We start from the raw sequence: 144179 nt of genomic DNA, 5'->3' as shown, positions 1-144179 counted from the left end.
TGGCTATTGATTTTTGAGTGTTAATTATATATCCTGCTACTATACCAAAAGTATTTATCAGGTGTAAGACTTTTCTATTGGTAATTTTTTTGGACTTTTATGGAATTGATTGTGTCCTCTAATTAGGAATAATGTAACCCCTTGCTTTCCTGTTTGGATCTTTTACTTCTTAATTTCAGCATGTGTTTCAAGGTTATTAAACCATATCAGAAGTAAAAGAAAAAGTGTTCATTAAAACAGAAATGAGGAATTATATAAAAATGAAAATTATTATGTAATAGCTGTATGATTATAGGAAAATTTTGTAACTATAAGAAAAAAAAGGACTTGTGTTTAACTCTCCATATTGCACTCAAGGAATGAAATCACATTTTGTCCTTATTCCTAAGAGAACTTGATTCTTAAGAGTCTGACAGTGCATTTGCATTCTCCTTTTTACTGATCTTTTAGGGTTTTTTTTAATTTGTTTGCTTGTTTTGCTTTTTTTTTTAAATAAAGCATCAAGAATTCAAAAAGATCTGAAATTTTTAGTGTGTGTTATGCTAACCTTTGACCATTGGTTTTAAGTAGCATATAAAAGAGCCAACCAAAAATTCATTGGGCTTCTAATTAATTTAAATGTTTTTTGATGCTGCCTTTCCTAATTCTAGTCCCAGATTCATTGAAACAAAACTATCCTTTAAATGTCAACCATGACTGGTGTTTCTCTGAAGGCTTCTGGATAATTATAAAATCAGTTCATTTGAGGATTAGAAATGGGTGTTTTAATTTCATATTTTATTTAATACAAGATAATTTGAAACTCTTCTGTGAAAAATACATAATTTTTCCTTGTTCTTTTTTTAAACTAAATATTTTATTTATTAACATTCCAAATGTTTCTTCTGCTCCCAGTCACCTGGAAGCTCCCAGAAACTAAACCACCAACCAAAAAAATAAGCAACTTTGAAAACCATATTACTAACCAGCATAGCTGAGCCTTTTAGAATAATTACATGGAATTAGCTCACATGTGCATGTTTGGTGACTCCGTTATTTCCAGATTGATATAGGTTTCTTCATACTCGCACATGAAGACTGATTCTGTATACAAAATTAGATTGTATGTAGTAAAAAAAAAAAAAAAAAAAAAAAAAACCATTTTTTTTTTCTTTAACTTATGCGTGTAGGAATCTTACCACTTCTGAGAGGCAAGGAATGACATGAAATAAGGGATTCCTGCTGGTAGCTTTTGGGAGTTTCTCTTGTTTTTCTTTACTAACTCAATTTTCCCCAGTTTCTCACATTTCTGTAATAACAATTTATGTTGTCGTTGTTGATAATGAAAAGAAGAAAAGGGCTATTTATTCAATGTGGTCATATTTTGAGGAAGAGAGAAAGAAATTCAATGACAGTTTAAGACCATCTTTTGGGGTGTTAGCGTGAAATGCTGAGGTCAGGAGTAATTAATATCAAACCAGTCCTCGCCAGCACCCTGTGCTGCACATCCATGCAAGCTTCATCATTGTCTCTCCAGCAGGTGATCTAACAGGTTGTAAATCTCTTTACTAGAGAAACCCCGCCCCCTCTGGCTGGTCCAGACTTTAGACTTTCTCTTCTCCCCTCATGATATCCTTAAGAGGATTCTGATTAATTGGCATCCATTGTTTCAGGAGTCTCATAGACAAAAACGCAAGGCATAGTGTTTCCTCAAAATAGTCACATCCATTTCTAAAAAGGATCCATTTCCCTGTTTTCTGTTTCAGTCCCTCAGGCTTGAGTTGGAAATACTGAAAGAAATATTGTTAGAAAGAAACCATCTAGAGACTGCCATATCCAGGGATCCACCTCATAATCAGCTTCCAAACGCTGACACCATTGCATACACTAGCAAGATTTTGCTGAAAGGACCCGGATATAGCTGTCTATTGTGAGACTATGCCAGGGCCTAGCAAACACAGAAGTGGATGTTCACAGTCAGCTATTGGATGGATCACAGGGCCCCCAATGGAGGAGCTAGAGAAAGTACCCAAGGAGCTAAAGAGATCTGCAACCCTGTAGGTGCAACAACATTATGAACTAACCAGTACCCCAGAGCTCTTGACTCCAGCTGCATATGTATCAAAAGATGGCTTAGTCGGCCATCACTGGAAAGAGAGGCCCATTGGACACACAAACTTTATATGCCCCAGTACAGGGGAACGCCAGGGCCAAAAAAATGGGAATGGGTGGATAGGGAAGTGGGGGGGAGGGTATGCGGGACTTTTGGGATAGCATTAGAAATGTAATTGAGGAAAATACATAATAAAAAAAAGAAAAAGAAAGAAACCAAGGTTAGAACATGTCCTGTCAGATATCAATGTTATAGAACCATTTTTTTTTTTTGGATTTTCTTTAATGACTTTTGAAAAGGCTGGCACAAACAATTCCATCTTGGTTTGAGATAAGCTAGTATCAGCTGTAAGATCCTCTTGCTTCAACATACCAAGTGAATTCTAGGAATACACGCAAGTATGATTCTGCATGATTTCAACACACTTCTGGCAACTTTAAACTTGTTTATGAATAACACTGATTATCCAGTTGTCAGTTTTTTTTTAATTTTCCCTAATTATAAGGATAAAATTTATTATTTTGTTGCAATTTTAATCTATATTTGTGTATGGGTGACAAGTATCAAGGATATGTTTCAATAAACCCTTTATGGACAATCTAAGCAGCTAAGAAGTATAGAAGGAATAGAATGAATGGCTCCTAGGTAAGGCATACATGGGGTCCATTTTTTTTGTCCTCTAATGTTCTTTGAAAAATGTTGTTCTGGTTCATTTGCAAAGATCTGTATCTGTGCAGAATATTAATGATTAATGGATACTTTGCAAAGACATAAAAAGTAAGAAAATCTGAGGAGTTTGAAAAATGTTCTTCCCCTTCCTTCCTTCCTTCCTTCCTTCCTTCCTTCCTTCCTTCCTTCCTTCCTTCTCTCTCTCTCTCTCTCTCTCTCTCTCTCTCTCTCTCTCTCTCTCTCTCTCTCTCTCTCTCTTTCTTTTTATTTTTCTTTCTTTCTTCTTTCTTCCTTAATGATTTAAGATTAGTTGTAGGTCTTATGTGAAAGTCTGGGAGACTTGTGCTATTAATAGATATGGGCCTGTTCTGTTTTCTGTTAGAAGACTTTTTTCACTTAAAACTCATTTAACAATTAAGTATTGCTTTCAGAGATACCAAAGTTCAATACCATTTAATTATCACGAGGTCGTGCTTAAGGTCCCTGTTGTTAGAGAATGACTAGGTCCCATCTAGTGGTAAGAACAACCACAAGTCCATTAGGAATATAAAAACATAATAGCTGGAGAAGGTTAGCAACACAAATACTTGTAAGTTAGAAGATGCAGTGTCTGTACAGTGTCTTATAAGCTTTATGTAATACAAAGATCATATAATACATATCACAAGAGAGCCAGCAATAATTAACCTCAGTGTATAGGTGAATTATGCAAATTTGCATGAGCTTAATAAGCTTCAATTACTAAAGAAACCTTTAGAATCTTTTTAAGATTTTAAAATATTTCAAAACATTTTAAAAGTTGTTGGGGAACTTCATTTATGAGTACCATAGTTATATCATTTTTATGTCACATGCTTTCCTCCTATCCCCTTGTACCCACCTGTGCTCCTTCACAAATGCATAACATATACCTGTGTGTGTGTGTGTGTGTGTGTCTTTCTGTACATAAATAAAATCTATTGAGCCCATTTCTTATTATTTGCATGTTACTTCTTTTAGTGCTGGCTACTTGGTATTGGATAAGCAATTAGAGGGCCCATCCCTGGGGCAGACTGATTCTCTGTCAGAAGAATCTTTAATAGGACTATAGCATTCGCAAAACTCAAAAGTTTTAGCATCTATTTCATATTGATGCAACATTGTTAGATATCACAAACAAGTTACACACACACACACATATCAAGACTTCAAATAGCAAATTTTTCTAAATGTCAGACTCTTTTCTCAGGTACTGTATTGCTGGAAGATACTAAGAGTTCAGCATTTTATCACACATATAATAAACCTTCCTAAATAGGGTTAGTAGCATCTCTGAAGTCCCATGGGTTCAAGAGTCAATAGCTAAGGAAACTACAGAAGAATGTTTGCAAGGTTGAATATAACATGGACAGATTTCATCACTTGTCTCAATTATACCTTTAAAAACCAAAGTCAGGTCTCATTCTCAAGACACCACTCTGTGAGTGTGAAGTGTCCCCTGTTAGTCCCTAATAACTTCCCAAGAGTCCTCTCTCCTTATCAATGGTGCTGCCACTGGGCTGCTTTACACTTCTCTACTCTTAGTAGGGGTTAGTTCAAGATAGACATTGAACTAAGAGTAATTAGGATTGCACTGTGGTCTGATGTACCAATCAAACAGGCTCTGGCTATAGCCACCATTATTGATACTTCCTTAGTCAGGATGGTGTTCAGAAGGACTTGAGATAAATAGCAGCAGCTACCAGGGATTTTCCAGGTATTAACCTTATATGCCTCTAAATTAATAAATACTTTTATGATATCTAAAGTTTAGAAACAAAGATATATTCATTGGTATATATGGTATGACTTTAAAATAGTTTCTAAAAGTATTTTTAACTATATTTAAAAGATATTAACACAAACAGATACATAAAGAAACATGGACTATGTTAAGGTAATTTTTTTCTAGCCCAATTTTGAATTTAAACAGCAGAAAGTATCAAACATTTTCTCATAACAAAGCATAAAATCTCATCTTAGTTATAAAATATTATGAAGAGAATAATAATGTACTTCCTCGAGTTTCAAATGTCAAAAGACGGGGTTCAGTTATTTATAAAAACAGACAGTCTTACATCTCCCAGTTGCCAACAGGCAATACTGTACAAAGTGTAGAAATAACCATCCACTTCTAACCACTTTATGTTTCAAGAGTCAAGAAATGAACAATCAACTCTTAGCATCCTTTTGCTTCTGAACTTCTGATGAACTTAACAGATGACCAGGGTGAGATTGTATCAGGAGTGAAAATGAAAACTCAATGTTCATTTTTCTGCTAAATAGAGATAACAGGCAATTGATGCTGGAGGAAGTTGGAAGATAGGAAAATGCACATGGACAGAAATGACTCCGGAAGCTACTGAGACCTTCCAGTCTTTCTTCTTTTTCTGGCGTCACATTCCTGCAGGTGACACATCCTACAAAATGTGATCTTTAGTCCTGTTCTGGTCATCATGATTGTTTCAGGACTAGAATGATAAACTACATCTCTATAAGCCAGGTCCATGCACGCATCATTTGTAAGACAATCAAAACAAGTAAGTTAATAGTGAAAGCAGAAAGGGGAAATTTACTCATTATGGGGGCACTGGGGAGAAAGTCATGATCCCCTAATCCCATCATCCTCTATAAAACTTTTCAGTAAAGTCTTCTCTCACTTTATATATTCCCAACACAATCCTCATGTTGATTTTTATTTGCACACTACAATGAACCTAAAAACACTGTCCCAAGTTGATCTTTGATTAGTGTGAGTATCTGGTATCTTATGTCCTTCTGTAGTATGAATGGTTCTGTTATTCTTAGAGGTAGAAGCAGGAAACACTGTGTACAATATATTTCAAAGAATTGGTTTATGTCACCATCAGGGTCAAATAAGCAGGATTAAATTTTGTTGGCCAGGTTACTCGAAGGGGCAGCCATTGGCTCATGCCTAAATTACTGTCTACTGCTATGTCTTCTTTATCCTGTTTTCTAATGCCTCTCAGCAGATTGAATTGGGCCTGCTCACATCATCGAAACTATCTAGATTACATGAATTCAATTAATTATGACAGCAATGGCATCTGCAAAGTATCTGTAAAGCAGCATCTACATTTATATTTCTAACGTAGTCAAGCTCAGATATCAGTAGACTAGCCCATGAAAAGCTTTAAAGTTTGAGCAGACACCATGCTTATAATTGAAATAAACAGAGTAGATACAGTATGCAATGCTATGGTACATTTTTCTAGACTATAATCTGATCTATTTCCCTTCCCTAATAGCCTTCATTCACATTTGGTTCATTCACTACATGCTTAAACTTTTAAAGTCTATTTTTATTTTCTTTGCAGAGTGGTCTTTATTTGCAACTGAGTCTTCCAACTTTTTTATTAGATGTTTTCTTTGTTTACATTTCAAATATTATCCCTTTTCCCTCATTTCCCCTCGGAACCCCCCCATCCAATACCCCTCCCCCTACTCACTAACCCACCCACTCCTGCTTCCCTGTCCTGATATTTAGCCTAGGGCATTGAGCCTTCACAAGACCAAGGGCCTCTCCTCTCATCGATGTCCCACAAGGCCATCCTCTGCTACATATCCATGGCTGGAGACATGGATCTCTCCATGTGTACCTTTTGGTTGGTGGTTTAGTCCCTGGGAGCTCTGAGGGTACTGGTTGGATCATATTGTTGTTTCTCCTGTGGGGCTGCAAACCCTTTCAGCTCCTTGAGTCCTTTCTCTAGCTCCTCCATTGGGGACCCTGTGCTCAGTCCAATGGATGACTGTGAACATCCATTTCTATATTTGTCAATAGTGTCTGGGTTTGGTAACTGTATATGGGATGGATCCCGAGGAGGGACAGTCACTGGATGGCCTTTCCTTCAGTTTCTGCCCCAAACTTTGCCTCTGTATTTCCTCTCATGGGTATTTTGATCACCCTTTTAAGAAAGACTGAAGTGGACCAAAGAAGGACACTGTGGTCTTCCTTCTTCTTGAGCTTTATGTAGTCTGTGAATTGTATCTTGGGTATTCTGAACTTTTGGGCTAATATCCACTTATCAGTAAGTGTATACCATGTGTGGAACTGATATATATTTCAAATATTGTCTTTTTCTAAAATGATAGGTTGCACTTTCAGAATATTTCCATTGAAGTCTCAGGAGTTTTATCTTCTTTTATAAATCAAAGTAATCAGCCTGAATTCTAATATTTGGGTGAATAGAAAGTGTGTCCTGACTGATCAATAATATAAAAACACATTTAAAATAATTAAAGGGATGTTCTCTCTACCTTCATGCCCAGAACAGTATAGGGATAGCCCAGTTCTACACAGCATGATAGTACAAGTCTTTTGGCTAGAAGAGACTATTTCCACAGTAGATCAATTGTGTTAAAGGCAAAAAGTTCCTTTAACGTATTTTATATCAATTCATTTTGCTTTATAATCTTGTCTGGTCTCTGTCATGTTCCAAATAGTTCAACAGAAAGATTTTAAACCACTTTCCCTATTCACAGTGATTCATTTTTCCAGGAAATCTCTGTTCTGTCTCTTTTCATTATAAAAGAAATGACTACCTATTCAACAAGCAATTTTCAGTGTCCCTGGAAACAAACTAGGGTGACTTCTTTTCAATAAAGAACCAAAGAAAGTCACATGTGCTCTGAAAACCAATTTATCTAAATTATTTTTTAAAAGGAAAATATGCCAGTCTCCTAGTTTAATCATCCTGTATAGAAAGCTGTCAAAATATAATAGAAACAAACCATATTTAAATGAATAAATAATTTAAAATCAGGGGGGGAAATCCTACATAGCAAGTAAGATAAAGGACACACTTCTTTTTATTCAGTAATTATTAAACAGGAAACACTTCCTTCTACTCTCAACATTTCAGGCTTTTCCTGTATTATAGTTTTCTTAATCATCATTGACAAAAATTGAATGGAAAATTTTCACTGTGTAAAATTGCTTCCTGAGAATGACTGGTTTAAATGGACATTCATATACTTGACCTCAGAGTAGCTGTGGGAGGACACTGTGTGTACTCAATTGGATGTTTGTCTTCTGTGTTTGAAAGCAGTGGGAGGAATTTCCTGTCTCTGAAAGAGAGTGATGATATGCTTGCTAGAGTCACCAAGGGGTCACTATATTTTTCTTTGTCTCTAAACTGACAATTCTCAGGATGGGTGAGGTTAACCAAGATGTTTATGCAACTTCTTACAGTCTACAAATCTTCCCCTTACTTCATTTTACCACTTAAATGCTTAGTCATGATTATTTTGGTACTTTGATTGCTCATGATTTTATAGTGACTGAAGATTTTAAAATTTGACTCCAATGCCCTAGAGCATTTAGCTACATTTCTGACTTTGAATATTATACATCTTTATATGGATGAAATTGTATCTCAAATTATACGTCACAATGCTTCATTTCAGAAAGATAATAATGTACATATTTAAGGCAAATGGCTTGGGATTAGAAGCTGAAAGAGAAAGGAATTAGCAACAGCCAAACACATTCTTTAAGGCCATGCTGTTGGAATTGGTTTTTCTCCACCAAGGCCCGTCCTTTGCCTGCTCAACAACATAAGAACTCTTCAGTGGATCATGCATTGTTAAAATCATAAATTTTATGTTTCAGTGACCTCTCAGTGGTCTCTTCCCTCTGTATACTGCTGCTGTTATGGGAACCAAGCATTCAGCGCATCAGCATCTTGTGTGATTCAAACCATAACATGTCTTCAGACATTAATCCAAATGCCTTGGTCTTCTATAGTCCCAACCCTAGATTATGAGATGTATTTTATTATTTATAATACAGTCACTTTAATATACTTATTCTTTATTTAATAGTACCCAAAGCAGATTAAGGCATGAATAAAATGGCTTTTTATTTATTTTCTTTTTATTTTATTTCTCATTTTCTTCTCCTAGTAGGTCCAGAGGTTTACAAATGGTACACTGCCATTTGCTATCCAGTGCTTAAATTAAGAAAACACAAGTAGCTATAGTACTTTCAAAGAAAAGAATAGTAAAATAAACATTAAGATTTAAACGTTAATGGAGAACAAATAATCATGTTCCTTTGGTGATAATATGGTAGAATACAGGACTCAAAGCAGCATCAATAAATATTATAGGATTGAAGGAGAATGGAGATGCCTCCAGCCAGAGCTCAGGACTGTCCTATTATACCTGTAGGATACCAGGCCAAGCCTATTTCAGTGGTTCTCACAATGATGGAATAAATAATAACGTCAGGTACTTTCTCACAATGTTTGGAATTTGAATAATACCCCCAAAAGAGAAGACAACACATCTTTGCAAGCCATATATCACATGGTAATTTCTTATATTAGCTCTAGATAACTAATACATTCCCTTTCAAAATTCAAAATTTCCAGTAAGAATACGCACACGCACACACACACACACACACACAAAGTGGAGAAACCTGGTGTCATGGCTTGAATAAGAATTGTCCCTCTAGGGTCACATATTTGAATAAATGGTCTCCAGGGAGTGTCACTGTTTGAAAGGATTCAGAGATGTGACCTTGTTAGAGAAAGAATGTCACTGAAGTCCACTTTGACAATTCTAAAGCCTGCCCAGTGTCACTCTCTCTTCCTGCTACCTACAGATACTGATGGAGAACTCTCAGTTATCTCTCCAACATCATTCTGACTGCATGTTACCATGCTTCCAGTCATAAATCCAATGGGCTAAACCTCTGAAACTACAAATGAGCCACAATTAAATGCTTTAATTTGTAGTAATTGCTATGGTCATGGTGGCTCTTTGTAGCAATAGAATATTTCCTAAGACACCTGGCAAACACTTCTCAGCCAGGCTATCAGGGTAATTGCAATAGGGATGTGGCTAGCATAAAGCATGTGCTCTTCATACAATGTGGTGACAGAGGAGTTCAGCTGCAGTCTTCTACAGATGTTTCCAACTCAAGGTAGGTAAGAGGTTTATAAAATTTCTAAAGCTAATGAAATTTACAGACTAGGGAAGCTTTTGAGATCACAAGATTCATAAGCCCTTTCCCAAAATATCTGTAAATATTAATCATTGCTGAAAAGAGGAGAAACCCCCAGTAAGCTGAGTTGAAGTTCCACGGAGAGCTCCAGGTTTACTACTTTTGAGGGACCTCTTCACGAGGAGGTAGGCCTGTCAGTGATATAGCTTTCTTTAATTCAGTCATGTTCTTATTAGTGCTCCCTCACACATAGTCCTGTATCTCCTCCCTCATATTCATGTAAATAATGTCTTATGCATCCTACCCTGTGGTCCTGTAAGTAACCCCAACAGACCCACTAGATAACCAGAGATTGAAGGAATTGTTTCTTTGGTCTGTTGTCAATGTTTTATCTGGGATGATTAGACATTTGTCTTAAAAAAAAAAACAAAAAAACAAACAAACAAAAAAAAAAACAGTCATGCAACAGGTTGACCTCACAAATGCCACTATACAAGATTTGTTAGGAGAAAAGTACCAGACAAATCACAGTTGAAGAACATTTTACAAAACGCAGTATTTCCCTTAACTGTCAAGTCATGAAAATGAAGAGAAGTCCGGGGAACTAGTGGAGCCCTAAGGAGATGTGGTCATAGAAAATATAAAACAATATTTTGTTCTAACTAGAATTTAAGAATAAAATAAGTTAGGTTAAATGTAGTTAAATCTCAGTAAAGTAGAAGATACAGCTAATAATATGTCAATATTGATTAATGTGTCATGCTAATACATGGAATACATGGAAAGTCTCTGTTTTATCTTATCAACTTTTATGCAAATATAAATCTAGTTTATAATAATGAGTTTACTTTAACACATTTTAAAATATGTGAGCTGCACATGAATCATATATTTAAAATGCTTAAGACAGACCATTTCAAATTTAAGTATATTTTATGTGAAATACACTTTGTTAAAATCCCTACATGCTCATAAAAGTTAATGTGTTCATTAAATAAAAATAATATGATTATAAATAACTTATTTAAATCTTGGTGTTTGGTGAAGCTGAATGTATATTTTTATCTTTTGAAACCACAATGAGGACATTTTCTAAAAACCTATCTTTGACATATTATCCTACACAACTAAGTAAACAACTTGTGCTTCATTAATTTTAATTGAGCAATATTTTATGTTCTATAGTAATGACTGAAAATGTAATGCATCAAAATTTTATCACTAGATTTTATTTTCTGTGTTAAATGCAAAATAAAAGTTACCTGAGGGTCTGACACTGAGTTACTCTGTCATACCTCCATTTGGACATGTCAGACTACCATATCTTAAATTAACTGAAGCCAATGTAGATGGCCTGCAGAAACATTTGAGAAATGAATTTTCCAAGTCTTGTCTGGCATATATCAGTAGGTGTGATTGTCAACCTTGGTTGTCAACCTGGCTTCATCTAGAATTATCTAAAACTCGAAAATTGAGATCTAACCTGTGAGGAATTTTTGCTTCATTTTGAGTAGGAAGATCCACTTTTAATCTATATGTCAGAGATAGGAAGACTTGTCTTTACTCCTGATCATTTGAGCTGGAAAATCCCACCTCTAATTTGGGCTACACCTTCTGTTCAAAGTCTATATTAAGAACATCGAAGAAGGAAGCTTTTGGTGTTTGCCAGGTTGCTCTTAACTCATTAGCATGTCAATTTCTTCACTAACATTATAGTCTATTTATTTGAGATTTCAGCATGTACTGTAGACTAGCTAAGAAACTCAACCTCATGGATAGAGCAACTACTAGATGATTGGACTTTTCATCATAGTGGACAGTTGTTGGCCTAGCTGGACCACAGCCTGTAAGTCATTATCAGCTGCTGGATGAAGCCCCTCGGGAGACAGTTTTGCTAAGTTCCTGTTTGCAAGGATACCAGAGAATCATTAATAGTGTCAGAGATGTCTCTGCCCCATGGGATGGATCTCAAGTTGGACAAGTCATTAGTTGGCCATTCCCTCAATCTCTCCTCCATCTTTATCTTAGCACATCTTGCAGCAGGTCAAATTTGGGGTCAAAGATTTTTTTTTCTGGTGGGTTGGTCTCTTCTCCCTACACTGGAAGTCCTGCCTGGCAACAGAAGGTGAGCATTTCAGTCTTCACAGCTGCTGGGAGTCTCAGCTAGGGCTACCCCCAAGACTTCCAGAAGCTTCCCAGATTCCAGTTTTCTGGTTTGTTCCACAGATTGCCACCTCCCCACCATGAATTTCTATTTGTTCTCCAGCCCCCTTCTGCCTCCCTTAACCCCAATCTCCCCAAACATGATCCACCCCCCTCCTTCCTCCATCTACCTACCTCTGATATCTATTTTATGTCCCCTTATGAGTGAGATTCAAGCACACTCCCTTGGGCCCACACTGTTACTTTCCTTGGGTCTATGGACTGTAGCATGGTTATCCTGTACTTTCTGGCTAATATCCACTTATAAGCAAGTATACATCACATATGTCTAGGTTACCTCCCCTACAGAGCCCCCAATAAAATGTTTTGGGGGTGCATGTCTTCCCTGTCCCAAGTTTCTGGCTTGTCCCTGAGATGCACCCCCAAAACATTTTATTTCCATTCTCTCTGCCAGTTGTCTTCTGCTCCCCAGCTCTCCACACACCTCATTCTCAACCCACTTTCGCTCCAAACCCCATCTGCACTGAGTTCCCCCCTCCCTTTGTTCACCTCTGATGTTGTCTCCTGTGCCAACTTGTTCAAGGGAGTTCTCTCACTCTCTCTTCTATTATATTTAGTGTATTCTGATTAATGTTGACGTTTGTGATCCACTTGGCCTTGAGTTTTGTACAGGCTGATAAAAATGTATCTATTCACATTCTTCTAATGCAGACATACAGATAGACCAGTAGCATTTGTTGGAAAGAGTCTTTCTTTTTTCCATTGTATAGTTTTGATTTCTTAATAAAAATCAAAGGTCCATAGGTATGTGAGTTTATTTCTGGGTCTTCAGTTCTGTTTCACTGATCAACCTGTTTGTTGCTATACCAATACCATGGAGTTTTTATTACTATTGCTCTGTAGAATAGTGTGAAATTAGAGATGGTGATACCTTCAGAACTTCTTTTTTTAAATTTTTTATTAGATAGTTTCTTTATTAACATTTCAAATGCTACCCCAAAAGTCCCCTATACTCCCCCGGCCTACTCCCCTACCCACTCACTCCCACTTCTTGGCCCTGGTTTTCCCCTGTACTGGGGCATATAAAGTTTGCTAGACCAAGGGGCCCCTCTTCCCAATGATGGCCAACTAGGCCATCTTCTGCTACATATGCAACTAGAGACATGAGTTCTTGGGGTACTGATTAGTTCATATTGTTTTTCCACCTATTGGGTTGTAGACCCCTTCAGCTCTTGGGTACTTTCTCTAGCTCCTATACTGGGGGCCCTGTGTTCCATCCTATAGATGAGTGTGATCATCCTCTTCTGTATTTGCCAGGCACTGGCAAAGCTTCACAGGAGACAGCTATATCAAGGTCCTTTCAGTAAAATCTTGCTGGCGTATGCACTAGTGTCTGCTTTTGGTGGCTGATTATGGGATGAACCCCCAGGTGGGGCAGTCTCTGGATGGTGCATCCTTTAATCTTAGCTCCAAACTTTGTCTCTGCAACTCCTTCCATGGATAATTTATTCCCTATTATAGGGAGGAATGTAGTATCCATGAGTTGGTCTTTTTTTTTTCTTGATTTTTTGTGTTTTGGAAGTTGTATCTTGGGTATTCTAGGTTTCTGAGCTAACATCCGATTATCAGAGAGTGCATATCACGTGACTTCTTTTGTGATTTGGTTACCTCGCTGAGGATGATATCCTCAAGATACATCCATTTGCCCAAGAATTTCATAAATTCATAGTTTTTAATAGCTGAGTAGTACTCCATTGTGTAAATATACCACATTTTCTGTACCCATCCTCTGTTGAGGAACATTTGGGTTCTTTCCAGCTTCTGGTTATTATAAATAGGGCTGCTATGAACATAGTGGAGCATGTGTCCTCATTACCAGTTGGAACATCTTCTGGATATATGCCCAGGAGAGGTATTGCTGGATCAACCAGTAGTACTATGTCCAGTTTTCTGAGGAACCCCCAGACTGATGTCCAGAGTGGTTGTAGAAGCTTGCAATCCAACCAGCAATGGAGGAGTGTTGCTCTTTCTCCACATCCTCACCAGCATCTGCTGTCACCTGAATTTTTAATCCTAGCCATTCTGACTGGTGTGAGGTGGAATCTCAGGGTTTTGACTTGCATTTCCCTGATGAATAAGAATGTTGAACATTTTTTTCAAGTTCTTCTCAGCCATTCAGCATTCCTCGGGTGAGAATTCTTTGTTTAGCTCTGTTCTCCATTTTTAATGGGGTTATTGGAATTTCTGGAGTTCAGCTTCTTGAGCCCTTTGTATATATTGGATATTAGTACCCTATCAGATTTAGGATTGGTAAAAACTCTTTCCCAATCAGTTGGTGTCCTCTTTGTCTTATTGACAGTATCTTTTGCCCAACAAAAGCTTTGCAGTTTTATGAGGTCCCATTTGTCAATTCTTGATCTTACAGCACGGGCCATTGTTGTTCTGTTTAGGAATTTTTTTCTCTGTGCCCATATCTTAGAGGGTTTTCCCCACTTTACCCTCTATAAATTTTAGTGTCTCTGGTTGTATGTGGTGTTCTTTGATCCACTTAGACTTGAGCTTTGTACAAGGACATAAGAATGGATCAATTCGCATTCCTCTACATGATAACTGTCACGTGTGCCAGCACCATTTGTTGAAAATGCTATCTTTTTTTCCACTGGATGGTTTTAGCTCCCTTGTCAAAGATCAGATGACCATAGGTGTGTGGGTTCATTTATGGGTCTTCAATTCTATTCCATTGATCTAGCTGTCTGTCGCTATACCAGTACCATGAAGTTTTTATCACAATTGTTCTGTAGTACAGCTTGAGGTCAGGCATGGTGATTCTCCTAGAGGTTCTTTTATTGTTGAGAATAGGTTTTTTGAGAAAATCAACAAGATAGATAAACCCTTAACAAGACTAACTAGAGGGTACAGGGACATAATCAACAGATCCTGAGATAATCCAAAACACCATCAGATCCTACTACAAAAGGCTATACTCAACAAAACTGGAAAACCTGGGTGAAACGGACAACTTCCTAGACAGATACCAGGAACCAAAGCTAAATCAGGATCAGATTAACGATCTAAACAGTCCCATTTCTCCTAAAGACATAGAAGCAGTCATTCATAGTCTCCCAACCAAAAAAAGCCCAGGACTAGATGGGTTTAGTGCAGAGTTCTATCACACCTTCAAAGAAGATCTAATTCCAACTCTCCTCAAACTATTCCACAAAATAGAAACAGAAGGTACTACCCAATTCATTCTATGAAGCCACAATTACTCTGATACCTAAACCACAGAAAGAACCAACAAAGATAGAGAACTTCATACCAATTTCCCTTGTGAATATCGATGCAAAAATACTCAATAAAATTCTCGCTAACAGAATCCAAGAACACATCAAAACGATCATCCATCATGACCAAATAGGCTTCATCCCAGGGATGCAGGGATGGTTTAATCCATCAATGTAATCCACTATATAAACAATCTCAAAGAGAAAAATCACATGATCATCTTGTTAGATGCTGAGAACGCATTTGACAAAATCCAACACCGCTTAATGATAAGTCTTGGAAAGATCAGGAATTCAAGGCCCATATGTAAACATAATAAAAGCAATATACAGCAAACCAGTAGCCAACATCTAAGTAAATGGAGAGAAGCTGGAAGCAATCCCACTAAAATCCTACTTGAAGTCCTAGGCAGAGAAATTAGACAACAAAAGGAGATCAAGGGGATACAAATTGGAAGGGAAGAAGTAAAATATATCACTATTTGCAGATGATATGATAGTATATATAAGTGACCCTAAAAATTCCACCAGAGAACTCCTAAACCTGATAAACAGCTTCAGTGCAAGTAGCTGGATATAAAATTAACTCAAACAAATCAGTGGCCTTTCTCTACACAAAAGATAAACAGGCTGAGAAAGAAAGTAGGGAAACAACACCCTTCACAATAGTCACAAATAATATAAAATGCCTTGGTGTGACTCTAACTAAGGAAGTGAAAGATCTGTATGACAAGAACTTCATGTCTCTGAAGAAAGAAATTGAAGAAGATCTCAGAAGATGGAAAGATCTCCATACTCATGGATTGGCAGGATTAATATACTAAAAATGGCTATCTTGCCAAAAGCAATCTACAGATTCAATACAATCTCCATCAAAATTCCAACTCAATTCTTCACTAAGCTAGAAAGGGCAATTTTCAGATTCATCTGGAATAACAAAAACCCTAGGAGGGCATCTCTTTCTTTAGGTATGGGAAGTTTTCTTCTATAATCTTGTTGAAGATATTTGCTGGCCCTTTAAGTTGAAAATCTTCATTCTCATCTACTCCTATTATCCGTAGGTTTGGTCTTCTCATTGTGTCCTGGATGTTTTGAGTTAGGATCTTTTTGCATTTTGCATTTTCTTTGATTGTTGTGTCCATGTTCCCTATGGAATCTTCTGCACCTGAGATTCTCCCTTCCATCTCTTGTATTCTGTTTCTGATGCTCACATCTATGGTTTCTGATTTCTTTCCTAGGGTTTCTATCTCCAGAGTTGTCTCCCTTTGGGTTTTCTTCATTGTCTCTACTTCCACTTTTAGATCTTGGATGGTTTTGTTCAATTCCATCCCCTGTTTGGTTGTGTTTTCCTGTAATTCTTTTAGGGGATTTTGTGTTTCTTCTTTAAGGACTTATACCTGTTTAGCAGTGTTCTCCTGTAATTCCTTGAGGGATTTTTGTGTTTCCTCTTTAAGGGCTTCTACCCTGTTTACCAGTGTTCTCCTGTATTTCTTTAAGTGAGTTATTAATTCCCATCTTAAAATCTTCTACCACCATCGTGAGGTGTGATTTTAAATCTGCGTCTTGCTTTTAGGGTGTGTTGAGATATCCCGGACTCGCTGTGGTGGGTGTACTGGGTTTTGATGATGCCCAGTGGTCTTGGTTTCTGTTAGTAAGATTCTTACATTTGCCTTTCGCCATGTGGTAATCTCTGGTGTTAATGCTCAAGCTATCTCTGGCTGGAGCTTGATCCTCCTGTGCTTCTGTTAGCCTCTGTCATCACTCCTGGGAGTCCAACTCTCACCTGAGTTCCAGTGGTCAGAGCACTCTCTGCAGGCAAGCTCTCCTCTTACAGGGCAGGTGTCCAAAAGTCTGGAGCTCTGATCCACCTCCTGAGTCCTGGGGTCAGAGCCCTCCCTGTAGGCTGACTCTCTTCTAGCAAGGAAGGGTCTGGGTCTCCTGGTTGAGGATGAAGGCCCGATGGGACCCTGTCCAAGAAGCTCTGTTTCTTCTGTCGCCCGTGTGCTCTCAGGTGATCAAGAGATCCTGGGTGTGCTGGGGTCCTGCAGAGTGAAGAGTCCTCTGGGGCCCTAGATGCCATCAGCCAGGTTCATGCAGAAGAAGGCGGGGCTGGCCCCGACCTGAATAGATCCCAGCCTCTGATCAGGCGGGGTTCTTTTGTCCCTGTTCCAGCTTGCACAAGACTTCTTTTAACTTAAGGTATTGTTTTAACTATTCTGGGTTTTTTCCATATGAAGGTGAGGATTCCTTTTTCAAAGTCTGTAAAGAATAGAGTAGAAATTTGGAGGGGATTGCATTGATTTCTTTTGATAACAAGGGCATATTTACTATGTTAATCTTATTGACCCATGAGCTTGGCAAATCTTTCTATCTTCTGATATCTTCCTTATTTTCTGTTTCTTTTGGTTAGGAAATTTTTCTTCTATGCTATTGTTAAAGATATTTTCTGGGACTTTGCATTGAGACTATTCTCCACCTATTCCAATGATTCCTAGGCTTGGTCTTTTCATACTGCCCGAGATTTCCTGGATGTTTTGTATCAAAAAAAAATTGTTTTTGTTTGTTTTGTTTTGTTTTGTTTTGTTTTGTTTTGTTTCAAGACAGGGTTTCTCTGTATAGACCCGGCTGGCCTCAAACTCAGAAATCTGCCTGCCTCTGCCTCCCAAGTGCTGGGATTAAAGGCTTGTACCACCATGCCAGGCTCAAAAATGTTTCAGATTTAGCATTTTAACGTATATATCAATTTCTTTTATTGTATCTCATATGCCTGAGTTTATCTCTTTCATCTCTTGTATTCTGTTGGTGATGTTCTTTTCTATAGCTCCTATTCCCTTTCATAGGTTTTCCATCTCCAAGACTGCCTTTGTTTCTTTTCATTATGCTTCTATTTCCCTTTTCAGATCTTGAACAGTTTTACTCATTCCTTTCACCTTTTTTAACTGTATTTTCCAATTTATCTTTATATTTATTTGTTTTTTCTTTAAAGACTTCTGCTAGTTTGATTCTATTTTCCTGCATTTCTTTAAGAGATTTAATTGTTTCCTCTTTAAGGGCTGCTATCATCTTCCTAAGATTAGGCTTATGGTCATTTTCTTGTGCTTCAAGTATGTTAGGATAGCCTGGGCTTTCTGTAGTAGGAAAGCTGAGTTCTTGTTGTCCACTATTGCCATGGCTTTACTGATCATGTTCTTAAATTGGGTTTTAGCCATCTGGTTGTCCCTTGTGTTGGCAGGCCTGGTAATCCCTCGTGGCAGCAGGCATCTGGGATTGCAAGTACAGCTGGAAATCCAGAGTGGCAGCAGGCCTCTAGGGATGTGGCCTGTGGAATGGAGTGCAAAGAGAACAGGGTAGCTGCTGGGTTTGCCAGCAGGAGCTTCAGACAGGCAGGAAGTTGGGGTAGGTGTCTTACCTGTGTGCTGATTGCAATGTGTAAGATCTCCACACACCCCCCCAGTCCCAGACCACAGCCTGCAGCTTAAAATACTTTTTTTTCAATAAAGAAAGCTAATGAGAAAAATTAATGAAGTGTGATATGCTCTGAAATCAGAAAAGGTTACATAAAATAATCATTATTAGTACAATAAATGTTTACAAAGAACCCATTTAAGAGAAGATGTGAAGATAAATATTTTATTTTGTAATAATAGTGACTACAAAGAAATAATGAGAGTATAGCAAAATGAGACATGATTTTCAATTAATAGTTAAAGTACATAATTTAGCAGTAATTACTTGATGTAAGTGTTTAAAACAATAAAGCATTTGGTTCTTACATGAAGCACATGTAAAATTCACTAGGACAAGTAATTGGACATATACACAACCAGTATTCATGCTTAGACTTTGACAACTGAATGTTGATATGGGCCCTGGACTTAGAATTTTTTGAAAACTTCAGGACAATAGGTTTTTTTTCACCTATATGTCAATATTTATTTGTACTTTTCTGCACCTGCTAATGGTTCTTGGAGACAGCCAATTAAATATCTACATAGTCTGAAAATTCTTCTTCTACTGTTAAATTTTTCCATACCTTTTCTTCACACAACAGTAAGGACACAAGAAAAGAAAGCTTGATTGTTATCTACTATACTTAACCTAATCTTTCAAACAAATTAAATGATTGATTAATGTACTGAAAGGTAACTGATTGGGTGATATATATATATATATATATATATATATATATATATATATATATATTTGATAAATATATATTAGAATTAAATTGTGCCCTGTATGATACTCATAACAGATACTATTACATTCAGTTATTTGTCAGTTCTATCGATTACCCCAATATACCCTACCATTAAAATATTTTAGGAAGGTAAATTTGATGTTGACTTTCCAATACTCTAGAGTTCTCAACAGCTTGAGGAGAGCCTTGGGAACCAGTTGTCTCTAAGATGCTCTTTTCTCAACAGCACTTTTTGCCGAATTCTTCCCAGTGAATGTCTACTTAAAGGTTTTTAGTGATTTCTTTTGGCTTTTATTTCTGGCCTTGGGCACTGTACCATAACTACGCATAACAAAATGCTGTAATTTTCCAGAATTACTTTGAAACACTAAAAGTCATATGTCATTTGTGTCTTATTTTTTTCTTTTAGCTTCTAGAAGTAGCAAATGCCACTGTTGTTTCATGCAACTTTTCTAGTATCTTGCTATCAAGTGGGGATGTAAAATGTGTTCTGTTAAAAGCTAAGTCATCTCTAAATTCTAGGGTGAATGTCCACACCTCTCCTCATTTCTCATTTGTGGTGACTCTGTTTGCCATATTGACATAATAAATTGAACAAATGAAAATGCACAAACCTCAGACCAAGCTGTTGAGAATTTTATTTTATTATTTAATCAAATAAGAGGATCTATTGAGTGAGATGAGTTTGTCTTTGCAAAGATTGGATTGTTAAATATATTAATTTCTGTAGCTAAGAGCATTTGATGAGAGTAAAGAATAAGAAAAAAATGACTTCACATCAAATATAGAATCAAGTCCTTAAAATAAGATAAAAGGTCAGAAACTGTAAAAGATATGTTCTCTAGTCAGAGAACTCAAATTAAAGATGAGTATGTCCAACATGTGAGAGATAGAAATTTTATCATTCACTTTTCCTTTTCTGTATTATAATTCTCTTTCTTTTCAGGAAATATAACCTAGAACTCAATGATTAGGATATATATATATATAAATCTTGGATAATTATTATTAGTTGCATAGCATTGGGGAATTAATGGCATCTTGTTGTTGTTGTTGTTGTTGTTCTTCTTCTTCTTCTTCTTCTTCTCCTACTTCTTCTTCACTGATACATCTATAATGGCAAAAGCCATTTCAGAAAAGACATTTTTGACAAAGCAATTAGAACAAATGTTTAAATAAGAGAATAAAGAAGATAGAAAGAAAAGAAATCAATAGAATAACATGCTAGTTAAAGGTCAACGTTCAAATGTTTTAAATGAAACAAAACCAAAGAAAACACAAATACCCACAAATGTTGGCTATATTCAAACCTCACAGTGCTGCAGTTAATACCATAGGAAGAGCCCTAGGTAAAAGTAGGCCAAAGGGCAAGGTGAAGTGCACTCTGTCTCCTCCTTGAAGACAGGAAATATAAAAACTGTGCATGTTTCACCTTTGTTTTGTTTTGTAAATGAATGAGGAAATTCCACAAGTTTCCATCAAGGACTAAATTGTATGTTTGCTAACTAAAAAAAAACTCAAAGCATTCTCTGACTATTAGTGAAGGTGGTAAGTCAGTCAGTCATTCATCTGTGCTATTAGTGAAGGGGATAGGTCAGTCATTTCATCTGTCCTACCCAAGGCTTTCACTTTTACTGCTTCCCTTTGATTTCTAAACCATCACTGTTGCAGGATGTTTGATCACACTGAGAGCACTGATATTGTGTTGTTTACTGGGGGGGGGAGTATGTTTCTAGTTGTGTTGTGGCTCAGCCTTAGCACACACCTTTAATCCCTCTAGTAGAAATACAGACAAGTCTTTAGTACACACCTCTAATCCCAAACAATGAAGGTAAAGTTAGTTTGTAGAAAAAAGCACCCATGTTTGAAAGTGATGTCTAATTGAGGGTAGACAAAGAGACAAATCAGAGAAAGATTTGACAGAATAGGATATGTCCAAGTCTCAGAAGAAAAGAGAAGCCACCTAAGATATAGCAGCCCTGAGAGAAAAGAGGAGAGAGGGCACTTTTACCAGGAGAGTTTTACAGAGACAGATTGAAGAGAGAACAAACTAGACACAGGTGAAGACATAAGAAGCCAGAGTTAGTTTGAGGTCAAGCAAAGCAATTCAGTCAGAGGCTGAGAGAGAAGCCAGATTTAATCGGTCAAGTTGGAGAGGAATTTGAACCAGAATAGCTGAATCGAACCAGCCAGCCAGAGTTCAGAAAGAATAAAAAAGGGTAATCTTATTCAGTAATAAGACTCAGAGGTTGAAAACATTCTAGACCTAGATAAGATTGTAGGGAAGCTAGAAGTTTCCAGGACTAGGTTAGTAGACTGAGGCAGTAAGCCTCAAAAATGACAATTACATCAAATAAATAAAAATTACTTTAACTCATCACAGTTTTCTTAGCCCCCCCCCAATAACATACAAATATTGTTGTAAAACCCCCCGAATTACTAATACTACTTCAGTGTTGGGTACAGTTTGCCTCTGCTTCCCCCACCACCACCAGAGGCTCCCATCCTCCCTTCCCAGCAGCAAGCATGATAGGCAGACTGCTAGTTTCTGTGCCCAGTCCTCCTGCAGCAGCCCCTCTCCCTCCCCTAGCATTAGAATACCACCACCTCTGTGTCTCCAAAAACCAATACTCCTCCTGATAATTCTCCAGGTGCCTGTCTTTGAGACCTTAGAGAAATAACAAGCTCAAGGGAGACCATGGAAAAAGAAAAAGGTCAGAGGTCAGGTCACAGACTGTTACAATTGGCCATAAAATTAGCCCTTGAACAGGCACCCATTAACCCCTCTTCCTGCTTCAGTACTATTCCACTGTCTACTCCTCTTTTCTGTAAATATTCACACTCTTCCTATACTGTATAGAAACGCAATGTTTTCTGGACTCAGAGCCACTTGCCAGCATTCAAGAGTGGTAGGTGGGCTAACAGGGTTCGAACTTGAAACAATAAAAGACTCTTTTGCAAGTTTCAGTGGACTTTTCAATTCTTGGCCTTGTCTGGGTTTCCAGTGAACTCAGGGCACAATAATATGATGCTGCTTTTCTATTATATTTAGAGATTTTTTTTCATACTACTTGTGATGGTTTATCTTATATTTCAACTTTACGTGATCTAAAATCAACTGTAAGTCTTGGAACTGCTAAAAGAGGTTTTTTTGTTTTGTTTTGTTTTGTTTTGTTTGTTTTGTTTTGTTTGTTTGTTTTTCCTGATCTGACTAGTTGATGTGAGAAAGCCCACCCATAAATGTGGGTAAAACCTTCCAGTGGCTCCTCCTGCAAAATCCTGTTTCTACCACTGTTCCATTCCTTCACAGATATTTACTATCTTCTTTGGGCTTCCATCAGAGACTGAAAACCAACAACTCTCCACTCTCCCCTTCTCCTCCCCTTAGGCTTTCAGTACCAGTTCCAAACTGCTGTGACATCCAAACTCGTGGACTGAGCAACTACATAAGAAGAAAAGGGAGGGAGAGGAAAAGAGAGGAGGGAGGGGGAGGTAGGAGAGGAGATTTTAGTACTCCAAAGCCCATGGTTATCATAAACAATCAAAAAGAAAATTATCGTCCTACATCTCCAATTTCTCATTAGTTTTCCTTTGAAGTTGAAATATAGGCAAAGATATATTTTCTATATTTCCTGGTTCTTTCACCATTTCCATATCATCTCCAAATATGTGTTTCTTCTCCAACTTTGCACCACACATGGTGGACACATTGTTCCATCATTCTGCCCTCCTGCTACCTAGACGACCCTATATCTAGACTTATAAGGCTAGTTCACAGATTTCCTACGGGCTGTCAACAGTCTGAAAATAGAAACCACATTAGCCATTTCACAGAACAAGATTCGATGTGAAACTGGCTGTTGAAGGATGTTGACAGGAGGTGTTGAAAGATGGTTACAGTTCTAGGAAGCATAAAGATGAACATGAAATAATAAATGTGAAAAGCAGCTACCATCTTTCGAACGGGCAGAAAAAAAAACAGAAAAAACTGTAACTCAGACATCTCAGCCTGAGCCCTGCCCACCTGACAGTAGAATTTGGAGAACTGAGAAATAAATGCACCACAAGATTTGTTGTCACGCCCAGTAGAAGTCTATGTTATGAAACCATTTTCTCTCAAAATTCACACATCAGAACTCCTAATGCGACCCTATTTCAAGATGGGAGAACTGAAAAGGCAACTAGGAATAAATTAAATAAACCATATGGGTGGGTCTCTCATGCAAGATGACTGATAGGTAGCAGAGCAACAGCTCTGAAGTAGCAATGGTAAGACGATGGCTATTGCAAGCTGCCACAGAGATGGTCCTTCAAATATTCCTTGGTTTTGAGCTTCTAGCTTCCACAATTATTGCAAGTCACCTAACCTGTTGTGTTCTATTAGGTCATCCAGAGCTATTTAGTAATTTCCCTACCCATCAGTACCCTGAGAAATCAAGTGAGGAGTTTGTAGGCATAAAATTCAGAGGGGGAACACCATTAAATCAGAACTACTAACAAAAGCTGAAAGCTAACATCATGTCTTCCAGAGTGAAAGGATCATCTATGAAGTGATGCCAACAGAAAGGAAAAGTAGAATGGGGAAGGGCCTTTTTTACTCCATCTATTTTCTGTCTCCATCTGGTGCGTTCTCCTCAAAGCAATTCAACAAAGCAAGAGGACAACAAAAAAACATAAATACGAAAATCTCAGTAATTAATAGGCAAAATACTGCATTAGAATCTCTTGATTCATGGGCTCCTTGAGAAAAATGACTCTAAAAGTCTTAGGGGAGTACCATGCATAGGTGTTTTTAGGATCTTCTGTTGATTCTAGAGATTATCTGGTAGAAAATCTCCGACCTAAAATAAGCCCTCACTTTGTAATGCAGTAAAGTGACTGAAGGTCTCTAATTATAAAGTTCTCAATAAATGTCAGAAAGCAGTAAATCTTAATATCCTAAATATTTGACATCACAACCTCTGTCTGCTTAGCAAGGCTCGTTTGTACTTCCATAATTCTTTACTCAACAACTGTATGGTTCAAACCACATATAAACTACATGTTTTTCAATAGATTTATTAAAAAGCCACTGACAAGTATTAGATGAAAATGATGCACTGTGCTCTGTGCAGACACTCAGTGGCTATAGGTGAGCATCACGAAATCCCAGTGTTGAGTCTGGTGATGTCTAGTAAAATGTTTGAGACCTCCAAAAGACATGTGACAGCACTGATATAATATATGGATGACATAAAAATTGAGTGGGATGGAGTTGGCATCAAAGGGCAAGATGTGTATTACTTATATAGAGTGAACAAACTGTGTTAAATGCAGAAAATACTTATCTTAATATAGCATAATGAACATTATCCAGTAAAGTAGATGTGAACAGCAACAGACCAGGTTGAGATTGTGGTTTCCTGTGCAATTGAAGAAGCAATTCATTAACAAGCATTTTTAGTGGTGAATAATAAAGATTTTTTCACTGTGAACTAACGTGTGTCAGCACTCCTGGGGGAAAAGCTATCTCTGAGCAGGATTGGGGTGCCAAAAACTCTGGCACAGCGTCAGCTCCTGGGAGCAGATGGAAAACAGAAGGTTCATGTCCCCTGATGTGCCGTGGTTCCTGGGTCCCTGGGCCCCAGGTGGGTCCCACTTGGGCCAGTTATGGCAGCAGTAGTGGTGGTCTCACCTGCAAGCATAGGTGTGTCAGCACTCCTGGCAGACGAGCTTTGTCTGGTGAGATTGGGGTGTGGAGAGCTCTGTCTAAGGCATTGAGTGATGAATCTTTACAAATTAATTTAATAAATGCTCTAAATATTTATCAAATGACCAAACTAGTGTCAATAAAAGAGGCTCTAAATGTACCCTGCCCTGTGCAATTGGAAACAGCATGAATACTAAACAATGAGTTGCTACACTGGGGAAAAATCAGAGATTATTAAATTTAAGAATAAGATACAAACTTGGCCATGTCTACTTAGTTGTCCCTTATAATAAATTATAAACTAACTTTTGTTAGGCTTGTGATTTATCTCCAATGATAAAGCTAGTTTTTTGATGTAAAGATCCTGTGAGAATTTCCCCCTGCATTTCATCCACGGCTCTACCAAGAACAATATGCAGAGAAAGAATCCATGAATTGGACTTCACATGACATCTGGTGGTTAAGCATGTGCATGGTACAAAGGCTCATTTTTCTTTTCTTCAAATATATAAAAATAGCTTCGCCAAGTTCACCTGTGTGAGGGCAATTCCTCCAAACCCTACCTTTACTCAAAGAGTCCCACAGATCCCATTCTTTCAACAAGATTTCATTTTGCATAAGTAAGCACTAACAAATTTTAGAAGCGATGATAGTCCACTTGAGACATTTGAACCTTCTTCTGTCCGGTATCTAATTAGCCTTGAAGCTCTGAAGTATACCTCCAAACCTAGGTACAGCATGCAATGGGAAAGGCTGGAAAGTTTTTGATTGACTAAAAGCAGAAGTAAATTTTAATAACATGGAAGGTCAGTGCTAGGGTTAGCAGTTTGTAAAAGTCTTTAGTCAACTTAAAACTTCATCAGCCAAAAATATATCCTAATATTTCCTTAAAATTCAAATTATAAGATTATGTCTTAATTTAGACAGCTCCCTTTATTTACATTAAATATTGAAATATTGAAGAATATCTATTGGGAACATTATTTGAGTATGTTTCATGTTGAAAACTCCTGTATGTCTCCTATCTAGAGTTGTCCTCTGCTTTCCTCTGACTCCAAAGTTAACCTGGGTAACCCAGGTTCTCTCATAGACTGCTTTCAAGTTGGATTGCCAAGTAGGAAGCACTGTAGGAATCAGGTGGCTGGAAGATTGAGATACTGTGTTGGTCCTGTTCATGTCTATCCTGCTCAATGCTGTGCCTCTCAAAAGAGCCAAGTGTTCTTCATGGCTAAAATTCCTATCAAAATTCTAGGCCTAACACTTCCTTCTGCTCTAGAACTTCCTCTGTCTAGGTCTAGAACTTCCTCTCTCTAGAACTAGAATTTCCTTCTCTGTAGAGAAATTCTTTGCTATTTTCTAAGTACAACAGCAGTCCTTTTTCGGTGGTAAAGTTTTTCTATGACTCTGAAAAATGACTTCTAAAACAAATCTTCATTTAGACCTGTTTACTTGACAAGACTTTCTAGACATGAGACTGTTTACATACAGGGAAAAACATGAAAGGAGTGGCATGAAAAGGATGAGCAGTAAAGGGCTAGAAAGCTACCAGGCTGAATGACATGTGTGTCAGGTAAACAAGGACTTCCTCACAGAGACACACTTAGATGCAGGAAACCTTCAAAATTATAGTATTTGTCTTGGTAAGGGAGGTTGGACGTTGTTTTGTTTTGTTTTGTTTTATTAAATTTTGCTTTCTAGAAGGATAATTGCTTTGTTTTATAATTACTATTTGCCTGTTTAGTCCATCAGTATTCAAATAGCTAGAACTTAGAGTGCAATCATTACTTAATAACTGTGTTTGCAAATTGAAAATGTGTCTGAATTTTTATTTGAAGTTAACAGCTTAACAAGTAATTAGGCCAATAGTTTAATTGATTTATGGATTGATAAATAGATAAATAGATAGTCACTAGGTATTCTATTTAAATCAACTTCATATCACTTAATCTTACTTTGATTATTTTTCAGAAATATTGTGTTATATACTAAAATAATCTCAGAATAGATTAAGGGAAGAGATATGCTGTACTTCAGAAGGTGAGCATCAAATATGTTGCAAAAAAATTGTCCAGTTTGGATTTCTATTTCTGGGGTGTACATGATGACCAAAGTGACTCTGAGAGGAAAGGGCTTATCTAACTTACATCTTGTGATTGTTCATTAAGGGAAGTCAGGGCAAGAATCCTGGAGGGAGAAACCAAGAAATAGAGAAAAGCTGTTTACTGGCTTCCTTGGTGGCTTGTTTTCAATTACCTGTATTATATCTCCCAAGGCCAACTGCACAAGAGTGGCAACACCCATGCTCTGTGCTCTTGGTTTTATCACTAATCTAGAAAGCACGCTACAGGCTTGCCCTCAGGTCTACTGGATGGAAGCATTTTCTCCATTGAAATTTCCTCTTCCCCAGAGTCTCTAGCTATGTTAAGCTGACTAAATAAATAAATGATAAAAATAACAGAATAAAGAAATAAATTAACATTCTTTAAAATTCATGCATATTAATTACCACGAATATTTTAATGAAACAACTGAATTTCATTTGGTTCTTTCTGTTAAGTTTTGAACTTCTCCATATTTCTATTTCCTTATAATTTGTCTTAGAAAATTTTGCTATTACAATAGCAAAATTTAATATTATAACTAAATGGTGGAATATACTAAATCCAGTAGGATAAAAAAAAAGCCTCATTTATTACATTTACTGATTTTATGTATAAATTCTGCCATTGGGTTAATTCACTGTGAGATTGTTTGTAGTGTAACGCTTTCTGCTTGAACTGTATCTTACTACTCCTATTTTGACACTCCTTTCTCTTCTTGTAGGGAGGAAAGAGTCTCCACTGCTAAGAGCTCATTGATTAGAATGAGTTTGGCTGTCTAAGTCAGGACATTTTACCTAGCTCAATGTCTCTTCCTTTCAACATATCTTTAAAGTCCCCTTTTCCAGATAAAATAATTTAGGTACAAGTTTTTGACAGTCAAATATGGATTTCCTTTCAATAAGAATTGAGAGCAGCTAGAGAAAGTAGCCAAGGAGCTAAAGATGTTTGCAGCCCCCTAGGAGGAACAACAATATGAACTAACCAGTACCCCCAGAGCTCCCTGTGACTAAACCACCAACCAAAGAAAACACATTGTAGGACTCATGGCTCTAGCTGCTTATGTAGCAGAGGATGGCCTAGTTGGTCATCAATGGGAGGAGAGGCCCTTGGACCTGTGAAGGTTCTATGCCCCAGTATAGGGGAATGACAAGGCCAAGAAGCAGGAGTGGATAGGTTGGGAGCAGGGAGAGGGGGAGGGGGATTTTCGGAGGGGAAACTAGGAAAAGGGATAACATTTGAAATGTTAATAAAGAAAATATCTAATTAAAATAAAGAATTGAGAGCAGAGATAATACATGTGATTATAAAATATAAAAAGTCAGTACATGTTCGCCACAGTTTTCATACTCATTATCTTTTTAAACACTTTTATGTTTGATATTAAAAGAACAAATGTTCATTTACACAATTAAGCTAAGCAGTAAATCCATATACAAATAGTGATCAAGTAATTAGGGAGCACAAGGCTTATGTTTTTTTCTCTAAGGTACGAGTGCTTAATGTTCACAATAATTATTATAATGTGCATTTACAGCAAGATCATAGGCTATCTGAAACGTCAAAAGTAGATGCAGTCAATCTGCTGTGTTACTGTTGCATCTATACCAAGCTAGCCAGTTCCCTCTGTGCTGAACGAGGGACTTTTCTAGTGAGTACAATATCAATTTCTAATAAAGAAAAGGTATGTAAAATTAAATAGCAAAATGGCTTTGGATGAAAGAAAAAGTATTAACTCATGTTAGGAACTTATTCTGATCAATAAGAACACAAGTGAAGAATAAAGAAGGAGGAAGGAGCCAGGTGAGAAAGTTCTTCTAAGTTCAATAGGATGCTGACAGGGACTTTTATCTTCAACAAAGCCCAAGTCAGGCCCACTTTTGTATTGAACACAGGAGTTAGAGAGGTTACTCTATGTCCCCCTGAAATCCTCTAACCAAATGAAAGGTTTCAAACATTTTCCCATCACAAGTACATGAAATACTTCCTGCCCTTGGAACTACAACATTGCCAAATAAGATAAAACACACTTATCACTAATTAATTGTTCACTTGTGTGTATTCTGATCCAGAAATAAATTATAAATATTATCCTTTGTAGACAAAGGATACATAAGCACACACCCAGACCCCAGGATCTATGAATTTGCTTACTGGTCTTACTGTCTCCTAAATTCAATTAGTGCAAGTATATGAAATAATTCCTTAGTCACCTAAGTTCATGAAACCATGGAGGTGGATTCTCTGAGGAGGTGACATAAAGGATCCAGAAGTATACAGAGAGTCAGATACAATCCCTAAAGGCCTGAGACTGAAGTATGGAGATAGAATGAAATAGATATACATGGAAAATGCATATAACCAATGGATCTCTTGCAAAGGATGAAGGGACAAAAGACTGAATACAAATAGACAAGACCAAATGAAATCTGAAATGAAATCTTAGGAAATGGTTGGGAGCTGGAAAATCCATGAAGGATAAAGATGTAAAATATGTGTTGACTGACTAGAGGCTTGAAGGGAAGAGTATGTTCTAGAATAGATAAGTGACTATGCAATTGCAGCAGGCCAACACTGCACAGAGTTTTGTTTGAGGACAGAAGGAACTATTGGTTCATCTTCCCCTTATCCAGAGTTTTCTCCTTCTAAAGTGGAATACTGAATTTCACTTCATTCATCAAAACCTAACTTGCTACCTGCGATGGCGATTCTTGGTTGTCACCATGACTGGTGACATCTGGGATTAGCTAAAACCCCAGAACAGAGGGCATACATCTGATGGACTTTTTCATAATTTAAAGCAGGAAGATCCACTTTTAAATCTGGATTTTTTTTGAGGTAGGAAGATTTGCCTTTAATCCAGATCCATTAAGCTGGAAAAAGACACACCTTTAGTCCAGATTGTTTTATCAGGGGAAACAAACACACCTCTAACCTAGACTACACCTTCTGATGGAAGCCCATATAGGATACATGGAAGAGAAGCTATTGTTCTTTGCCTGCTTGCTCTCACTTTGCTAGCAAGTTCCTTCCTTCACTGGTATTAAAGACTTCTTCTTCAGGATTCTAGTATCTTACTGAAGACCAGCTGAGACATCCAGCCTGTGGACTAAACAACTGCTAAATGCCTGGACTTCTTGTTCATAGGCAGTGATTGTTAGGTTAGCCAGACCACGATCAGCTTTTAAGTCATCTTACTAAACCCACTTTATTACATATCTATATTCCCTTTGTTAAAAACTATATTCATTCTATATGTTCCATTAATCTAGAGATCCTTGACTAATTATGGTTTTCTTATTTCACTAACTTTTCTTATTTCAAAAAAAAATTTTAAAAAAGAGTTTTACAGAGACGTTTTGTATGAATTATTATTTCATTGTCACTTTAATCCAGCAACATGGCTGCTCTGGCAAGGGATCACATCCAAAAAACTTCTCTGTCTCAGATATCCTCCTGGAAAGTGAACTTGCCACAGGCATTTAATCCCTCTGGTTGGAATACAGATATACCTTTAGTGTACATCTACACTACATCACCCAACAGTGAGGTCTAATTGAGGAGTTGACAAAGTGACAAATCAACCATTTGACAGAATGAGTCAGAAAGAGAATAAGTCAAATTCTTTCAAGAGCAGACAAAAAAGAGAGGTTGCTTAAGAGCACTACAAGGCGAGAGAGGAGTGGAGTTGAATGGCTTGAATTTGACGGCATTCAGGTTAATGCAGTTGAGTTCAGTTAGGTTACTTCAGTCAGTCTGTGCCGTTAGTAAAGTCAGAGCAGTTATTTCAGGTCCTGAAGTTCAGAGGTAGCTTTTCCAAGCAGAACAATTCGGTTAGAAGCTGAAAGACGACAATTTGAATCAGTCATCTTGGAAAGGAGTTTGAGCCAAAACAAATGAATTGAACCAGCCTGTCAGAATCCAGAAAGAGCTAGGAAGAATAAGTTATTCAGCAGTAAGTCTTGGAGGCTGGTACATTCTAGGACTAGGTTAGCAGATGGAAGCTGGAAGCTGAAGCCTTCAAGGTCCAGCTTGCAAAAGATTACATTGAATGGAGCCTAGAATCTTCCATGCCTGAGTCTAGGCATAGTTAGGTAGAAATGCTCTGCGCTCAGCCTAACCCATCGATTCATAAAGTTTGGGTGTAGCTCTTATCCATTCCTCTGAGGAAAGTAAACAAATATTTACACATGGGTTCCATTCTTATGTGGTTTAATTAAAAACATTTGTATTTATCTACTTTCTTAAAAAAAAACCCTTTATCTTTTATTTGCAGGTGTTATAAAATATAGCTAAATTTAAATCTTGGGGCCAGCTTTTCTAGAGAGGCCAAATGATCTAAATCGATAATCTCACAGAGGGAGTGCTCCATATCAAACACCTAGAGGGTTCACAATTCTATTTAATGTCTCAATTTGTCTCAGCATTCTGAACTCTCACTGGTGTAGTTAAGCAATCTCAACTTAAAACATTCTAGAATTATTTAGCCTGCACCTCCAAAATCTTGCAAGTTTTTCTTCATAAAAGTAACTGTAAAAATGCTGGGATTAGGTTTTAAAAAGCAATGACTCTACTCCTCAGTATTCAGTTTCTGTATGGTTTCTCTGGTTGCTGTGGGAAAACAGCCAACAGAACAATTTAAGGGAAAAATATTTATTTTAGTATGAGATTTCAAAGGGTTAATCCGTATGACTTAGTTCCTCTGATTTTGACAAAATATAATGGCAGTAAAAATATGTGATAGAGAACAACTATTTACTTGTTACTCAAACAGAAAGCAGAGAAAAACAAGATAGGGATAGCATCCCTAAGTACCCTTTTAGCATGACCTAGTTCTAATAGCACAGTACCATCTCAGTTTTAGAACCTCACAAAATAGTACCTATGTTTGGGGACTAAACTTCTTGGCATGAGTGTATAGAGAGCATCACATATTCAAACCATGATGTGGTTTTCTAATGCCACCACTCTCCTTTCATTAGGAAAAACATATCATTTGGGCATCAGAATCAGGCAGCCATCAGTAAAACATTTGAATTGGCCCTAAATGATCCTCAGTTTCTTTCCTAGCTCTATAAAGATTTACTCAGAGCTGGTAAAGATCACCGCATTGATCTCCTAGATAATAACTATGGTCACAGGAAAAGTCTCTAGGACAATTTGTTTTATATTTTTAATTAATTGCTTTATTTCTTTACATTCCAATTTTGCCCTCTCTTCCAGTCTCCCCTCACAAATTTCTTCAACCTGCCCCCTCTCACCTATACCATGAGAGGGTACTCCTTCCTGCCCTACTTTTTATAATCAATATTGAGAATTGTAGGGTGTCTCAAATTACCCTTTTGTCAAAAGTTTAAATTGATGAAGTGTATTTTATTTTCATATATGAGCCAAGACTGACATAGTGTAATAGTATAATTCCTTAGAATTCTACTACTCAGACACACCATATTATGTTTATTCATCAGCGACTCTAGACATTTTTTTCTAAGATTACTTCTCAGTTTAATTTTTGATGGCCTTGTCAGGTAACAGATGTCAAAGAGTTTCTTAATGTAATTCACACAATGCCTCCTAATTGGGATTTGATTAATGTTTTCTCATTACTAGGCAGAGTTCTGGAGTTTACAAGGAAAATACCAAATAATCCCTTTCATAACATTATATCATTGTGCACTTGACCAAGATGGAGTATTTCTTCTATAATTAGTGTTTATTTTTCTCCTAAACAGCACGTTTTTGGTAGACTGTTGCTAAGTGGTGTTATGTTTTCATTCTCCTTCCCTGTTAGATTCAGTGTGGCCAGTATGTGCTGAGCTAGCCTCAGCTTGACTTCTTCTTGCCTTGGTCCCTCCAAGTCCACTGGGAAGTCAGTGAATGTTATTCTTCATCTGCATTACTGCATTACATGACTTGTGTATGACTTCTTTCTATAGTCTCCATCATTGCTGAAATTCTCCATGTTTCTACCCACAACATCCAACTTTTCCTACAAAGCTTTACCACATCACCAAGCAAACGCTCTCTGCTGCTTCCAGTTTCCTGATCATACACAAGTGAAGCTTTGTATATTACTTTCCTAGGTCTGTAAACTTCTTCTCCTCAGACAAATACCTTGGTTCCTGCTATGTGATGCTAACTAACTGGTAGTGATAGACAGAGGTAAGGTTCCTAAAGTGACTTGACAATGATGTACCATGGGACTTCTGTGATTTCTGCCTTATTTGTGTACTGATATCAATTTTTTTCTTTAAAATTTTGGCCTTAGCTCTTGCTACAAACTTGCTTCTCAGCTCTATGTCCAAACTGTGACATTTTATGCATAGCATTTAGTATGGCCTGTATCTTTTCCCTTATAAATAACTATTTTTCTTTAAGTTCAGCCTAGTTTGTGACCTAAAGTATATATTAGATTCAAGAAGATTTATAATTTTCTTCTGGCTATTCCAATGTAAGCAATACTTTTTTCCAACTTTTTATCCCTAAGCAGAAACCAAAACTTCCAGTTAATATTTAAGGGGATGCATAATAATGATTTAATAAACCTCCTTTTCCACATAGTATCCCTAAGTTTATTATGAGAATTCTAAATACTGGCCTTACTGGGGGAATTGAACTTGATTTTTCCCCCAGTAAGTTCAGTATACAGAATGTTACTCCAACACTCTGAACTTTATCTACAAAAGGGAGATATTATACTCCCTTATTTTCTCAAGACTCTCCATCATTTTCTTAAGTAAGAGTTCATAATTATGTTAGGAAAGGATGTATTTTCACAGGCTTTTAACTGTATGCCTCTACTTTATATAATGTATTGTTGAAATTAAAACCCAGAGAAACCAATTTTTCTGGGAGCAAATTGGGGCTTGATCAATCATACAAAATGCTCTTACTTGGGAAATGGTGTTGGAAGCCCTGCAGAGTGCCTGGGCTTCACTGGATGAAGAGTACATTAATTCAACAATTTATCAAGTCTCTTGGCAAAGTATAGAATCAGCTGCTAACTGGGATAACACAGATTGAAAACACACGCTTTCTCTAAATAGCACCCATCAAATTAGATTCCCAAAATTATTAATAGGAAGTGGAATTTTTATTTCACAGGAAATTGTTTCTGCCTGTATTAACTGGTTATCTTTTCTAAAGAATATTTTAATTAAAATAGAATTGCATCACTTTTTACCCTCCCTCCAAGCTATCCTTACTCTAACAAAACATGCCTCCCAATTTTGAAGTTGATAGCCTCTTTCTCCGGTTATTATTGTTTTACACACACACACGTATATATACGTATACATACATACACATATATTGCATAAGCTCAGCCTGCTCAATCTATTTTTGTTGCTTGAGGGTGTTTGTTTCCAAGTCTGACCCCTCTCTACTAGATAACCAATAAGGAGGTTTATCCCTGGAAAAAGCTACTTCTTCTTCTAACAGTTATTAGTTGCCTATAGGCCTTTGTCTATGGTTGGGATACCATGAAGTTTTTCACTTTAATGTTAGTATGTCCATTGATACTGGTCTTTTTTCCAATCTTTTTATGCAGCTATTTCTAGGTTGAAATGTTTCATAATGGACTTCTTGGTATTCTGGCTCTTACAATCTTTATGCTCTCTCTTCTTCAGTGTTCCCTGAGTCATAGAGGGAGCTTTTAGGTAAATTAATCTATTGGTGCTTAGTTCCTAGTGGTCCATTGATTTCTGTGTTACATCCAATTGTTTTCTATGATCGTTCCCACTTGCTGTACAGAAAAGCTTTTTGGATGAGGGGTGGTAGCTCCTCTTATCCATGAGTCTAATGATAAGATTTAGAATGTTAGGAATTCGGTCTAGCAAACTCACAGTACTAGATTTCTACTCTTGGCCCATGAACTCACTAGCTCTGGGAAGCTGACTAAGTTTCCAGTACAAGGTCTTATTTCCAGCCTGTTAATGGACCTGTTGAGATCAACCACGATGACCAAGGTGAGCATTAGGTTCCATGATGGCAGAATAAAGGCATGGCGAAAAAACAGAAAGCTGTTGCCCAAACATGTGTCTTGGTGGTGAGATGGCTGGTGTCTAACTGATGTTTTAGTTGTCATTTCCCGGAAGTTACATTTAGACTTAGGACATACAGCATCTTCTGACTGGGTAAAGGAGACAGTTCCTCTACTGAAATCTCCATGCTCCTACTTTCTTTCACTTCACCCACTGAAAAAAAAACAAAATAAAGGTAACAAGTCATGGCTGTTAGCATTGCCTTCTTTTAGAGTCAGCTCTGCCATATAGCATTAATGAAGCCCAGTATACTCTTAGAGTAGAAATTACATATCATTGATGACAAGAAATTGAGAAGTTCTGGACATAATTTTAGAAATCTGCCTACCACAGAATTTTATGGAATATAGAGAAAGCAAGCTTTGGAATTAAGGACAGAAGTTTAAAAATAGAATTTTGCAATTTGACTTAAAATATCAGTTTGATGAATATTTATTTATGTAACTATCAATGAGCTAGTAAATGGCTGAAGAGCAAGGGAACAAGCAAATGAAAAATAGCTGACCATTTGCAAACCTATTTTGTCATGGAGAAAGATAAATAATAACACCAAATTGAAAGCTATCTAAGAGAATGAAATAAGATTATATACTAAAAGCCTATGACATGTAACTGGCACTCAATTAATTGATACTTACTACTAATATTTTATAATAGAAATACATGGGCATAGAACCCCAGCTGCAAACTGTTTCTAGCCGTGAGAAAAATTTGACTCTGTGTATGTTCCATTTATCTGTCTTTCTTCTAAAGCCTATGTGCTTACTCCTCTTTTCAAAACTTCTCAAAAATCTCAAAGCCTTAGCAGCGAATGTACAGTTTTGTCCCTTGTGTTTCATACATGCATACAACTAATTCCATTTGGGTAATGACAGGCTAGTGTTTCTACAAAATTTCTTGCATATTTCTTATATATTTTACCTGTGTCATCCACCCTCCAACACAGAGGCCAGGGAAACATCTCTTACAGACATAATGTTGTTGTCAAATCAGGAAGAAAAGGAATTGGCAAGAACCATTCTCACTCAAATATGACCTTGTATGTTGTGGTGCACTTTGAAACCCTATTAAAGCAAGGCATCAATCGACAGGAATGTGTTACCATCCCACAGCAAGGAACAGCAAACACGCTGACACACACAGCATAGTCCAGCAGTCCTTAGCCATCTACTTGTACTTGTGCTATTCGGGTTTGCCTTCTTTACGGGTGCATCAGCCATCCTAATGTTGGTTTACAGTTGTGAGATGCACTGTGGAAAAAAAAAAAAACCTCTAGTACTCAGCTCTGGGTAGAATTTATCTCAGGAAATATGAACTCACAACTGAAAACAATATGCTAAAAAAAATCACACAATCAATTAAAAATAACTGTACACTCTGAAATACATTTTAATGCATAGATGTTAGGCAGTTTTACTTGTTGCCAAACCATAATAACAGAATATGGTTCAAAATATTTCAAAATTAGAAATTAATTCCTGACTCCTAAGAGTCAAATCGGTTAGTAAACAATTACTGGAAACAGATTGGAATTCAGAGTATACCATGAATTTTGCTTATATTTACTCTTCTTTGAAAATTTGAAAAAGCTACATATTGCTCCAATAATGAATACTACATTACATTTTCATTTAAATCACTTTGCTTAAAGAAACACTGGATTTATTATAACCTTAAAGCCCGGTACAGCAATTTTGGCATGTTTTGTTTTGTAATTTCACAATGAGTGTTAGAGTTTTGAGACTATTATTAGATGTGAATTTAGCTAGCAATAATTACACTCACATGCTTTGACTATATGTCACATTCCTTCCTATATTCTAATATGTTATTGTTTAAAGTAAAATGTGTTTCAGTGTGTAAAGGGATATTTTTGTAGTCTTGAGTTTATCCTTGTGTGGGACATGGGTTCCCCCTTGTGGTTATATGGACTCACTTGCATTCACTGCTTATAAAGGAAAGCATCTGGCTGTGGTAGCAACAGTGAAGCAAGGCCTGTTCATGGTGGTCCGCAGGATCTGTACAAATGACCCCAAATGAATCGAAGCATCCGTGTAAAATTAATGTGTTGTATTTTAAATCTTTTAGTGTGCACAAAAACATTGGAGCACACTTTTATTGAATGTATAGTTGAAAATGAAAATATAGAAATGTCAGTCCCCGTTAGCTATTCAATAAGCATTTCCTGAGAAGGCAGAGGGTGAAGAGTTCTTCTTCAGCTTCACTCCCTTATCTCAGCCCTGGGCTCCACAGTGCTCCGCCTTGGGAACAGATATATCTTCTCAAATGACCTCTCTAAAGGAAAAAGCCTTTGTCGTCAGCACACACAGAGCTTTCTCTGTTTAGTTTCTTCCCTCCTATTCCTCTTGGCCCAGCGCTAAGCACAAATATCAAAAATTGAAAGAGTGTTCTGGGCACGAAATAGAATACAGTGGACAATGCCCTTCAACTTGTATGGGCATAAACATGACCTGAGGAACTTGACAATTATACATAGTCCAAAAGTGGTTTAGAGAAGCAAAGTTTAATTTGTGTAACTGAAATACACCCACTCTACATTCCTCTGAATCTATTTGATCAGAAAAGAAATCTATGAACTCTATGACTGTGCTTCCGAGGGCCCACTCCAAGCCAAATCAAGCAAGATTTACCAGAATCTGCCCCCAGATAACTGCTGTTTTAATACACAGCTAGTCTGAAAACTACTGTATTGAATACAGGGGCATCATAAAGGTAGAACAAATGGGGAAGGACCACAGGAGCACACGTGGAATACAACAAAATCAGGTTTACTGATTCATTTGAATTAAGGAGGATATATCTAAGAGATGGTCTGTGTCTTGTTATACAAAATAAAGGAGTTATTTTAGCACACAGGAGAAGGTTTATTATTTCAATAAACACAAAACAGAGCCACATGTGCAGAGGTCAGCATCAGGTCTGCCTTGCAAAGTGCATCCTTAAATGTAAGGTGGGTGTACATCCCTATATCTAGAGATCTTTTATCTGGACAAAGACAGACACCTCAGCTGTAAATAGAGAATGCTTTTTTGTGTGAAAATTGTTTCAACCTTCCAGGCAAGAAAGAGATTTCTTTCTGACTGATTTCAAGTGGCAAAGTTTTCTTTTATTGGATGATTTGGAGAACAAAGTTTCTCAGTGTGTAAGGAAGCAGCAGTCACCTGCCCTGCAGGAGACACTTTACAGCTGTGATGTGTGGGGCTGGGTTGATTCCTGTGAAATTTGTGGCCAGCTTTGCCTGTGCCTTGCTTAATGGTGGAGCCAACTTTAGAATCTGAGCTCTTTTTTTTTCTCTTTGCATACAGGACATTTGCCTCACAAGGTTGTCTTGAGGAGAGAGAGAGGACAAATGAGTCCAGATGGCCTGACAGTATGTTCGCGTTATTTTTTCATTCATTAATTTGATAAAGAAGCCTTGAATGCCTACTATATGCCATTTTCCTTTACAAAGCTCTGGGACTGGACTGATGAATGAAAACCAAGGAATTGTGTGCAAGAATCCTCCAAGGTGACTGGGAAAAAATACACATCAACAGACAGTAGTGATTATGTACAGACAAGTTGATAGGTTGATATTTATCTTATCCTTGGAATGCAGGAAATGGAAAAACATTGTCAAATTTATAAGCTCTAAAAGACTGGTGGGGAATTAGGGAAGCAGCCCAGGGTAGAAGAAGCCCAGGGTAGAAGAGAAAGGACTCTGAAAAACAGAATCGTCTATGGTCTTATCTGTTATTCTGTTTGTTTTGGATTTTTGAGGCAGGGTCTTCCTGTGTTGCTCAGGCTGGACTTGAACTGGTCACCCTGGTGTCCCAGCTTCCAGATTACTAGTATCCAACCCAGGTGCTACCCTGACCAGCTGAACCTCTAAGTATCAAATCAAGTTGCATTTTTTTTCCTTCTCATATGAGTAACCAAGAAGGAAATATTTACAGTTGAGCATGCAGTCAAGGAGCCTAAGTTCTGTGTAATAGGAATATGTCGGTGAGCAAGAAACAAGAGCCTGACCTTTATGAGTGTGTGCACAGAAGAGGGTGCTGACTCCCAAGATGCCAGCAAGGGTAACAAGCAAGTAGACTACTTAATACATTAGATGATAAGCTGGGGAGGACTGGAAGAGGTTGTGAGTCAGGGATCAAAGGACTGACATGTCATCTCTGCAAAAGTGCACAGCCTGCTGTGGCTTTCTGAGAAGTTAGATTACAGAAGGAATGCATGGCTAAGCAACTGGGAATCCCCCAGCCTACATGAATCCGTACATTGACCTTATGCTCTATTTCCTTCTTGCCCCATACTGTTGCCCTTTTAACTTTAAGGAGGATGACTCTAGCCATTAATAAGCATCTCACTCCATCGAACAGTTCCTGTCCCCTCACTGAGAAAGAGGAATATCTAAATATTTAGATTCCCATCTCTCTATTCACTCTCCACATCAAGCCAAAGATTGATTCAAGTGACTCATTCTTACCACATTTACCTTCTCAACCACCTATCCCTCTGCTTGTGAGCAGAACACTGTGGAGAGCTGTTTAAATGCGTGGATTTCATAAGCCAGTTCAGGTTAGATTCTTTTAAAACAATATTGCACTTAAAATATCATAACAACCTTCTAAGAAGAACTAGTTTAGAAAAACAGATCTTTCCCACAGAAGTTAACTCCTCTGAAGACTGAATTATGATGTTCTCAAGGCATACATTGCTTTTTAAATAAAGCCTTTTCTATTTTTCTCTGAAATACTTTGGAATTTTATACTCCAGACACACCCATTTAATCAGGTGACACTGATTAAGCACCGTAGATTTTGGTAGTTTGAATAATAAATGTTAATTTTATTTGATTTGTAAAACAATGTGCTTAATAAAGAGCAGGATAAAATTGATAATAGGCTTTTTCACTTGTGAAGTTGGTGATTAATGTAAATGATAGATCATCCTTAATCCTGTTTGGTATCAAACAATCAGCAAGTCTAAATTAACATATATATACTAAAGAATATGCAAAGAATTTTCACAATAATAGTGTATATGACTGTCTGAAAGGAGAACTTATTTCTGTGTCAGTCTACAATAGACTATTATGAGTAATGTTGTGGTGGTGCACACCTTTAATCTCAGCACTTCGGAGGCAGAGGCAGGAGGATTTCTGTGAGTTAAAGAGCAGTCTTATCTACAGAGTAAGGTCTAGGACAGACAGAGCTACACAAAGAAATACTGGCTAGAAAAAAACAAGAAAAAAAAAGAACACATGTGTAATTTTATTTTTTCCCATAATGAATTATTGAGCAATAATGCAAATGAACAAATTATGGCCATACACAGCAACATTAGTGCATTTCAACAAAACAAAGCAAACATCAGAGAATACATGTTATATTTTCCAACTCAAACATTTTTTATAATTAATTATGATATGATAGGAACTTTCATGTGAAGCACTTAAAGACATTGAAAATGCACATAACTAAGACATTCTTTTTTAAAACTATAAATTACATATAAATACATCACTTCCCTTCTGGTAAAATAGGTTTCTTGAGTGTGAGGTGAGGGCATAGAGATGAATTGGCTGGGATTTCAATAAGAAACAGATGGGGTGATAAATTAGCAATAATCAAAGGATGCTTGTCTTAATAGAAGGAACTCATGGGAAGCAAAGGAATAGTGCAGCTTCTCCTGAAAGGATGCTGGTGTAAGCTCCAGTACTGAGGAAAGGAGAAAAACCAGTTACCAAACCCCAGTAGGAAAGCCCTGCTGGCAGGAGTTTAGATGAGGGCTAGAGCTTTAGAATCATGGCCCTAGGAAGGAAAAGTATGGTGTGATGCAATTCACTTCTCTCCTGCCTTCCAGTCACTTGTTAGGTCTTGCCATTAAGCAAATCCAACTGGAAACCAGAGGTACTACTAATGTGATCGATGCAAGTCAATGCATCAGACAAAATGCAGTTACATGAGGCTGGGGTATGGCTGCTGGGAATTCTGGAGCAGGTTCCTAACAGGGGAAAAAAAAATACCTCACATTAGGCCAATTTCCCCATATTATCTAAAGAAGAGGTAGTACTGAAAGATGCTGTTTTTTTTTTTCATTTTTATATGCCTCTTTATTGTTTTAATATTGCAATAATATGAGAAATGTTTTAATAATTGGAAAACTATCTCAACGTGTATGAAGGGATATATGTATGTATTTCCCTTTCAGAGTATGAGTTTAAATATAAATGAGAGAAAAAATTGTAGGGCAAGAGTAGTTTTGTTGTTTTGTTTTGTTTTGTTTTTATTCTTTAATCTTTATTTACTATCCAGACTTCATCCCCCACCTGGTGGTCTGGCCCTGACCACTCCCCAGTCTGTACCTCCTGCTCCCTGTCTCCAAGAGGTCTCCATCCCACCAGGTCGCCCCATCCCCAGGGGCCTCAAATCTCTCAAGAGTTAGGTTCATCTTTTCTCACTGAGGCCAGACCCAGCAGTCCTCTGCTGTAAGTATGTCAGGAGCCTCAGATCCGCTGGTGTATGCTGCCTGGTTGGTGGCTCCGTGTCTGAGAGATCTCTAGGGTCCAGGCCTTTGTAATAGGAAGAGAGTGTGAAAACATAAGTGTGCAGGTAAAGGTGTGTGTGTGTGTGTGTGTGTGTGTGTGTGTGTGTGTGTGTGTGTGTGTGTGTGTGTATGTATGTTTGAGGGTGTATATGTTAAATGTGAGCCTGAGATATGGGAGTAGATTACATATGACAGGATTTGAATGTGAGTCTATGTGTAAAAGTATAAGTAGATGTGAGACTATGCCCATGTGTATACATGTGGTTATGTATATAAAAATGTGTTTTAGTAGGTGAAAGTGATGTGTTGCTGACAGTATTCAGATGCACATGAGATACACAGATGGGGGTAGAATGAGAAGTAAATGGTATGTTAAGAGCATGATTGTGAGAGGTGTGAAAGGGAGATGTGTGCATATGAATAATATGTGTGTGCTTGTGTGTGTGTGAGTGTGTGGATGGTAAGTGTGAGCATGTTTGTATATGTGTGTGTGATGTTTATGTGTGCACATGAGTATGTGGAATGTATGCATGTGTGTTTGCATGTATGTGTGTGGTGTATATGTGTATGCATGTTTGTGTGTGTGGTTTGTGTGGGCATGAGTTTGTGATGTATGTGTGTGTGTGTGCATGTTTGTGTATGCTTGTGTGTGATGTATGTGTCTGTGTTGCATGTGTGTGTGCAGATACTGGGGAAATGTATAGGATTAGGGAGATGAGCAAGTGAGGCCATGTCTATTAGTAGGCTTGTGCATATTTGGATGGGGGTTGTTGGACCATATATATGTGTGTACAAACATAAATCCGTGCAAATAGAAATGAAATGTTTTTCTTGGATGAGAGATGGACACCAGAAAGTACCAACTAATATCTGAAATTGTGATCTCTAGTGGCAGAATAAAAGAAGCATGAAATCTCTTTGCAGTCAGAAAAGCAATAGATATTTTATTTTGTTCTATTCATTCTAAGAACACAAAATACTTATTGTTCTTTTTGGGTGTTGTGCAAAATAAAAATCTTACTTAATAAGTTTTTTCTTAACTAATAAAATATAAGGCAGCAAATTGTGACTATCTTGGAGAAACCCTTACCATGTTGTGTGGGTAGCTTTCCTTCTTTGCATTTCTCTTCTGTCTTAATCTTCATGCTGATACCAACTCTCAAGTATCTTTAATCAAGCCTCTATTTAACGGTGACTAGTCATGAAATTCTTCCCTATTTTGAAGCCATGGACTTAAGTTTGACCTATGTCCAGGTCCCTAATACAGGGAACATCTCGGGCTGGGAAGGACGACAGAAGTGTTATACATCCCTTCCTTGCCCCCACCCTGAAGCTTATGCAATAAGATTTCTCTTAACTAAGAAAAAAACCCCAGCTAGGAAAGAGGCCTTGGATTACTTTATACAACTTCATTTTTTCTGTATTGCTTCATTTCCTTAATAATAAATATTAAAAGTCATCAATTCCAGTGTCCTCTTGACAGTAACTGGCTGAAGTATGTTTATACTTCTAATTTATTCTAAGGGTTTCAGTTTTCTAAAATTGACTTGTTATTGCCTTTCATGGCTTCCTTTACTTCACATTGTCACATGTGGGCATCTGGCATCTATGTGCCTAGAATTGGTTGCCTGGAACCACACCAAAGGGGGAAAAAAAAAAAACTAGATTAATTTTGTATAACTGTTTAAAAGTCATTCTCTATATTGTATCTTCACTTTGCATTTATAAAGCAATTTTAGCTATGCAAATGTAAACTGAGCAAATTGAATTGCAAATGCCATGAAACTTAGCTGAACCCATGATGCTATTGGCCCCATACCAGTCACCAGTCCTTATTTATGTTGCTAACACCCAGGGGTGTCTTCAGTTGTCTGATTAAGCTTCTGTTGGTGATTGGTTCTAATGCTTTGGATTAATCCAGCCCCCCAGCCCTCCCCCCAAACTGGGATTCTGCATGTCCAAAAGCTGAAGTCCCTTGATCCCAATTGGTTTTTGATTGATCAATAAAGAGCCAACGGCCAATGGTTGGGCAGATAGACTAAGGCAGGACTTTGGATTTGCATGGGCAAGGAACTGGAGAAAGCAGTGGAGAATTGCTAGGACTGGGAGGAAGATGGATCAGATTTAGAAACGAAGAAGGAAAATCACTCAAAATATAGGTGAGAAGGAATACCCAGAAGCACCTTGGACAGCAAAGACCAGGGAACTAAGACAAGAAAGGAGCCAAGACAACAAAGATAAAATATAGAATTAGAGGGCATTAAGTCAGGATTACAGGAGGGAAATGTTTGCTAGCTGCAGGGAAGATTAGAACTGCCCAAACTTTGAGCTAGTCAAGACATTTAAAATTAACTGGTGTGTGTGTGTGTGTGTGTGTGTGTGTGTGTGTGTGTTTCATTCGCGAATCCAAAGGGCTGACATCACAACCCTTTGGAAGCCAAAGCAATGTAGCTAAACTTGCGCTACAAGCTTCTCTTTTGTTTCCATTGATTTCCCAGTAGCAAGTCTATCAAACAGACTCACTTCAAACAAATATCTTACTCAATAACTGGGAAACGATGCCACTGAATCTTTAAAATCCATGAGCCCTTTTTTTTAGGGTAAAGGAAGTGTGAGCCGACCTTTATTCAGTAGCCACATCAAACCAAGATTGCGGTTCTGTGAACACCTTGTGTTCCCATTTGAATTTGAGCTCTTCTGTGAGATCACCGCGGCCCATTTTGCGGAGATGGCGCGCCAGGAGACGAATTTTGTCAGTGGAAGTCGGGAGTGATCTTTTCCAGAAGCAAAGGAGTTCGTGGATCTGCTCTGTTGGATCATCGGGATGCTTAAGTTTGATGAGCTGGACTGTGCTGCGGCGCAGTGGGAGGGATGCAGCGAGGACCTCAGCACCTTCTTCAGCGAGTTCCTCAGCCAGCCAGTGGAGCAAGTTATCCCAAAGGGCCACTGTCAGGGCATACATCAGATTAGGTAGTTTCAGTAAAGTCAGGATTCTTGCTTAGGCACGTGCTGATCTAACTCTCACTAGCTCACTTAAAATCTACCTGCTCTCAGGTTTAGCCTATGAGAAAGAAAGCTATGAGACCACCCATAGGCTGCTGAAACTGCCAAGACCAAAGACCAAAGATCATCTGAGGGTACCAGCTTCTTCAGAGGCTTAGTGATGTGAATGACCTTAAGAACCAGAGGGCTTCTTAAAATGATGTTAAAGCCCCATTCACACAGCGAGATAGTAGTGTAAGGAGGGCACCCGGTATTTTTAATGAGCTGATGTTGGAGTCCTGACTACTCTTGAATGGCACTATGTTACAGGATGTAGTATAGGTACAAAAATATATTTCTCTTTATTAACATTAATGCAACAGATAAATACAAAATCTTGTCAATTTTCACCGGAATATAACCATACAAATATTCACAAAAAACAGAGTACCCAATGTCCATTCTACAGAAGGTCCTTTGCACTAACATTTCCACTAACCTCTGCACCAGTTAGATCAGCAAGCACCTTGACTGTGTGCAGTAACGCTCAACATAGCCCTCACCAAGCCTGGAAACCACCTGACTATCTCTTATACTTCTGGTTCCATTTTCTTAGTTTCTGGTTTTGGAGTGTGATTCAGACCATCATTCTGATAAAGTCCCTTTACCCTACTCTCTTTTATCACAGCCCACCTTTCCCATTTTGTGATCATTCCCACATGTACAACGTTCATAAACAGCACCTGAAGCCTGTTTCTTATGAGGATTACTTAGAAAAGGGGGCTGATACATCCTTGTGTTTTTCCAGTGTTCTCCTAGCATCAGGCAATGCGCTCATGTTGTAATCCATTACACTTCATAATTCTTCCTCTCACCATGCCCTTTATCCTCCTGAAATCAGCAGGAGCCTTGCTGACTTTATCACGGACCTTGCTGGTAAATATTCACTCCTCTGTCCACAATCTCATTGGCCTGTCTCATGTTTCTCAAACAGGTTGGAAGCACTCGTCACATTTCTTTTTTTTTTCTTTTCTACTATTTTATTTTATTTTCTATTCTATCCTTTTCTTTGTCCCTCCTTCCCTCCCTCTCTCCCTTCCTTCCTTCCTTCCTTCCTTCCTTCCTTCCTTCCTTCCTTTATTGTTTGTTTTGTTTTTCTTTCTTTGCATTGCTGAAGATTAAGAGCAGATCCAGACCCCTGGTCAGCAGTCACTCTACCACATTGTAGACAACACTCTATCACTAAACTAAATCCACCCACAGCCAAGAAAATGTGGTCCTTAGTCAACCAGATTGATTCCTCCTCTGTGGCCTAAACTTCTCAACATCACTATTTTTCTCCACATCCTAAATTTCCAGTTCCTTTGCTCTCAGTGGTATATACATTGACCCATCTCTAACAGTGGGGATCCCCCACTGTCACACAACCCTGTAGAGTTCTATCTGCTTCTGTACCAGTACGGCCTAAAATGCTCTTAAGCATATAAGATCATGATGATCTTAGAACCAACTTAAAATGTGCTTCCTCTTCAACTTTGCTGATTCTAGTTTTCAAATTTTAATCCTGGATTTATGAAAAATGTATTGAATACAACCAGCTATACTATTTTCTGTCACTCATACTATTTGAAGTACTGACAAGTTCACATAGAAACCTCTTCTTTTTCTAAATTCATTTTAAAATGATCTATATCAATGACCAGAGAATCCTTTTTTCTTCCTTTAACACATAATTTCATCCATTCCTTTCACTCAACCATGTTTACTTCCCTACTTTACTCAAAGCTGTTTTGTGGGTTCTTGTCACCACCTTTACATTTAGAAGTCACTTGCTCCTTCAATTTGTCTATCCTCTTCAATTTGTTGGACTGCATCCCTGCTATCCTGTCATGCCCTGTCCCTTTGACATCTGGCCCTGGTCTTTCTTGATTACTATGCTATGTCAAGCCACAGTGCTTGCTTCCTTCATAATTTTTTCCTTAACAAATATATAGTATTTCATCTTTCCTTTGGGACTCTGTTTAACATTCAGGTAAACAATTACTCAAACCATCCTAGAAAAATTTTGATTACTACTTATAGCTACTGGTTCTTAGTCTATAGCTTCTCTGACACACAAGGATCCTGTCATTGATTTTTATTATTGTCAGGAGTCCGATTTCATGGTTTCCATGGTTTTCTTCTTTCCTTTCTTCCCTTTGTTAACTCATCTCCCCAGTGTGACATAGTGGAGGCTTGCTGAGTCAAATCTCTTGAACTTTTAAAAATTATTATTCTTTTTCTAAATATTGACTAGGCGGATTCCATGGCAGGATTCAAATTTGGAGTTCAAGAGTAGAGACCTAAATCTCTGTTCATAAGAACTACAAAAGTCCAGGTAAGTCCTGCGCTCAAAAGATGCCCTGTTACCTGGCCCGGGGCAAGGACAATCAGTCAGCAGCAGTTTCCAGACTTCCTCAGCAACAGTTTCAATCTCCAATGACTTGGTTATGGAATGTCCCTTGACATGCAGTAAGATAAAGGTCAACTACCTGGAGTCCCCTAATGTGCTTTAAATCAGGCCTCTGAGCTCACTTGGTTGTCTCTTTATCTTGGTAATGGGAGACCCCAGCATGCTGGACTTCTGCAGAATAAAACACTCTTTAAATTTACAAACAATTTGAGTCCAGGATATCATTCTTTAGCGAATTATAGACCCTTACAATATACCTTTTGTTTAATCTCTCTCTCTCTCTCTCTCTCCCTCTCTCTCTCTCGTGTGTGTATGGGGGGGAGAGGTAATGGGTGAAAATGTGGTTGTACATACGCCATATTGTGTATTTTAGGTTGGAAAGTAGTGTGGTTGGGAGCCAATTCTCTCCCACTCTGGGGCTCAGGGGTTGAACTTTGGGCTTGTATAGAAAGCTCTTTTACCTGCTAAACTATCTTGCCAACTCAAATTTTTCCATTTCTTCTGTCTCCCTCCAATGAATTCATATATTCGTGCTCACTTCTATTCTAAATGTAGCACATACCACATTTGCCATAATTTCATCTTTAGCTTTGTTTTTCTGAGTTCTGCTGTAGAATCTGAAATATTCATCTCTTTATATAGATAAATGTATCTATATAGCTATAGAACAGACAACTGAGGTATTATATTTATAAAATTAAAACCATCACCTTTGGCTTTTCCTTCTTTCCAACTGCTCAGTCTTCCATCTATTTGTGTTTTTATGTGGTACTTTGGTTGAGTAAGCCAAAACACTGGCTGTTATTTAAATTTCTCAAAGCCTATTTCACAAATGTTGTGCCTAACTACCTCAAGTTAACAGGTCTCCATATTTCTTCTGTTTTCCAGAATGTTGACTTACTATTACTCATTCTTGCTATAATTTGAATCTTGGATATTGTCCCCAAAATGTCCACAACTCTTGGCCTATCATGATATTTGGAGGTAGTAGAACGTTTAGGATGTAGAGCCTGGTGAGAAAAAGTTAGGTCTCTAGGCCTTTCTTGTTGGGGGAGCAGTATAACTTTGAGGTCTTCCCATTTTTCTTCTCTGTCTTTTCCTGAAGGGATGAGTTGAACAGGACTCCTTTGCCACCATGTTGTTACTCTTCTGCCAGAAAGTCATGTCAAACTGAGGCAAAATATATTTTCTTATTTTAAATATTTTTACATGTATTTATTTTGTTTTATGTGTACTGGTATTTTACCTGTGTGAATGTATAAGTACTATGTACACACAGTGCCGACAGAAGCAAAAAAGAAGGCATCAGATTCCCTGTAACTAGAGTTACCATAATGTGGGTGTTGGAGGCCAAACCAAGCTCTTTTGCAGGAGTAAAAAATGCTCTTTACAACTGAACCATTCTCCAGGTTCCTTCTGGAACTTTTAAATTGATTTCCTCAGTGATTTTGTCAGTGTTAGAAGACTGACTACTACAGTGCTCTATCTTCTTCCTGAAGTGTTGGCAGAATTAGGATTCTCATTTATGATTTTGCTGTCCACTTTGGCTCATTTTTATATTTGACACAACTAATGAAAGTTTTGTGTTTGATCTTATCTTATTAATCCCTTTTTATAAACATATTGAAGGCTACTTCTCTCATTTAGGCTTCCTAATTTGACATTTTAAACACTTAATCATTTTTATTGTCACTCCCTAGGGGAGCCTGTGTAGGAATGTTGTGAACTTACTGGAGCAGAGTGCAGAATGTTACTTCCAGGTGGCCTTCTAGAAAGAATTGCATAAACTCTAATAAGTGAGAGTAAGAACACAGAGGGAATACACTGGTATGTCCATGAGTCTCTGTGGGGAAGTCAAAGACATGGGAGGAATGTTCTTGGTTCCTTTTACATGACCAAAGATGATAATATATAGCACTTATAAGACATAAGGTAGTTCCTCACTGCACTTGAATTTGCTTAAGCTACCTGTAAACATCACCTCATGCTTTGTTTACTTAATGATAAAAATAAAAACTGCTTTGTTTGTACTAGTCCTGTGCACAGAAGTCTAGAAATCCCCAGTGTGATCCTACTCAGATCTTTGGAATGTATCCATCAATCTTCCAGACTTAGTCTTGCTGGTCATGGGACAGATCAACAAGTCAAGTCTAATCCCATCTATGATCATGCTTCCATTTGAAGCTTTGGTGGTACCTGGGACTTCCTAACACACATCAAGGAGGAGGAGTGGACAATCTGATGGAGGAGTGGACAAGCAGCTGTTATGCTTTTAGTTGAACATCAGATTCTTTAAAAGTTAATTTTCTGCAATTTCACCAACTCTACTTGTATGAACTTCACTTGCTCTCTTTTTAAAAAGAAGCTTTTTGATAAGATATATAGTAGTGAATTCTACTTCTATACTCTACCCAATGCAGTTCAGAAGTGCCTGCTTTCTGCAATAACCCATAAGGACTGTTAATCAGGATTCTTTTCCATTCATGGTGGACCCAATAAAGTATAGAGAATAACCTGATGTCTTTGAAGACTATAAATTATAGGATTAATAGATTTAACATCATTAAATGACATATTTAAAAGCTAAAATACAATGAAAGTGTCAAATTCTATCTGGAAATCTGCATCTTTGTTAGGTAGCTACCTATTTCTTTATATGCAACATAACAAATTATGAATAATCACAACCAAATATTTTCCCCCAGTTTTCAGAGTCCAAAGTGCCCAGCATTACACAATGGAACCCACTGTTTTGTTTCAAATGAATACACACCTCAATTTCACATCTACAGACATCTAAAGTTGGCCTTCACTAATGATACTAGATACTGCCAACTGAAAGTTAGAGTTAGAGTTGAACAGTTTTACAATAGTTCAAAACAATATTTACCAACTTGAGAAATTTCTTGCCATTTGAACAAAATACTTTCTTAAGCTCACATCTCTATGAGTTTCAATGTATGTCCTATATGTACATTTGCAAATGCAATTTCAGATTATATATACATCAATTCACAAAGAAGTGCATTGGTAGACTTTCAAGCAATGATAGTGTCACTTTCTAATTTTTTTATATAAAAGAACTATGACATATATAAACCATAAAACAATAAAAAGCAGTATGACAAGGACAGAGCCAAGAGTCCTTACCTAGGGGGTCTGTAGAAACTCTCTTGGTGCTCTGTGGACGGTTAATCACTTTTTCATGCTGTTCAGAGAAAGGGAAGCAGAATAAGAGGAGAAAATTACTGCTGATGAACAAGATACAGTCTCTATCCAAAACTCACCATGTTTATAAGATTCCATTTGCATATTCTGCAAATTTAGACTTAGTGTGTATGTGAACGTTCAGCAGTTGTCTTCCTGTGATAGGGCAATGGACAGCTGCCCAAATGTTTCAGGAAATTCACACTTAGTATTACATATTTAAATATTTCCATAGAAGCCACATGGACTCCAAACAAATTTAAAATTGAAGATCATTAAAATTAAAGTTCATATAAATACTTGAATATTCATAGAATCTACATGGGCTAGGCACTGGACCATAATATTCAAGTCATGACTTGGTACCTAGCAGAGAATCAAACCATGGTTTCAGTGAATGAGAAAATGAATGAATGAATGAATGAATGAATGAATGAATGAATGATGGATATAAAGGCTACAAAAAACCAGTTAAATTGTTGTGTAAGTTTAAAACAAGTATTTTCCTAGAATTAATCACGTAGTTAGTCATTAATTTGTGAAACTACCTGAAGAACAGTTTGTACACAGTTAATATGGAAGAGTGAAAAACAGCACAGGACATGAAGCAAAAATATCCTTGTTTGAACAACTAATTATAGGATGAGACACAGGGTTCCTGTGGAGGTTTTGTCACCTCAGTCTCTGTGAATATAATTTATTAAAACCCATATCACAAAATCTTGATCACAGAAGTTCATTGCAATTTCATTTGTAGTGACAAAACTTTAACTGACCAAGATGTTCTTAAACAAGTGAAAACCAGATTGAGATTATGAAAAAATGCTTACTAAAGTATAAATAAAAAATAATTGAAGGATTAAAAAATGGATAAAATTAAGACCTTCAACAGCTTCTAAATAGAAGTGCTACAGGGTGTTATGCTAACTAAATATTCTGGTTTCTTTTATGACACATACATGAAATGACAGACTTTTATTCTCAAAATGGAAAATATTATTAGTGATTGCTACAGACATTACTGTAAAGAGATCTTTGTAATAAAACAGTCCCGTACCTTGATTGTGTGATGGGTATGCTACTCATCAAGCTACTAAATGGCACAGAGCCACACACAGGCATGGATGATGTCACGTTCCTGGCTTTAACAGTATAGTGTAGTCGTGTATAGTGTGACTCTTGAGGAAAGTCAAAGAAGGCGTATGTCTGTATTAACTTTCCAATTTCATACACAGCTAAAAAATTTTCCTTTACTTTTTCTTTGTGTTCTAACACCAAGGTAGAGAGTTAGACTGCAGCACCCCAAATTAAAACACAAACAAAACCACTACCCTACAGCAATGATACAAAAATGATAAAATATTATGTGTTACTGTGACACATCCTAGGTACTTAATACAACATGGTCACCGAATCTGAAAACTTATTTTGAAGGCATGGCTTTCATGGAAGTTCTATGGAAGAATATAAAACCTACAGCAAGAAGTTTCAAGAGGAGGAAATTAAGAAATGAGTATATGTTGAAGTGTACTCTACTTTAACACTTCAACCAAAATCAATTTGGATGTATTAGCTATGTGGTAGACTCTGGAAAACCGAAATATAAATGTCAATTTATTTATCTTTTTAATTTAGCTTATTTGTAGGCTAGTGTTGTGTGTGCTTGTGAGAATGTATGCACACAAACATATTCAGGTGCTCTTTGAGGCTTTGGTGTTAGATGCCATGGAGTAAGAGTTACAGGTGTCTGTGAAGCAAACTATGTAGGTGCTGGGATCTAAACTCTGTTCTGCTTGATTAAGCAGTAAATGTCCTTAAACACTGAGCCATCATGTCAGGTCCATAAATAATACAATAGAATCTGCCCCCCCACATACATCAAAGGGTATTGCATGGATGAGGCCATGTCAAGATGTTGGGATCAAATTACTTTTGCTATACATCAGTAAATTTTTTTCTACTTCCAATTCTTCTTTGCTTAGATATTTCTCATAGTATATTTATGCATTACAACAACATTTCTAATGCTTAAATACAGAGAGATTTTTGTGCATATATGTCACATACCCTTCTCATGAAGGACTATCTTTTAATTTCTTTTCATTTTTGAGATTATGGTTAAATTTCTCTCTTCTCTGACTACCCAACAACCCCTTCTGTATACTCCTTTCCACTCTTCTCCAAATTTATGACCTTTTGTTTTATTAATAGTTATTGCATATTTGTATGTTGATATACATACATATTCTCTAAATATACCTTTCTCACTATTTATAATATAACTTGCATATATATCAACTGCTCAGTCCTGAAATTGTAAGAGATTTTTAATGCTACCTTCCTTGCCTTGTTCTCCCTTGCCTATGTCTACCCTTCCATCCACTCCCTGCATGGTTTCCACTGGTGCACACAGTTCTTGGCTGTATGCTACTTTGCTTGGAGCATTGTCTTTAAAGTTTTCTGGAGTCCAGAATTACACCCAAGCCAAAATGGACTCTGCATGTTTGCATGCAATCTTTCTTTCTAATGTCCTCAGAAGTTTGCCCACACCTTCTTTTTGCCAGAGGCAGCTCTATTTCCCTACTTTATGTTGGCTCCTTTTCCTACTCAAATGGTGCCATTCTGTTACCTCAGCTCATTACCTCTGCTCAGGGAAGACTTACTGTTGTTATTAGTAACCTTTCTGCGTGTTAGCATAGTGCATTTTGGCAGGTTGAGTAAAACTTCATCACTTTCAACTTTCATGGCACATGCAAGTTGCTGAATAAATCAAAACCCAGCTCTAAGTTTTCAAAAGTTTCTTTATTACTCTATTCTATCACAAAAGAGAATAGGAAGAATTGTATGGAAGATTTTACCTCCCTATAATCCTCTTAATTACATCAAAATAAAATATAAGTAAGTTGGATATGTACAGGTGTGACATATTTATACTACTATTTATAAAGCCCCCCTCATTAAAAAAACAGTTTAAAAGAACTGAAACCAAAATCAGCCCCTTAGGCTTGAGGGAATTGATTGCTGAGTTTGACGATTTCAGTCCCCTATACCCTCCCCCTGCCCTGCTCCCCAACCCACCCACTCTATTGTGAGGATTCCAACCATTGCTGACTATTCTTTCCATCCTGCATAAGTATAATCTTCTTACTGAATCCTTAAAGCTACTAAAAATTTAATCTGTGAATCGAGTTGCTTTTTTTTTTTTTTGCAGTTTTCAACAAACTGACATAGAGGTGTCATAGAGGCATTTGCTAAACTCTCCGGCATTATGTCCCTTAGCACCTCCTGTTTTGCCCCTTGTAGGTCGTTTCACTTTGCAAGATTGAGCCCAGAGCCATCTTGACTTTTCTGTTTATGCTAATTATCTTTGTATGTTGGCAATCACAAACTATATTACTTGTTGTAAAATAAGGATATATTTATAAATATATGATAGGTAGGTAGAAGGAAAGAAAGAAAGAAAGAAAGAAAGAAAGAAAGAAAGAAAGAAAGAAAGAAAGAAAGAAAGAAAGAGAAACATAAATACATAGATACATAGATGACAGTTATTCCACTATTTTATAGATCCTAGAGTTAATTCCTCCTAATTGTTACTCTTTTATAGCAATAAAATGAAGACAGAGAGAAACTGTAATGTATTTTAAGTGACATGGCTCAAGGCCACTCTTGGCACATAATGTATACTCAGTAGAAATCACAGTTTTGGAGAAATGGCTGTCATTTTTGCATGCATAATGGGTTTTTACAGCACTAACATTATAATATAAAATTGAGTATTCAAAATTCTGTCTCTAGTTACAATGCAAGCAAAGGCTTAGGTAGAGAGAAATACCATTTCAGTCAATGTCACTGTTGCACAGTAGTGTCACAAATAGTTACCCTACACTGTGTCTCAGGACAGCCGTGATATATTGGAGAACATGTAATTTCTGAATGCACTTTGGTCTGGAAAAAAGAAAACCCTCAGCATTTCAATGTCAGGCAGGACTTGTACTGTGCTATAGAGGAGTTTATGATGACATGCTTACTAGCCAAGTCATTATCAGCAGAGAAACATATGGGTGAGAACACAGGGAAAAGCAATGCAGAGAAAGCAAGAGCCCAGTGTGGGCTGGCTTTAGTGACATCATGCTTGGTGACATCATGCTATCCTTGCATCCTTCCTAAATGATTAAACATGGGTCACGGTCAAGAACACAGAAAAGATGATGGCGATGAAGCAAGTCCAGCATCTACCACAATTACTACTAAAAACTAATGGGAAGCTTTAAAACAAAAAATTTTGAGGAAGCTAATTCATCATCCCATACATAAATAGTTTAAATGGTTATGTAGAAAAAAACAGGAGTCCTGGAGAAATAATCTATTTCAAATTATACTTTGGGTGGTAAATTAATTTCAAGCACATCTGTGGCAATATTGATGGAATTTAGTAAATGTACAACTAAAAATTCTAAATTTATCTTATTTAGTTTCTACTACAGCCCAGTATAGGAGTCACTAGAGAAGAATATGTTTTTATTAGAATGGCGTGCTGAGATTCTCTCCTCCTTTGAGTATCTGATTAGCAATAGACCAAAAGTGTATCTAATTAGTATTTCTCAGGATATCTTTAGCATGGGAATTTATAAAAATCAATTAAAACACTATAATCCAGTTTTGTCATTTATTGTTGTGGGGGTTTGAATGAGCATAGTCTCCATAAGCTTATATATTTGAACACTTGGTCTCCATTGTGTGGCTATTTTGGGAGGAAGAAGAGATGTGGTCTAGTTGGTGGAAACATCACTAGAGACAGGCAATTAGCTACAAAGCTTCAAATGCTTTACACACAGTGTGCTCTGTCTTCCCGTGCTTAGGGAATGAGATCTGAGCTCTTGGCTGCTGCACGTGCTCTCTCTTCCTTGTGACTAGGGAGTGAGATTGGAGCTCTCGGCTGCTGCTTTAGCTGTACGCCTTCATGTCTCCCCTCCGCCCTCAGGCACACTGTAACCTTCTGACATAGCAAGCCCAGTTAAACATTTTACTTTATAAATTAAGTTGCTCATAGTGATTTATCACACCGGTAGAAAAGTAACTAATACAACTGTTTACTATATTTAGTTTGTGGAGAAGATTCTTTAATAATAGGTATCATTTGCATTTGAGTGCGTTTATTGTTGCATCGCTATGAACTATCTTATTTTATAACACATGGTCCACGTTGATTTCTTAATGCCTTTACATTACAGGCAAGTTAGAGAGAATATTAATCAAAGAATATTAATCAAATATTAATCTGTTATAAAACTAATGCTAACATAAGTTCTACTGTATTTGTAGGCTCATCATAACTGTCAGTTACATAGCTTATCATTCCAAATTTAAAACAATAGTGTGAAAAATTGCCATGCCTATTTCACAAATGTAAATTCACCAAGGCCACATGGTGAGAATAGTGCAAAACTAGACTTAAAACTCCAGTCTCTTTAAAACTCCAATTTAGGAGATAATAATGTTCCCTTATCATGACAATAGTCAATAATTTTGATTAGTAACCATGTACTAGGAGCTACTCTAAGAAGTTAAATCGTAATCTATGCAGCAAAATATAGCTCTGTGTGTATCTCATGAGCTTATTATTATGTAAACTTGACAAATGAAGAGAACATATTTAAAGAAAGAAAACAAATTTGCCCAAAATACCCATTTGTAAGAATAAATATACCATTCAAGCTAGTATCAAAATAGAAAGTCAGATCCCATACTTGTATCTGTAAGTTAAATTTTGCATATAAATTAATATGACTCTTCAAACACACCAGAAGAGGGCATCAGGCCCCATTACAGATGGTTGTAAGCCACCAGGTGGTTGCTGGGAATTGAACTCAGGACCTTTGGGAAAGCAGTCAGTGCTCTTAACTGCTTTATTCCAGCACCTCCTACACTGCATCAATCACTCATACATGCCAATGTTGCTTCCCTTGACCTCAAGGCAGTGTTAGATGGAGCAAGGGAGCCAGGTCCTGGCTAGTACTCATTGATTTATGGCCCTAAATGAAGTAGTCCATCTTTTTTTCTTTCCTCACTTAACAAGCAGGGATAATAACATCCATTTCCATGTGACACTAAAAGGAGTCATTGAATTATACCATGTTCCCTTAAAGCAATGCATAGTGTACAACGAAATGCTCAAAATATTACCAGCAATTAATTATGGATTTAATTACTACTTCTTGCCTATTTAAAAGGAAGTTCACTTATATAAACAAAAAGAAACTATCTAAAAATAAGTGCAATTAAAATAAAACAGCATTGCTTCATTCTGCTACTAGCCAAGATTTCTGAACCTGAGAGCAATTCTCAGCTAAGAAGGGAATTTTGCAAGTGTTGGAGACATTCACACCAACCACAAGATCAGAGAAAGGAACTAAAAGGAGAACAACTGACTCACTATGTGAATTTATATATTTATTATTTGAAGATAATTTATAGATTAACTTGAGAAGTAAATGAAAACCCTACCAGTAACTCCAAAGGTTGAGGTCAAGCATTGGGTAAAGTAAACATCCTTTTTATTTTTGGGACTAACATCATTCAGTGTAAACATGTATGGACAGTGTTTGTGTGTTTTGAGCTCTAGAGAAAAATTTAAAGGCATGGGAGTGATCAGTCATTAAGAGAATTCTACTCTTCTAAATCAGAGGGAGTCAGATCTAGCCGATTAAAGGTATGGCTACAGTGTCTGCTTAGCAGATGTATGAACTACGTCACTATCCGAATAGAACAGAAAATGTTATCAGCATAAGTGACTAAGTCTTCTTTTTTTTTTAAATCTTTTTTTTCCATTTTTTATTAGGTATTTAGCTCATTTACATTTCCAATGCTATACCAAAAGTCCCCCATAGCCACCCACCCCCACTCCCCTACCCACCCACTCCCCTTTTTTGGCCCTGGCGTTCCCCTGTACTGGGGCATATAAAGTTTGCCTGTCCAATGGGCCTCTCTTTCCAGTGATGGCCGCCTAGGCCATCTTTTGATACATATGCAGCTAGTGTCAAGAGCTCCGGGGTACTGGTTAGTTCATAATGTTGTTCCACCTATAGGGTTGCAGATCCCTTTAGCTTCTTGGGTACTTTCTCTAGCTCTTTCATTGGGGACCATGTGATCCATCCAATAGCCAACTGTGAGCATCCACTTCTATGTTTGCTAGGCCCAGGCATACTCTGACAAGAGACAGCTATATCAGGGTCCTTTCAGCATAATCTTGCTAGTGTATGCAATGGTGTCAGCATTTGGAAGCTGATTATGGGATGGATCCCCGGACATGGCAGTCTCTACATGGTCCATCTTTTTATCTCAGCTCCAAACTTTGTCTCTGTACCTCCTTCCAAGGGTGTTTTGTTCCCACTTCTAAGGAGGGGCATAGTGTCCACACTTCAGTCTTCATTTTTCTTGAGTTTCATGTGTTTAGGAAATTGTATCTTATATCTTGGATATCCTAGGTTTTGGGCTAATATCCACTTATCAGTGAGTACATATTGTGTGAGTTCCTTTGTGAATGTGTTACCTCACTCAGGATGATGCCCTCCAGGTCCATCCATTTGACTAGGAATTTCATAAATTCATTCTTTTTAGTAGCTGAGTAGTACTCCATTGTGTAGATGTACCACATTTTCTGTATCCATTCCTCTTTTGAGGGGCATCTGGGTTCCTTCCAGCTTCTGGCTATTATAAATAAGGCTGCTATGAACATAGTGGAGCATGTGTCCTTCTTACCAGTTGGGGCATCTTCTGGATATATGCCCAGGAGAGGTATTGCTGGATCCTCCGGTAGTACTATATCCAGTTTTCTGAGGAACCGCCAGACTGATTTCCAGAGTGGTTGTACAAGCCTGCAATCCCACCAACAATGGAGGAGTGTTCCTCTTTCTCCACATCCTCGCGAGCATCTGCTGTCACCTGAATTTTTGATCTTAGCCATTCTGACTGGTGTGAGGTGGAATCTCAGGGTTGTTTTGATTTGCATTTCCCTGATGATTAAGGATGTTGAACATTTTTTCAGGTGCTTCTCTGCCATTCGGTATTCCTCAGGTGAGAATTCTTTGTTCAGTTCTGAGCCCCATTTTTTAATGGGGTTATTTGATTTTCTGAAGTCCACCTTCTTGAGTTCTTTATATATGTTGGATATTAGTCCCCTATCTGATTTAGGATAGGTAAAGATCCTTTCCCAATCTGTTGGTGGTCTTTTTGTCTTATTGACAGTATCTTTTGCCTTGCAGAAACTTTGGAGTTTCATTAGGTCCCATTTGTCAATTCTCCATCTTACAGCACAAGCCATTGCTGTTCTGTTCAGGAATTTTTCCCCTGTGCCCATATCTTCAAGGCTTTTCCCCACTTTCTCCTCTATAAGTTTCAGTGTCTCTGGTTTTATGTGAAGTTCCTTGATCCACTTAGATTTGACCTTAGTACAAGGAGATAAGTATGGATCAATTCGCATTCTTCTACACGATAAAAAGCAGTTGTGCCAGCACCAATTGTTGAAAATGCTGTCTTTCTTCCACTGGATGGTTTTAGCTCCCTTGTCGAAGATCAAGTGACCATAGGTGTGTGGGTTCATTTCTGGGTCTTCAATTCTATTCCATTGGTCTACTTGTCTGTCTCTATACCAGTACCATGCAGTTTTTATCACAATTGCTCTGTAGTAAAACTTTAGGTCAGGCATGGTGATTCCACCAGAGGTTCTTTTATCCTTGAGAAGAGTTTTTGCTATCCTAGGTTTTTTGTTATTCCAGACAAATTTGCAAATTGCTCCTTCCAATTCGTTGAAGAATTGAGTTGGAATTTTGATGGGGATTGCATTGAATCTGTAGATTGCTTTTGGCAAGATAGCCATTTTTACAATGTTGATCCTGCCAATCCATGAGCATGGGAGATCTTTCCATCTTCTGAGATCTTCTTTAATTTCTTTCTTCAGAGACTTGAAGTTTTTATCATACAGATCTTTCACTTCCTTAGTTAGAGTCACGCCGAGATATTTTATATTATTTGTGACTATTGAAAAGGGTGTTGTTTCCCTAATTTCTTCTCAGCCTGTTTATTCTTTGTGTAGAGAAAGGCCATTGACTTGTTTGAGTTTATTTTATATCCAGCTACTTCACCGAAGCTGTTTATCAGGTTTAGGAGTTCTCTGGTGGAATTTTTAGGGTCACTTATATATACTATCATATCATATGCAAAAAGTGATATTTTGACTTCCTCTTTTCCAATTTGTATCCCCTTGATCTCCTTTTGTTGTCGAATTGCTCTGGCTAATACTTCAAGTACTATGTTGAAAAGGTAGGGAGAAAGTGGGCAGTCTTGTCTAGTCCCTGATTTTAGTGGGATTGCTTCCAGCTTCTCTCCATTTACTTTGATGTTGGCTACTGGTTTGCTGTAGATTGTTTTTATTATGTTTAGGTATGGGCCTTGAATTCCTGATCTTTCCAAAACTTTTATCATGAATGGGTGTTGGATCTTGTCAAATGCTTTTTCTGCATCTAACGAGATGATCATGTGGTTTTTGTCTTTGAGTTTGTTTATATAATGGATTACATTGATGGATTTTCATATATTAAACCATCCCTGCATCCCTGGAATAAAACCTACTTGGTCAGGATGGATGATTGCTTTAATGTTTTCTTGGATTCGGTTAGCGAGAATTTTATTAAGGATTTTTGCATCGATATTCATAAGAGAAATTGGTCTGAAGTTCTCTATCTTTGTTGGATCTTTCTGTGGTTTAGGTATCAGAGTAATAGTGGCTTCATAAAATGAGTTGGGTAGAGTACCTTCTACTTCTATCTTGTGAAATAGTTTGTGCAGAACTGGAATTAGATCTTCTTTGAAGGTCTGATAGAACTCTGCACTAAACCCGTCTGGTCCTGGGCTTTTTTTGGCTGGGAGACTATTAATAACTGCTTCTATTTCTTTAGGGGATATGGGACTGTTTAGAAGGTCAACTTGATCCTGATTCAACTTTGGTACCTGGTATCTTTCCAGAAATTTGTCCATTTCGTCCAGGTTTTCCAGTTTTGTTGAGTATAGCCTTTTGTAGAAGGATCTGATGGTGTTTTGGATTTCTTCAGGATCTGTTGTTATGTCTCCCTTTTCATTTCTGATTTTGTTGATTAGGATTTTGTCCCTTTGCCCTTTAGTGAGTCTAGCTAAGGGTTTATCTATCTTGTTGATTTTCTCAAAGAACCAACTCCTCGTTTGGTTAATTCTTTGAATAGTTCTTCTTGTTTCCACTTGGTTAATTTCACCCCTGAGTTTGATTATTTCCTGCCGTCTACTCCTCTTGGGTGAATTTGCTTCCTTTTTTTCTAGAGCTTTTAGATGTGTTGTCCAGCTGCTAGTATGTGCTCTCTCCCGTTTCCTTTTGGAGGTACTCAGAGCTATGAGTTTCCCTCTTAGAAATGCTTTCATTGTGTCCCAAAGGTTTGGGTACGTTGTGGCTTCATTTTCATTAAACTCTAAAAAGTCTTTAATTTCTTTTTTTATTCCTTCCTTGACCAAGGTATCATTGAGAAGAGTGTTGTTCAGTTTCCACGTGAATGTTGGCTTTCCATTATTTATGTTGTTATTGAAGATCAGTCTTAGGCCATGTTGGTCTGATAAGATACATGGGACAATTTCAATATTTTTGTATCTGTTGAGGCCTGTTTTGTGACCAATTATATGGTCAATTTTGGAGAAGGTCCCGTGAGGTGCTGAGAAAAAGGTATATCCTTTTGTTTTAGGATAAAATATTCTGTAGATATCTGTCAGGTCCATTTGTTTCATAACTTCTGTTAGTTTCACTGTGTCCCTGTTTAGTTTCTGTTTCCACGATCTGTCCATTGATGAAAGTGGTGTGTTGAAGTCTCCCACTATTATTGTGTGAGGTGCAATGTGTGCTTTGAGCTTTACTAAAGTGTCTTTAATGAATGTGGCTGCCCTTGCATTTGGAGCATAGATATTCAGAATTGAGAGTTCCCTTTGGAGGATTTTACCTTTGATGAGTATGAAGTGTCCCTCCTTGTCTTTTTTGATAACGTTGGGTTGGAAGTCGATTTTATCCGATATTAGAATGACTACTCCAGCTTGTTTCTTCAGACCATTTGCTTGGAAAATTGTTTTCCAGCCTTTCACTCTGAGATAGTGTCTGTCTTTTTCCCTGAGATGGGTTTCCTGTAAGCAGCAGAATGTTGGGTCCTGTTTGTGTAGCCAGTCTGTTAGTCTATGTCTTTTTATTGGGGAATTGAGTCCATTGATATTAAGAGATATTAAGGAAAGGTAATTGTTGCTTCCTGTTATTTTTGTTGTTAAAGTTGGCATTCTGTTCTTGTGGCTGTCTTCTTTTAGGTTTGTTGAGGGATTATCTTCTTGTTTTTTCTAGGGCGTGGTTCCCGTCCTTGTATTGGTTTTTTTCTGTTATTATCCTTTGAAGGGCTGGATTCATGGAGAGATAATGGGTGAATTTAGTTTTGTCGTGGAATACTTTGGTTTCTCCATCTATGGTAATTGAGAGTTTGGCTGGGTATAGTAGCCTGGGCTGGCATTTGTGTTCTCTTAGTGTCTGTATAACATCTGTCCAGGCTCTTCTGGCTTTCATAGTCTCTGGTGAAAAATCTGGTGTAATTCTGATAGGCTTGCCTTTATATGTTACTTGACCTTTTTCCCTTACTGCTTTTAGTATTCTATCTTTATTTAGTGCATTTGATGTTCTGATTATTATGTGTCGGGAGGAATTTCTTTTCTGGTCCAGTCTATTTGGAGTTCTGTAGGCTTCTTGTATGTTCATGGGTATCTCTTTCTTTAGATTTGGGAAGTTTTCTTCAATAATTTTGTTGAAGATGATTGCTGGTCCTTTGAGTTGAAAATCTTCATTCTCATCCACTCCTATTATCCGTAGGTTTGGTCTTCTCATTGTGTCCTGAATTTCCTGGATGTTTATAGTTAGGATCTTTTTGCATTTTCCATTTTCTTTGATTGTTGTGCCGATGTTCTCTATGGTGTCTTCTGCACCTGAAATTCTCTCTTCCATCTCTTGTATTCTGTTGCTGATGCTGGCATCTATGGTTCCAGATTTCTTTCCTAGGGTTTCTATCTCTAGCGTTGCCTCACTTTGGGTTTTCTTTATTGTGTCTACTTCCCTTTTTAGGTCTAGTATGGTTTTGTTCATTTCCATCACCTGTTTGGATGTGTTTTCCTGTTTTCCTATAAGGACTTCTACCTGTTTGGTTGTGTTTTCCTGTTTTTCTTTAAGGACTTGTAACTCTTTAGCAGTGTTTTCCTGTTTTTCTTTAAGGACTTGTAACTCTTTAGCAGTGTTCTCCTGTATCTCTTTAAGTGAGTTATTGAATTCCTTCTTTATGTCCTCTACCATCATCATGAGATATGCTTTTAAATCCAGGTCTACCTTTTCAGGTGTGTTAGGGTGTCCTGGACTGGGCGAAGTGGGCGTTCTGGTTTCTGATGATGGTGAGTGGTCCTGGTTTCTGTTAGTAGGATTCTTACGTTTACCTTTCGCCATCTGGCAATCTCTGGAGTTAGTTGTTATAGTTGTCTTTGTTAAGAGATTGTTCCTCTGTTGATTTTGTTACCCTCAATCAGCAGGCGTGGGAGACAAGCTCTCTCCTCTGAGTTTCAGTGGTCAGAGAAGTCTCTGCAGGCAAGCTCTCCTCTTTCGGGGAAGGTGTACAGTTATCTGGTGTTTGGACCTCCTCCTGGCTGAAGGTGAAGGCCCAAAACAGGATCTTTCCCAGAAGCTGTGTTGCTTTGGCCAGGAAGGTGGCCGGTTGTCTGGAGCCGAAGATGGCGCCGCCTCAGAAGCTCTGTGGCTCTCGCCAGGAAGGTGGTCGGCCGTCTGGAGCCGAAGATGGCGCCACCCCAGAAGCTCTGCAACTCTCGCCCGTACCAGAAACGGCTGACCTCTGTATTCCACACGGTCACCCGTGCAGCCTGCCCTCCGCGGAGTCCCAGAGCCAAGAAGGCTCCCACCGGCGCCTGTGACACAAACCTCTCAGGCCAGGCAGACCCCCGTGCTCTCACCAGGAAGGTGGCCGGCTGTCTGGAGCTGAAGATGGTGCCGCCCCAGAGGCTCTGCGACTCTCGCCCGTACCAGAAAAGGCTGGCCTCTGTATTCCACACGGTCTCCCGTGCAGCCTGCCCTCCGCGGAGTCCCGGAGCCAAGAAGTCTCCCGCCAGCGCCTGTGACACAAACCTCTCAGGCCAGGCAGACCCCCGTGCTCTCACCAGGAAGGTGGCCGGCTGTCTGGAGCTGAAGATGGCACCGCCTCAGAAGCTCTGTGGCTCTCGCCAGGAGGGTGGCCGGTTGTCTGGAGACGAAGATGGCGCCGCCCCAGAAGCTCTGCGACTCTCGCCCGTACCAGAAACGGCTGGCCTCTGTATTCCACACGGTCTCCTGTGCAGCCTGCCCTCCGCGGAGTCCCGGAGCCAAGAAGGCTCCCGCCAGCGCCTGTGACACAAACCTCTCAGGCCGGGGGAGTGTAGCTTTTTAAGTTAAGGAGTTTTTAACAAGTGATGAAACTCTGTGCTGGGGTGAGGCAGAGTTTGTCTCTTTTAGACTGCAAAATCAGAACTAGGACGTTCAGAGAGAATCAGGAAGTAGTGGTGTACAAAGGACAAACCTCTGTTCCCTTAAACTAACACCTGGGTCATGGATCAGCACCAGTCCCCAGGCAGTCCAAGGACTAAGAAGTGACCATCTCCTGACGTCTATGATCACATGTTGGTTTTTTCAGTGACTAAGTCTTAAATACCAACAAGAATATGGAAGGTGTTTTCCTGCTGTAGGAGCTGAAATTTTTCAGGTAAAAAGATTAACTACCATCTAAGACTCTATTCCAAAGCTGAGTTCCAACAAAAGCCTCTACCCAAGTGTCTCAGCCTGCTCTAGATATATCAAATATCCTATCCACAATGGAACAAGGGGTTTGAGAGACAACTTGTCATTGTGGTGGAAGTGGCAGGCAGAAAGTACACAAAGACCTGATTTGTTCAAGGCACAGATAGAGATGGTAAAGAAGAATGCTTTCCTAGTTGCCATGGCTTCTGTAACATTGTGTTACTCAGGTACAATATCTAAATAAGTCTTTTCTTGAGTTCCAACTGGGAAGCAATTATGATACATCCTACTTTCACAATGGGCTTACTGACAGATTAAAACTCTGTATATATTATGGTTGCTAAGTTGGTGTTTTATGGAACTCATAACAGTGGGAGTAGGCGTGTCCCTGACCCTTTGTGCGTATACTTGAGACTCTTTATCTCCTATTGGGTTGTCTCACACAGCGTCAATATGAGGGCCTATGCCTTGTCTTTTTGTATCTTGTTTTGTCTTGTTTGGCTGTTGTCTCTGGGATGCCTGCTCTTCTCTGAAGGAAAATGGAAGGTAAGTGGATTTTGCAGAAAGGGGAGGTAAGAGGGAGCTGAGAAGAATGGAGGGAGGCGAAACTGTAATCAGGATGTATTATATGAGAGAATATGAATTCTATTTTTAATTTAAAAGACTGAAAAAATAAAATTGCTCATTCCCTCCTGGAACGGATAGAGTGGGCTGGATTCAAAAGATAGTGGCAGAAGCCAAACACACTGATTAGATCCTATTAGGATCCTGTATTTACAAGTCAAAAGATAAAGAAAAAGGAATCTGTCATTGAACATAAAATAGAAGCTAGCTGGAACTCATTATGAAGGAGCAATGGCATTGCGGCCAGTTTTTGTCCTCAACCTTTAGAAATGTACTTGGAAGTATTTATTTGTAGATAAAATTATATGATATATTTTATTTGCTTTAAAATTTTCAGCATGAAGAAATAATACCATCAAACCAAGGCATAAAATGATGGGAGAAATGCCCACAAAAATTTATTTCATGTATTTTATTTTCTGTATTTTGCTGCACATTTATGTGTTTATGCCCAAGCACACACAAGGATTTTTAAATAAAGACATTAAAAGACACTAGCATGAGCTAATATCCTGTCCTTGTTGTGATATAGATACTCTGATGATGCTATAATCAGCATAGTACTTCCTGACAGGCTAAGAGGTGAGGTTGTGCACTTACAATGAAAGGAAGTTCCACTACATGCAGGGGCCTCAAGGCCAGCAAGAACCTACAGTCAAGTAAGTTCTCTAGGGAACAAAATGTCAACAGAGTTCAGAATGCTTTTTCTTTTCTTTCCTTTTTTTTTTTTTTAAATCAAGGTAGACTTCAAAAGTAGATATTGAGAAATTAAGTTTAGAAATGGAAACAGTGTGCTAGCTACCAATGTGGAAGTACCTTGAATCCTTGCTTCTGCTTAGCTTGAATTATTCTTTTTAAGCCTATGTTTATTTCTATGCAGCAGATTTTACTATTACTTCTTCATTTCTTTACCAAGGTTTGAAATTTTAAAATGAATTTCATTATTTCTGAGGCATTAATCTGATTATGGTTTTGACAATAAGAAAATTTTAATTACTCTATTTATTAAAAACTGCAATGAAACATGTTAGTGTATATGTAAATAATTTAGTTATAGTTACTGTTCAGAGTCTATAACCAAATGTCCTTAATTTTGTTTGGTAAATATAAAGGTTTCCCTAAAGAAGTGACAACAGATCCAAAGGCAAGAGTCATTACTGATAAAATAACTTAGGTTAAGTGACTCTGAAGTGGCCATGATTATAATGAGTAAGCACCATGGAACAAAAGATGTTTCTTCAGGGCAAGGTATCTTAGAAAGTCTGTAGGAGTAAAAGGATGGGACCCCATATAAGAATCTTAGAAAAAATTATAAAGGTCATTGATCTTAGAGAAATATCATGCTCTCAGTTATATAGATACTGGTCTGGAGTAGAAAAGGGCATTGCTGATAAGGATTGAAAACTGGTACAACCACTCTGGAAATCAATCTGGAGGTTCCTCAGAAAACTGGAAATAGATCTACCTGAAGACCCAGCAATACCACTCTTGGGCATATACCTAAAAGATGCCCCACAATGCCACAGGGGCACATGTTCTACTTTGTTCATAGTGGCCTTATTTGTGATAGCCAGAAGCTGGAAATAACCCAGATGTCCCACAACAGAAGAATGGATATAGAAAATGTGGTTCATTTACACAATGGAATACTATTCAGCTATTAAGAACAAGGGCATTCTTAAGCAAATGGCTGGTACTAGAAAATATCATCCTGAGCGAGGTAACTCAGACCTGAAAATACATGGATGGTATGTACTCACTAATAAGTGTATATTAGCCAAAAAGAGTACAGAATACCCAGGATACAATCCACAGAACTCAAAAAGGTTAACAAGCCAAATGGCCCAAGTGAGGGTGCCTCAATCCCACATGGGAGGAAGAAGAAAGCAATCACAAAGGGGGGGGGAGGCATCTGTGTGAGAAAGGGACATTCTGATACTTCTTTAGCATATGTGTGACCAAACATTTTCTGGGAAGATGCAATGTGCATGAGTAGTCACAAGACAGGAAACCCATTCAAGAACAAAGTGCAGATGCTATAAATGTCCAACTTGGTGAACCAATACATTTTACTGGGTTACATACAGAAATTCAAGGGATGACTTACAAGAGCAGAATGACTCAAAGATAGCTACATCACCAAAGCCTACCAAAGCATGAGGCAACTAGCAAATCTGAGAGTCTGGAGCACACTTCGCAGCCTGCAGGCAGCTCAACAGGGTGAAGTGTCTTTTCCAGTTGCCTCAGCTTGTTCAAACTTATTCCAGCCAGAATGGCCAAGGTCAATTTAGAGAGAGAGAGAGAGAGAGAGAGAGAGAGAGAGAGAGAGAGAGAGAGAGAGAGAGAGAGAATTCTTGCTGGCAAGTCTGTAGGGTAAGTGGGACATTAATCCATTGCTGATGGGAATGCAAACCTCTACATCCACTATGAGAACTGGTGGGAAGTAGAAATGAAATTGTGAACAGTGGCAACTTCAGATTCAGTTAGACACCCAAGTAGGCATATACCCAAAAGACAACTCCTCCTATTAGAGGACACTTGTTTAACCATGTTCATTACCACTTCATTCACAATAGTCAGAAATGAGAAACAGCCTCTCAGTGGATAAAGAAACTGTACATCTTCACAAAGGCTATTACTGGACTGTTTAAAACAAACAAACAACAAACAAAAAATAAAATCATAAGATTCACAGCATAAAATTCAAATAGATGGAGCTAGAAAAATATAATCCTGAAGCAGGTAATGCAGGTAATACTCAGAAAGACAAATATGATATGCATTTGCTTATATGTAAATATAGTTAACTCTTCAATAAGCAGACTATAATCTGTCTAACCATAAAGGCTAGATGTAATTAAGGAACTTGGGAGTAGAGAAATCTCAAGGAATCAGAAATAGAATAGGTAGTTTGGATGGATGGATAGATGGAGAAAAACTAGAAATAGTACAACCAAATGGGAAGGGGAGGAAAGAGCATCAGGAAGGAGGAAATAGAGGAGACTTTGAAGTGGCAATTTCTGGTTTCTTTGGAGACTCAGTTGTGTCATGCGATACATTTCTTGAAAGTGTCTTATGAAATGATGATTTGCTGAAGCCAACCCATGAAAGGATATTTTGCTGAGAACAGATATGTGGTATGTTTCTGGAAGCTGTCTTGAGAAAGGGCATAATGCTGGCATGGATGCTTAAAAGAACATGTGATGTTTAAAGAGAATATAAATAAAACCTCACAGAGAGTGAACAGATGCTCTTGCATTGGTTGCCTTGCAACATTTCACTGGTCTTCCCTGATTTTGTCTTGAAATTACTTTGTAGAGAGAAATGCAACGAAGAATTTCTTGTGGTATTCCAGCTGCTTCTTGCCCCGTCCACAGACTTGTGCCAATTAGGCAGAGCCTGGCAGTTTCTTCTCTATTGAGTCACTGCTGTTGATTCTTGTTTGATGTTTTTGATTGGACTACTGATATCTTGACAATGAAGATTTGTATCTCCCCAAAGAACTACCTCTATCCAGGTTCACATCCAACCCCAATGTCCTATTAATCATTTTTCCCCTACCTTTAATAAGTGGACTAGAAGGGAGGTTGAAGCAAAAAGGCATAGTTAAAACTAAAGGCCACTGAAGGAATTTTATAGAAAATTAAAGCAATAGAAGATATGTGTGTGTGTGTGTGTGTGTGTGTGTGTGTGTGTGTGTGTGTGTGAATGAAAAGAATCTAAACAGAATCACCAAATAATTAGGGAGATAAAGCTCCAATGAGACATATCTCACCACCAAATGAAACTCCATTGCCAGGGAATGGGTTATATACAATTGACTTGTTGGCAAAAGGGACTTCATGGAACCCACCTTACAATCCAGGCTACTGCTAAAGCTATTGTTTGCTCTCCACAAATTGATAGTAAGCCCCTATTGCTGAAGATAACATCTACACACCTCATTTAACACAGAGAAGATAACCTTCTGCATATCTAGAAACTTCATCTCTATTAGCTAGTGTTCATGGCCCTACGGAGCACTCAGAATTCTACCAAAGGAGAAAGGTAAACACATACTCAACTACAAAACTGATATTTGCAATGGAAGCCTACCTGCAAGATAGACTGATACAAAAGTGGCACAAAAGCTGTAGGAGTAACCAGCCACTATTGAATTGGATTTAAGACCCCTGCCATGAGATGGAAGTCATAGAGGACACTGTTCAGATGTCCCAGAATCTGAGACTATATAGGCCAGTGACCCAGAAAGAACAAAATGTTATGTTCTAGTAAAGAAAGATAACAATATACTGTGTGTTGTACTCATAAAGCTGTGTCCCATTCATCATGGAGACTTCCTTCTTCAGTAGATGGCAACAAATATCGAAAACCACAATAGGATAATGTGCAAAGAGTAAGAAATTGTGGAACACTCATTTCTAAATAGGGTATATTCATCAAATCCCTCTCCTCAGGGCCTAGAGAAGTCTGTGAAATATTGTAATAGCCTATGGGTATGCAGGGCAACAAGGAAAGAAGGCCTTGTAGATACAGCAGGACTGATGCACATATGAACTTACAGAGGCTCTGGCAACCTGAACAGGATCTGCATACATCTAAGCCAAACCTATGTTTTGAGAGGGGATGTGGACACAGCACTTAGACCTAACCCAGAAGTTATCTTCAATTGATTACTGCATGTGAAGGGAAAAAAAAATCTCACTGGGTACATAAGCCACACTTAAGGACAGGCTCAATGTCCAGCAGGTTATGGGCAACACAAAATGAGCTCAATCATATATTTGGAGGGCTTTGGTTGTTGTGTGTGTGTGTGTGTGTGTGTGTGTGTGTGTGTGTGTGTGTGTGTGTGTGTGTATGTGTGTGTGTGTATGTGTGTTTATATTTTTTCTCATAATTCTTTGGGCTTTTCTTTTTTCTATATATGATTTACTTATATTATGGTTTTCAGTTTTGCTTTTATGACATTTCTGTTCATAAAATTGTGTGTCTTTATGTGTGTTTCCTGTGCTTTCTCTTTGATTTTGTTTTTCCTGTTTGTTTTGTTCTCTTCTGGTTCATTTTTGTTTTATTTTATTTAATATTTCTAAATGTCTCTTTGTTTTCTAATAGGAGCAAGCCAGAAAGGAGCAGATTTAGGTCAATGGGGAGGAGCTTGTAGGAGATGAAGGGGTTAAACTATAACTAGAATATATTGAATGAAAAACAAATCTATTTTTTTAAAGAAAAAAAATGTTTGAAACTTTGTAAACTCCACTCTGGAATAATTACCTTTTCCTTTTTTTAAACTACATCTTTCATAATTTCTGTTACTGAAGAAATGTTGGTGATATACATTTAGTTTTAGATACCAGGATATTTAAAGCTCAATATTGATTTGAATCTTAATTTTGTTGATGGCTGTTTTCCCACAGGAGATTAAGTCATTACAGTACTGCCCTCTGTGTGGATCTTGATATATATGGAAATTACTCAGCTATCAGCCTAATTGTTCTCTCCTTGAATGTGACCTGTTTGTCCTACATGATTTTAATGAACTTTTTCTTTTCTTTGGTATTCCTTCATTTATCAGTAAAACTTCAGAGATTTGATGTTTGATTAGTACTTCTTTTCTAAATTCTACTGGACTCCTTCCATATGGAAAATTAATTTTAAAAATGATAACACTATTCTCTCTATTTTTCCATCTAATGTTTATCATCTCTTTCATGCCCCATATAGGCTTCTATCTTGTCTAGGTGTTTTGGAGTCTTTGTGCCTTTATACCTGTCACTCTTGTCAAATTTTAACTTACCTCAGATACAGTTTTCTGTGTAGATATTTCCTTCTATGATTTTTTAAACCTTTCAGTTAATTTCTCAAATACTATGTGCATTTAAATGAGTATCCTCATTAAAGAACACTAAGTCTTTGTTTAAACCTGTGCTCACCCAAGGTGCCAGACAACTACAGGAACCCCCTCATCATTTTGTCAAGAATCTTGGCATGTGTGAAGTAACCTAGAAGCCTAGATTGGAAAGAATTTGTTTCTTTTCAGAATATTTTATTTTGCTTTACTTCTGAAAATACACAAGGCTGAGAAACAATATCAAAATATTATTCTCTGGTGAAGTCTGATTATGCTACAGTGTTTGAGACTCGTGTTTCACACTCAGGGTGAAACTAGTTGCTCACATGAGTTAGCTTCAAGCACTAACCTTTGTCATAATGCATGAATGCATCTGCTATCTGACTTAAATTATGGGGCTCCAATTGGTACCAACAAAAGTTATAGTCTCTGGGGTCTTGGATCTATCCTCCTCATTCTTCAGTGCTGGGAACCATAGGGCCAGTCATTACTCACTAAGACTAGCTTGTTCAAAAACTGTTTGCTTAAGAACTTTTAGAATAAGGGTTACCATTAATTTATATCTCAAAACATTATGTTAAATGGATGGTTTAATTTATTGTTTTATGTTTTCATGGGATATTATATTTTTCTATACAAAACTAAATTTAAAGCTAATCAAATGTATATGTATATTATGTATGGGAATTTTTTGGGGGGGTTGGGTTTTATTTTTTTAACCTTAATTATGGATATAATTTTTATAAACTCTATTTCATGTGACCAACTCTATCATCCTTTATTTTGCCTGATGATCTTACTTCTGCATCATGTCACTCTGACAAAACCTATCCATTAGTTTCTCAATATCTGCATCGAGTTTAACTCTATTTTTTAATCAACTCTTCGGAAAATATTAAATATTCTTTATTGTCTATAATTTTACTTGAAATCTGGGAAATTGGCTGATTTTATTTTGTTTCACTAGTACCTGTTATATAAACATAGAAGTTGGGCTGGGCATGGTGGCACACTCCTTTAATCCCAGCACTCGGGAGGCAGAGATAGGCGGATTTCTGAGTTCGAGGCCAGCATGGAATACAGAGTGAGTTCCAGGATAGCCAGAGCTACACAGAGAAACCCTGTCTCGAAAAACAAAACAAAACAAAACAAAATAAAACAAAAAAGCAAAAAACAAAAACAAAAACAAAACATAGATGTTAATCCAAAAATTTATAACATGAGTACAAGACATATATTATATATTTCTTATATAATGGTTTTGCAGCTCTTTAAAATTTGGTCCCAACAATAATGAGATTAGTAAACCTATAATTAATGATTATTTGTCTGAATTATATTCTGCATGTAAACCTTGTACTTCTTTGTTATGTTAAAGTGTTTCAATGTTCCTATAGGTTCCTAAAGACATAAGTAATTTTTGTCATTCAAATATAATTTCAGGGTTGGTTGTTAAGAGAAAGTACAATTCTTTTGCTATCGTGTTTCTTTAGAAAAATGCTTCTAGTTTTGGATAATCCTGGAAATAAAAATTCATGCCGTGACTTTAAAAAAACTGAATTTTCTTAAAAGCCAAGTTACTGATCTTTATTATCAGAATATTTAACCCTATAATATATCATTTTATTTTTTATTATTATATTTTTCATTATTAAAACCAAAACATCAGATTTTCTCTCTTCCACAAGTCCCTCCAGATCCTCTATTTCTCCCTCTCAATTTTAAGTTCTTTCTTAAAAAGGAAACAAATATACAATATAGCAAAACTCTCCCAAAATAAGAAACCATTAAACTACATCGAAAAAGAGGGGAAAAAAACCCCACAAAGTGGTTGATATACCCAGTGTCAGTCTACTGGAGAAAACTGATTTTCACTCTTCCAGAAGGTATAAGTAAAAATTCACTTCTTAACTTTTCGCCTAATGTCTAGATTTCCATTCATTTCTTTATATAAAAAAAAGCAATGAAATAAATATAATAAGATAAAACAAAAACTATCACACTGAAGTTGATCAAGACAAGCCAACGGAAGGAAAAAAGACCAAGAGAAGACACTTGAATAAACGTCCACTCACTCACACACTCAAGAGTCCCATGAAAACACTAAACTGGAAGCCATATTATACTCACTGTGGACCTGGTGTGGACCCATTCAAGCAACATGCATGCTACTTCAGTCTCTGTGAGCTCATATGAGCTATGCTCACATAGATTTACAGAGCCTTCTTTTCTTGGTGTCCTCAATCCCTTCTGATTCTTAAATTCTCTCTGCCTCCTCTTCCTGGGGTTCCCCCAAGTTGTGAGGGGAGGGATTTGTTGGAGACATCTCATTTAAGAAGGACTGAGTGTCCCAAGGTCTCTCAGTCTCTGCATAATTTAACATAATATTTCTTAGTTGAACTCATTATCTGACTGACAGAGGATGGACCATAAAGCAATATAGATGTTGCTAAAATTGACTTCAATATAGAAAACATGGAACTAAATTCTAACAAACTCTAAAACTGTTGTTAAGTTCAATGTTTCTGAAAAAACAACAAAACTCAAATTACTCTGTTTTTTTTCTGATAGGGTTTAATACCTACATACATACATACACACATATGTATATGTGTGTATTAAATATATTATATATAATCCATATGTACTATATGTATATTTTTTCTGAACTTGTTTTTTTTTATTATCCATCAACAGGGTAATGAATTGTGCTTTTTAAAATAGTAATTATATTTATTCTGAAAATTTTACACATAATATAGAATATATCTAAATCATATCTGTATCTTTCACCGCCCCCCCACACACACTAACTTCTCCTTGTTCTCCCAACACATTTTCCTTCCAATTAATTTTCTATTTACAAACCACTGAGTGCATCTAGTGCTACTCACATGTGCTAGTGACACTTTCATTTTTAATCCTAATATAATTACATAAAATAACTACATCTGAAAACTGTAAGCAATGCTAAGGTGCTTGTGACCATGATAAATTTTCTCCCATCTCAGAATCTTCTAATTTACTTAGTGAAGATTCTTTTAGCAGTTCATGTTTTTGGAAACAAATTACGTTTTTAAAATCATTTTCAGCATGGTAGGGAGTGGGCAATGAAAGTCTCAAACCGAGAGAAAGTGATGCTTTTGATACACAAGCTCTTGCAATAGCACATTCACAGTTCCTTCCTTTAACCTATTTAATGTGGTGGAAGTGCAAATGTTGTGACACTTTTTTTTTTTTTTTAACTAGAAATGGCATGACAATATGTCATGAGTTCACAGGGTCATTTTGTTTGTTTTTCTAAAGGAAGTTCAGTCTCAGCAGAAGTTAGGTCAGGATTGCTTATGTAAGGCTGCCACTGAGGTATTACTCAGAGCTTCAGCCTCAGGTAGACTCCAGCTTTGTGTCTGGAGCCCTGCCTGACTCTATTCAAAGCAAAACCACCAAACAGGTGGGAGAAGTACAAGGTTGTCACAACCCAAGCTGACGAAAAACAAGCAAATGTCATATAGACAGCCATCTGGGTGACTTCAGAAGTGTGTGTTCCGGCACCAAGCAGTCTAACCACTTCCTTCCACTTAAAAACTCAATTTTTTAAAGGTGCTTTCCTTCTTCCAGTGTACAATGGCATGTAATGTCAACAAAATGTTCTGGAACATTTATGAAATGAGTTGCTTTATGCACAACTTAGAAATGCTTTACTGGAAATGATTGTATTATGAGGCCTCAAATTTTCACTTGTATTGATGACATGGTCAATTTCATAAGGGCATCATCTTCCAAGGCCACTAAGACCAGTTAGATCATTTTTCAGACCTCAACTCAACTTCTTAGCCACCATATGAATAGTATCCATGATGTTTTTCCTTGAAGGCATCATGGAGGCTAGATATTTACTATTTGCCTTACTCTGGCTGATGCTTTCCCAGGACTGTAGGCAAAGAGGCTTCTTGTCTTGTGTTTCTTCTCTGCCCAGAAGGTAACTCACTGTTGGTCTTCTGTAACTGTCCTATTTTAACACATTTCACCAATTTTGTTTATTCTTTGATGCTTATTTGTTTCTTTCCTTAACATGTCTCATTTTCTCTTATTTTACCACCTATAGTATAAGCTGTATTCATTAAGGCATTTATGCAGCAAGCATTGGTTACATCTAACTGTGCCAAGCATTGTTCTTTATCCTTGTTGAACAATGAATAATAAAGGAACAGAACAAAGTTCCCCTGAAGTCATAGGGCTTACTTAAATCCTTGCTAAGTCAATCTTTCTGCAATATAGCTAACACACGAGGCTCCAGTGCTTTAGAGAGAAACACAGTTAAATCAAGTAAGAAGGCTCTAGAGTGTTGGGTTATGAATCCAGAAATACATTTGCTATTAAATAGATTCAGAGAAGGCTTTAGAGAGAATGTGAAACTTGACCATGAGATGACTATTGAGGTATTGGTATATAGGTAGATATTAGAAGGACCATTCAGGACAGAGAAATCATTAACACGTATTTAAATCAGAAGACAGAGAAGAGTAACCTAGAAGGAGGGACAGGCTAACTGTGGGATTGCAGGTGAACAAGGGAAGGAGATGGGATACAAAAGCTTGGAATCAATAGCCAAGTAGGCCATGTAGAGACTTTACAGTAGCTGTCCCTTATGACTGCTGTGTATTTTCTGGACTCAGTATCCTTCAGCCTCCATGGTATCATGGTCAATTGTGGATAAAATTATTAATTAGGAATACCAGAGATAAACAATTGATAAATCTTATAGAACTTTTTAATAATAAATTATCAATTGTCCCATATTATTGTTAGCTGTGCTTATTTACACCTTAACCTGTCTAATTTATAAACTAAACTTCATCATAGCTGTATATACATTAAAAATGTTATTCACTTAGGTTTCAATAACTTCTAGCACCCACTGGGAATCATAGTGGGGTGGTGTGCACATGCTCAGCCCACACTATTAGGAGGTAAGGCCTTGTTGGTGGAAGTGTGTCCCTGTGGGGATGGGCAATGAGACCAGACTCCTAACCAAGTGAGATCCAGTCTTCTCTTAGCAGCCTTCACTTTATAGATTCAAAATGAATATAGGAATTTGCTAGCTGTGAATACATGTAATCCAATTTCTAACTTAGGGAAATAGCTACAAAGTAATTTTTGGCTTTCATGATTGTATTAGTCGGGGTTCTCTGGAGTCACAGAACTTATGGAATGTTTCTATATATTAAGGGAATTTATTGTAATGACTTATATAGTCTGTAGTCCAACTAACCCAACAATGCCCAGCTGTAAATGGGAAGTCCAAGAATCTAGTAGGTGCTCAGTCCCTCAGGGATGGGTGTTTGAACTGGTCTTTTGTATAAGCTGGAATCCTGAAGAAGTAGGCCCAACAGATGTGCTGGCAATTTAGGGCAAGCAGATGAAGAAGAGCGATCCTTCTTTCTTCCAATGTCATTATGTAGACCTCCAGCAGAAGGTGTGCCCTAGATTAGAGGTGTGTACCACCATGCCTGGATTTGGGACTTGCTTTGTCTCAGGCTGGCCTTGAGTTCAGAGATCTACTTGTCTTTGTCTCCTGGGATTTAAGCCATGTACCACCTTACCTTGGCCTAAACTTTTCATAGATGCTATGTCTCAAGTTCTTCATGTTAAGATCTGGGTCAGAAGCCTGAGTCTTCCATCTTCAAGATCTGGGTCACAGTTGTGCCCTCCATTTCTGAATTATAGTTCATTCCAGGTATAGTCAAATTGACAACCAGGATATAGCCATCACACTCAGGAATATATTTCCTGCTCAGAATGGAGCCCTTGCTCTAAGAGAAACCAGGATCATTGAAGTGTATGGAGTAGACATGTGATCTGAATGATGTTTAAAAGATACTTTGCCCTCTAAATCAGTGATTCTCAATCTTCCTAATGCTGCAACCTTTGAATACATTTCTTCATGTTGTGGTGACCCCCAAACCATAGAATTATTTTCCATTTTTGCTGCTACTTCATAACTATGATTTTGATACTGTCATGAATATGTGACCCCTGTGAAAAGATTGTTCAGCTCTCAAAGGTATCATGACTGACAGGTTGAGAACTGTTGCTCTAAATGATGAGGATAGAAGAGCAAGACAAGCTTCAGACTGTGATTGTTATTCTTTGTTGACATCTTAGATGGATTTGCGATTGCTGAGAAACACACCTCTGGTGTCTGCACATTGAAATTAGACTGAGAATGAAAGACTCACTCTGAATATGGGCTGCAAAAATCCCATAGGATAGAGATTCCAGACTGAATTAAAATGTAAAAAGTAAAAACATGCTGGACCTAATATTATTTTATCACAGATTCCTGAAATATATCAATAGGAGAATACCCCAGTGCTATACCAGTGAGCCACCCTTGTCACCAAGCCTTCCTGTCCTGACAGACTCTCACCTCTGTCTGAAGCAGAGTAAGTTCTTCCTTTCTTAGCTTGTTTCTCATAAGTTCACAGTGATGAGAAAAGTACATATTATGCAATTTATATAGGAACATTATTGTACATTAGGCCCTTGACATATCAAACATAGTTAGAGGGTGTAAGGTATTCTCATGAACAGGAAGCGAACAAGTACAAGTTACAGGTGATATTCAGTTTAGTACATTAATATTTTACCTCGTGATTGCTTGTATGCAAATGAATGTGACTATACACACTCAGAGCACATAGTGACTGCTTAATGATACACTGAGTCTTTGAGATGCTTATTCAAATATTCTCAAAGTATTGAACTCATGGTTTAAAAGTATATCCAATCTGTAACCCTGTAATAATCACCTAGCTCTCTAGACCTTCCCAACATACTTGGGTAGATTTGTTTGTTGTAAAAGTTAAATGTCAATATGTTTTAAACTAGGATCATGTCAGAGAAGGTGTTCAAACTGTTCTAAGTGGTGCTTAACATTATTAACTTCTTGTACTTATGAAAATTAAGCCACAACATTTATTTTGTGAAAAGTATTTACTATTTGCTTTCTGTGGGTACTTCAATTTGCTGGCAAGTGAAGCATTTTAATTCTGCCTAGCTGAGCTCTGGTGTTTTTAAGTCTAAACTTTGTGGAGAAGTCTGTTCTCACAAAACAAAGGTCATGGTTTCAATTCCCATTTAGGTATTCACTGGTTGTAAAAGAGGAAAAACACTTCCGCAGCCACAAATTCTTTCTCAGCCCTGTGAACTTACTTGCAAAAGTTTTGTGTAAAAGTTATGGCCAAGAGTATGAATCTGGAAAGTCCTGTACAAACCCATCTGGGAAGAAAGGAAAGTACAGATGGCATATTGATAGTCAATTTGTCTACAAAGAGCAGCAGACATTTAAGATGTTCTATCTTTAAAGTGATGGTGTAGTTTCAAGATGAGAAGTTTCAAGGTTGAATACTTTTAAGACTTGTGGAAATGACCTCATTGATCTAGTTATTCATAAAACACTTTCTGAAATTGTGTTTCTATCAGGCGCGGCACGGCAATGTTGAGGAGAAAAACATGTTCATCTCTATTGCCAATTGTGAGAAGTCAAAAAAAAAAATCTTAAGAGACAGATGATGGGAAAGGGTAAAGACTTGATTCTGCCGTACAGACTTCACATTACTGTCATAGGCATGAGCAAAAGCTATGAATATCTGCTTGAGAATGGGTTCTCTGACTTTCTACCATGGATACAGGGGTATGATACCCATGAGGCCCAGTCCCTTCCCAAAGAGCTAATGACTGTTAGCAGCTGCTAGAGTAGAGTCTGTATCATTTTCTCTAATGGTGTAAGCACCAGAGAACTATGTGGAAAGAAGAAAAAGATACTTGAGGAAGAAGAAGGGGGGAGACCAGGATAATAGGAAGAATGAAAGAAAGAATTATAAATGATATAAATGATATGTGAATGTATGTATGTGTGGAGTATATATGTGTGTATGTGTGTGTGTGTGTGTGTGTAATAAGGATATATATATTAGCATTTTAGAAAAAGATTTTAATTTTCACCTATTTAAACACACACGTACATACAAAATTCATAAGCAGGTATGCAATGTATCTGTATTAGTATTTCTTAGGGATTGATAACCCCTCAATAAATTGTCAAAATAATTTCCACAGAAGGTACATAAAAACAGCGAGGTTGAAAAGTATTTAAAATCATCTGTTGAGAAACAGTAAGCAAGGCATTGTAATGGCGTGTGGTAGCTACAACAGCAGATGAAGTGCATAATCCGTGGTTGTGCATGTCAGGAACACTGAGGTTGAAATAGAGAGGAAAGTTGGGACAGCTTCCTGGGAGATGGCACACTGAGGCAGAAACACAGGAAGTGGCAAACAGGCACAGGCAGATTAGTGAAAAGTGTGTGTCAGAGTCAAAGCAGAAAAATAACTCATGACATGATTATGGTGATCAGATATAAACTTTCACAGAGGAAATCTGTATAAACTCCTAAGTTAGCTAGCTTGCCTAATTTACCTACTTATTTCTTGAATCATACAGGCCACAGAGGAAATACAGATAAAGGAAGGTTGAGTCTATGTCATGTGCTTTTTTTATATAAAGTTCCTTTCCCTGTGTATAGTATCTCTCTTGCAATTGTCTGATAGTATGGAAATAAACTCTCAAGCCTATCTGCTAGGAAGGTCTACTGCAGTCTGATTTGCCTCCTAATCACACCAAAGCTGTAGAACAGCAACTGGGCTTTCTGGGGAAAAAAAAAAATGTGCTCAGCTAAGCAGCCTAGAGAGCATCCAAATCTTTATATATTTACCTGACCAATTCCTCAGCCTGACAGGAAAGGACTTGCAGACTAAAATACTAGTCTGAGAACATCCCAGTGCCCCATTCAGCCCAGAGTGTTGAGTCTCAGGGAAGCTGATTGGAGGTGGATATGAAGCACCCCTCACATATAGTCAGACATACTTAGTGCCTAGTCTGCACTAGGCTCATCATTTAAGATAGGACATGGCCAGGACAGACTAGGTTTAAATACAACAAAATAAACCCAAAGAGGGTTACAGGTTAAACAATGACTAGTGCATGGGGGGGGGGGGATAAGAAGAGCAAATAACATGTGAGCAGAGACTTGAACGTCAGAGAAGCATCTACAGAAGCACATTCAAATTTTTCCTTTAAGGCAATTGACATAGTTAATGTGTGAGGCGATGCCTGTGCTAATTATAACAGCTCGAACATTGCATGTTATATAGATATAAGAAAATTTACCCAATAAATATGCGTATATCTTGGTTACTGCAGTTGGTGATTGAACCCAGAACCTCACACATGATAAACACATGCTCTATCACTCAGTTACATCCCAGGCAATGTAAGTACGATTATGGCATCCATTCACATCAAAAGAAGAGCTAGAGTCACTGCTTGGTAGAGAAAGAGGAGAACAAACTTGTGCAGCTTTTCATAAGATACACACCCAGAGACCCACACATACAACACACACACACACACACACACACACAGACACACACAGACACACACACACACACACACACACACACAGACACACAGACACACACACACATACAGACACACACACACAGACACACACACACACAGACACACACACACACAGACACACAGACACACACACACATACAGACACACACACACATACAGACACACACACACAGACACACACACACACAGACACACACACACAGACACACACACAGACACACACACACAGACACACACAGACACACACACACAGACACACACACACACATACAACACACACACACAGACACACACACACACACAGACACACACACACACACATACACACAGACACACATACAGACACACACACACATACACACACAGACACACACACACACACACATAAATAGTGGGTGAAAGGAAATCATGAATAAATATAGAGACAAGAGTGCAGATGCATAAATGGAAGTGGATGCTCCTTTAGATGACTGTACTGTCCTGAACATAGCTCGGATTTTTGCCATCCATTGTTGAACAGCATGTGCTCAGAACCCCACTCAGAACCCCAGTACCTCCTTCAAACCATCAGGCAAAGGCTCCCATGGCTCAGCGCTTGCTCCTCTGCACTGAGGCTGCTTTCATTTGGCTGGTGTCCATGGGTGTGCTGTTCGCTAACTCTTTCCAGTCATTTCTCTAAGTTTGTTTTGTTTTTTTCCCCATTTCTACAAACTTCTAGAGAGAATCTAGATACCTGCACATCTCTTCTGTTTACTGGGCTAAGAATAGAAGTTTTATCTGCTTAGGAGGCAACCACGCAGAGGTTGCTGAACATCCACCCTGGGAACAAATTCTCTGTGTGGGATTCCCTCATCTGCACTTAGCCCTACAATCCTGGACAACATGACTGAACCTGCTCTGTCTCCACTCCCAGGAACATAAGAACAATGGCATTGCATCACGGGCTTCTATGAGGATTTAATGACACAATGCATGTAAAAGCACTTAACAAGATTTTTGTGTTTTGGAAATTATGTTAATGGCCTTAATTGAAATGTGAATTTCTGCTAAGGTATTTAAATCTCTCACCCCAATAAAATGCATTCCATTTTCTTGCTGTAAGTCAGATTTTTCTTCATGTCTAATGGTTACATTCCCATGAATAGAAAAAAAGAGTAATGTAATCAACACAAAATATCTACTGTTTTTAGCTTCCAGAGATGCTATTTTCAACCTCTGAACAACTATTAATGCATTATTTTACCATTATCTATCTAATCAGGTCTAACCTTATAATGCAATTTTATGTACGTGTTTTACATACTCCATTATGTTACATGCATTTAGGAAAGTGTTATTCCATAGAAATAGAATTTCAGATACATATTAGAATTGATTTGTATAACATTATTTAAACTGATCAAACAAACAAGATATTACAAATGCATCATTTCATCATCATAAACAGATTATGATTCATTAATACATCTTTAGTGATGTAAGATTTCTCTTTTATAGCTAGCCATGTGTGTATAGTAGACACTACTCTTGACAACATAGTTTCTGACTACATTTTATTTCTGCAGTTCAGGGTTTATAATAACACACAACAGATCCCATCCCTTTTCAGAAGTACAATTTATGTTTGTTAATTATGGACAGTACAAAAAGCAGTTGCGACGGTTCACACCTGTACTCCTAACAGTTGGCATTTAATCAAAGGAGTTTGTAGTTCAAGGCCATCCTCAGTTACATAGGAGTTTATGAAGACTACATGAGACACATAAAAAAAATACAAAATCTGTATATGGAAAACATGTTGCTGAAGTTGAAAACACAAAAGGTAAAAGCAGAAAAAATAAATTAACTTTCTTTAAAAGTAAAAATTATCTTCTTGCAAGACAGTAATAATGATATTTCAGCATTATTTTCCATCATTAATGTATGTTAACTATACTCATACATGGAAAAAAGTTACTTATATAATAAAAAATTGTATATGTTTTATGTGTTTGATTTTTCTGGAAAATAATTAAATGTGATTTTCTGACATGAGGCAGATTATTAGATATGAATAACTTGTAAGGTAAACATGCTGGAAACTATCTGTTTTACTGATATTATTTTGATGCTATTGCCATGTTCAGAATGATTGGTCCTTCAAGTGCAGTCTGAAATGCATTCAGTGTTTTCATAAATGATGTCTCAGTAACTCAGATCATGTCTCAGAAGATGAATGGCATTGTGCACACATTTTTTAACAAAATGCTATAAAGAACAACTCAAAGTACATTGCTCTAGTTAGAGAAACTAATATTGACAATAGCAGAAACCCTGATACATATTCTATCACTCTAAAATTGGTCCTACCTACCCCTTCTTTATCAAATTTATTAATGTGTTTTCTATCCTACATTCATTTACTTGCAGAATTCATTGTTAATTGGAAATTACAAAGAGGCAACAAAAGCTGTTACATAGAAAGTCTATTAACTTACCTTTGGCAATTTCAGTGGTAATTTGCAAACTGGAAACTGATAAAAAGTTTCATGAAGTGTTTGATCCAAGTTGGGGACGATCTTCTCTCTGGGTACTTTGTAAACTGTAATGGTACCTTTATAATGAGGGCAGCTATAATTCCCAAATTCATCCACCTCTTTGATGTGGAGTTCTAGCCTGGGTTTTCTTTGCAGGTGAAAAATGAGCTTGTAGTCTTTCTCATAATCCTTCCCATTGCCTAAAATGAAGATGCACTTATCACCAGTAAGATAATTAGTTCGCTTTAATTTTCTAAAATCTCAGTGACATATCATTTATCAAATATTGTTAAAGTGTCTTGTGTGTTATCATTGCTTGTGAACATATAACACATAACAACCTAGCAGCCATAGCAAGTTACTGTACATTTCTAGAACATGACAGAGAACTCCTCTTCTGCCATGGGGCCCACGTTTTTTTCTGCAATCTTCCACATCTAATAGTTTTCCATTTTATTCTTCCTGTTCATGGTTTTCTAACACAAAACATTTGAAAATATTCATTTTTCCAGTATTTAGAAAGTTAACTTCACTCTCCAAGAATGATCTTTCCCCTTCCTCTGTGCTGTTCCTACCATAGTGTGCGCTGCCATGGCCTCACAGAGGATATTCTAGTGCTCCATTCTCCTGTGACATGTGGCTGTTTAAGTATAAATTAAAATTAAATTCAAGACTATTAAAAAAATTCAACTTCTGGGCCTCCTAGATGGCTGAGCAGGGAAAGGTATTAGCCACCAAGCCTGAATATTTTAGTTTAATCCCCAGATTTCACATGGTAGAAGTAGAGAACAAATGCCTGCAAGTTGTCTTCTGATCACCACATAAACTCACTGGCACACACACACACACACACACACACACACACACACACACACACACACACTAAATAAATGGTTCCAATGTGGTTTAATAGTTCAACATCTCAGTCACTCTGCCCATACTTGATGTGCACATAAGGCTCCACATAAGTCTCATGATTTTCTTAGTTTCTTCTTTGTTTCTTGTTTGTTTGTTTGAGGCAAGGTTTTTCTGTGTAGCCTTGGATATCCTGGAAATTACTCTGTAGACCAGATTTGCCTAGAACTCGCAGGGATCCCCCTGTCTCTGCCTCCTAAATGTGTTATTAGAGGTGTGTAGCACAACTGCCTGGTTAATGGTTTTCTTAGTCAAAAGCACAGAAATAAAAGATTCCCACAATTATAGAAAAAGACAGTGTTATTGAAGAACTTCCAAGTGAAACAGTTACTGGATTTGTTGAAATTATTAAGGAAATGTGGTGGATGCTCTTAAAACAAAGGCATAAATAAGTCTTGTTGAAAATAACAAAATTCTGTGAACAAGAATTTCTCCTCTGTAGGTTTGTAGAGCCTCCTATTGCAATAGGAGAAAGGATATTACTGCTTTCTCTGACACTGTATGCCTGCTTTCCAGTAGCAGAGCCTTAGGAAGCTCTGATGGAGCAGCTGAGCTTGTATGTTTGGACTGTAAAAGTCGAGAGTCATCTTCACCCTCCACCATTTGTCAGTTGGTGGATGTCTTTCCAGTGTTCACACTTGAAGATTTTTGAGGCCCTGCTCTTCCTCATGTTTAAAGTGGGAGAAATATCACTTGCTTGCCATAATTACCTTTAAAAAAGACCTGATATAATATGAATAAAATAATTGTTCACAGACATGGTATATATCAAACGCTGAATAAATGACAGTGCAATAGCAAAGGAAAAGAAATAATTGGATTCTATTGCTATTCTGCATCTGTATGCAAACAAAAATAGTGAGGCTTGCAGTGAAACTTCAAACTGAAGTTCTACTCTCCAGGAATTCACAAAGCTGAAGACAATTTGGTATCTCTCACACAATGAATCCTTTCTGTTTCATCCAGAGGGAAGGATTCAGTGAAAGATGTAGAAGAGATTGCTGTTTCTCTTCTGTGACTGCTAAAAGGCATTTGGGTAAATTTCTAAACTAGTTAAAAGCAGGAGGAGAATGGTTCTCAGTCGCAGAAAGGACTCAAGTAGACACCGTTGTGTAAGATTGCATCTGGCTACTTGAGCAAAGCAGATTTCTAAAGAAAGAATGACTTATTTTTTTTGGGGGGGGGCGTCTTAAAAAGGGTTTATACTAGCTATCTAATATGCTATTGAGTGATTACAATGTGACCTAAATTTTAAATTCAAGTTTTCAGATCCTTTGAGTAACATCATTTTAGGTCTCTGTTTTGCACCCCAAAAACTATCTGAAGAAATGGCACAACTTTGCTCTCAGTAGACTTTCACTGAAGAAATCCCTTTTTGTCCCTTCAAACACATTATTTCCCCTTTCATATTTACAGTTACTGAAAAGTGATTATTAATATGCAAGATACAAAGCTGTGGAGATAACCCTACATTGGTTAAATTCAGATCTAGAATTTGTAAGCCTATCATTGTCAGGCAACTCCTTTTAAACATTAGTAGTATATGTAATGGAACCCTAACGTCACATCTGTAAGTAAAATAGGGATACAATTCTTGAGGATTTACCAGTAACATATTAATGGTCTCAACTATAGATTGGTATGCTATGTTTTAAAGTTGGCCTTGTATTGTTGCTAATATACAGCACTATAGTTTGAGGGTCACCACTTTATAGTAAAAAGAAACAAATGATTAAAAAGTATAAAGAAATAACAATGTTTTTTTCTTCCTTCTCTGACATGTAAAGGAGAAGTTGAAAGTGACTTATTTCTAACTGTGAGAAGGACAGCATTGGCTTGCTGGCCTTTGGAGAGGTTTGCCCCAGTCTCAAATATAAGACACATAGTACCTAGAAGAGAATTGAGACAATCGCTATTCCACAAATACTAGCCTTTTTAAAAAAAAAAAAGTATTTATATTTTGTGAGTAACCAGAGGTTTCTTACAGTAATACATATTTTCTCAGAAATGATTGTTAAGCTTCTTTTACTGACATCATAGGAAGGAAGTACACATACATGAATGAGTGCTTTCACTAGAAAAAGCAAAGAGGAAGCAAAAGTACTAGCTATATGAGGAACCAAAGGATCCTGAGAGAAACAGTGGCTCTGCATATTTCTAGGACTCTAACCCGCTATCCACAACTTGTACCTCAAAGGTCTGTCAAGGCCTTACAGAAAAGGCTCAGTTTCCCGAACTAGCTCCTTACCTGGTCTCTTCACTTCAACCCTCTCCTTGCAGCTTATTCCCTACTGAGTTGTAGTGTAGCTCGACTCTTGTTACACCTGAATGAACCACCCATCTCTAATGAAATCTCAAGCACAGTCTTTGCAATGGCTCGACTGCTCCATTCATCTCTCACTATCTTTCAACGTGCCTTGTGGTCTTGCTTTCTTAGCTTTTGATGATCCTCAACAGAAAATTTCCGTGAACTCATAATGCCTATGCCTAGGACATACTTCCTGAGATGGATAGTGAATCTTCTACTTAATATCTCTTCTGTGATTATTGTTTAAAACTATAACACTTCCCCTTATTTATGTTTCCTGATTTGGCTTTCTGCAGTGTCCCCTTTAGCAAGCATTATATTCCCTTAGTAATTTATTCTGCCATGTGTCTAGATGAAAATAAGCATGATAGTGGATATATTTTCCTGAGTAGGTAAAATGATAATTAATTTAATATGCTACCCATGGACAAAGCAGAATCATTACCTCTGGCCAGAGGACATAAGACACTGAGAACCTATTAAAGGCACACAGGCTTAAACAGAGCGTTTCTAAACATGAGGAGTAAAACAAAGGTATCGTTTACATAAAACCATTTCTAAGAAATTGTTAGCACTTTCTGCATTTTCTTTGCCCTAAAAGAGGTTCTAAAGGGTCATGCAACCAAATGTATAAGTGCTGTGTTGACATCTCTAACAGCATTGTAATAAAACCACATTCTACCTCTGTCCTGAAGAATGACAAACAAATGACAAAGATCAAGATAAACCAACATTCCTTTGATTTCATCTCAGGATGAGTACCAATGATTATGAATTATAAACCTTTATCAGAAGAGTCATTTGTGTAATATATCTCTAGGTCAAAGGACTTTGGGATTTTTAAAGGACAGTTGTCTAAATTCAACAATTAATGAATGAATTTATTCAGCATTATTTCATTTAATTATCCCAATTACTAGTACAGTGCTAGGGTTTTTATTTTCATTTCTACTCATGGAATTTCTGCTCTCTGTCCTGTACCATCCTATGTAATGGTTATTGCATGGTTCACCTAACAAGACTACTCACTTCCACTGAGAATCTTGATATAGAAACAGGCATGAAATCAGTAAATAAAAGTTTCATCTGTGGCAAGGGATACAAAAGAAAAGGTGAAGATCTGTGAAAATAAAATAAGATGGTAATAAAAATAAAGACTGGCATTTAAAAGAAGGAGAAGGAGGAGGAGAAGAAGAAGGAATACTTTCTTGAATGTGATCATCAAGGAAATAAAGAAGTAGACATTAAGCATGGGGATGAGATGAGGATAAGATAAGTCCAGCAGGCAGAGAATACCTGAACTTACTTCTATGAAGTGCTTAGGTTCTGATAAAGTGATATGTATAAACTTTTGTGAAGACTCATATTCCTTCTAGATCTAGAAACTTCCAGTAAGTATCCTGACACTTGTCTCTGGCCTGTCTCAGTTTCCTGGAGTAAAGGTGAGATCGTCTCCATTCTTCATAGACAACCCAGCACATATGCTGCCAGTCTTAGGGCTGTCTTAAGTTACCGAATGATACTGGGCTCCAGTAAGGACAACAGGTCTACCTCCTATTAGGACAGCAGCTCAGTCCCATTTACAACAGTAGGTAAGCATACCTGTCACTTTGGTATTATGAGAAAATCATTTGTAGTATTTATTTGGGAGGAGTATATCTAGATTCTGACTAGAGAGAGCTTTCCTTGGGTTTACACTGTGGTTTCTGTTTCAAAACAGAAGTAGGAAGACAACTTTCCCACCCTTACTTTCTCTTCTCCTCCAGTGACTGAGATGCTGTATGTAAAAGTAGAAGAAACACTTTAGATTGGAAGATATTGGATAATAATTGATCTCATTTATCCCTTTAAGGGCCAGGACTGACTTCAAATCTCCTTTAATATGGAAACTACAAAGGCCATATAAATCTTGGAGTCACTTTCTAAATGAGTAATTCAATGATATGCATACTGATTTATCAATAGGCAGAGAGTATTACATCAAGTCAAGTGCATAGCAATATTCCTGATCCAGAAATCCCCATAAAATCCACCCTTAATTCTCCCTCTTACCTCACCATTATAAGTACACTTTTGACATTCTACTTTACTTGAAGAAGGAAATAGAAGTAGGAAGTCATTGGTGAAAAAGAATGTCCAGATAACAGTTCCACCAAAGAATTTTAGTTCTTTCTCACTCTCTCACTATCTCTTACTCTTCATTTTTATTCTTTTCATCTATTCATTCACTCTCATGCATCTTTTTCACTCCCTACCTCTCATTACTCCATCATCCCTAACCCTTTCCAGGTCTACCATCTATCCTTGTTCTTCAGCATGCCAAATTCTCATTCATTTACTCTGCAGTCATTGGAAGCTGGAAGCTCTCAGGCTCAGAGAACACCAGGCAATGAAGACATGCTCATTGCCACATCAAATTTCATTGTTGTGGAGACTTTCTCCTGAGATTATGACTGAAACCCAAATCTAGAAGTCAATAATTTCTCATTTTAATGCCATTTAAAATGGAACAAAAGTAACACTGGGTAAATGTGGGAATGAAAAGTCTACAGGGTGTATCACGCACAACAAATGTCCTTAAGCTTCTTCTTTACCTCAAACCACTTTCCAAATGCAGAATATACTTAAAGATGTGTACAATAAGGCCAGGCATGGTGGCCCACTCCTGTAATCCCAGTACCCAGGAGACAGAGGCAGGGCTATCTCTGTAAGTTCAAGGCAAGCCTGGTCTACAAATTCAATTCAGGACAGACTCGTTACCCAGAGAAACCCCATCTCAAAGAACAAAACAGCATAAAATTGTAAAATTACATGCGTGTGTATGTGATTTATAATAAGGAATTACATGCCAAACTTCCAATTATATCTCTTGAAAGTTCAATGACCCATGATAGACTCTTTGAAGTCATTATTAGGTACAATGGAGGGTAATATAATTCAATCATAAGAGTAACAAACAGTTGCTACTGGGTGGGATCACTTTCATATAAACATAAAACTTTCAAAATATGTCAGAAACACACAATGTACTTGACATATTTAACAGCATGACCTAGCAACCATAGAATAATGGTTCTTTCCCCCTCAAGACTAGATGGCCAACTTGGAGCTGTGACATCACAGAAAGAATCATGAAACCACTAAGCTGGATAAAGATCAAACCTCAGAATGTCCCACTTCTCCTTGAATGTGTACCACTTCTGTATATCATAAAGCCAACCATTCTACATCAAGTCATCATAAGTGAGGAGCCATCTGTCACATGATATATTTATCCAGTGATTACTATGATTGTGTGGAAACACATTCATATTACTGAGTGGGAAGCTAAGAGGTTGTCGTGAAGAAGAGGAGATGCTAGCCTGAACTCAGGAAGCAATCATAGAGAAGATTAGTCCCAAAATAATATCACCTGAAATCATTGCATAAAAACACACACAGCCCTGTGCAGAGAAAAGTGCCTAAAAGGATTAGTCTCTGAATGTTTCTCTAAATTCTAAGGAAGTCATTTTTTTTACTAACACAAGTTTGGGGTGTTGCAACTAAAATGTGTGGCTAAAAGTCTGTAGAATATGTAAGAATATTTCCTCATACTTACTTGAACCAAATATGTTTCCAGTAAACCTCAAAAGAAGTTGTTCTCCTTCTCTTACTTGGAATTGTCTAGATGATTCTGGTCCTCCAAACCCTTCTGAGCGCAAGCTCTTCAGCACGAGACTTAACTCCTTAGAAGGTACCACTAAAATAACCACCCGATGTGGGTTGTCCTTCTGGTGTGACAGTACAATGCAGGCAGTGGTACTGAGAGAGGCTTCCTCTAACGACTTGACAAAAGAAACCAAGAGGCTGTTGTCCACTGGGGAAGACAGGTTGAGTACTATAAACCTGTGCAAAGGGAAAGTAGCAGGGAATGAAGCATTGAAACACCACGGCCCCAAGGAAAAAGATATTTTTATTAACTTTAACTTAAAGCAAACTTTCTGATGGCCAACTAGTTACATTAATGTAGTACTTTAGGGAAACACTCAAGAAAGCAGTTCAGATCAGTTAAGTTCTTTCTTATCTTTATCTGTCTTTTTTTCTGTGTGTTTTGAATGCATATGTTTCTGTGGGTGTCTACATCTGTAAGTTTGAATAAGTGGGCACATGTGTGTGCATGCATGGGGAAAAAAGAGATCAATGTTAGATGTTAGCTCTCTCTCCATCCTCCTCCTCCTTATTATTTGAGACAGAATGTCTCAATGAACCTAGAGAGTTCATCGCGTTCCCTAGGCTAGCTGGCCGACGAGTTCCAGAGATCTGCCTGTCTCTTTTCTCAGTACTGGACTTGCATATGTTAACCATCGTGCTAAAGCTCTTGAATGTTGGGGAACTAAACTGAGATCCTCTGTTTGCATGGCAGGGACTTTACTGACTGAGATCTCTCCCTAGGTCTCAAGTTAAATTCTGAAACGTGCTTTTGGTGATTGTTTTGTGGTTTCTCCTTGCTGTGTAGCCCAACCTCCCCTGAACTCAAAGCAGGCCTTCCTCAGCCTTCTACCTGAGCTTACAAGTGTGCACTAGCAAATCCCCCTCTAAAACATATCCTTAAAGTAATCATCCTGTCTCAGCTGAACTCTGAATGTGTCCCATATATTTTAATTATAGAATCATGCACCCCATAGCATTTCAATCAGTGACTGAAAGCATATACGTGGGTGGTCCTATAAGAATATAATGCTGCAGTCTTTACCACAGTACAAGCATATAATCCACACATTTAAAGTGATGTTGGTATGAGAAATCTACTGCCCTGCCAACGGTATGAAATTATGGCACATATTCACTACATGATACTTGATGACAACAATAAACAGCTGTGTTACTGTCTTTTGTATTTACTATAATGTATTTTTATCATCAATTTAGGAAATACTCTGTCAACATAAGTGTGCCACATAGAAGGGATCTAGAAGAAGGCACTGCAATCATAGAAGAGGACTGTTCCTGCTATGTTGTTTGTCTTAAAGAACTTCTTGTGGGTATGAAGGTAAAATTATTAAGGTGATTCTGGTGTATGTGTACATAGAATAATGTGCTTTGGGTCTCGGCCTTTAACAACAACTACAAAATTAAATTAAATTAATCCACATGGGTTAGTTTTAATCTATAACTCTAGGACTCAGGAGGTAGAGGCAGGAAGATTGCCATGAACTTCAGGCCAGCCTTGTCTAAATAGAAAGTTCCAGGTTATCTGGTGCTATCTTGTAAGTTCCTGTCTCAAACAATATGAAATACATAAATTAATACAAATTTTAAATGAAAATGTTCAGAGAATAAATGTAAATGTGGGTGCATTGAAATATTCCCATGGTTAGGATTCCCTTGCTGAGGACCCATGTTAGGTCCCTAGCACCAATGTCAGGCTGCTCAAAACCACCAATACCCTCAGCCCTAAGAAATCCCACACCCTCTTCTAAACTTCATAGGTCCCTCCATTCTTAGAAAAGGAAAGAAAAGAAAAAAAAAAAAGGAAAAGAAAAGAGAAGAAAAGAAAAGGGAAACAGTTTGATATAGCCAAACAAATGGTTTCTGTTTTAATTTTTGCTACAAATGATCCAAAATTTAAAATTTTTAGACGTATGAAACTCTAATAGTAAGCAATGTTGTTTATGATTGAAGGAGATGTAATAAATTCATCCTCACCAATGACATGGTATTTATAAAGCTTACACAGAGGTCTACTGCAACATCCTAAGCTTTCAGAATCAGTGGTCAATAACTTACCCATAACCTGCAAACTCAATTCCTGGTAAATGAACACTATGGATATATATTTTAAAAACATATTTTATGCTATATTTTTACTATGCTGGTATATATTTTTTGTAAACCAGCTTCTGTATGCTTAGATACACTGGTTATAATTTCATATGGTGTTTGTTTCATATGCTAAAAGTTTGCTGAAAATGAACCCAGATCCATAAATTTCAACCTGACCCTCTTGGGTGTTTTCAGGGAATGCCCCACTGGTTTGTGTGGGAATGCTCCTTGATTGGCTATGCACTTACAAAGATTCATAATTTTCATGATTCCAGCATTAAACAGAGTATGGCTGTAGAATAGTGTTGCTTCAAAATACAGAAGCAAACTATGCTCAAAACATCCATTCATGAAACACAAGTGGGCATGAAATACTCATCTCCATTCTGTGGCGTGAGAGATTTTACAGTGGGTTTTGTTTGGGGTTAAATTGTGTTCAACCCTAAACACCATCCTCCTCCAGTACTACCTTTTATGTCCCTACAGAGGTTTATAAATTTAGGTCACTAGGATGACCCAAATTCAATATCACTAGTGTTATTCCAAAGAGTATTTGGAATAAAAAGGAGCACATGCATTGTATGAAGAGTGTTCTAGAACTGTAAGATAATAGCTCCATTTGTGACACTTTGTTACAACACTCCACAAAACTGATACAGACTTAGATTGAAGAACTGGGCAAGTTAACCCTTGATCATTCTCCAGTGAATAGACTCCCTTATCCAGAGCAGCCTTTTCCCACAAACAAGGACTGTCAGGTTGAACCATCAAAGCTGTCTACTGTGGTATACCATAGCTTCCCTGAGGCACCAGGCTGGGGAAAATCCAAGAGAAACCAGCTCTTCCACTGTCTTCCCTAGGTCCCTCTGCTTCTTCAATTTGCTCAAGGGATTTTGCTAAGAGGCCTCCCTCCCTCATTCACACTCTCATCTCATCTCACACTGTGTTTGTGCAGAATTTGGCTCAGGATAATCATAGAGTGAAGGTTGTCATTATGAAAGGAAGCCTATCTTTAGACACAGGATTGTCTTTCTTCACGAGTATCTACATCTCATGTCCCTTAAACTGTCCAACATGCTCCTTTAATGGCCTGTCTAGAGAACATGGAAATGAGGACATTAAGTGAAGGAATTGAAATAACAAATTCAGTTTATATCCAAATAGTTATGAGATGAGCATAATAAGAACAGTTAATTACACTCCTGTGGTATTTAAGAAATGAAGGTGCTGTTCTGAAACTATTTTGGGGTTAAGAGAAACCTATAAAAATAAACTGATGTTGCAAGGTGTTTTGAAAGCCCTACTTAAGCTATCCTGAGCAATCCTGCAATCAGAGGAACCATGTCAATTGTGGTTTGCATTTCTAAGTACACCCTTAAAACAGCTTATAACTCTATCTGAGTAATAAAAATATAATCTTATGATTCTGTTCCTACACATTAATTACATTGCTGTAAGAGAGAGACATCACCACTGATTGTTTCCTATGGTCTTACCTCTCTAAGTGTTCACATAATTCAAATGATACCAAGCCACTCTGGACAGTTCTCACCACAACATCATCAATCCCAAACCAACCACTGTCTCGGCTCCTGAATCCTAGTAATTTTAAAGTTTCACATGCACTGTTACCAGGTTTTCGGAGAGATGGACTTTTGGACCTATAAAATCAAAACAGAAGTGGGGAAAATTTGCATAGCAAATATCACATTTAACTTTTCATGAAATAACTAACCCAATAATGATTTATCATATATGTATACATATATAATGTATTACTAATTATCCCTGATGTCAAGAATAGAAAGATGAGATTACTATAGCTCTTGCTTATAGAAATATCTACAAGCTATCATAATATAGTATATCATAGTATAGACTTTGCTTGTAGAAATATCTACAAACTATCATAGTAATATCTGTTTATAGCATGGGGTGATCTGGGTGGTACTAAATGATACAGGTGATTTAGAAGCAATAACAGTACTCAAGGATATTTATACAGCAAAAACACCGATAGGATAGATGTGAAGAATTAAGTACATTTTACTACTGACAAAAATAAGTTTACATGAACACTCAGAGACATAATGAATACAAAGATGCCTTAAGGATACTCCTGAAAGATGGTGCAGCATGTTAGGTAAAGCTATAACCAACACCATCTTATGTCCTTACCTGTTCTGCCTCTTATAAACAAGTGACCATGCATTAGGTATTTTATTACTATATATCTCAATTTCACTGCTTGTCACATTAAAATAATATTACATTTATTATAGAATTAAGTCTATTAACAGTTGTGAGGATTCATTGAGAGTGTGAGTAGTATCAGTATTTCCATACCAATTCTTAAGGCAAAAGATAACAAATATGCTATGTTTTCCTGCTTATATGTCCAATCCAAAGTCTGAGAGCTTTATATACCATGTGATACTACTGTTTGCCAACTAAAGCTCATTCCACAGACGAGTTTCTAAGAACCCACCAGTCTGGTCTCCATTCTTTGGAATTTTCTTTGGAATTTGGTTATGTAGGAGTTCAAAGACTGACTTATCTCTTTTGTTTGCTTGTAAAGCTTTAGACTATGGAAATTAATTAAGGGTGTGCTTAGTTAAGAAGAAAATCTAGATTTAAAGTGGGAAAGAAAAAAAATCAATGTGAACGAGATAATGAAGTCTTCAGAGACTAAATCTGAGGTATTTCAGTGAGCTTTCTTCTTGGATTCATTTAAACAGCATCTGTTCTTCACAACCAAGAGCAAAATGCCTTTGATACTGAACATCTTTTGGGAAAAACATCCTGCAATTTGCTAGGGCACAGAAATGATCTACCTACTAGGGAATCAAGATCTAGCTCTGTCTCTTTCTCTGCCTCTCTCTATCTCTGTCTATCTGTCTGTCTCACTCTCATTTACTTTTCATATCCATGCATTTGTGTTATGTTTTGTGAGTGATGGGGGAGGGGTTTGATAGAGTTTATCTAAACCTAAAGTATTATTGTGGAAAACTTCTATTGGTATTTCATGGAACCATGAAGAATAAACGTATGATTTAAGGAAATTAGCTTTTAAATGTTAAGTTATAATTACAGATGTGGTAAAAATTTTAATCCTGAAGCTAAAAAGCAATTTTGACAGGAAGATATACTCACACTGAATCATAATATTGGTCATTTACTAAAATTCAACTTTTCTAAATATAATGTTAATCCTCTCTGACCCCATCCATGGTAGTAACTATTCACTTTTTTCTGCCAAGGTTTTCTGTGAGGTTGGGACATGTCAGGGAAACCCATACTCCACAACTCAAGACAGACAATAATTTAACTCAGCCAAATATGCATCTGGCATTCATGAGTAGTGGCACCTAAAATAGTGGCTAACCCTTTGTTCCGAGTATAAAATGAGGTTGCATGTCTCTCCCACTATAGTTGAGTAGGACCATGACCAATTGGAAATGAAAGAGAGATTTGTCACTTTGAAGTCATGAAAGTCATTGCTAATGGATCTACCTGAAGTTGCTCTACAGCTATGATGGCAACCAGAAAGTGTTTTGTTTCCTAACTACACACACAAGAAGTGAGAAGTTGCCTTTGATAGTCATGAAGATACAAAAATTTGTTATAAACCCTTTTAGTTTTGAGAGTTTGTTATCTTTTCATTTAACATAAGCTGATCTGTACTGTGTATTCCTTCTGGGTCCTGTTATGAGTTTCTGATAGATTTGGAATGGAAGTTCAGTTCTAGGCATCTATGTGTATAAATGAAGGGAATATTCCTATTTTCCTCTAAAAAACGGATTTATGAAGACATAGTGGATAGCATCTGGATTAGGTAAAATATGCCAGCAAATATAATTGATGCAAGGAAGAACACAAATCAGAGACTAGGCTTTATTCCTAGTTTAAGAAAATAAAACATACATACATACATACATACACACACACACACATACACATACACACAGTTACAGCACTTTTTGCTTAAAGAGGTTTTGTTTGCTTTTCTGTCACCTAAAGATTATCCTTAATAATTAAGGCATGTGCCTGTAATTTTAGCACACGGGAAACTGAGACAGGAGGAGAATTGAGAATATAAGGCCAGCATGGGCTGAGCAGGTGCCAGAAGAACTATATAAAGAGTTCATCTCAAAACACAAGAAAAAAAAAAGTTCTGAACTATCAAACAGTTTGAATTCCAATTCATACTTTAAAGGATAATTATTTACATGTAATTAATAGCTTGTATTATTTTTAATTTTTCATTTTTATTGGATATTTTCTTTATGTACAGTTCAAATGTTTTCCCCTTTCTAGGTCTTCCCTTCTGAAACCCCCTATCGTATCCCCCCTGCCTCTATGAGAGTGCTTCTGAACTCAGCCACCCAAACCCATCTTCCTGTCCCTGGCATTCTCCTCTCCTGGGGCATCGAACACTATCAGGCCCAAGGGCCTCTCCTCCCACTGATGTCCAACAAAGCCAACCTCTACCACATTTGCAGGCAGAGCCATGGGTCTCTCCATGTGTACTCTTTGGTTGGTGATCCAGTCCCAGGGAGGTCCAGGGAGTCTGACTGTTTGACACTTTTGCTCACTCCATGGGTCTGTAAATCTCCTCAGCTCCTTCAGTCCCTTCTCCAACTCTTCCATCTGGGACACCACGCTCAGTCCAATGGTTGGCTACAAGCATTCTCTCTGTATTTGTCAGGTTCTGGAAGAGCCTTTCGTGAGACAGCCATGTCAGGATCCTGTCAGCAAACACTTCCTAGCATCCACAATAGCTTCCAAGTAGGCTTCATGACTGTGTATGGGATAGATCCCATGGTGCAGAAATCTCTGGATGGCCTTTCCTTCGGTCTCTGCTCCGAACATTGTCTCCATATTTCCTCCTGTGAGTATTTTGTTCTCTCTTCTAAGAAGCACTGAAGCATCTACACTTTGGTGTTTCTTTTCTTATGCTTCATATGATCTGTGAATTGAATCTTGGGTATTCTGAACTCTTGGGCTAATATCCAATTACCAGTGAGTACACACCACGTGTGTTCTTTTGCGACTGAGTTACCTCATTCAGCATTATATTTTCAAGTTCCATTCATGTGGCTGTGAAGTTCATGAAGTCATTGTTTTTAATAGCTGAGTAGTATTTCATTGTGTAAATGTACTGCATTTTCTGTATACATTCCTCTGATGAGGAACATCTGGGTTGTTTCCAGGCTCTGGCTTTTATAAATATGGCTACTATGGACATAAAGGAGCATGTATCCTTATTATATGTTGGAGCATCTTCTGGGTATATGTCCAGGAGTAGTAAAGCTGGATCCTCAGGTAGTACTATGTCCAGTTTTCTGAGAAACCACCAGACCGATTTCCAAAGTGATTGTACCAGCTTGCAATCTCAACAGCAATGGAGGAGTGTTCCTCTTTCTCTACATCCTCACCAGCATCTGCTGTCACCGGAGTTTTTGATCTTAGCCATTCTGACTGGTGTGAGGTGGAATTTCAGTGTTGTTTTGTTTTGCATTTCCCTGATAACTAAGGATGTTTGTGAGGAGCCGCCCTCACATTCGCCATTACAAGATGGCGCCAACATCCTGTGTTCTAAGTAGTAAACAAATAATCTGCGCATGTGCCAGGGTAGTTTTCCACTCCATGTGCTCTGCCTTCCCTGTTACGACAACTCGGTCGATGGGCTGCAGCCAATCAGGGAGCGACTCGTCCGAGGCGGAGGACAATTCTCCATAAAAGGGATGGGGTTTTGCCATTTGCTCTTCTTCTTCTCCTCTTGCTCCTAAAGAAGTATGCAATAAAGCTTTTGCTGCAGAAGATTCCGGTTGTCTTGAGTGTGTTCTTGCTGGTGGGGACAAAAACTCAGGATAGATGTTGAACATTTCTTTAGGTGCTCCTCAGCCATTCAAGTTTCCTCAGTTGAGAATTCTCTGTTTATCTCTGTTCCTCGTTTTTTGTTTGTTTGTTTTTTGGTTTTTGGGTTTTTTTAGTTCTTTTTTTTTGCGTTTTTTTCTTTCATTTTTTATTAGGTATTTTCTTATTTTACATTTCAAATGCTATCCCAAAAGTCCCCCATACCCTCCCCGCCCCACTCCCCTACCCACCCACTCCCACTCCTTGGCCCTGGTGTTCCCCTGTACTGAGGCATATAAAGTTTGCAAGACCAAGGGGCCTCTCTTCCCAATGATGGCTGACTAGGCCATCTTCTGCTACATATGCAGCTAGAGACATGAGCTCTGGGTGTACTGGTTAGTTCATATCGTTGTTCCTCCAATAGGGTTGCACACCCCTTTAGCTCCTTGGGTACTTTCTCTAGCTCCTCCATTGGGGGCCCTGTTCCATCCAATAGCTGACTGTGAGTGTCCACTTCTGTGTTTGCCAGGCACCGGCATAGCCTCACAAGAGACAGCTATATCAGGGTCCTTTCAGCAAAATCTTGCTGGCATATGCAATGGTGTCTGCATTTGGAGGCTGATTATGGAATGGATCCCTAGGTAGGGCAGTCTCTAGATGGTCCATCCTTTTGTCTCAGCTCCAAACTTTGTCTCTGTAACTCCTTCCATAGGTGTTTTGCTCCCACTTCTAAGAAGGGGCAAAGTAAGGACACATGATCCACTATGTTCATAGCAGCCTTATTTATAATAGCCAGAAGCTGGAAAGAACCCAGATGCCCCTCAACAGAGGAATTGATACAGAAAATGTGGTACATTTACACAATGGAGTACTACTCAGCTATTGAAAAGAATGAATTTATGAAATTCCTAGGCAAATGGATGGACCTGGAGGTCATCATTCTGAGTGAGGTAACCCAATCACAAAAGAACTCACATGCTATGTGGATATTAGCCCAGAAACTTAGAATACCCAAGATACAAGTTGCAAAACACATGAAACTCAAGAAAAATGAACACCAAAGTGTGTTCCTCATTTTTTAATAGGGTTATTTGGTTCTCTGGAGTCTAACTTCTTGAGTTCTTTGTATATATTGGGTATTAGCCTTCTTTCGGATGTAGGATTGGTAAAGATATTTTCCAAATCTGATGTTGATGTTTGTTTTTTCTGCTGACAGTGTCCTTTTCCTTACAGAAACTTTGCAATTTCATGAGGTCCCATTTGTTAATATTTTTTATCTTAGAACATAAGACATTGGTGTTCTGTTTAGGAAAATTTCTCCTGTGCCCATGTGTTTGAGGCTTTGCCCACTTTCTCTTCTATTAGATTCAGTGTATTTGGTTTTATGTGGAAGTCCTTCATCCACTTGGACTTGAGCTTTGTACAGAGAGAGAGATAAGACTGGATCAATTTCATAAGGTGTTATGAAGAAGTTATATTGTTTTTGAATGAAGTGTTCTATACATATCTATTAAGACCACTTGGTCCATAACTTCTGTGAGTTTCACTGTGTCTGTATTTAGTTTGTGTTCCCATGATCTGTCCGCTGATGAGAGTGGGCTGTTGAAGTCTCCCACTCTTATTGTGTGAGGTGCAATGTGTGCTTGGATCTTTAGTAAAGTTCATTTTATATATGTGGGTATCCTTGCATTTGGAGTATAGATGATCAGAATTGAGAGTTCTTCTTGGTAGATTTTTTCTTTGATGAGTATGAAGTAATCTTCCTTATCCTTTCTGATAACTTTTGGTTGAAAATTGATTTTATTAGTTCTTATAATGGCTACTCCAGCTTGTTTCTTGGGACTATTTGCTTGGAAAATTGTTTTCCATCCCTTTACTCTGAGATAGTATCTGTCTTTGACACTAAGGTGCATTTCCTGTATGCAGCAAAATGCTGGGTCCTGTTTAAGCATCCAATCTGTTAGTTTACGTCTTTGTATTGGGGAATTGAGTCCATTGATGTTAAGAGATATTTAGGAATGGTGATTGTTGCTTTCTGTTATTTTTATGTTTGTATGGCTACTTGCTTTTGAGTTTGTTGAAAGAAGATTATTTTCTTGTTTTCTCTATGGTGTAGTTTCCCTCCTTGTGCTGGCGTTTTCCATCTGTTATCCTTTGTAGGGCTGGACTTTTGGAGAGATGGTGTGTAAATTTGTTTTTGTCATGGGATTTCATTGTTTCTCCATCTATGGTAATTGAGAGTTTTGCTTGGGCTGGCATTTGTGTTCTCTTAGGGTCTGTATGAGATCTGCCCAGAATCTTCTAGTTTTCATAGGCTCTGGTGAGAAGTCTGGTGTAATTCTCATAGGTCTGATTTATATGTTACTTGACCATTTTCCCTTATTGCTTTTAATATTTTTTCTTTGCTTTGTGTATTTGGTGTCTTAACTATTATGTGATGGGAAGAATTTTTTTTTCTGGTCCAATCTATTTGGAGTTCTGTAGGCTACTTGTATGTTTAGGGGCATCTCTTTCTTTAGGTTAGGGAGTTTTCTTTTATAATTCTGTTAAAGATTTTTGCTGACACTTTAAGTTGGAAATCTTCATTCTCTTCTATTCCTATTATCCTTAGGTTTGGTCTTCTCATTGTGCCCTGGATTTCCTGAATGTTTTGGGTTAGGAGCTTTTTGCCTTTTGTATTTTCTTTGACTGTTGTGTCAATGTTTTCTATGGTATCTTCTGCACCTGAGTACTCCTGGGAGACCTGTTCTCTGCAGGAGGAATTTGGGTTATGGAGAGCTGTGACACAGGGTCAGCTCCAGAGAGCAGATGGAAATCAGAAGGATCCTGTCCCAGGCTGCTCCTAGGCTCCTGTTTCCTGAGGGTTCTGGGAGGGTCCCTTGGAGCAGAAGTAGTGGTCTTACCTGTGCTCACAGGCATGTCCACACTCCTGGGAGACCAGATGTCTCCTGGCAGTATTTGGGTATAGAGCATGGTGGAATGGGATCAGATGGAAACCAGAAGGCAATATAGTACATCTTTATAGAAATTGTTTATTTTAAAAATGTTCATTCCCTCCCCGAATAGCACCAGATTCTTTGAAGATGCTCACTAAAATAAATATGCTATTGATCTCTAAGGGAAAAAAATGTGCTCCAAGCAATCACATCATCAAATTCTCATAGCACAATTTACTTTCAGAACATTCCTTTTGTGATATACATAATACATAGGACTTTAAATGTGAATGTCTTTAACATCTTAGGATTAAGCTTTTCTCAGAAAACTAATTTATATTAAAGTACTCGTTTTTTACATAGCATTTCTTCACTCAAAGCCAATTCTCCTTATAAATTATGTATGCTGATGATGGAGCTGGTTTAAAACAGAAGTGCTTCCTCCCTGCTTTTTGTCAGCTTAACACATGTCAGAGTTACCCAGGAAGAGAATGGTTCATTCAGTTGTGAAATTTGCTTCATCATATTGTCTGTAGGAAAGTCTGTAAAGCATTTTCTTGAATCATGGTTCATGTGGGACAGGCCACTTTGAGTGGTGCCGCCCTTCTGCACATGGTCCTGGGTTGTATAAAAAATCAGGCCGATCAGGCATTCCTACATGGTCTCTATTTCAGCTCCTGCCCAGACTTCCTTCATTAATGATGAACAGTGATGTAGAAGTATAAGCCAGATACACCATTTCCTTCCCTAGTTGATTTGTTCACAGTGGACATCTCAACAATAAAAACCCTAAGACAGAAAGGTAATGGACAGGGAAGATATACATAGTCATACTAGCTAGGGTATGTAGCATACTGATGAATTTCCAGTAGTCTGTTTTCTACATAGTTTTTTTTTTCTTTTAAATTGGTGACTATTTCCTGGGTCAAATTTTGTACTCTTGAGTATAATGTTTATTACCAATATAATCACCTTGGGGTTTCAATTCAAATGAATTTCTTTCCTATTTTATATGCAGTGGTTTTTTGCATGTATGTGTTACTGTGTGAAAGTGTCAGATCTCGGAGTTACAGACAGTTGTGAGATGCCAAGTGGGAGCTGAGAATTGAACCTGGGCCCTCAGGAAGAAGAGTCACTGCCCTTATCTGCTGAGCCATTGAGAGAAAAGTATTTTTCTTGGTTCAAATATCTTGCTAAAATTATCAAGTCATAAACTTAAGTCCTGCTTAAGTGACATTGTTCTTAGTCCCAGTTACACTCATCACAGACTCCATTACCTAATCTACTGTGTGTAGTGGATGTGTGTCTGCTTGTGACAGCTGAGGGTCTTACAAGAACTGTCAATATTAGCACATCCAACAGCTCATGCCACTGTTCCAAAAGTAATTGCTGAAAATATCGGAATACTCTTCACTGTTAAGCTCATATTTAAGTCAGTTTCTGTATCTGGAGATTGTGCTCACAGAGACACTGCACCTTAAGCACTAACACAATTTTTTTTTCAAATGTGGAAATACAAACAGTGCTAGAATTGCCATGTATTTCTGTCTATATGGTGTTACTGATCATCATAGGCCACACATGTTCAAATTTCCTTCTTTGTGTCTGGTTTTGTTTTGTTTTGTTTTGCTTTGCTTTGTTTGTTTCTCCCATTCAGCAGGTTTAGATTGTCAAATTCAGAAAGGAGGGAAGGAAGGAAGGAAGGAAGGAAGGAAGGAAGGAAGGAAGGAAGGAAATGTTTCTTATTTATGAAGTACATAATTACTTCATAGAAAAAGAAGGGTGATGAGTCCAATGAATTTCCATTCAGAAGGCTCTGGTTTCTCTTTTGAATATATCTCTATCCATTCCCAAGGCAACAAACTCCAATACCAGTGAATATACAAATGAGATAACATTTATTAAGACTGTTTTGGGGAAAGTAAGAGATACATAAATCCACTTTCCCAAATATAAAATGAAACATTTAATAATGCATGCTTGTTAATGGAGCAAATAGTAAAAGAGGAAGACCTATATATGGAAGACAAATATTATGTGTACATAACTATTTTCCTTGCATCATTACTTTCTTTTTCTATATTACTAGTGAGCACCTACTTCTAAGCAAAAAAAAAAAAAAAAAATTACTGTATATATTAAAATGTGAAAAAACCAGCAAATTGCTCTTCTATTTCTAGAGTCCAAATCTCTTCTAATGTCAAACAGCCATATATTCGGGAGATAGAGTTATTCCACTTAGGTTAAAGTTTCCTTAGAGAAGTTCCACTGACAAACATGGAAATCTCCTACTGAGTCTGACTGGACAGAAAAGATAATCTTAAGAACTTTACATTAACTCCCCTCAGATAATCTTCCAGGGAGAAAGGATGATAAATATCCAACCAGGCTGCATTGGCAGATCTAACAGCAACCAATAGTTGTGCTTTTGCTACCTGTCCATAATTCCCTTAATGCCACATAAAAGGAGTTCAAGGAATTTCCCGTGATAATAAATGAAAAATAAAAGAAAGAAAAGTGGATGGAAGGAAGGAAGGAAGGAAGGAAGGGAAGGAGGGAGGGAGGGAGGGAGGGAGGAAGAAAGAAAATTGATTTTGGCACTTAAATACTTTTTTTCCATGGGTAGAAAGGTATACTGCTGGGAAATATTCAAGAGGTGCTTCCTCTTGTTTTTCTAAAACAGGATTTATAACATGTCAGCAACTTAACACTCTTGAATACAGAAGTATATAATACATTTTAAGACTTCTCAAAGGGAAAGCGTCAAGTTTGACAAATGGGAAATATTTTATTTGTTGTATAGTTCTCTGAACCAGTGTTTTATTGAAACTGTTATTATTCTGATATATATTGGTCTTTCCTGTATGGACCAGACAGTACTAGCATCTAGGAACAATACACCATGTGTGATGTTACCATCTTTAACATTCGTATTTCTTTCTTCAGTTGATTCTCTAAAAACTGTATGTACTTAATATATAAAACAAAGAATGATAAATAAGTTGGAAATGAATAACCTGAGGGCTTTTTCTCCACAGAGTAAAACAGTTAGATGATAATAAATATGATTTTATATAATATTTTGGCTTGCATAAAGCATGGGAATCTGTAAAGAATTTTCCAAAGCTTTCATCAAAAAAAAAAAAAAAAGTAAGGTCAAAGTTACAGCAGAAGGAACAATCAGAATGGAGTTTCCATGTGGGTAAATATGCCTGCCCAATAACCAAGAAACAGGAGCTAGAAGAAGTAAGTCATAATCAAGTAAGCAGTCTATGAAGCTGACCATCCTTAGAATCACAGTCATACTGGAAAAGTGGTAATGAAGGCTTAGCATATTGAGACCTTGAAAGCAGTCCCTTGGAAGTAGCAGCTGGGTCTCAACAGAGACAGAACTAAACATCATCTGAGGAAATCAGCTTCATTTCATGCCACCAGAAATCATATAGTACACATGCAGGTATTTAAAGTTCTCAAATATAGAAATAGAGCCATGAATCACACCTAACAGAAGCAATAGCTACAAGCAGGAACTCTCGAGACTAAGAATATTAGAATTGGTAAACAAAAAATGAAAATAAATATGTGTAAAAATTTTTAAAAAGTAAAGACAGTGATACAAAAATTAATAGGCAGCAAGAGACTATCAGGAAACAAGGAACTTTTAATAAGTGACAAACGCAAACACGAACATTGAGGAGAAAATATTAAAAACAATGATTCAAATATTGTCTTAAAGTATAATTTTAGAGGTCATAGTATTTTTTATCATTTGAGGTATTTTGAACTGGAATGTGAAGAAATTATATGGCATATTGCAATAGACATATGATGATGGAAATATGTAAAAGAAGAAGTGTGAAAATGGGTTAGGAATTGGCTAAGGTGGTGACATTAAGTAGCAGAGTTGTGCACACCCAGATGATGTCTATGTCCATAATCTCTATTATTAATTTTGTAGTAAAGAATCTTGATTTCTTTCCCCAGCCACAAATCAGCATAGTGTTGCTCCAAGTTTCTTTCATGGCAAGCATGTTAGGAAAGAGGATTTCATGCTTTACCCTGACAAATGTTAGCTACTCAACGGAGAGGAAATGTCTGAGCTCAGGTCAGTACTGCATCATTCACGTTAGCAGACATATAGAGGTTCTTAGTGGCACTGTGTTCAAGTCTTCACATGGATAAAATGACAGAACAGGCAAATATATACAAAATAACCCTGCTGCAGAATGACCTCTCAGCCAACAGTATGTAGGACTCAAGCCTTATTTCTCAAAACAAAGAGAAGGGATCCACAGATAGGTAAATGTAAATGAGATTTTTTTAAAAATCAAATTAATCCTTTTCTTACATTGAGTGAAGAAATTGTAAGTACTATTTTGCATCCTCATAATTAACCATATCATATATTCTGGAAAGCATTATTCTTTTTTGTTTGTTTTTTATTTTTTATTTTATTTTATTTTTATTTTTTTGAGACAGGGTTTCTCTGTATAGCCCTAGCTGTCCTGGAACTCATGCTGTAGACCAGGCTGGCCCCAAACTCAGCAATATGCCTGCCTCTGCCTCCCAAGTTCTGGGATTAAAGGCATGAGCCACCACTGCCCGGCTGAAAGCATTACTCTTATATCTATATTACTAGAAATCACCATGTTTCAGATGGCACATTTTTGAGTCCATTAGAACCAAAACTCTTTCCTATTGTGGGTCAACAATGCAAGCATACTTCATACTATTTTATTAGTGATGTTTAAATTCAAACCACCTGATTATGGTTAATCATAGAAGGTTCCTTTTCTCTCACCAAGTCAGTTAGCAATAGTAATGTCTCCAACTCACCTGTTGAAATAGGAGGGTGTTTGCAGGCTCCTGTGCACTGTTGCACTCTCTGGTCTCCTGTGATCTTTCTCAGACTCAAGGTTCTTTTTTTCAGGGAGAGGAGAACAAGGGAGAAACACAGTGACTGGCTTCTGAAAGGGATGAGTTGATGGATGCTGGATGCAGATAAGTGGACTGGTGGACATTACTGAATAGGAAGGATCTTGATGTGCTTTTAAATATGACACTAGAGAAGGGTCAACTGGCTGGATCTAAACAAAGAAGAAAGAAAAATATCTCCATGTCCATCTATAGACACCCAAACACACATAGGCACAATACAGTCAAAAGTTACAAGTATTGATATGCCCCTAAAATAATTTTAGGGAACATATCTTTATTTCTCTGTATATTCTTGACTAGAAAGAAAATAGTTTATGTAAAAGTACATAACTGAACAAAATATTTTAAAATACACATCTGTGTGTGTCTGTTTGTGTTTGTGTGTGTGTGTGTGTGTGTGTCTAAAGTATAAACAACAAAATAGTAAAAAAAAGTGAATTATCATGTAATTGCTAGCTATAATTATTCTTAGATCATATGATAAGCACTAAGGTAAAAAACAAGATTATATTTACTTTAGTTCTTCTCACATAACAATGGCAAATAATAAAAGAGCTGACATAATTCAAAGTTTATATAAAATGTTTGTGAGTGAACTATTACAATTATGCTTCTTTTCTATTCTCTTCTGAGTTAAAACAGGGAAAAGTTGTCTAACTCTGACCTGGCTCCTTGGTCCAGAGGAGCCTTGTGAGATGCCAGCAGTGCCTTGTCTACCCATGGAAACCTTCAGGGGCCCCAAAGCTAAGCAGCATGGAATCCTGCCTGACCGCCATACTATTTGGATCATCTGCATGACACCAAAGCTGGTTATGATCAAGACACAGCCTGCAGAGTAGGGTTCGCCTGGGACACAGACTTCAGAGTGGGATCTGCCTGAGGCACAGCCAAGTTAGTAGGGCACTCTCACTTCCATTGTCTGGCTCACAGCACCCCCCAACACACACACACACACACACACACACACACACACACACACACACACACTTCCTGAGAGGTCCTACTGCCATCAGAATCATCCAACCAACACCAGGGAAAAACAGGTGCCTAAAGGACAGCATATTAACACACTCAACAAGATCCATGGCAATATGGTATCACCAGAGCCCAGATATCCTGCTACAATAAACCCTGGATATCTTAATGAAACTGAAGCACAAGAAGATGATCTTAAATCCACTCTTATAAAGATGACAGAGACATTTATATAGGACATGAGTAAATCCCTTGAAGAAATACAACAGAATACTTTCAAACAGGTAGAGGCATTAAAAGAGGAATGAAACAAATACAAATACAGGAAAATGCAATCACACAGATGTAGGATATGAATAAAACTGTCCAAGACCTGAAAAGAGGAATAGAATCAACAAAGAAAAGAGAAGTTGAAGCAATCCTGGAGAAAGAAAAACTAGGAAAGAGAACAAAAACTACAGACCTAAACACCACCAACAGAATACAGAATATAGAAGAGAGAATCTCAGGTGTAAAAGATACTGTACTAGCTAGTTTTGTGTCAACTTGACACAGCTGGAGTTATCACAGAGAAAGGAGCTTCAGTTGAGGAAATGCCTCCATGAGATCCAACTGTAAAGCATTTTTTCAATTAGTTATCAAGGAGGAAAGGCCCCTTGTGGGTGGGACCATCTCTGGGCTGGTAGTCTTGGGTTCTATAAGAGAACAGTCTGAGCAAGCCAGGGAAAGCAAGCCAGTAAAGAACATCCCTCCATGGCCTCTGCATCAGCTCCTGCTTTCTGGCCTGCTTGAGTTCCAGTCCTAACTTCCTTTTGTGATGAACAGCAGTATGGAAGTGTAAGCTAAATAAACCCTTTCCTCCCCAATTTGCTTCTTGGTCATGATCTTTGTGCAGGAATAGAAACCCTGACTAAGACAGATACAATAGCAGAAACCAATATATTCATCAAATAAAATGCAAAATCTAAAAAGTTCATGACAAAAACATCCAGGAAATTTGGAACACTATGAAAAGACCATGCCTAAGAACAGGAATAGCTGAAGAAAGAGGAGGAGGAGGAGGAGGAGTCCCAGCTCAAAGGCGAAGAACAAATTTTCAACAAAAACATAGAAGAAAATTTCTCTAACTTAAAAAAGGAATACTAGGTGTCTAAAAACATACAAGAACATTAAAAAGATTGGACCAGAAAAGAGAATCCTTCCGTGATATAATAATGAAAACACTATGCATAAGAGAGAAAGAATTTTAAAAGGAGCAAGGGAAAGAGTTTAAGTAACATATAATGTATACCTCTCAGAATTATACTTGGTTTCTCATCTGGGACTCTAAAAGCTAGAAGGGCCTGGGAAGAGGTCTTGCAGATTCTAAAATACCATAAAAGTCAGCCCAGACTCCTAAAGTAAACAAAACATTCAATCAACATAGATGGAGAAACCAAAATAGTAAACCATGATAAAGCCAAATTCAAACACTACCTTTCCACCAACCTAGCCCTACAGAGGATACTAGAAGGAAAACTCCAAACAAATGAGGTTAACTATACTTAATACAAAACAAGAAATAAATAATTTCACATCATTAAAACAAATATAAGGGAAACACATATACTCACACAGGCACACACACAACAACAACCAGCAACATTAGAATAACATCCAAGGCAATATGGTATCAACAGAGCCCAGCTATCTGCTACAACAAACCCAGGATATCTTAATGAAACTGAAGTACAAGAAGATCTTAAATCCAATTTCAGACCAATTTCCCTCTTGAAGATTGATGCAAAAACAGTCAATAAAATTCTCACAAACCCAAATCAAAGACATCATCCACCATGCTCAAGTAGGCTACATCACAGGGATGCAGGGGTGGTTCAATATATGAAAATCTGTCAACATAAACTACCATATAAACAAACTGAAAGAAAAAAAAACATATAACCATTTCACTTGATGTCAAAGAAGCATTTGATAAATTCCAACATCTCTTCATGATAAAAGTCTTGGAGAGATCAAGGATACAAGATGCATACCTAAACACAATAAAGGCAATATACAGCAAACCAATAGCCAACACCAAATTAAATGAAGAGAAATTTAAAGCATTTTCACTAAAATCAGGGACAAGACAAGCTGTCCACATTCCCCATATCTCTTCAATATAGTACTTGAAGTTCTAGCTGGAACAGTAAGACAACCAAAAAAAAAAAAAAACAAAAAAAACAAAATGAAGGAATATAATTGGAAAAGAAGTAAAGTATCTCTATTCCAGATGATATGATAGCATACATAAGTGACCCCAAAAGTTACAACAGAGAACTCCTACAGCTGATAATCTCCTTTTAAAAAGTGCCTGAGTGAGGAAACCCCAACCCAAAAGGACATGCATGGAATGTACTCACTTATAAGTGGATATTAGCCACAAAGTACAGGATATCAATGCTATAATCAATATACCCAAAGAAGCCAAATAACAAGGAGGGTCCAAGGGAGGATGGCTGAATCTTTCTCAGAAAGGGAAACAAAATAAACATCTGTCTGAGGTCGATGGAAAGAAGGAACTGGGTGGAATTGAGGATTGGGCTGGGAGCAGGGTGTAGGAGATCATATGTAAGGCTAGTAGGGGAGCGAAAAGGGAGATCAGCTTGGGGGAGAGAAATCTTTAGGACATGCCAAAGACCTAGGATGGAGAGAGGAAACAGAGGGCCTCTGGGGGTAACTCTAGCTGAGATTCATAGTAGCGTGGGATATAGATCCTAAGTGGTTACTTCCTTTAATCAGGCAGGACTCACAGTGGAAAATATAAGGACAGCAACCCACCCACAAAACTTTGACCCAAAATGTATCCTGCCTACAAGATGTGCAGGCACAAAGATAGAGGAGGGACTGAGGGCATGACCAACCAATAACTGCCTCAAATTAAGACCCTTCCCATGGGCAAGAACCAATCCGTGACACTATTAATGATAATCTGTTATGATTGCAGACAGGAACCTACCATGACTCTCCTTTGAGAGGCTCCACCAAGAAGTCAATGGAACCAGATGCAGAGACTCACACCCAAACATTAGATGGAGCTCTGGGAGTTTCAAGGAAGAGTTAAGAGAAGGTTTAAGGGACCTGAAGAGTACAAGGACACCACAGGAAAACCAATAGAGTCAAATAACCTGGATCCTTGAGGGCTCCCAGAGATTGAATCACCAACCAAAGAGAAAGCTCAGGCTGGACCTAGGCCCCTTTACAAATATGTAGCAGATGAGCAGCTTTGACTGCATGCAGATTCCCCAACAACTGGAACAGAGGTTTCAGGTTCTTGAGCCTGTTCCCTGCCTGTGGATCCCTCCACTCTAAATAGACAGCCTTGTCTGACTTCAGTGGGAAAGGATATGCCTAGTTCTGCAGCAACTTGATGTGTGAAGGTGGGGTAAGGTGGGGTATGGTGGGATGGGGTGGGGTCAGGTGGTGGGGAATGGGTGAGAGGGAGTGTGGGGGTTGTTTGACACCTAGCGGGGGTTTCCTTTCTCAAAAGAAGGAGAAGGTGGAATGGGGGGAAAAATTGTATGAGATGGTACTGAGAGAATAAGAAGGGCAAATATTGGGTTGTAAAGTGAATAAAATGTATTTAATGAAAAAAGAAATAGAGAAGAGAGAATGGGAAAGACAAGGCTGGGATGACAAGGAATATTATTGGAGAAAATAAATCCGAGATGTAAATTATGTAGTGTTTTTATACACTAAATATCTATTACATGAAGGCTAATTTTCTTTAGCAAATAGAATCCAAATGTCATGCCAATCAATAATTGGATGGACCAGTAGCTTCTTATGTTTCTAACAATTTGTATGGAAATCTGGATTTATATAAATGACTCCAAATTTGTCATCCATTGTCTTCTAGATATCAGCATTTTTCCCAATAAAATAAACAAGTAATGCAAACGGCTATTTAGGAAAGTCTTATAAATAAAAAGCAGATAATATATTTCAGAATGTGCACAAAATGCTTGCTGCATCACTGAACTCACAGTAGGTTATTCCAAGTCCAAGAGAGGACTAGCATTACGGCTATATGGAAGGCTTGCATCCTCTGAATCACAAGATCAAGTCAATTTCCCTTTTGAATTTTTACCTTTAATTGTACAAGCACTGGTGAAGTGAAAACTCCTGCAGGATAACTGAAGGATATCCTGGCATCCATGCTGGACTTCCAAGTGAGCCCCTTCTTTGTAACTGTGAAAGACTGTTTTTTTAAACATGACACTACAGAAAACATCCCCAACTTGTAAACATAGACTGAAGCACAAGTCCCCTGCATGGAGTAAAAGAGAATTTGCTGAAGCAAGCAATAGCATTGTTTTGGAGAAGTACATATGACATGCATACTCTGTGGGCTGTCAAAAAAAAACCAAAAACAAAAACAAAACACCAACAGAAAGGACCTACTATCCATAATCACCTATGGTGTGAGAGATCACATCCAAGGAGCATAGGTGGTCCTTGGTTGAAACAAAGGATAAGTTGATAGTTAAGAGTTTCTCAAGCTTGGACTTCCCAACAAAGAAATGAGAAGTACATTTATGATGTAACTTAAATTAAATCATCACACATGTATAATAAATAGTCATACTATCTTCACAATTTTAATTGCTTCTGGCTCCACTCCTAGCCATCTTTGGGTAGAATTTTTTTCTTTTTTGGATAGAATGAATTTTATATATTGATCTTATCTAGAAGTTTCTGTGCTATTTTACAGAATTTAAAGGAATGGAATCTTACCAGTTGGACATTTTGCTCTAACATTGTACACATGTACTGTCAGAAAAATTCTTCTTTCTAACAAATCACATCTTCAGATGCCATAATAAAAATTATTGTCTATTTCATTTTTTGCAGTGGAAACAGAAAACTGCAGAGTAATACACTGTTTCTTCGTTATCTACTTATATTCATATAAATAATCATATATTCAGCCACATACTCAAATTTTTAATCTTGCAAAATGGAACTGAGTCCAAAAGTGAAAGCAAGATGATCCATGTGTATAATCACCAACACTTTCAACCAAGAGGCAGTCTAAGAAGCGATGTGTTCCATTCTCGCTTCCTCACATGCTGCTAGACTGTCCCCAGCAAGAGTGGATAACAGCACATGCACACACATAAACATCTCAGGGCTATTCACAGTGGAAAATAATCTATCATTTGAAAGCTGACTAAGGGAAACATTTCACAATATCACAATTGGGAAAATTCTGAGCACAATCATCCCTCTTCAGTGGCCAGAGGGAAAGTAGTGAGAAGAAAAGGTCTCCTGGGAACAAGTGGTGGTTGCTGGGCACTGAGACCACACTTGGCGGATACTGGGGGAAAATGAAAAGGCTTTTGAGAACTAGAATGTTTAAATGTCATAGAACCCACATAAAACGTTGGAAGGTAGCCAGGACTCAAATGTTCTCGAGCTAAAACCAGTGATAACTATCATTAGCCTACAATGTAAAGAAAAGTACAGTTTTTTAAATAGACAATGGTCCTCTTAATTTTATTGTGTCTCAACTAATTCAATCACAAAACATTGTCAAGCTCGTCTGGGAAAAGCACTTGTACTGTGAGCAGTTTCTAAAGTACTTGTTATAAAGGATACACAGACTTGCCAAGAGTAAGGAGCCCACTCTAGAGCAATGCTGATCAGACATTCATATTCATAGGAACTATTCTAAATCTAGCACATATTAATGAATAAGGATAATAAGAACAGACTTAGCTGTATTGTTCAACTATACAACCTCGGTTTTATTTGTAGCCTAACCAAAAGGACAGAGCATGTTATCAAGGAAAGATTTCAACATGTAATCTTCTCTGTCCTAATCGAGTAAGCAATATTTGCATATAAAAAGATAAACATTTTAATTGGTTAGAATTAAGTGAAGTAACCCACAGAAAACCCTTAACTCGAGTCCTCATCAACTTTATAATACTAAATTTTGTAATTCTCGATTCTATCTCAGGAACATTTGATCTTGTAACATAGAAACCCTTAATATTATGACAATAAAGTCTGTTTCAAATAGTGATAACTTATCAACAACTTGCTTATATAAAAGCTTTGCCCCCATTTTCTTAAATGGTATGTTTACCTAATCTTTGTGATCTTATTAGGCAGACATTATTATATCATTTTTAAATCAAAATTTTGACTCACAAAGGGGTGCTTTGATTCGTCTAATTTCACACTATCTACAGATATGGGAACCAGAGGTTTTTTCTGTACTATCCACAGCCTCACTACCAAATGTACAATCCTGATTACACTCTATATTGAGAGATTCTGTCTCTGTTCTCTCCCTCTCTTTCCCCTGTCCCTCTCTCTTTGAGATGAGAGGCACATGCACAAGCTCATGCATGTGTGCTTTCACTTTCAACAACGATTAGCCAAAACTTTCCTTTTCCTGACTTTCTACATTTAAGTCATCTGGAAAAAGAATCTATTCTCACAATCTTAATGGATCTCCCCATAAAGGCACCACTTTCCTCAAAGTTAAGCAAACTGTTTAGTTTAGTTTACTTTAAAAAAAAATACGATTAATCACTTTATTTTATTTTAGGCTGAATAAAAGTGATGAATAAATCAATCACTTTGGTAATAAAGTTAGTCAAAAACAATTACAGCTTATGAACTTAGCTAACCTAACTAATGTTGTAAAGGTAACAATGCTTAGACTAGATTTAATTGATAATTTTATCAAAGAATGTGAATGCATATTGTTTTTAATTTGTAAAATTCTCCCAACCTATGAACAATAAAAACTAAAACTATAGCATCTGAAGATTCTAATGCTTCAGTGCGGGCCACAGTCTGACATATTAGACATGTTATTATGAAGTTATTCTATACCATGAGGTTAATTTAGCTATTATGTTGCTTTTTTTTTTTAAGTCAAAAAAAGTAACATTTGCTGAGTCCCAGGCCCAAGTTCTCTGATAATAAGTTTGGCAGATAATTTCTACTGTTTGAACTTTATAGATGGTATTTTTTAAAAAATCATAAAATTATAGCTAAAGCATTTAGCTAACATTATTCAGTATAGGTAATAATATTTAGGTACAAGGTGAATTTTCAATACTTAGACTAAATTCAATAGAGAAAGTTATCAAAGCATGCAACAATGCAGTTTTCAACTTTTATACATTCTCCCACAAAAAAGTTGCTAACACAAACAGGTCCACACTTGTACAACAGAACAATTATTATTTCACTACAACACCATATTCTAAATTATAAGAAAAGACAAACACCATATAGAGTTATAGCCCAGGCTTTACTAACCTTACAACTTCCTCTCATTCTTTCCAGTAAATTTGGGATAAGGTAACTTGACTGAAAGTTTCTGTCCGACATTTTCACCATGATGTCTCTGTAATTTCCCTTGTAGCATGCCTTGAATGGAATTGTAATGCATATTGGGAATGGAATTTCCTTGTCCTTATCTGAGCATTCAACAGTGATGACATTGCTGACCAACTCTTCATTATCACTCACTATAAAGGAGCTCATGTCATTAGTTATCTGGCAGTCAAACCACTGTAGGACGTGCAATGGTGCTGTAACATAACAAGAGACTTGAGGGTCAGTCCCATCACTCAGAACAGCAAGATACCTACAGGAAAAGAAAAGAAAAAAAAGGGGGAGTCTCAACCTCATTTTCTAACTATTGTATGCATGTACTCTACAGCCAAACCCAAAAGGACACAAAATGTGAGGGACATTGCTTTGATATGAATTTTACTTCTCCCATTAATTAACTCTGTAATCAGAAAGATGCTGAACTTCTATATGCCACAGTTTCCTGTATTATAGGTGAAAATTATATCTATGTCACAGGAAAGCTTTGAGTTAAATGTTCAACTCTACCATAATTAAAAACACCTATGCCTTCACATCAGAGGGAGCTTACCTATCCTGTGTTAGTTATGTCAGCTAAGTACATGAGCTATAATTGTTGTTTCTACCTTCATTATCAAAGTGATTCATTTATTCCTCACTTTTATTCAGCCTATAATAAAATTCAGAGATCAATCATGTTTTTTAATCAACTAAATACTTTGTTTAACTGTGAGGAGAGTGGTGTGTTTAATGGTGAGGTAGGTCCTTTAGGGTTACCAGAATCAATTCTTTTTTTGTGATGATTTAAAAATGAAAAGTCAGGGGAAAGAAAGGCTCAATTAATCTTTCTTGAAAGCAAAATCACACATGTATGCGCTCCTCTGCCCAAAAAGACAGAGGGTGGGAGGAGATAGAAGGAGAGAACGAAGAGATATAATCTTGGCAGAGGCGGGCAGATTTCTGAGTTCGAGGCCAGCCTGGTATGCAGAGTAAGTTCCAGGACAGCCAGGGCTACTCAGAGAAACCCTGTCTCGAAAAAGCAAAAACAAGCAAAAAAAGGAGTAGATGGTAATCATACTCTTCATATGGTTAGAGGTGGAGAGGATTCCTTTTCTCCCTCACAAATGTCTAGTTTGGGTTATTGCAGGACACTGACTGCTCCTACAAAGAAGAAAAGCTAATTCATCCCTCTCACAGGAGCTCAGGTTCCACCTTCCACCTGTCTTGTAAAACTTGAAAATGCTGAGCACTTCCTTCTAGAGAGAAAAAGGTCAGCATGCCCTTGACTTGGAGGGGAAAAAGAATGAGGAAGTTGCTTGTCTTAAATGTTTAGGTATGAAGTGCATTAATCTACCTAAAGCCTCTTATTTGCCTGCCTGTCTGCCTACCTGCCAGGGATCTGTATGACGCCTATTCCCTCAAGGGGAAGAGATGAATCTGTGGTACAGAAATTGTACACTAGATCAAGTTGTGATGTTTATTGAAGGGTGTGTGTGTGCACGCGCATTCATCCTACTAAATAGGAATAGGCTATTTCTAATCCTGAGACCATCATCTGAAATTCTTATTTTAAATATTTTATTTCTCTTCAACACATTTTTTGCAAAGATTTTTAGAGCCTTATAAATTTGAATTCAAAATTGAAGCCAGGCATTTCCTATCTTTGTTTATAAATGAGTATCATAACCCCTCAGACTAGTTAATAGTCTAATGCTTTCTGTGGGTCAGGTTTAGGCTATATAGTTTTGCTGAATTTTAATAGCTTTTGTGTCAGGTCCTGCTGTCTTTACTATTTTATAGATAGGGAAATTGAGTCTGAGATTTCATCTTACTACAAAGATGTTCATAGATACTCATAGATGTTCAATTTTAGAACTAATAGTTGACTTCATGCACCTTTAGTGTGGAAGCAAAAGTTCTCAAATATTATCATACCTTTCTCGATCTTCTCTAAATAATGTTCATTCCATCTATTATTAACTTGAAACTGAGATTTAATCTATGATCATCGGAAGTTTGAATGAGATAAAATAGTTAAGCCTTTCTAATAGTAATGGATCTGAATCAACTGTATGTTCAGTAATGATTTGATGCCTATGTTAAAACCAATAACTTGGAATTCCCCTTTGATGCTATTCATTTCACAGCAGAGAAATAATTTTAACAAAGGTAATGTTGATGATCAATGGGGGTAATCTATGTGTAACAGCACTATTTTCGCATATGTTAATAAACTTCTAGCATTTTTTCATTTATTGTTGAAAAGATTTTAAGTATAATTTCATAAAGAAATGTATTAAAATGTTTAACTCATAAAGGTCATTTATGTATGTATACAACTCTGAGCTTAAAAAAGTTATTCAACATGCTGACCTGTTATAAAAATAATGATTTTTCAGAAAAAGGATAAAATTTGAACAAGTGATTCAGAGAACTAGATTCAAATAACTTCAGGAATGCTCTCTTCTGTTTCCTGGAAAACATTGCAATGTACCCACTACTACAAGGTGTGGTTCCCAAATGACAAATAAAGTAGGCAGGAGATTTGTAAATAGATCTGCTCTCCATAGTACTAATTAAATATTACTTGTCTTGTTATTAAGTAGAGCACACTAGTTTAGTTTTTACCCCTTTGTGTACATACTAGTACAGCAACCCCAAAGGATGAGCCTTTTGGAAAATTAAGGTTCAGGATCCACAACAATTTCTAAGTAAGGTTTTGTTTATTGCATATACTTTTGTGTGGTTTGATGGCTTCCTAGCCTGGGGGACTGCAATGGAGAGTCATCTTTGTAAATATGCAAGCCAAGCACAACTGGTTCAATGCCACAAAGAGGAAGTCGCTAACCAGGGAACACCTAGAGGAGGTGTTAGAGGGAGTGGTGCCAGAATGACTCACTAGTTGGTGCTTTGAGTCATTTCTGAATGGGAAGATATGAAGTGTCAATGTTTTTCTCAAATGAAATAGGAAGCCACATCTTGGCTACTTTAGAAGTTGTTTGTCAGGAGCAGTAATTCTTTCAAACCATAGAGGTCTTCCAAGCATTGAGACATTCTTCTATAGAATACATTAAGTTCTCTTTGTTGTGGGTATATCACTTTTTTTCTGTTTCATTTTTATGAAGTCCCTTGATCAATGTAAGCAAAAGCACTTGCAAAAGTACTTGGTAAAAACCAAACACTTGTTGATGTTTTCCCAGGAACTGCATTGTGTTTCTCCACAGTAGAGCATCAACCTGCTAGGCAGAGATGGATACAGGTGAAGAACAGCAGTGAAGAGAGGTAGGAGAGTTAAAGTCCCTATCATTAGCTGTGTGTCATCACTCGCAGAAAAGCCCAACACCAGAGCTTTCTGTTACTGTCTCATTTGCCGCCAAATACTTGAAAGAATAAGTGAGAGAATAAGAATAAAAGAATAAGAATAAAAATAAGAATAGAATAAGAATATGAATATGAAGCATGTTGCCCACTGTCAATAAATTAGTTAATAATAAGAGAGCAAATAAAAATGAATTTTTTCCTGTTCCCCAAATGTTTTCCTACTGTATCACATTGCTAAAGAAAATGTTGCATTTATCTGGAGAAATATGGTTTGATTATACCAAGCTATACAAATCAGGAATTATTGCTACCTTGTAGAGGGAATATAGCTCATATAATATATCAGTGTTTCTCCCTATTCTTATTTCATGATGTTTTAGAGAATCTGAAAAACAGAAATAAACAAAAGCAAAACAAAAAATCCTGACAATTTTATGAGTTAAATAGGTGTGAACAAGCACATTTATCTTTAAAAGCCGTAAAAAGCCTACCCATATGTCCTGGAGTTCTGAAGACAAAATTTAAAGATTGATGAAAATTATCTTTATATATATTACATATATATTTATTATTTATATAGTCTGGCTAGAAATTTCTTAATTTTATAAAATTCTAAAATCATTTTTCATCAAAAATTTAATTTTATTATATATAAGTATTTACGTTCTGAACAATTTTTGTAAATACTTTCATTACTAATTGTTTTTCCTTTAAAGTACTCCTTAATATCCATGTTTCCTAAAATTATGAAGAACAGAATAATCTTTGCAGTAGCAACCACAAGCATTTCTGTTGGTGACATTTTAACCTGAATCACTGATTTACAGCTACTTTGAAGCTGGTTTGACCCTTCTACCATTTGAGAATGCAGGAAAGGGGCTGCCATCTATGTATCACTAAGCATTCAGTAGCCACTGACTGTCCTGTGCCTTGTTTGTTTCTGCCTCCAGAACTGTGAGAAATCAAACTTTTTCATTCAAAACAAACCAGTTTATGGTGGTTCATCATAAGAGCAGGATTAAGACATTTAGTGACTACAGAAAATACAATGCACGGATAGGTAGGCATATATAGAAGCTCCTCTCACAGTGTCTTTACTTACTCCTTTTCCATTATGTTACTCTTTTGTTTTAGACTCTCTGACTCATTATAAAGATTATTCATGTCCTTACTGGAGACATCCCATGCTGTTGGGGATGTGGTAATCTTTTCTCTTTGGCTTTTTGAGGTCTCTTGAATTTCCCTTGCTGTTGTCTGGATTGCATCATGAATATCTTTCTTGTTACCATTTATGTTCTCAGCAGTCACGTGTTCTATTTGTTTTTCATCTTCATTTTCTGCATTATCTGGGAACACTGTGCTCTGTGACTCTTCTTGCCCTATTACATTTCCACTCAATGGGTCATTGTTTTCTTTTTTCCCTAAATCAGAATTTATCTGTGTTTTATTTTCTGTTAACTGGACCTGGTTGGTGGAATGGCTCTCCCCTGCATTTGTAGAAGCAACAGTAGCTGTTTCCATGACATTTAGTTCCCTTCTTGGAGCAATGTCTGTTGCTTTGGTATCCTGAATGGCTGATATTGTCTGCTGTGGAGTACGGTCCTCATGCATGCTGCATAAATTACACATTTCCTTTTCCTCTTTCTTTAGAAGCATAGCAGTATTCCCCAAATGTTCATTCATTTTCATGAGGCAGTCTATGAAAGCGATAATTTCTGCACACAAATATATACACACAAAGAAATAAAAACTAAGTCAGATTATGCTTCTATGTAGATGAAGGCAAAGGCTGCTCAATTTGCCCTTGTTTAACACTTACATAACTAGGACAAAAGAAAACTCTACTTTTAACATAGTAGCCAAGAAGTGAAACTGATGCCTTTTGTGCATGAGCATGCTTTAAACGTTCTTGATAAACGTGATGACACCATCTTCCAAATAAAAACGGAGTCAACAAGTGCTCAACCATTTGCTATATTTGAGAGTTTTCCCTTTGTCTTGGGTGATACTATACTGTATCAATTTCCCGTTTTAAATATCAGATATAAGATTACCTGAACACCCCTGGACAGGCAAATATCAGAATAGCTACAACTGTTTTATTTATGACACACTTACTGAATTTTGGTGGGAAATTTAATCCTCCCCATGCTGAGAATGTGATCATTAAAATTTGCCAAATTTATCTCTTAAAGAGTAGTTTTAGCCATATTATTCTGACTAGATCCTGAAATGGTTAATCAATGACGACTAAACAAACTGCTCTACTCTAAGGCTATAAGCATCATCAATATCTGAGTCAACCTATTTCTCACTCCATCCTCATTTCATCCCAGGCTCCCATCTGTGCATCTCTCTTCTCAGGCTTCCTGCAGGCTGAACCTTTCTATACTCTCTGCTCTGAATAGGAACCTGTATCCAGAATCCACACACCTCAGTGTCACCAGATCATCTTCACACTAGTCTGGGCTTGCCTTTGCTCTATAGTTCAAATTATTCTTTGTCTTTTGTCTGAGATCCCATGTTTATTTTGAACTGGTCCTTTCTGGTAGCTGAGTACTTGCCTTGGCTTGTTGTCTAAGACTGTTTTCAATCCCTTCCTTAGACTAACCGGTCCTGAGCTCCTGCTGATAATTCTGGGATCACACAGCTTTGGGACACATTTCTCTGATGTTCACTGATCGTGAACTCCTTCGTGCTGTCTACTCTGGATTCCTGCCTGATAGACCTGTACACTCCCCTTGACACTCTATGTCTGGGATCTGGATTTCATGATGCCACCTAGATTCTGAAAGCATTGCTACTAAGACCATATTCTGTAGATATTACATTCTCAATACTTGTACATTTTAGCACACACACTTCCATCTGGTCATATTCTAAGAATGTACATTGTGCCTTCAGTATGTTAGGCATCCAGTTTCTTCTCCTAGCTCATCCAGTCTTTCCAGTGTTTTTGTAATTAATAGGACCAGGCTCAAATGACTCTAGAGTTAGAAAATGGTATTCCAACACAGAAAAACTGCTTGCTGTGTTGTAATTAGTCTTGTACTTTCCTACCTCTAAGGCTTCAGTCTTTTTGAGCACCTGAATTTCCTGTTGCTTGGCTCCGATTCATTGTTTAGGTATTAGTTTATATAGGACTTATTTCCTAGCGGAGCTCTAAATTCCCTTCCTTAAAATGTGGTCCCGGCTACTTAAGAAGCCTAAAGCACTCATCTGTGCCCCAGTAGGAGGAACCTCTAAATCCTGTGGAATACTGTCTTCCCTTACTTTCCCTGTAATAATGTTAGCTTCTTGTAAACAGAGATTCTACATTCCCTCTGTATTCTATACATAGCCCTTCTTACATGCTGCCAAAATGAGTATTTTAAAACAACACGTAAGCCCAAGCAAACAAAAGAGACTACTTGCCTTGTCTCCAGATACATTGATTATCCTTGTCAAGTAGTATATACAGCTGTTGGCAGGTAGACCGAAGGGACCCTGCAGTGTGTTCCAAAAGTTGATAAAGGGCTTCATTGAGTCTTTGACCCAAAAAGATCACTGTGGCTATCCAAGTGGCTCCACCAGCTCCCTTACAGAGATCATCACCTTGGAGTGCCTTTGTTAACATTTGGTTTTGTCTCCAAATCTGACTCAATATTTGACCTAATTTACCTGACCCCATATCTTCTGTATCCATTTCTAAGCTCAAAAAAAAAAATGTATTTCTCCCCTGTCAGCAAGACCTAAAGGTTTAGGACATTCAAACTTTGAAATGGTTATTTCTTCTAAAGTCTCTCTAGTATGATCCAAGTAAGCTAGCCGAGCATTCTCTTGCAACCTAAGAGTTTATTGAGCTTGTTGTTAACCAGTGAAAAGTTACTAGGTGACCAGAAGAGAGGCGTTCCTGAACTCTAGGTGCTACTGTGTACAGAAGAGATTAATCACAAGGACAGTGTTAGCTTGCATAATCATGTCCGTGTAACCTTTACTCTTTATTTTACTTGTATATAAGTTAAAATAAGACGCCCTATGTAGCTATATCCAGTTCCAACAAATTCAATATGCAATGAAAACTCCACATGCCTTTTAAATTTTGAAGTAACAAAATATAGCTCCCAAGTAGAAGGTGAACTTCATTAATGAAAATAAACTGTTTTTTCCTTTTATTAGAATCCCCTCAATACAAATCCTATATACATCTTTATAAATTATTAATAAAAAAGTACACTTTGTTTAAAAATAATCTAGGGGTAAGAAATAAGGTTTAAATAAATAAGATTAGCTACAAAATTAGAATTTGTTGGAACCAGATATAGCTACACAAGGCGTCTTATTTTAACTTATATACAAGTAAAATAAAGAGTAAAGGTTTAAAGATAAAATATAGTTGAAAGAGGTCCAGAGGAATAGTTGCTTATGCCTATGTCACACAATATTTGGGAGTTAGAAGCAGGGTGATTGCTTCAAGAGCAAGACCAGTCAGAGCTGGAAAGTGAAACTCAGTCACAACCAACCAGAGCAAGCGTTAAAAGAGGGGAAAATCTCTCTACTGCAGCATTGCCTAATAGCATTATTTTTATAATTACTACTTTCTTAGATGTAGGTGTACATTGAGATTGCGATAGGAACTTGGTCTCAGCTATGCTCTTTGATAATTCCACTCTAATTGTGTCAAGGGCTTCTCTACAAAAAGAGAGCAAACCTGAAGAGTGGCTTCTTCTAGGCTCACAAGGAGTCTTTACTGCCATTATAATTAAAATTCAAATGCAGCATGTTCTCCCTGTGTTGCTGACACCTTGGGCACAAAACAGAGCTTGACACAGTGGGGCCTGAGGTGCACTGCAAAATCGCCTGTTTCCTCTTCTCAAACTCCACCTTTTCTAAGAAGAGAGCGCACACAGCAAAGGGAGAAGGAACTCAGCTCCCTAGAGCACTTGGATGTAAATAAAATCTTTCCAGAGGGGGGCTAGCATGCTTTCCTCCCACGGTCAGCATTATTTAATCTTGAGCATGACAGTTCTTGGGGCTTCACTCAAGATATGTAAGCCATTGGGGGAAACAGTTCCAGGGAATAAAGAAAGAAAAATGAAAGAGCAAATCTGCAGCTTGCCCAAACTGTCCTGGTTTGTGGACTTCAAAGTACAAGGAAAGAGTAAAGGGGAGCCGAGGGCTCCAGCATATGACTCCCTTTCAGGTAACTAATAACTGCTGAGAGAAAGAGAAACTTTTGCTCTCCCTCTGAAGGATGACCACCCCCCCCCCCCCCGCACGTGCAAATTGGCTATCCAAAGCCAAATGGTTAACACTGAAATTATATATATGCAACACTAAACAAGTTGCATTTATAGACTCATGAACGACAACAATAACTGGGGAATTTGGGAGCGAGCAAGGTAGCACATGGCAGGGGAAAGGGTTAAAAGAGAGAGCAAAATAATTTAATCATATTTAAATTTTACAAATTACAAAATTCTGTTTTCCAGTGAAACTGCTTTCTTGAAATTGTAATCCATATCATATAAAATATTACATAGATTTTTCACATTCTTTTCAGTTTGTAAGACAAACTAATTGCATTGTACTCTATTCTTTTTCTTTTGGCTAGGTCCTGAATGTGTGTGTGTGTGTGTGTGTGTGTGTGAGTGTGTGTGTATTCCCAGATCATGTTAGGACTTTCAGCCAGATACATGACTAAATGATTACAGTAGAGCTTAGACAGTTGAGAGCTAGAACCAAAGCATGAAACTGGGGATGATATTCAAATTTGGAACCTAAGGATGAGCAGAATATAGAATACAAGGAAGGACCATTTCCCATTAGAAACTGTATGACTGAAGGTCTGGGTATGAGCAAATGCACAGTGGCATGGATGACAGTAGCAAAATACGGCTTAGGGAAAGGCTCAATGTATGTGTCAGGAGTAGTGGAATAAGTTGCACCCAGTATTTGTGAAGAGACTACAGAAGTCAGAATTTGGCCTTTTGGGTAGAAGGGAAATGTTATATATTTTTAACCAAGTGACAAATACCATTAAATTCGTGCTTCATGTTGCATATGGCATTGATGTCAGACATTTACATGCTGGAATATTTGAGGGTCTACATTAAAGCAGTGACAGAGCAAACAACAAAAGTGAGTGCCTTGAAAGCAGATTAAATTTGGAAGTAGAGTCCATCGAATTTACTAAACTGTAGGATAGACTGAAGGAAATTACAAGCATTAGTACATACATGTCCATTTATTTGTTGACCACTGATAAAAGTACCAGTGTTGACAATGACTAAACCATATCACGTAGGTCACTGCCTAGTTGGTCAACGTATAAAGAAATTTAGAAATTAAGAAGTGTATTAAGACTTTAGGTTTGGTGGGATAGAACTTGATAAATTTGGGATTTGTAGCTTTCGAGTTAGTACAGGAATTCATTGAGACTGTGTTAGAAATTGTACATGTAACATTTATTCTAGACATGTAATTGTCCTCTCAGAGGCTCACTGCTGAAAAAGTGCACCTTTTTTAGCTCTTTCTGATCTTTGACTGTCTGGTTCAACTCAGCTGTTCTGGATTAAACTCCTTTCCAAACTGACTGATTTAATCCAGTTTCTCTTGGCTTCTCACTGAATTGCTGTCCTTGGCCTCAAACTAACTCAGGTAATTTGTTCTAATGTTCTGGCTCCTTCATATTCTCTGGCCTGTACTGTCATCACATGTGTCTAGATTCTTCTCTTTCCAACCTGACTCTGTAAGAATGTCCTGGTAAAACTGCCTCTCAACTGTACTTATTCTCTCTTTTTGCACTGCTCTTGTAAGTAGCCTCTCCTGCATGTCTGTTGTCCAGGGAGTAGGGTATATACTATCTCTGGCTCATTCTGTCAAATCTGTCTCTGATTCATCACTTTGTATGCCCCTCAATTTAGTATCACTTTCAAACATGTCTGCTTCTTTCTACCAACTAATCTTACCTATATGGTTTGGGATAGAAGCTGTATGCTAAGGGTGTGTCTGTATTCCAGCCAGAGGGATTAAAGGTGAGTCATTCCAGCCAGTTCACAGAGCAGCTGTGTTGCTGGAATAAAATTCCTCTTACAAGAAATGTAGCAGACAGGTCAGAAGAATATTGGCAAATGTTTGAACATTTTCTGTAAATAGGTGGTAAATTAATTTCTAGCAGTATAAGACAATGTAAAAGAACTCATACTGTGCCTATTTTAAAAGCTGAATAAAATGATACTAAATGCAAAATAACTAAATCCATGTATGATTATTTCCATATACATACGCATATATATCCCTCTGTGACAGGATAAGAATAGGGAACACCTGAAACCTTCCTTTTTGGTTCCAGTACCTCTTGCTCATTTCAAGTATAATCTTGCTCTCTCTGTTGCTTTGAAGAATACATAATGTTTGCAAAATAAGATCTACCACAAGCCATACTTTATTCACTTATTAAAACAGGCACTTTTTTTCAATTAATTGTTGTCACTGACCACAGGAAAAACTGACATTTGCTGTAGAGATGCCCAAATAAATCAACTGCAAGAGTTCACCTGGGTGGTTTTCACACTGGTTTAGAGCCATCATTGCTGCTGCTCAATAAGAATTCTACTTTCCTACAAAGATCTTGTACTTCTAACATGAGACAAATAAACACATACTCTTAATATAACTATGCACATATATGTAAAATATAGAAAATAAAAATTATATAACATACTATATGATTAAAAAGATAAAAGCCCTTGAAAGTCTACAATCAGCTATAAAAAGAGGGAAGTAGGATAGTTACTAATATATGAAAGAAAGAAAGAAAGAAAGAAAGAAAGAAAGAAAGAAAGAAAGAAAGAGCGAGAGAGAGAAAGAGAGAAAGGAAGAAAGGAAGAAAGGAAGGAAGGAAGGAAGGAAGGAAGAAAGAAAGAAAGAAAGAAAGAAAGAAAGAAAGAAAGAAAGAAAGAAAGAAAGAAAGAAATCTACAATAGCTGGATAAATTATTGATCCAAATCAAAGGATGAGAACAATTAATTTATTTAATATTTTGGTATCCTCTTTTTATAGAACTTCTGATGGCTAGAAATACACAGTTCTGAGGTCAGGACAAGAACTTTAAAATAATTTAAATGTAAATATTGTCAATATGCTTATTGGTTTGAAAATGTTTCAAATGATAGCATGATGGAGGAGGACAAGACCTGGGGGAGGGTAGTGGAGAAGGGGCTTGAATGAGAAGCAACTGTAATGATATATGTATATAAAAATATGAAGATGCCATGGTGAATCTCATTATTGTGCATGCTTAAATAATTAAAGTAAATATTTCGAATAGTAAAATCCAAGGCCAACACTTCTGGCTTTAAAGCAAAGTTTGTCTAATGCCCTCCTTTTTGTGTTTACTTCTGCTTCTTGCTAAAGTCTCCAAGAAAGGAAAAAACTAATATAGAAATTTCACCAGAACAAGAGAATGAAACATGGATAAAAGAATGAAATCAACTAAGTTCAAAAAGGTTGAATGTAGCAAATGATGTGACAGTAGAAAAGAATTGAATCTCAAGAACACAAATGGTGAGACACAGGTTGACATTCAGCAGAGATGCTCATGAAATCCAAGCAATTAGAGAGGTCCAATAATCCTTAACATGAGCATGCACCTCAGACAGGAGCTAATTGCTGTTGTGACTGGTTTGGAAGCTGATAGATTTCTAAGTCCCCACTATCTGTTTCCTATAGTCAGTTCCCTGCCTTTTCTCTACCTACCAAAGCTTGAGATTCTTTTCATATAGGAATATCAGTAGAAAGACTGATGGTTTTGCTTTAGCAGCAACCTAGAGGGAGCTTCCGTGCCAACCAGAGTTAAGTGAAAACCTCGGGGTGTTTTCTTTTACATTGAAGTAGATTTCTTTTATACAGTGTACTCTGAATATGGTTCCCCTCCTCTACCTCTCCCACTGCCCCTCCCATCCTGTCTTTCAGTACAAAATGAAAACATATCTAAAGAAGTTTTAAATAAGGAGAATCTCCTCTGTCTGGGTGCTTATAACTTCCTTGACGGAATGGAGAGTGCTCACTATGGCAGCAGTGCATTGTGAGAGATAAACAATAACTGGGAGTGAATCATTTGATGCCCCTCCCAAACTCTTGGTCCCTAAGAACCTGCTCAGACAGCACAGAGTTGTCCAACCACCAACAAGTCTCTCAGTCTTAAGCCCTACTTATGAATGTCAAGCTTGCAAACAGTGCTTCTAATATCTCACTTTTAATTGTCAATGAGATCAGGCATCTATAAAAAGCCTCCAGTGAAAAGCTAGGAACAACAACAACAACAACATTTTCAAATAAATCACCTGAACAGGCAAGAGAAGAAAATACCAAACATAAGTACTTCAGATTTTCAGATTCTAGGATGAAATAAGAACAAGTACACCTTCTACCATCAAGCCAGAAAAAAAATATTTTCTTTACAAAAATAAGAAATTTTCCTATTGAGAGAATCTCAGAAACTAAAATACATTAAAAGAAAAATTTCAAGCTAGTATATGAACAGGAAGAGATAGTTAAAAAAAATCAAAGGAAAAAACAGGAGAGATTGAATGTTGGGCTGAATGTTGGGAGTGGAGCAAAATGAAGTTAAAAAAAAATAAAACTTTAGTGAACTAGTCTTATTAATATCAATTCTAGAAAGAGAAAACAGAAGAAATATAAACATTTCTTCCTGAGCGTATTGGTAACCTCACATATAATATAAAACAATAATGAAGAAGGTAAGATTAACTTTGGAGGAGGTTATACACATATAGTCTACTGTGTAGGTCTACTATGACTAAAATTACAGAGCCCAAATAATAAAACGATCTATCATTGTTTTAAATAAATATGTAAGTCCGTTATGGGTCCAAGAAGTGTATATGTGATAAATATATATGGAGAGGTATCTGTGAGAAAAAATTGCATTTATTACTCCAAGAAAAAGCTATTTACTTTAGAACTAAATATGTAAAAACACAAACATTATTTGACAGAGCTTCTTTTTTAGTGTGTTTGTTTTGTTTTTTGAGACAGGGTTTCTCTGTGTAGCTCTGGCTGTCCTGGAACTCACTTTGTAGACCAGGCTGGCCTCGAACTCAGAAATCTGCCTGCCTCTGCCTCCCGAGTGCTGGGATTAAGGGCATGCGCCACCACGCCCAGCATTTACAGAGCTCCCTAAATGGGAAAATGACTCAGCAGTTACAGTGTTTACCACAGAAGCATTAGAACCAGAGCTAAGTCCCCCAGAAAGGACACAAACGCTAGACGGGTATGTTAGCAAGCCTGTGAATTCAGAATTTGGAAAGAGAAGATAGAGTGCTCCAGAGCAAGGGAAATAATTAAACTGCCTGAACCATTGAGACCTGAGTTTGATTGAGAGGACCTGACTCAATGAAAGATAGAGAGCAATCCTGGAGTTAATCTTGGGTCTCTGTAGATACATACAGATGTGTGCACACACATACACACACACACACACACACAGAGAGAGAGAGAGAGAGAGAGAGAGAGAGAGAGAGAGGGAGAGAGAGAGAGAGAGAGAGATATTTTTGCTCTCCCCATGCTAACACATATTCACAACACATAAACATGCTTTTGAAAAGGACTCTTCACTATGATTGCCTCTAGAAATAAGGTCACAAAGAGAAAAACAATTCCTGACTTTCTGAAACGGGTTTAATATTGCCTTGGTCTTTGCTAGTAACTGCTCTGGCCATCTCAGCTAGAAGTATGCCTGGTCATGTTGAAAAATAACAATTTTTATAGAACCTCAATGCTATATCGTAATAAGAGAAAATAAAGATCAGCATATAAGCATAGTTAAGATGTGATCATTGTCTAAACCATGAAATAGCACATATGCCCTTCTTTGAGAAGCTGTGCCAACTGCTCATGAGCCAGCAGACCTTCAACTAGATTATAGGCTGCCATCCCTACAGAGATTAGGCGAAGGCTGGCAATGTAGTTCCATGGTAGAGCATTTTTCAGTACTTCTCTAACTTGCCCAAGGCCTTGGGTTACATTCTTAGCACCTCCCTAAAAAACGTTTTGAGATATTGATTCATCCAATAAAAGACAGGATTATCCCCCATTTTATATATCATTCAATCCAGAGTAGGACACATTCTTCAAGTACCCAAAGGACAAAGCAGTTCATCACGTAAACTCACTGCTCTCCATGACAAGTTCTCTCTCAGTGAAACATAGAACCGATTATTCCCACTTGATCAATTTTAGGTGTTCATGGTAGTCTTTGGTAAGAGGACATTGAATAATATTTGGAAATTTGGAGGGGAAGGAGAACAACTTTGAGTAACCTATTGCTTTTCTTTAGAATTATTATATTATATGACTCTTTCAAAACACCGTGGGCATTTTGAAACAATTGGCATAAGGTATATGCACATATTATAGAAGGGCTTCAAGTGTTATAATCCCAACAGATCCCTTGGCAATGATATTAAAGTTGATGTAATATATTATATTTATGGAATTATGTCAAGAGTTAATGTCAACTCTTTTAACTTTATAAAGAAAACTTTATCAGTTGAAATAGCTTAGAATTCAGTGTCAAATGCTCAACAGTGAACTGAAAACGACAACAGTTTAAATTGGCTGGGCAATACTTTCAGAGGTGAAGCTATCTTCAACCAGATGTGGCTTGGTTTCAAGTACTTCATCTAAACAGAGTTCCAGATGCAACCAAAGTTAACAATTGTTTAGTGATTTAGACTAAGATAAAACATCATAAACAGCCCACATACTCTTAAAATATTATCATACATTTTATCTTTCTTAAAAATTCAAAGATAAAAATCCCTTTTAATATTATATTATCAAATATTTTGAATTATTTAATAAATGGCAGAATCTTCTTAAATAAGTCCTAAAATTATATTCTAAGATGGCTGTTTGGTAATAATTTTTAACACTAATTAAAACAGCAGAAATTTCATCTTTCTAAGTGTACATGTGAAAAGAAATGGTAGTGGAGCAGTTTAATGATAGATTTAAAACATCTTTCATTTTTGCCATTTTGTAGTGCTAACTAAGTACAGATATAACCAAGTCTCCAGATTTTAAAAAATCATAGGAGACAGGACAGTAGAGATGTTTTTATTCCTCTGCATATGAGCTAATTCTTGAATTTTTACCACTCAAGCAAATGCATGAATATTTACCATTCAACTAGACCTGTGAGTTATTCTGGAATGGTTTTGTACATATAGATGTTTAGTGTTGAAATATCATTGTCCTTGGGCAAGTCCCACAATCACGAGAAGCAAGTGGTATTCTATTCAACATGTCAGGAGCTATCCTTGACTTGACAAGCAATTACGCGTTCAATGATTTGTTCCGCAAATCTCCTTTACAAGTACTATTAACAGCCTCCAAAGTGAATGCCAGTGCTTCAGCCTGCAGCTTTGCAGCACTTCTCTGATGAATCATTGTGTTTGTAAAGGTTCTGACTCTTTCTATAGTCATGGGCCTATCACATGAAACCAGTCAAATAACTTTCATGTGAACTAAAAATCTAGACAGCTTTCTTGTCTGCCCAAGCTTTCTGAAACAGATTTTCACAAGAGGGTGTGCCCAAGCAATGGCACAATAGACATTGCTGTCTCGGTGTACAGAATGCTTGCTAGGCCTTCCTTGTGGATTGAAGTTAGTCAGGCCATGATTATAGGTTGGAGTGTCTGATCCAGAAAATAAAAAAGACAAACATGGGTGAAGAAAAGGATATTTTCTACCAGAGAGAAGAAGAAAGTAGTTCATATGTTTTAAATTGAACATATGCCACTTGTTCTAACACATCAGCAAAAGTTCTCTTCTACCTATTTATTCCCTGACATAGCCTAGAGACTTTACTCCCAGCCATATACAAAGACTCCTCCCTTGAAAGCTGAACTGGAGTCAGAAATCTGACTCCTTACTCTGCAAAATAGAAATGTAAAATTGCTCCACACAGCAAAAACCATACCTTTGCAACAAGCTAGTTGACAGCATGAAATACAATCATGAGAATTTGTCCTACAGTAATAAAGAGGAAATGGGATGTCCAATATCATGCCTGTCAGACATATTTGAACTTATTCAGCTCCAGTTGAACTAACTTAGATCACCTCAACACCCCATAATTCATGTCCAGAATTTGTGGTGTACATACTTCAGCGCCCCTTTCTCTCAGAAATAAAGTTCCCTGATGGTGGGAAATCTTAGCCTCTTCAGAGCTGCAATTTATCCCTTCATAAACTGGTGTTAAAACATATTTGGTCAATTATCTCATGAAATCTGTTCCTAGTTATTTGTCAGTATGCTGTCAGTCTTCACTTCTATGTCTCCTTTTACCTTTGTTCTCTTTATTTTATGTTCTCATTTTTATGTTCAGGACCACTTTGAGGATCTCAGTGAGGAACTACATGCAAGAGGAGGAGCCATGTTGACCTCAGGCAAGAATTTTCTCCCTGCCTCCCCCCACACACAGTTTTTAATTAGAAATTTTCTTCATTTACATTTAAAATGCTATCCCAAAAGTCCCCTATACCCTCCCCCTGCCCTGCTCCCCTACCCATTCACTCCCACTTCTTGGCCCTGGCATTCCCCTATACCGGGGCATATAAAGTTTGCTACACCAAGGGGCCTCTCTTTCCACTGAAGGCAGACTAGGCCATCTTCTGCTACATATGCAGCTAAAGACACAAGCTCTGGGGGTACTGGTTAGTTCATATTGTTGTTCCACCTATAGGGTTGCAGACCCCTTCAGCTCTTGGGTACTTTCTCTAGCTTCTATATTGGGGGGCCTGCGTTCCATCCAGGAACTTATCATTGGTGTGCCCTTTCTGGCTCTGTTTCTGCCTCACTTTTCCATTTCAACACACTTTCCATGTTGTTTCTTCCCCCACTGGCTAGCATCATCAGCCAAAATCACCTACATAAATCCATTTGTGCTAGAATCTTGGCGGGTCCAAGATTCCTCTGGGGCATTATTTGAATTGTTAAAGAATGAATTCTCAATGGCAGCTCCTGAGGCTTCTATATTGTGCCTGCTGGTACCTGTCACCCTGTGTATTAGGTCCGCACAGTGATGTGGTTTCACAAGACACTTTTCTTTTCGTGTTATTGTGAACACCTTCAGAAATAACGTGATTATTTACCCAACCATTTTGTATTTCAGAATCAGCTATAAAATTCCAAGGAATTTAATTTAAATAATTTCCTTTTTTAACTCTTCATTCCTTTCTCTGAAAGGAATGACTCTTCGGACACAGGTAATCCAGTACCTTTTAATGATATGTTTCCATTTAGCCATAGACCCAGATAACAGCCCCACTGTAATCCCAGATTCCCACATTGAATTAAATCTGATATGGGTTTTTTTGGGTCACAGACTGAAGAAGTGCCCTCTCTGTGTCATTTCTCTGTAAATAATGGGTGTGCTTTAGTTTTTCTCTATAATGTGTATTTATTTTTGGAGCTCATTAAAGAGGTTAGTCGATTTAAGTAGGTCTAGTCAGTAGATAGGAGCAGAAGTTGTGGATTGAAATACTCTCTGTAGTATTATCTAACCACGTAAGATGGGGTTCGTTTTTAATTCCTGGCTGCTATCTTCAAAAGATCAAAGAGACTCATTTGAAATTGAGGCCTTCAAATTAGGTCTACACTTTCCATGGAAAACTTTTCATTTATTTTTACATTGCCATATTTAAATGACAATAATTTAGTTTTTAAAGAAAGCCCTCAGATGAATCATGATTTAAAAAAGCTGTGTTGTGAGAATATTGTGTAATATTGAATATAGATTTGGGTGAGAATATTGAAATTCATTTGCATCCTATAGTCCAATTTGTCATCTTCAGCTACTTTTTATTCTTCTAACATCTAAAACCAACCCCTGACAATTAAGGAGGTGTTTGTGGATCAGTGATTTAATTACTTTTCAGTAATAGTCTTTCAGTTCTACAAAGTGGTACACGAGTTGGTGCCTGTGTATAAGAAGTGACCTTGTTAAGATTAAAGAAGCCGAAATAGCTCAGTTGGGAGAGTGTTAGACTGAAGACTTAAAGGACTTAGTTCCTCAAGTGCTTAAGTTTTTGTCCTATGGAAGACTGATGGTACTATGATATGCATACATACATACATATATACATACATACATATATACACACATACATATGTGTGTGCATGTGAGCATGAATGGCTGTGTATATACATGCACATTGTGCGCATGTATATGTGTACGTGTGCATGCACATGTGTTTGTGTGTGTGTGTGTGTGTGTGTGAGAGAGAGAGAGAGAGAGAGAGAGAGAGAGAGAGAGAGATGGAGACTGAGAAAGTGAATATGTGTGTGTACGACTATTCAGTATTAAAACTATCTTTTAATGCTCAGGAGAAATGTTATGTTCACCTATGGAAAAACTTTCTTCTATGTTTGTATACTATTAAAATAAAATTTGAGTTCATCCGGGTTGTTTCAAGCTTCTGGCTGTTATAAATATGGCTGTATGAACATAGTGGAGCAAGTGTCCTTATTACATGTTGGAGCATCTTCTGGGTATATGTACAGGAGTGGTATATCTGGGTTCTCGGGTAGTACTATTTCCAATTTTCTGAGGAATTGCTAGACTGATTAAATTTTAAAAGTCCCTCAAGCGATGAATGGATACAGAAAATGTGCTACATTTACACAATGGAATACTGCACAGCTATTAAAAATAAAAAATTCACGAAATTCACAAGCAAATGGGTGGAACTTGTAAATATCATCCTGAGTGAGGTAACCCAGTCACAAAAGAACACACACAGTATGTACTTCCAAAATATTATCGCAAAAGTTCAGAATACCCAAGATACAATTCACAGACCATATGAAGCTCAAGAAGAAGGAAGACCAAAGTGTGGATGCTTTTAGAGCTTCTTAGAAAGGGGAGCAAAATTCTCACAGGAGAAAATATGGAGACAAAGTATGGAGTAGAGACTGAAGGAAAGGACATCGAGAGACTGCCCCACCTGGGGATCCATCCCATATACAATTGCCAAATCTGGATGCTATTGTGCATGCCAGAAAGTGTTCTGCCAGAGCCTGACAAATATAGAGGCAGATTCTTGCAGCCAGGCATTGGACTGAGCACAGGGTCCCCAATATAGGAGTAAGAGAAGGGACTGAAGGAGCTGAGGGGGTTTGTAGCCCCACGGGGGGGAGCAACAGTGTCAACCGGCCAGACCCCAAGAGCTCCCAGGGACTGGACCACCAATCAAATAGTGCACATGGAGGGACCCATGACTCTGGCCGCATATGTGGCAGAGGATGGCCTTGTTGGACATCAGTGGGAGGAGTGGACCTTGGTCCTGTGAAGGGTCAATGCCCCAGTGTAGGTGAATGCCAGGACAGGGAGGTGGGAGTGGGTAGATGGGTGGGGGAGCACCCTAATAGAGGCAGGGGAAGGGGGTAGAATAGAGGGGTTCCAGAGAGGAGACCTGGAAAGGGCATAACATTTAAAATGCAAATAAAAACAAATCCAATAAAAAGATTTAAAAAATTGAGTTTGGCTTCTGAATTTGTATGATACAGTTTATGATTGTCCAAAGAAGTGTTTTCTAAAGAATTAATGATTACTAACCAATGAGTTGAAAAGTGCTATAAGATTTTAAAAGATGCATTTAATGTATCCACAACATTTTCATTAAGAAAATTGAGATTTAAAAGAGAGGAGGAAAGCGGATTCTCAGATAATCTATAGATTTCTAGCACTTGAGTTATTTTCATTTAAACAGCTTAAAATATCTGAAAGGCAACTTCAACATTCTTAGGGACTGAGAGAGTAGAACACAAGAATATGTGCCACGGAAAAATGACTGAAATATGAAGCACATACACTACAATAACTAATAGGTATTTCTGAGGATCAATGGCCCATGGGAGAGTTACTCACAAAGAGGACTACCATGGAGAATTTTTAAATGGGAGTTGCAGTCTTTATCTCTGTCCAAAGAGACAGGGTATGCCCCCATGACCTCAAAGATAGATACTTAGTGTTACTACTTAATCCAGCAGCTATGTCAATGCCCTTTTGTATGGTATACAAAGGAACAACACAGAATTGGGCCAAGGAGTTCCATGTAGCAGTGTGTGCCTCCAGTCTCCTTCCATGATAGCTTCTTGATTGTGATAATGGTGAGAACCAACCTAGACGTCAGCTGTGAGATCTGGGCCATATGAGAACAACTCTAATCATGTATCACTTGAGCGCCACTAAGATCACAAACAGCAAGAGGAGAAGACTGAGAGTCATCCGTTGCAGAGAAAGCAGGTGTTTAGCACCAAATTTCTGTTGGCAAAGACTAAGGACACTGCCCTGTACACCTGCACTGTTACAGAAAACAGGCCCCCTGAAGTGGAGCATTTGTCTTTCAGTCACTATAGACTAAAGGTTAATTGGTTGCTAGGCACTTTCCTGATTCTGAGGGTGAATTAAAATAATTTGTTCCTGTCTCTGCGGATCTTAAGGTTTGGAGTGACACAAATTGCATTTGTTTAAATTAATCTTTTCTGTTTTTTTTTTGATTGTTTGTTTTTGTTTTCTTTTATTTATTTACATTTTAAATGTTGTCCCCCTTCCTGGGACCCCCCTCCCTGACTTCTTCACCCCATCTGCCCTCTCTTTTGCCTCTGAGATGGAACTCCCCACCCACCCGCCTGCCTCCACCTCACCCCTTTTACCTCACCCCCTCCCCAGCATGCTCCTTTCCTAGAGCATGAGGAGGTGAGGTAAGGCAGTCCTCTGCTACATGTACTCCTGGGGCCACAGACCAACCCACACATGCTCTTTGTTGGTGGCTTAGTCTCTGGGAGCTCCCAGGGGTTCAGGTTAGTTGATACCTTCTTATGGGGTTGTTCTTCTTATGGGGTTGCCATCCTATTCAGCTCCTTCATTCCTTCCCCATAACTATTTCATAGGGGTCTCTGGGCTCAGTCCAATAATTGGCTGTAGGTATCTGCATCTGTCTCAGTCAGCTGCTGGTAGAGCTTCTCATAGGACAGCAATGCTAGGCTCCTGTCTGTAAACACGACATGGTATCAGAAATAGTGTCAGTGTTTGGTGCCTGCCCATGGGGTGGATCCCATGGGGTGGATCCCAGATTAGGCTGATCACTGGATGGCCTTTTCCTCAGTTTCTACTCTGTTTTTATCCATACATTTCCTTTAGACAAGAACAATTCTGAAGATGGGTGGGTAGCACCATCCCTCCACTGGTGGCCCTGTCTATCTACTGGAGATGGTCTCTGTTGGGCATTTTGGCTAAGGTCATTCCCCATTGAGTCCTGGGAGCCTCTTACATTTCCCTGTTCCCCCTCCCACCCCTACAGCTGTATATTTCCATTCATTCTCCTGGATCTCTGGGATTCTCTCCTGTCTGTTCCCCATACTTGATCCCGCCCCCCTTTTGCCCTCCCTCTTTTCTCTCCCACCCAGATCCCTTCCTCCTTCTGCCTCCTGTGATTATTTTGTTCCTTCTTCTAAATGGGACTGAAGCATCCTCTCTTGGGCCTTTGTTCATGTTAAACTTCATAAAGTCTGTGAGTCAGTGTCTGGCATGTTGTAGGTCACAGAAAATACAATTTAAATTTTGTTCAAATTCATGTCATTTCATAAATCCTTTTCTGGACCGAGCAAACTGAATGATGTCAAACAAGCTGGTACTCAGGATCAAGCAGAAAAATATTGTTATAAAAAGTAAGTTGGCAGATTACTTGGAGAGCTTGAATGGCTTAGGTTCATAACGTGGCTTTCATACTGCTATGGTTTCCATGGAAATGGAATATGCTTAACATAGTTCCAACATCTGAGGAGGGACACAGCTCTTTCCCCATGGTATCTGAATCCTGGGGGCTGTTTTCCTATAGGACTGCTCCTCCCACTTACACAGTTGCATCATATATGGTTCCACATCTCCCTCCTTACATTTGTGACTTCATCTCATGTTGAAGCTGCAGGTGAGTAGGATGTCTTAGGTTATCTATTCAATATCTGCTACTGTATTCAGTTGCCCCCTATCTATCAGTGGGCCTCTTTCTTTGCTGTCTGTGTCTCATATAGTCTAGTTTTCCACCAAAACTCTTAACATCTGACTAACTTCTTTTTCTTTGAATGGTGATATTGTTTCCTCTGTTATTAAAAAATAAGATCAGCAATCCCACCAGCAACAGAGGAGTGTTCCTCTTTCTCAACATTCTTTTTAAAATATTTTTATTAAATATTGTCTTCATTTACGTTTCAAATGCTATCCCCAAAGTGCCGTATACCTCCCCCCCCCCGCCCTGCTCCCCAACCCACCCACTCCAGCTTCCTGGCCCTGGCATTCCCCTGTCCTGGGGCATATGATCTTCGCAATACCAAGGGCCTCTCCTCCCACTGATGGCCGACTAGGTCATCTTCTGCTATATATGCAACTAGAGAAACAGCTCTGGGGGCTACTGGTTAGTTCATATCATCTTTCCACATTCTTACCAGCATGTGTCATAACTAGAGTTTTTAATCTTAGACATACTGATTTGTGTAAAGTGGAATCTCAGGGTCATTTTGATTTGCATTTCTCTGATAATTAAGGATGTTGAACTGGAAAACATTCTGGCAGTTCCTCAGAAAATTGGAAATAGTTCCACTTGAAGACCCAGCTATACCACTGCTGGGCATATACCCAAAAATGCTTCACCATCCACAAGGACACATGCTTCACTATGTTTATAGTAGCCTTAGTCGTAGTAGCCAGAAGATGGTAACAACCCAGATGTTTCTCAAAGGAAGAATGGATACAGAATATGTGGTTTGTGCACACAATGGAATACCATCCAGCTATTAAAAATGAGGACATCATGAATTTTACAGGCAAATGGATGGAACTAGAAAATGCCATCCTGAGTGAGGGTTTGGCTCACTCGGACCATTCTCCAACTGTACATTCTACTGGAATTTCTGTTTCTCCCAAATGTTAAGTGGCAATGTGACTTTCCTTAACATGTTTACTCTGCAATGATTTAGGACCATGCAAAAACTAGCATTATCAGATAACCTACACTCCTATTGAGACAAATTCAAAGTATTTGGGATGCCTTATTAACTTTCAGTAAATAATTGTGATTGTCTATGAGGTGAAATGTCCATTCCTTGGACACATTCCTTGGATACACAGATCTTGACCTTTATATACTTTGGAAAAACTCAGCATCAAGATTCAGTGTAGCATATAGTACTTCATAAGTTTAGACAGAATGGATTTTCCACAAGTGGGGGATTCCTTCTCTAAGGTTTCAGATGAAAGGTCAGTAACTACATCAAAAAGCTGTGCAATACTCCAGAAAAAGTAATTAAAATTAGCACATCTAAGTATATGTTCATAGTTATACAACATATCACAAGTACTCCACATATTCTGAGAAGTCATCCCACTTTGATGAGTGCTGATAACTACAATTTTTGACTCTACATGAGCAAAAATATAGGCAATTTTGTTCATTTAACACATTTTACTAAGCCTTAGTCTTTAGTTTAATTTGTCTTACTTGATTATTAAGGCACTGGTTAAAATCCCCGTTCCTCATGCATACTGTATTGTGTGCATCATATATCCTGTTTCTGTTGAGTTTAGCCTTCAAGGCTCTAAGAGCTAGCTAGCTAACAATGTGAGACTAACTTAAACAGATTTCAAATGTTAGATAAGCTGCCTCTATGTGTGTGTGTGTGTGTGTGTGTGTGTGTGTGTGTGTGTGTGTGTACATACAGTATACATATATATATATATATATATATATATATATATATATATATATACTTTAGAGTTCTTTTAGTGCTACTGGCAAATGAGTAGTTCTTAACCTGTAGGGGCATGTTTAAGATAACCCCCTATTTCATAACAAAGTTAATTGTGAATTCTTTCCCATGTGGTTGTTTTGCTTATCTTGACTGTTAGAATAATCATTAGCAATTATAACTGGAAACAATGCAAATTAATCTACAGGAACTATTGTTAAACAGTTACTAAGACTGTTTTCTATTATTATTAAGTTTAATATGAGTTTTCCACAGAATACAGCAAAAAGTATGATTTTAAACAAATAATAGTGTTACAAAATTTTTGTGATGATGAAGAAATAGTAGATATTTTTGGTCATGTTCTCATGTAATGAATTAGCTCTTTTGACTGCTTAAGAATTTATTTTTATAATGCCAGCGGAATTTTGGGTTCTTAGAGCTCAAAAGCTTTATTGTGTGAAATGATACTCTAATCTATTTTGGAAGGAAGTGCTTCAGTCCTGTCTATTTCCCAAGAGTGTCACTGTAAATACATAGGGCTTTGGAAACTCCCACATGGCAAGGCCATCTCTTATAGCCCTTTCTGGCTGTGTTGACCTAGGGTAATTAGGTGTTTAAATGGCAAGATCAAAAGAGCATAAATTTAGAAGAAATCACATAGTTCTCAAACTAGAAATAACCCTATAGGTCTCCCATATTTTATAAATGAATATGCTGGTGAGAGAATGACCTGCCTTATCTCACTGAGGACTTATTACAGACCTCATCTGTAGCCAACTAATTCTACAGGCCTGCTTTAGTCAAACAGATGAATATTCACTGTTTAAAAAATATCTGTGTTACAAACTCATACAGTCAAACTAAAACTGTTGACTGATTTACAACTCCCTTGAGTTGTTTTTTTTTTTTTAATTTGGATATTTGTTTATGGTGCTGAGAATGGAATGTAAGCCCTTGTGGATGTCAGCTAGCAAGGGCTCTACCAATGAGCTAGAATCTTCGCGCAATAGTTAGTTCTAAGTCAAACATTTTTAGTAATGTATAATTGTGGTTTTCACAGAATGAACATCGTTATAAGACACATGAATGATTTACTTAAAAATTTATAGATCACCTATTATCCTGCATTTCGAAACAGTCTAAAAACTAAGTATACTTAAAGTAACAATCAATTTGATTATTGACCTGATTTCTGATAAAGACCAAAATCATACACAATAAAGGGAAATATAATACTGGGATTGAGATAATAACATTTTCAGGCATGGATCTTAACCCTGGGGTGGGTGTTTGCTTGCTTGTTTGTTTTGGCTATTAAGGCAAATACAGAAGATATTAATTTTCTGATAGAAATATTTTACCTTATACATATTTGTGTAAAAATATTAATATAATGAGCAAGGAGGTTTTAAACCAATACCACCAAATGTAGATATGAAAAGAGATATGAAAAAGTATAAAATTCCTTCATGGTCCTTGTACTGATTTAAGTGAAAGCATTTGAACATTAAATTATATTCCCGTTTGGATGGGTGGTAAGAATTTCAAAGCAATGTAAAGGGTTATTAATAGAGACATATTGAGGATAGAGTCAACTAACACAGGGATAGAGGTAGAATAATTGGAGAACATTTACTGATGTATTACAGTGAGAAAGTGTAGAAGAGTGGGTTCAAAACAGAAGGATGTTCCTCCCCTAAGTATGGAACTCTGACTAGACAGACATCTGTGAGGGAGAACAAGATGTGTGAACTGTAGGTGTAAACTGCATCTAAAAAATGTAATTTAAAATCTTTATGAAGAATAAAGTCTAAAATCAAGAATTCATTGTTGGTACTTTAAGAAAATTTTTAAATTAGTTTCATGTTCATTAATTACCCCTTTAACAGCATTTGGTTCTAGTCTTGATTCTGACCTTCTCTTAGTTTTTCATTTTAGTTAGTCTTGTTTTAGAGATAAGGTCTCATGGAGCCGAGGGTGATTTCAAACTCCCTGTGTTGCTAAGCCTGTCCTTGAACTCCTGATCTATCTGCCTCTACTTTTTACATGCTAGGATTACAACTGTGATCCACTACCTTTTGCTAAAGTAGATTTCTGATTTCATTGGAGACTCAGTTGTGTCATGTGATGTTTTTCTGGAAGTTGTCTTGTGAGAGGATGTTTTGCTGAGGCAGACATATGAGAGGACCCACGATTCTTGGAAAGAGTGAACAAAGTGAACAAAGCTCTTGCATCAGTGTGCCTCGCAATACCTTATACACTGCTGGTATTCAGTGATCTTTGCTTGCTGTGACTTCTTTGAGAAAAACGCACCAAAGAACTTCTTGTGATATTCTGGTTGTTTCTTGCTACTTCTGTTGACTCCTGTCTATATGGTAGAACCTCGTGGTTTCTTCTGGATCTAGCTGCTGCTACTGATTTGTGTTTGGGATTTGGTGATTGGATTAAACTGCCTCTTAATGACTCTAATTTGATTTTTTTTTTTGGACTGGACTGCTGTTATATTGACAATGAAGATTGGAATAGCTCAAAGAACTACCTCTAAACAGGGCCACACCCCCTGTTTCCTATTAACCTTTCTTTTTCTCTACCTCTGGAAGGTGGGTTAGAAAGGAGGCTGAATAACTTAAGAACTCTAGTAGGTTTTGAAAAATCTAAGCCTACATTCTACCTGGGGCCATTGGAGAGTTTTACTCTCAGCAGTCAGAAACCTGAGTTTCATAGCTATGTATGGATTATAGTCTTGATTTATCTTGAGGAGAATTAATAATAAAAATCTTATCCTTTTAAAAAGATCTCATCCTTTAATCTGATACATATATGTATGTGTATATATATGTATCTATGCATACACACACACACACACACATCATTTGGGTATTCAATATGTAGCTCATACACTGTTAAAAACTTTAAAAAGTATTTTACCAACCTATTCAGCCACTCCACCATTATAATTCACATTTTAAAGATTACTTGGTCTAACTTTTCACATAATTTGTGATAGGCTATTTAATTAACTTGATTAAACAAAGAATGGTGGTTCCTTTACTTGCGGTTAATAGAAAGAAAAAGAATGTAGAAGGGATTTGAAAACTGGAAATTACATTAACTATTTTTCTACTGCTATGAAAAACTGTGCGAACAAAAGCAAAAGGGTTTCTTTTGGGTTATCGTCAAAAAGGGGGAGAGAGCCCATCACATCAGGGTAAGCATAGCCTCAAGATGAAGACACTGCCTCATCACACAGGAAATGACAAGAGAGAAAATGGAAAGTTCAGCAGAGCAATTAAACCCACAAGCCCCACCCTAAGTGAAGCACTTCTGCATCACTGCTCTATCTTCTGAAGGTTCTATAGCCTTCCCGATCAGTACTGCCAATTGGGGATCATGTCTCCAAATCCATGTAGAAGTGTTGCTGCAGATAGTAGTCATCTCTGAAAGGCGATTGACAGTCAGATGAAGTAATATAAAGATGACATGTTCCTCACATGTTTTCCACAAGCACTTCATTCTCCCTTACTCACATGTCAGGTCTTTTTCCAGTCAGTCAATTTGTTGCCAATGGTAGACCTCAGACTTACAACAGATACTTATCTCTATAGAGGAAACAAGTTTCTATGACGTCTCCTTTATGGATCCAATTTGGCACCTGGAGAATTTGTGTTTCTCAGATTAGCTACCTTCTAACTCCTCTCCTGGTCTTCTAAGACTCCTTCTGAAGCTCTTTTTTTTTTCCACCTGTAATCCCAGTCTGTTCTATGGTCTCAAGCACAGAGTGTCTGGTTCCTGACTCAGTACAATGAGTATCTGGTGAATGAAAAAATGAGTCAAGCCAAACATAGGGACTGAGGCCAATGTAGTTTGGCTTCAGAGTTGCAGTCCCCATCCCCACCCCCAAACACACACACACACACACACACACACACACACACACACACACACACACTCTTTTTGGTATTAAACTAATTACAAATAATTTGTTTCAAATATCAAATAGAAGAAGAAAATTTGGCCAATGGTTATTGAAATTTCAGTCCCTCTGTTGATGTATAACTTGCCTTACTCATAATTTCTTCACACAGTTGTTTTTTCTGCCATTCATAGTACATGATGCATACGATTTTTTTTTTTTAAAAAAAGAGTAAAATAATCTTCAAATGTACTAGGATTCTATCTTTTCATGTACAAGAAACAGAGGAGAACATTTTATCCCTAACTTAGAAGCAAATTTTATCTGTCAAGAAAAGTACTTTTGGATTTTAAGTGGAATTACTTAATATGTTAGTATCTAAAACTGCGTATTGAAAAACAGTTTCTGAAAAGATGAAATAGATAGAGTTTGTTTAATTATTTTTTTCTGAGAGTAATTGTGTAACATATTTAAATCTTCTGCTTTCATGTTTTAAATATTGCATACAAACTAAGCGTAGAAAAAATACTAGTAGTGCCACTTGACTGTAAAATTATAGGACCGTACTGATACTCACACACATAGCTTATCTGTGAGAACACACTCAGGTTATGTGTACAGCCTCTTAGCCGTTCATTGTGTGGTATGTTTTGCCCGTCTGATGTCCCTTTGGGTTTTGCTATAAGGACATGGAAGAGAGTCTGGATCATGGAGACAGTTTCTCACCCCTCTCCCGTCCGATCTACACTACACAGATCATATCTTTTTCACACTTTGAAGAAGCTTCTTATTGCCTTATTATGGATATCGTTGCTATTGTGTACTGCAGAGAAATCATTCCATAACTTGTAGTAATGACAACGTAACACAGTGTCATTAATCATCCTGAATACGGGTCAACTTTAAACTGCTCACACTCTATGAAATACTCTAAAACTACAAAGCAATTTGATTTTCCAGTTTGTAACAAGCTGGATGTTAAGGGTTAGGTGGAAGCCTCACTGAGAACATGAATCTGAGTTAGGTGTCACCACAGCTTGTCTGGGGAAGGAGAGTGGCATTAGGATAGGGAGAGGTTTTCCCTCCCACTGTGTACATACTGGGAAAAAATGATTTTGAAATCATTTTCAGGCAATCAGAAAAGAGCCCATTTTCCTGTTTGCTCCTTTCTGTATTCACCTTGATAACTGGTTAAAAAATCTTCCCCACCTCTTTTTTTTCTATTAGGGGAAATAGCTTCTATTCTCAAATAATATATCCTAATTATAGTTTCCCCTCTCTCTCCTCCAACTTTCTCCTATATATCTTATTATATTTTATTTTGTCATGTTTGGTAGTTATCTTTCAGAAGCCTATTCTTTTCTAACAGGAGAATGAAAGGCAGTGGGTCTGGAGGGGAGAGGAGGGAAGGGCAGTGGTCCTTTTACTGTAAGAATGCTCATTTATCCCAATTCTATGTGGTATCTGCAGAACACATGAGTTGGAAAGCACTGGACATACAAGCATGAGGCAGGCAAGATGAGACCTTTCCTCCTCACTGCTGTTCTGGAAAGACATCTCTTACCTTTTGCTCCTACAGTCCTGAGGGTAAGTGCTTATGCTCTTAGTCAGTCTGGACTTACTAAGTTTTCACTCGGGGCCTGTAATGTCTATTTCACCATTTCTTACATAAAGACTTCCGTAGGATACTTTTCCTCTGTACACTCATTCTTTTATGCTCAGACTTTTATGATTTCTAGCATATGAATGGAGTCTTAGATGTCTTTTCACATCTCGTTTTTCTCTTCAAATATGTCTTAGCATTTTGAAGATGTGTTTTAATTCTGTTTGGCTGCCAATTCCTAAAACTCTATGAGCTTCTATGCTTATGGCTTCTTCCTGCTGACCATGCAGGTAAAGTCAGAACTTGCTGACAGATGGACATCAAAGTTGCTCCACAGGGGTCTCATTGCTCATCTCCCTCTGTTTTAAAAACATCTTTCTTGATACCAGCTCTACACCCTGGGCTGTTTTATTCGCCCTAATTTGCAAATTAATTTTCTGTTGAATTCCTATTATCTTTGGAGCATATTTCTCATTTGCAGTCCACTTGATTGAAGGTCTTACTCTATTGCAGAGAGTTGTGTTATGGAGCTGACATGAAGAACAATCTTTAATTGGTAGGCCTTAGTGCTCTGGGTGACTCACAGTACAAGAAGGGGAGAGACGACAGCCCACCACTTCTGAGAGATTATTTATTTGATTCCACTTTCA

The 144179-nt window shown here is 37.6% G+C and overlaps 1 protein-coding gene across 1 annotated transcript; it reads right to left on the bottom strand.

Annotated features, from left to right (window-relative positions):
* Positions 1-44369: 44369 nt before the first annotated feature.
* On the bottom strand, positions 44370-121032 carry Dthd1 (death domain containing 1). Its single transcript, NM_001170705.2, has 10 exons — positions 120611-121032; positions 118299-118911; positions 113819-114149; positions 110625-110804; positions 105419-105669; positions 93284-93448; positions 89584-89870; positions 82724-82962; positions 50367-50424; positions 44370-44728 (listed from the first exon to the last, which is right to left on the bottom strand). Exons 1-10 carry the CDS (start codon positions 120879-120881, stop codon positions 44406-44408), a joined length of 2718 nt encoding a protein of 905 aa, NP_001164176.2. The 5' UTR covers positions 120882-121032; the 3' UTR covers positions 44370-44405.
* Between the last annotated feature and the right edge of the window lie 23147 nt (positions 121033-144179).

This window comes from Mus musculus, chromosome 5, assembly GCF_000001635.26.
Source record: "Mus musculus strain C57BL/6J chromosome 5, GRCm38.p6 C57BL/6J".
Lineage (NCBI taxonomy): Eukaryota > Metazoa > Chordata > Mammalia > Rodentia > Muridae > Mus > Mus musculus.
This window is presented reverse-complemented; position numbering and strand designations above follow the sequence as displayed.

What these genes read in the sequence shown, in the direction of transcription:
- Dthd1 (NM_001170705.2), bottom strand. Translation starts at nt 120,881, where the DNA reads ATGGATACAGAAGATATGGGGTCAGGTAAATTAGGTCAAATATTGAGT. An exon ending in GAATGAGAGGAAGTTGTAAG is followed by an intron (nt 110,805 to 113,818) that starts GTTAGTAAAGCC and finishes TACTCCATGCAG; the next exon opens with GGGACTTGTGCTTCAGTCTA. An exon ending in AGTTTCTACAGACCCCCTAG is followed by an intron (nt 44,729 to 50,366) that starts GTAAGGACTCTT and finishes ATGCCCTGACAG; the next exon opens with TGGCCCTTTGGGATAACTTG.